The sequence below is a fragment of the Mytilus trossulus genome, chromosome 8, assembly GCF_036588685.1.
Source record: "Mytilus trossulus isolate FHL-02 chromosome 8, PNRI_Mtr1.1.1.hap1, whole genome shotgun sequence".
NCBI classification, from domain to species: Eukaryota; Metazoa; Mollusca; class Bivalvia; order Mytilida; family Mytilidae; genus Mytilus; species Mytilus trossulus.
The window spans coordinates 42,663,189-42,803,783 of NC_086380.1; the positions used below are offsets into that span (position 1 = coordinate 42,663,189).

Sequence of the window (140,595 nt, forward strand, 5' to 3'; positions counted from 1 at the left end):
ATACCGCTAAAATGACAACATTACGTGACTAGAAAACAGTACCAATAAACACAAGAACACTCAGGACAAAGAAATAAAATATATATAAATATATATAGATTCTATCACTGCAACAAGTGTGTTACGATATTTCTCCACTCGAGACAGTTAAATTTTAATATTTTTAAAAAGCGCAAGGCTTGCCGAGCTTTTTGAATAATTAGAATTTAACCGTTGAGAGTTGTGTTCTTTATATGTGACGACATCAGGCATGGTCGCCTTTTTTCAAGACGTCACAATAGGAAATTCAGAAGAAATCAAGAAAATTTAACATCATAATTAAATTTCAACCAATCATTTGCTGAGAACAGATATCCCACTAGTGATGAGAAATATTTTTCTCACACCTCTCAAGCAATGCGAAAATAGCACAAAAATAAGAGAAAATCAATAATACTAAAATGACGAGGTCCAATTTGTTAGACGTCATATCGTCAACACGACGAATCAAAGAATTAAACTTTATATATAACTAATATGGGACAATGTTGTTGATTAAAAATTACACCATTCCAGGTCCTTTTGTTTTCCACTTAATTAATATTGCTAATAATTAACAAGTTCCGGGTCAAATCCGATGCCGATACCAATAGTATATGTCATATGTAGGTATGTTCTGTATCTTCCTCCTCTAACAATGAAGAGCACTACCATGGGTTATGGTGTAAAGTAGGACATTTAACTCACTGTGTCAGTACACAGGCGGAAACCCAGTTGAAATAGAACAAAAGAATCGAAGCTCTTTGTTAGAGAAGGCGATAAATGCTTACTTTAATGTTTACTATAGTAACAACAAAATTAAAGTTAATAGAAACAAATAAATCGACAATTTTATTCTCAATTACGAAGTGTTTTATTTTAAAAACACCATTTGCATAAGTTTTCAATTTGTCTATTACATAGTAATGCAGGACAATTATATATCAAGTCGACGACATGGGTATCTATCAAGTTGGATGTAGAAAATGCATAACCTCCGATTTAAATTTGTTTTTATTACGGACGGAGAACATATCAATCTATTAGTTCAGTAATTTTCGTGTCTGCCCTTCCATTATGTGACTTAAGAAAAAAATCCAAAAAATGGGTAACAATCGTATCGAAAAGAGAAAATCGAGTGCACCTTTTTATGTTAGGGCGTGTTTGAGGTGTATATTTTGTCTTTAAAACGTACAAAGCAAGATTATTTGATATATCATCTCGCTTCAGATTCTATCATTTTTATATATCAAAGCTACAGGTTGACTTTATAACCAAAAAAAAATCACAGTTAACTAAAAGATGAAATATATTGGTCTATTGAAATACCTGTCTAATGAATCACAAAACAGAGTAGGTGTTTTCGAATAGCTATTTTTTTTTACTGAAAGTACTTGACGACAGTCTTTCAAGTTGGATGATGAAAATGCATATCTTCGAAAAATTATAATTGTTTGTGTGTGATAACTAGGGTTTATAGTCTTCAACTACTAAAATATTCTAGTCTGCCCTTCCCCGAAATATCTAATTAGAAGTTTTTTTAAATGTTTATGAATTTTCGAAAATTCCACCTGAAAACCGATCAGACAATAGTTTTAAGTTGAATTAATGCAGACAATATCATTAACTGATGCTCATTACCTAGTTGATACATTTGTCTTGTAAAATACAACTGACATATAAGGATCGTAATGCCGGTTTTGAGAGCAAAATTGGCAGCGCGTCATCACTACAATGGCTTCCATTTCTACGATTGGAAAATGAACTGGCGTAATTGGGAAATAATTTTGACAAAGTAGAATCCTGTCTGTAATAAAGTTACAGTTTTACAGTTATCATTCAGAATAACGATAGTACACATTATTCATAAATAGCCGAAACATCAGCGATTTTGTTTAAAATTGGATAAAATCCATACGTATAGTTATTAAGTTAGTTAGTTACACTAAATTAAGAAATTACAAAAACAAAATAAAAGCAACATGCAAGCCAGAGATTGGTAACGGGTCATCAAAATAGTTATTGTTTTGTTTATGCTTTCGACATGTTAAATAAATCTCTTGTATCCCTTTTTTAGTTTGACATATTTAACTAAAATTTCTTTAATATTTCTAATATGTCTTTTTTTTTTTTTTTAAATTCCAATTCCCCAAACATCTTTTCTTTAATATCCTTTTTTTTTTAGCTTGAAATAATTGTATTTAACCAAAGATTTGTATAGTACTATACAAGTCCTTGATTTAACTTAGATTTCTCTGATATTTCTAATATCACTTATGTCAGAGACATAATACTAATTATGGGCGTATGCCATTTGCGCCGATTTTGAAATTTTTCATTCTTTCATTGCGCCGATTTTATATTTTTTCCTAATTGGATTTACAGGTAAGTTACAGGTAAGTTCATACTTTTACATTGGCTGAGCACAGAGTATAGAGACAAATCAAGGGACATTGCAATTGGCAAATGGCTATCCCAATGTTTCGGGTTACCATTCCTTTCCTTAAATGAAATTGATGACTGCTTCACGTTTGACATTGTCTGACGCTCCGCTCCTTTTGATGACAAATTTCATACATTCTTAGACAACGTACAAGTACATATTCCATAACGGTCAACCAATTCGTGATGGCGTCCATAAAATTAACGAAGGGACGAATTCAACTTCACTATTTGGAACTCTTGGTTTAATAGCTTCCTTGTGAGAAAATGCGAACTCTATAAATGCCCCCAAAGTACGTATGCCAGAATAAGAAAAGATGGCCTTCGTTATCGACAATTACGCCAAATATAGAAGAGACGAAGTCATAAGAAAGGAATATATTCGATGTGTTGCCTATACACACTCGGCAAGAACAGATTTATGATTTGAATGTATTCCGTTTTAATGGATTTGAATGCTGTACATATATTTTTAATTCGTCGTTTTAGTATAAACAAAGTGTTTTTATCTTAGGTTTTACTTCTTGATTTAAGCAGGAGACAACAGTTATATACATGTTATGATTGCAGACAATTCATAACATATGTACAACTGGCTAAAGAGATCTTTAATGATAAATGAAAATAATATTACTGGGATGGAGAGTTGTCTCAAAGGCACTCATACCACATCTTCTTATATCATTTCACCTGTAATTTAACTGTAAAAAAATCGGCGCAAATGTTAGAAAATATCGGCGCAAATGAAATGCAAATCGGCGCAAATGCAAAACGCCGCTAATTATATTATATGTCTCTGCTTATATTAATAAAAATTTCCGTTCCCAAAAAATGTTCCTTTTTCTTTTTTAATAATATATAAAAATGTTTAAATTTCTTTACTTCTGTATTAAAATTCATAATAATTTTATAAACCACAAAATCTACTATTTTTTCTTATCAAAAACGGATAAAATGTTGCAAATTTATCAAGTTCACTCATTATTTTAACCCGTTTTTATATACTTATAAAAGCATTTGATTAGTTATAAAAACACCTATTGTTATTATATGAACATCTATTGAAATATTTTTGTTGGCGTTCAAGGAAAAGGTAATGTATAAAATGATGGCATTCGAGGAAGACACCGTTTATAGCTGTATTAGTAAAACACTTTCAAAGTTTAAATTAAACGAAAAGAAACGCCGAATAAATCACGGATAGAACGTACGTTGTTACTTGGATATTTGTTTTCAAATCGCGGTGTAAGAAATTTCCATCGTGTTTTCAACATTCTGGCTTCCCTGCTATGAACCCGTGAACCAATCAATGACCCTGATAATGAAGAACACGTGGATGACTACAAACAATGGGTATCGTACACTGTACGACAATGTTTCGATCGTGATGAAATTTCATTTGATAAAATTCTGACTTTTAAATCGACTATACCAACGTCGGAAATGAACGAATCGATGGAAGTAAAACGAAACTCGTTTCACAATTCAAACAACGCAAGAATTATGATGATATAAACAAAATAACGAACACAAAGTGAAAGTGAAACTGACAAATCGGAGACTGATGCTACCGAGATCTATTAGACATACGAATATGGTAAAAAGATAACTAAAACATTTTTTTTTATTTGAGGAACAACCAGTTTCTCAAATTTCTGTAGACAACGAATAAGAAAATTCAAAACAACAATCATGCGAAGTTATTACGTTATTACGTTTTGTATTTATCAGTTTATTATTTAAAATCAGACAGAACTTTTACATGCAATATATGGGATGTCACAAGTCATTAACTTCCGGTCAAAATGGAAACCTGAATAAACCGACCACCTGTCCAAACCTGCCCTTTATCATAGTCCTGAAGCCAGCCGGTTTATACAGGTTTTGCTGTACTTATAATATGGTTAAAAGTCAGGTTCAACGAACATTGTTATCTTCACGTCAATTTTCGAAATATAATTATTCAAATAATATCTAATTTAACAAATTAAATCAAAATGACGACACACATCAATTTTTGTTTGTAAAGTTCACGTGAAATTCACATGAACAAATGACGTGAGATTCATGTGAACAAAATTTACTTGTGCATTCAGTCACTGCTCTTCGACGTTGTTTTGAAATTGAATAGCGGTAAGGAGGAGTAACTAAGGTGAATAATTTTAATTTTGTCCCACGACTATCCTGTAGGTGACAGTTACGCACTGCGTCGGTACTGCCTCAAATTTATTGTAACATATGGATACACAAACAAAAGTAAAGCAGTTCATTTAAATTAAAATTAAATCATAAAAATTGAAACAGTTATTATATATTCATCGAAATGATCTGCATTTTAGGTTGTACATTTATTGATTAAAAGGCCGGTTTGTCTAAGTAGCTTAAATATTTTGTACTAGCATACCACCACTAAGGCTGTAAGTTCGAACTCCGCATGTAGTTTGACTTTAATCTTGATGATTAGAATAGCCAGTCCTCAATCCGGGCACTCCGACTTCCTCCACTTGCCTCAACGAAATAGCCAAGAGTACTGAACGTGGCGTTAGTATTTAACAAATCTTAATAAAAAATGTTTAATAAGATTTGTATTCCACAAAAATGTTATCATATATATTTTACCATTAGCGTCTCATAAAACAATTAACAATTTATCTTGACATGTTGTGTTTCCACTTTAAGTAAGAAGTGACTTTTGAATATTCTTTATTGTACTTTGTAGAATACGTTGTAGCATGGATAACACTTTATACTTTCATTATGTTGTATAATGACAACTTTCAAATAGAGGATTTTCTAGTGTGTCACAGATATAACTCGAAAAAAGAAAATCTTTTATATTATGGCTTGAAATGATTTTGTGATTTGACCAAACATTACGACGATGTTTTTCTCTCAGTTAAACAGTTTTTGTTTTGTAGTTTTATTAACCAGATAAGAGAGTAAGCAGTATAAGGTAGCTTGGCAAAGTGGTCGTTGGAAACTAACTTACAAGTTATACTAATTAAATAAACAGGTCATACTGATTGTATGTTCAGATCATTCTTCTTATTGTTCATTTCGAAATACTGAAATTTGAAAAAAAAACAAACTTTGAAGTCAATGGAAACAGGATAACACCGAAAACTTCAAAGATTAATCGGACGAAGAAATATTATAAAAGGTGCAAAAGTGTATAATGTAAATAAGTTTCTGAACTAAGGTATCATGTGTATATTATTAACTGCATTTACCTCGGAGTTCGGTATTTTTGTTATTTTACTTTAAACTTCTATTAATCACGGGTCCTCATTACGGCAACATGATTAACCAGTTCATGTAAATCACAGAGGAGATCTTACATTGTAAATCTTTCCTTTACTTTGTTGTGCAAAGTGTTTGTTATGCTACTTGTGCGATTATCGTATACATGTATCGCTACTTCTAAGTCGAAAATATACTGACAATGGCATGGCAAAACAAAAATGAAGGAGACCAAAAGACAGCAGTATACAAAGCACAATATAGAAAACTAAATACGCAACACGAACCCCAACAAACATCGAGCGTGATCTCAGATGCTCCGGAATGGTAAGGAGAACGTAACCTCATTTACCAGTCATCACGTTTTTCTGAATGCATTTTTACAGAAAAAGAAAGACTAGAAATGAAATATTTTAAAAACCCACCCATGCACCACAAAAAAACAACAAATTTTCGTGTCTGATATATTAGAATCTTTTTTATAATAGAATATACCTTAGTTATGCCCAAAGTTTATATAATTTTTTTTTATAATTTGGTGTTTTCCAAAGCGATTTTATAATTAACCTTCATCAGGAGCACACAAACCAACAAATCTAAAAGCCAATTACTAGGATGTATGGATACTTGAATACATGATGAGTGTTACATTAACAGAAAAGCATTTTGAAAGAATGACCAAGTCCATCTAAGTTAACGTAAAACTTTGCCTGAGGGAGTTTGAAACTTTGTTTATCAACTGTTTTTTAATTTGTCAACGTAGAATGCTGAAAATCCGAATTTACATTTGACAGCAATAGACATAGAATTTAGTCCTTTTCCTAATTGGCTCTAATAACAAGATTTACTCAGATAACCGTATGTTGTAAGGGAGAGAACCAGTCTAGAAGAAACACTGATTATTCGGATATAAAGGTGAAAAAACCAGACGACAGCTTTAAAGTTTGATTTTGATAAACCAAAATAATGAATGTCTTCAATTTAAAGTTTAAAAAATATTAAGTTCCTTTCAGGATGTTTTTATTCATACATATTCAATGTTAATACATTCGTCTTATTGTACTACTTTCATTGACCATGTCTGTTGAAACGACCTCTCCTACCACATGGTTTCCTAGGTCGAGTGGTATTAAGATAGTCAGCAGTGGTCGTTGTTGTTTTGTCTGTAGTCGTCGTATCCTTGCCGGTACATTCTTTTGGAATACCTCCTCCTTGGGGACAGGCTATGCCACTATCTGATGGACAGTTAAATGGAACGTCACAAACAGCAGGAGGTATGACATTTGGCGCTGGAGCTAAAATTGTTTTTTAGACATCAAACATATAATAAAGAACTATACTAGTTATTAATTCGAAACAAGTATATTTTGGGCTGTAACAAAAGTTTGTTGGAGCTTTAGTAAAAAGTAAAATCACAAAAATACTGAACTCAGAGGAAAATCAATTTGGAAAGTCGATAATCAGTTTGATATCTTACTTTTATATTCTATACTTATAATTTGGTTAAACATCAGGATTAACGAACATTGTTATCAAGTTTTCTTTGTACGCATGGAAATGTGACGTGTCAGGTGCATTGGACTGTAATCTTAATTGATTAGCCAGTCTTCAATCTTAAGGTCGGTTGTCTCTCCGGGCACTCCGACATCCTCCACTAATAAAAACTGGTCTCAACACAATAGCCAAGTGGGCTGAACGTGGTGTTAGAACAAAATATTTCTCAATCGATATTTATTAATTAGATTTGTATTCCACAAGTTCTATCATTGATATTTTTTCAAGAGCGTGTTATAACAAAACAAGTTACCCTGACATGTTGTGTTTCACTTTAGGCATTGCAAAGTAAAAAGTGGATTTCATATAATCTTTGTTGTACTTTCTAGAATACGTAGCAGCATGGATAACACTTTTTAATTTCATTATGTTGCATAATGACATCTTTAAAATAGAGCATATTCTCGTGTGTCAATGATATAACTCGTGCAGTTCTATAAATCAAAGCCTAAAGTAAGCAGTTTTAGCTAGCTTAGTAAGAATGGTCATTGAAAACTCTCTCAATTAAATACATATTATATGTATGCATGTACAAAGTATGTTCAGATGATTCGTCTTATAGTTCATTTCGAAGGACTGAAGTTTCAAGCTAATTACTTTTTCCTTTTAAATCAAAGAAAACAGGATAACGCAAACAGCCACTAGCAGTTGAAAAGATAGTCTGAACCCTAAAATGATTCAAAATCCTTCAAATTATATATATATCACTCAAAGATAATTGCAATAAAATAACTTAAGCAAAAGAAACCCAAAACAAAAACACTAACAAATAAAATGCAACAAACACCTATTATAAACGCAAAATATTGTTCTACCCTTTCAAAACATCAAATAAACTAAAATTACAGCTACTCAAAAAATAAAAATCAGGATTAACAAAGTAGGAAGTTCTCAATGGAATTATATTGCAATATTCTGAAAAAAAAAATCAATAAATTCAATAGGGTTTCAAGATGATTCGGAGATTAAAAAGATAAATGAGTAACCCCATAAAAGCAATAGAACATTCATGATTGGTCAAGGGTAAATAATGGCAGTTTATATTGTTAAGATTCTGAGTTTCAGTGAATCCTCACAAGTGGCATAGGAGGAGTTGCGGATACAAAATATGTACCTTCATATAGAGCAATTGTAAAGAGCGTGATTTGCTAAGAGAAACAAAGACAAATAATTCGAAACAAAAAATAAAACGAGAGGTGCACAATAACATTATACGGTAAAGATTATGAGTAAGTTTAACTAAATTCTGAGTACGAGTTTAGATGGAATTACGAATATACATAGTAATTTGCATTGTGATGATATGGTAAAGTCCATTTCAGGCAAATGAAAACTTCAAAGATCATTCGGATGCAGAAATGATATAAAAGGTGTAAAAGTATATATTGTGAATATGTGTCTGAAAATGAAATAATATATCTTCTTTACTGTACTTACTCGGTTGTTCTGTAAAAAAAGAAAACTATTTAAAAAAACAACAAGATAACCGAATGGCAATAAACAGCATTAGTCGACTTTTAAATGAAAAAGGTTAAATTGATAACAAAGTTATTGTAAGAAGCATTATAAACCATACTCGTAATACGACTAAGTATATCCATGCCTGGTATACAGAACAATACTAGTGTTACAAACACATAAAAACAGTTGATTTGAAAACCAAAAAAAACACATAAAAATAGTAAATTTGCATTGAAATACATAAACATATTATCATATCATATCATTATCACTGAACTAGAATATATTTGTTTAGGGGTCAGCTGAAGGACGCCTCCGGGTGGGGGGAATTTCTCGCTACATTGAAGACCTGTTGGTGACCTTCTGCTATTGTTTTTTTTCTATGGTTGGGTTGTTGTCTCTTTGACACATTCCCCATTTCCATTCTCAATTTTATAGTGAATTTGCACAACATAAACGCATCAATGATACTTAAACTCTGATGCTCTAGAAGTATATGCAGTTCTTATAGATGATACATATTCCATAATTAATCGTGCCTATACGACGAAACAAAATAATTTGGTCGATGTCTTTCTTTTTAAGCATGTGACCCAATTTTGTTGACCTGGAAATTTTCAATACAACGAGTAAGCCTTACTGGAAGAAAAATCAAGAAAATTCACATAATACAAAACTCATCCGAACGAAACATGAACTTAGCTTCAATAATTAATGACCGCCGTTGTTCCGGACTGAAAAGTAGTCCTTTTCAAAAAGTTGCACCATCCTTGAGAAGAGTAAATTCGAAAGATGTACAACTGCCTATCAGGCATAAACGAAGGAAAAACATTAGCTCCAAAAATTGAAACCTATGTGTGTTCATCTGTCATTGAGGTAATTGGTCAAAATCAGCAAAGTCATGATTGCATCTGTAAAATATTAAAAACAAGGACTTTTCCTTTGACAAAACATGATTTAGTGTTTAAGTTTCAATGAAGAAATGAAAATGAAACATGTAATTTATATACTTAAGATGAAACAAAGGTATGTGATCAGATAACGCTTGCCTCTTTCCTATTTTGAATATTATATTACATATACAAACAGGATATGTATAAAGGTAATCAATGCATTGGCTATAAGAATTTTTGATAGTGCAGCCTATATATATTAACAACAAGGGGAACATTTTGCATTTGTAAACGTCCCATAAAAAATGCTTATTAATTGTAAAACCTTTAATAATGAAAATTAAATGAATTGATCTATAGGCAAATATAGCAGTTTACTAGACGAAGATAATCTTAAATGAATATTGTTACCTAATGCTAAGAGTGTGTAAGGATCATCGTACATTCTTGGTCCACAGATATCGCATAATTAGGATTCATTTAAGGCTCCCATTTGTTTCAAAATAACTCTTTCCACGCTTTCGTCGGATACAAATCTTTGATCTAAAAATAAATGAAATTCATAAAGATTTTAACACAGTTGTATCAAACAAAATATATCAATAAATATTATATAATGTAGCTGCTACTAAGAATAGGTACTTAACCCTGCCGATGGTTACACATATAACATTCTATAAAGTTCCTTTCAAGTTGACTATATTTTTCTCTAGCTGTTGTGTGGTTTATCTTTTAATGACGGCTTTCTGTTCTATGACAGCCGCTTTTGTGTCCGTTCAGCAAAATTATATTTCCTAGGTTAATCTCCATTACAGTTTTTTATGCTCTTTTAAGTGTAAAACATGTAATACATGAGATGTTAATTCGCCAATACATTTGAGAGGTCTGTATGCTACGGTTTATGTTTTTTTAATTGGTCTACGGCATCACTTTAGAGGTCGACTGATCAACTAAAGACGCCCTTTTGATAATCTGATTGACAGACAAATCCTGTGTCCACGGGTTGCTTACAAGGTTCTAAAACAAGCCATTTTACTTCCTGTTATAGATCATTTAGGATCCATTGGCTTTGTCCTAATGATTTGACCTTCACAAATTTTGGACCAGAAATGTTATTGGTTGATATAATGATTAACAGAAACAGAACCAAGTGTTGTCAGATCCTTGTAAGACAAAAGCGGGGACACTGGATCTGTATTATAATACAAAGTGCCTTGAAAAAGAACTTTAACAACATTTACAAATGATTAAAAAAGAATGTGAATACTTGAAATTAGCACTAATCCCAAACAAGAGACTACATCAGTTTATAAATGTTCACATCTTGTCCATTTAGAATATTTGACACTGAGATAAAAAAAAAAAAGGATGAGGGAACTGCATGAACTCAAAATGAAGAGAGATCTCATGTAAAATGTTTGAGATATTCCCCTTATGAGGCCGTTTTACAGAGGGCGGAGGAAAATTTGAAGCAAAATTAACTACTCGTATTTAGTTTTATTTTCATTTTATTCCCATAGAAAGCTTTACGTTTACTTTTCAACAAAACCTTGTATAGATATGGCGAAAATCTGAATTTTCTTTCACCGAATATTCTTAACCTTACAACAAAAACCTAAACATGCTACAGTCAAATGTCCGGAAAACAAGTTTCAATAATTAATCAATACTTTACCATTTTTATGTTCAGACTCCTAAAACAGTTATACATAGATCGGAATCCTTGTTCAACTACTTGCTTGTGGTTTATAGAGGTCTTATTGTAATATTAAGATGATCTTCAATAATTAAAAGTGATAGTCAGGACCTTTTGGATAATAACTTTGGTGTAAGATTATATGTGAACCCATCTTGAAGTAGTTAACGCGAACAACTGTGAAAGTTGAACATTGATTAATATTCGAAAAAAGAATGGTCATAATGTAAAGATATGCACGTATAATACATTATTAAAAGGACATTTATTCAGTCAAAGTCAATACAACTGAGGTTGAGAACATGGATATAGTTGCATAGATCACAGGTAACTGCGAAGGCGTTATTTGGTCTGTTCTTTTTTAAGAATGCCATTAATGTTTTGTTTGCGATTGGAAATTTAAGGCATCTGCTTAATCGAAATGTTAATCTGTATCATGAATTTTCAAGCTTCATTTATTAACAAGAGTTTCGTAAATCAAAGTTCAAAACAATGTGTTTTCATAAGTTGAGGTAAAAAAAATGGAGTTAGATAAATATACGATATTCATTTAATTATTTTCAAGAAGTAAGAGAAAGGACAGGATTCTTTTTTCTTTGTGTTTGAAAACATTCTCTTTTTAAGCAAGTCATTATATTTTTAAAGATTTACCAATTTCATAGAAGATTTAAAAAATTAATATCAACATTATTAATGAAAATTTAATTAGGAATTAAGTGAGATGGTGCGTTAATTTTTTTATTAGCTCTACATGCTAACTCACCTTTATAATGCAATGTAAAATTTGATTGTCCGAGAGTGTAAAAGACTGGAAAACACCACAACTTAAATACGTCTGTTCTTGCATCTTCGACCCTGAAGAAATATCAAGTAATACGATACTGCTTTAATATCACGATGATCGGTATGATTCATTTATGCATATTTGTCTTGCGCATATTTGTATATGTTGGTAGCAAACTATCATCCCCTGTATTAAAAACATATATTATTTGGCAAAATCATTTTGAATTTTGGGTCCTCAATACTGTCCAACTTCTTATTTTATCTGGCCTTATTGAACTTAACTGGTGCAAGCGTAAATGATGAGTCTTTTGTAGACGAAACGCACGTATGGCGTACGAAACTGTTATCCTCCTATCTCGAGGTTTTAGTTTGTAACCCCGATTTTGTTTTTTGTCTAGGATTTATGAGTTTTTAACAGCGGTATACTACTGTTGCCTTTATTTAGAAACATATGATACACATAAACCTTAAAGTGTGTATGCTTATAATATCATGAGAGTAGTGTCCATTGTATGATACGAGTGTGATATAAATATGTTTGTGTGTTTATTGTTACAGGTATTGGGAAAGATAGGAATCAAAATGAGCTAAAATTATTGGCATCTAAACCAACGTCAACACATGTATTTGAGGAAGAGAACTATGACTCTTTGTCATTCATTGAAGCCGCACTAGCAAAGAAAACTTGCACAGGTACGATTGACACATACGACGAGTTTGTAAATGTCACTGAACTATGAATGACTGTTATACAAGTAAGAGGTTAAGCTAGATATAAAACAAGGCTGTACCAATCATTTGGTTTCTCGGGAAATACACATAACAAGCCAGGCATATGACAGTTATTTGTCGCTTGTTCCGTGGATTGATACTGTTTGATTTTGTCATTTTTTATGACTTTCCCTTTCGGAATTTGCCTTGGCATTCGGAACTTTTGTTCTACGTTTTGTTGATATGTAAACTGCAAGAAAATCATGTTAAATAGCTAAACAGTGTCATAGCATATCAAAATATTTAGACAATAAATTCTGTTCAGAATAATAGCTGCAGTATGCTGTCAAGTGTAGATACCTTTTTTGTACGCACCACACATATGACATTTAATCATGATAAAAATGGTAACACATACATTTATTTACCCTGAATTCGGTTAACACCAATGAGTATAAGATATGTATTCAAAATTACAACTAATGTTAAACATGTTTCATTGGAATCCGTAATTGTGATTGGCTGACAACAATCTCGAGGCACTCCCACATCACATTTTATTATTATACAAAATCCGACAGCTATGATTGCACGTGTTCCTCGTGACTATTTTGAAACAATGCGTAAGAATTGAATGCTTCTTTTCATAGTAGAATGTATGCACGGTCAACGCTTTAACAAACTTAAAATTACCAAAAGAGGCATTAAATACCTATAATTACATATATTGCCATGGTCACGAAAACACGATTAGTACAAACTTTTACTTTAATTTACATGTGCCTATTTTTGTGGACAAATATTGTCATCACGTATGTTAGAATTCATTCATTTCATTTTGAAATGAAAAAGGACATGATAGTCTGTTAAGTTATATTTTTTTATATATATAAATCAGAGGTAGTGTTCTCGGAAGTATCTTAAGATTCGTCGTAAGTCATAGATAAGACCGATTGTAGGATTGACTTAGAATCGACTTAGGACACTCTTAAGTTGCGTTTAGAAGCTATCTCAGACACCTCTTATTTTAAGACGTCCTAAACATGTCCTATGTGCGAAATCCTTAATAGCTAAAGTAATTGTTTGTTTAACATTAAACGAAACCAATTCATAAATTGTTTACAAAATTTTGTAATAACAAGTATTTAACATGTTCAATGAAATGCGTGATTTCAAATGTAATCATAAAATAATATCAAAATAGGATTTTGATATAAACTCTAAATCAATTTATTTTGAAATTGGAATATTGAATTCGTAGTGTCATCGTATCGTTTCTTCATACGAGTTAATAACCGATAGTGTGTCTTCACGTAAAAATTGAGAAAAAAACATGCACAAAATTAGGATGAAGATATGATGATCTTACGACACCTCATTAGGTGTCCTAAAGTTAGGACGAAAAATGTGATATATCCTAAGTTAAGAGAGCTTTGAGGACACGACTTAGGACAAAGATGTGGCATAAGATGTTCTTAGGACACTTCCCTATCCTAAGATAGCTTCGAGAACACCACCCCAGGCCGTTATTTTTCTCGTTTGAATTGTTTTACACTATCATTTTTCGGTCTTTTATAGCTGACTATGCTGTATGGGCTCTGCTCATGGTTGAAGGCCTTACGATGACCTATAGTTGTCAATTTCTGTGTCATTTTGGTCTCTTGTTTATAAATGTCTCATTGGCAATCATACCACATCTTTTGTATATTGTAACTGAAGTAGGTCCGATAAAGACCGGTTTTGGCCTCAAATTTTATGTTCCTCTCACGAAATTTTCTGGAATCTCTTAAAGCATTTAAGTGTCTATTTCATTTGATTAAATTAGTTAATGTAAAAGATTTTAACTGACTTTCACATTAAAAATGCTCCGATTCAAGCTTAAATATGAAAAACTATCAAATATGCCAAATATGTCACTTTTCAGATGTGTTTTGTCAAAAATAAAAGTGGCCGCAACCGTGTTCATCCTCAACCTTTATATATGTTATGTATAATCATCAATTACAACTTGCCTTTCAAAATTAAGAATGAGCACAATTACGGCCCATATTTATGTAGCAGAAGCATTCAACTATCAAATAAACAACTAAACGTTTACATTTTAATAATTTTGTAAAACTGCTTTTGTTTTGGCCAAATAGGGTCTTACTGGACCTACTACTTTCATGGCTATAGCATACAAGTATTAAAGGGTTGTATTATATGATATTGATCGTGCATAATTATTTTTAAATGATATGTTGTGTTTGTTTCAGCTGCAACTCATGCCACCTAAAGGTTTTTACTAGAAATTGCAAGCCTTAACTATAGGTATGTATTTTAGAAATTAATATGTAACATGTTTCATGCATGCATTCATTTGGTATAACTCGTGAGTTCTCTTGAAAACCAGAAAACAGAAACGCGTTAACCCCAAATATTGGAAACTTATGATGTATAAACACTTAAAACACGAGGAGCTTTATGAACAAACGATATCTAGAATGAATTGCCATATTCATCAACGGTCAAGATCGCCTAAGAGATTTTAACGTATTAAATGATTTCTAAATTTCATGAACGGATCACTTTATAAAAAGTAAGTTATAAATCAGGTCGGTACCGATGGACGAAAACATACACACGGCTACCTACAGTTCACTGCAGTTGTACATTGGAGTTGTGCTTTATGTATGCTTGTAATACTATGAATTCTACAAAGGAGGAAATCATTTGTTTTTCTTCATTTTGAAAGTAAAAAAAAACAAAAAACTTTAATGTTCCATTCGATATTGTTCTGCTAGATACATTTGTATATGTATTGGTATTTTGTTTAAGAATACGGTTTCTACAAAAAAAAATGTGTAATACACTTATTTTAAACTTGTATTCAAAATTTTATCAATTAAACAGCTTTGTCTCTATAATTATATATTATAGAATGTTCACTGAGCTAATCTTATTTTAACTTTAATGTTACAACTACTGTCTTTTGATAAAGAATATTTATATATATATATACAACTCGTCTAATATATATATGCTGAAATAAACTCTTGAATATATTTTTTCAAAAATAAATAAAACCAAATATTTACTTCATCAAAGACAGTAATATATCTTATTTTCTTGTAACATCCTTGCATATCATTGATATATACAATACTGATATTCAGTTACTCTTTTTTTGGCTTTTTCAGATTTGATGAAAACTGAACTGACTGGAACTGAAGCCTTTTATATATACATTCTCATTTATGTACTAATAATTATTAAAGCTGATGAAAGTATTTTCCTTGTTTTTTACTTGTCTTGCATACTTTTTTTTTAAAGTAAATAAAGAGAAAAGCGGTAAATCGCTGTTCAAATAGATTAAGCGAAACAAAACCAAAACCGAGGTTAACCCACCAACTACATAACGGCAGAAACACTAAACTGCAACACAACCAAACATCAACATACACAGAAACGGACCATAGGATAACAATTGCCATATTCCTGACTAAGTACAGCATATTTAAAGAAAAAGTAGTGTATTACAAATACAGTTCGGCTTCTTTGTGCTCTTTGTTCGTGTTGTTGTCTCTTTGACGCACTCATTTCCATTCTCAATTTTACGAGAACACTCACGACAGAAAAACCTATACACAAATAATATAATATGATTTGCGACAGTTCACAAGGACAACACGATGGATTATTGTGCCTTATGTGGTGCAGATTCTGCTCACACTTCCAGAACACCTTCAATCTCAGTTTTTTGTAAGGTACGTCTTGCTTAGTTTTTAGTGTTCTATGTTGTGTCTTGTGTACTATTATTTGTATGTTTGTCCTTTTTTTAAGCCACGACGTTGTCAGTTTATTTTCGGTCTATGAGTTTGAATGTCCCTGTGGTATCGTTATATATATATATCGTATATCGTATATATATATAAATTCTAGGTTAAGTATTTAGGCAGCATTGGGATAAGATTTGAAGACATCATTTGGGTAAGAATTACAGACATCATGAGAGTTTGGGTTACAGACAGCATTAGGGTTAGGGTTACAGATAGCATTAGGGTTAGGTTTAGAGACAGCACTAGGGTTAGGGTTACATACATCATAAGAGTTTGGGTTACAGACAGCATTAGGGTTAGGGTTACAGATAGCATTAGGGTTAGGTTTAGAGACAGCACTAGGGTTAGGGTTACAGACATTATAAGAGTTTGGGTTACAGATAGCATTATGATTAGGTTTAGAGACAGTACTAGGGTTAGGGTTACATATATCATTAGGGTTAGGTTTACAGCCATCATAAGAGTTTGGGTTACTGACAGCATTAGGGTTAGGGTTACAGATAGCATTAGGGCGAGGTTTAGAGACATCATTAGGGTTAGGGTTACAGACATCATTGGTGTTAGGGTAATAACATTAACGGTACCAATTTTTCAGCACCAGATGCGCATTGTGACAATACATGTTCTTTCAGTGATGCTTGTGGCCAAAATATGTAAAATCCAACGCTTATATAAAATATGAAGAGCTATATTCCAAAAGTTCCAAAAATTATAGCCAAATCCGTGTAAGGAATCAGAGCTTTTCATGAGGGATATACATTCCTTAATTTCTAATAATTTCTAACATTTTGTAACAGCAAATTTAATAACACAAATAAATTGTATTTTCATCCCAGTACCGGAGTAATGGCTACTATGGGCTGGTGATACCATCGGGGAATAATAGTCCACCAGCAGAGACATCGACCCAGTGGTAGTTATAACATTAACGGTACCAATTTGTCTGCACCAGATGCGCATTTTGACAATACATGTCTCTTCAGTAATGATCGTGGCCAAAATATTTGAAATCCAAAGCGTATATAAAAGATGAAGAGCTATAATCCAAACGTTCCGAAAAAGTATAGTCAAATTTGTGGAAGGAATCAGAGCTTTGCATAAGTTGTAGGGTTACATACATGATTAGGGTAAGGGTTACTAGTTAAATTAGGGTTTGGGTTACAGACATGATTAGGGTTAGGGTTACTAGTGTTCTTACGGTTTGGGTTACAGACATGATTAGGGTAAGGGTTAGGGTTACATACATGATTAGGGTGAGGTTACTAGTGTTATTAGGGTTTGGGTTACATACATGATTAGGGTAAGGGTTACTAGTGTTCTTACGGTTTGGGTTACAGACATGATTAGGGTAAGGGTAAGGGTTACATACATGATTAGGGTAAGGGTTACTAGTGTTATTAGGGTTTGGTTTACAGACATGATTAGGGTTAGGGTTACTAGTGTAATCAGGGTTTGGGTTACAGACATAATAAGGGTTAGGGTTACGAGTGTAATTAGGGTCTGGGTTACAGACATGATTAGGGTTAGGGTTACTAGTGTTATTAGTGTTTTGGTTACAGACTTGATTAGGGTAAGGGTTAATAGTGTAATTAGGGTTTTGGTTGCAGACATGATTAGGGTAATGGTTACTAGTGTATTAAGGGTAAGGATTGAAAACAGCATTATAGTTAGTGTTACAAACATGATTAGGGTTAGGATTATAGACAGAATTATTGTTAGGATTACCGACATGATTAGGGTTAGGATTACAAAATACTAAAAAATAAAATAATTAAAGATTTTATTATAGTGTTATACAGTAAATAATAAACCACAGTATTCAATAAAACAATCAATACCCATTCATAAATTTGACTTATGAGACACTGAAGACATGTTATATGCATATTAATATAGTTTCACGGTAAAATTCATAAAATTATCATAAAAAAAGTTAAAACATGGAATTGATAAAACTACTGGTAATCCTTCATATTCTTTAACATCATTTACCAAGGATGAAATTTTACAAAATCATAAATCTGTTCTTCTTTCTTTTGGTATCAACATCAAAGAAAACGAAGAAAATTGCCCTCATCATACTGGATACCTAAATTACACAAAACTCCATATAAAGAACGATACATAGCTGGGTCTTCAAAATGTTCGACTAAACATCTTTCTAAAGTATTGACTACTATTCTTTCTACAGTTAAGGATGGGCTTCAAAAATATTGTGAGGAGATATATTCTACCAGTGGTGTTAACCAGATGTGGATTCTCAAAAATTCGAAAGATCTACTGCTTAACCTTCGATCACAATCTTTGCAATTTTGCAGCAACATAAAAACTTTTGATTTTTCTACGCTATATACTACTATTCCCCATGCTAAGTTGAAAGATCGACTTCACCATCTCATAAAACAGAGCTTTTTCTATAAAAATGGTAATCGTAGATACAAATTTCTTGTTTTGGGATACAATAATTCATATTTTGTGAAGAATCACACTGAATCTTCCAGAAAATATACTGATGATGACATTATTAAAATGCTGGACTTTTTGATCGACAATATATTTGTTGAGTTTGGAGGATTTATATTTCAACAGACAGTCGGTATTCCAATGGGTACTAATTGTGCACCCCTGCTGGCTGATTTGTTTTTGTATTCGTATGAAGCAGAATTTATTCAGAACCTTCTAAAAAACAAAAAGAAAAAGCACCTTGCGAAATTCTTTAATTTTACTTTCCGATATATTAATGATGTTTTATCATTGAACAACCCATACTTCAGCCAATACTTACATCTCATATATCCCAGTGAACTTGAAATTAAGGATACCACTGATACTAGAAGGACTGCTTCATACCTTGATCTTTTCCTCAATATTGACGTAGATGGACGACTTCACACGAAAATCTATGATCAACGGGACGATTTCAACTTCCCAATTATCAATTTCCCATTTCTCAGCAGTTACGTACCCTCTGCCCCTTCGTATGGTGTTTACATATCACAATTGAAACGTTATTCACGTGCTTGTTTACACTATACGGACTTCATATACAGGAGTTTGCTCCTTACGCAGAAACTGCTCCAACAAAGTTATGAGGAGGACAGATTAAAATTGACACTCCGTAAATTTTATGGACACCATCACGAATTGGTGGATCCATATGATGTCTCTTTAACCAAACTAGGTAAGGACATTTTTACCACATGGTAGATTGTGGTTTGTCTTTATGTCGTCTTATCTTTTAATTACCAAACGTGACTTATTCCCGATTGTGACTGTTTAGCTGAATGTGAATTCGCATTACTATAAGACGTGTTTCTGTACTTGTTTATCCCAAATTCATGTATTTAGTTTACATGTTTAATGTTATATTTGTAATTCTCATCGGATTTTGTCAAATGTGTTGTCATCTTTTTATTATATTTAGGTGTTACGGATAGAAAAATTAATCTCCGCCTTTATTAATTATATTAAATTTTGAACGATTATTTACGTTTGAAGTTGGATTCATAACAAATTGGACATATATATATTACAGTTAATTGCTATTAATAAGTATTGCAATATGCATTTTGTTTAAATGAATTATCAGTATTTAGTTCTAATATAATCTTAAATCAATCCTAATTCTATCTCACTTTGATAGTTTTTCATATGTGACGTCATGCTGTTTCTAAATTTCATAAATTATAAATTCAAATATGGCATAACGTTTGTGCCGTTTCGCCATCGTATGTGACGTCACAATTTTTTAATTACGTTGACGCCTGGACTGATTCGGGTGTGTCTATTCTGTGTTCCTCTTTAATAGCATTATGTATTCGGGTTCAGTTTTCTGTAATTAGTTAATACTTCAGTTTCTTTATGTATATCTCTTTCATATTCATTTGTTAAAATTTACTGTTTGCAAAAGCATGAATTGTTCTATATAATAAGGATGTTCTTATCCCGGGCATACAAACAATGCCGTATTTGGCAAAACCTTTTCAACTTTTGATCTTCAGTGCTGTACAACTTTGTACCTTTTCACTTTCGATCTTTTATATCTTGGCGTTATGTATTCGGGTTTAGTTTTCTGTAATTAGTTAATACTTCAGTTTCATTATGTATATCTCTTTCATATTCATTTGTTAAAATTTACTGTTTGCAATAGCATGAATTGCTCTATATAATAAGGATGTTCTTATCACGGGCATAAAAACAATGCCGTATTTGGCGAAACCATTTCAACTTTTGATCTTCAGTGCTGTACAACTTTGTACTTTTTTCACTTTCGATCTTTTATATCTGGGCGTCACTGTTGATTTTTGTGTGGACAAGGCGCGTTTTTGGCGTATTCAATTTTAAACCTGATGCTTTTTGTTATCTATTAATCATGTTGTTCTTTGTCTAATATGTTCTCATATTTATTTGTATTGTAGTCCTGTAATATTATGTTGTCATCTCAATGTTATATTTAACTTTGCCATTAAAGTGCGAGGTTTGGCATGCCACAAAACCAGGTTCAACCCACCACTTGTATTCCCCTTTAAAAGTGTCCTGTACCAAGTCAGGAAGATGGCCATTGTTATATTATTGTTCGTTTATGTGTGTTTTGCATTTTAACGTTGAGTCGTTTGTGTTTTCTATTATTTTTGAGATATTGAGATAAGACGTGGTACGGTACTTGTCTATCCCAAATTCATGTATTTGGTTTTCATGTTATATTTGTTATTCTCGTGGTGTTTTGTCTGATGCGTTGTCCGTTTCTGTGTGTGTTACGTTTCGGTGTTATGTCGTTGTTCTCCTCTTATATTTAATGCGTTTCCCTCGGTTTTAGTTTGTTATCCCGATTTTGTTTTTTGTTCATGGATTTATGAGTTTTGAACAGCGGTATACTACTGTTGCCTTTATTTATGCATTGCAAAGCATATATACTTGCGCAAAATAATAAAAATCGGAAATGAATGCTGTTTAAAAAGTATGGATATAAGTAAAAAAGGATAAAATATATATTTTAAGTTTTAAAATAATTTTATCTAAAAATTAACAATTTGCATATTTAATTATATTATCATAAATTAATCGCAGTGACTTTAAATTCATAAAATTGACTTTTACAACTAGTATCTTATTAGGTATAATTAGGAAAATAATTTCTTCTCATAAAACTCTTGTGTAAACATTTGCTTAAACATTTTTTAATACTTGTATCAGAACATTTCATCATTTCAACAAGTTTGACCTCACCATTTAACGTTGAGAAATTGTCAATATATTTTGATCATTCGAACAACTATTCAAACCTAATGTCATCATGTCAGGAACATTTTAGAAGAAAATGTTTTTCAGATTCAACACTATTTAAGGAACAAAATTTACAAAGTCTATTTTCTAATGTTGTAGGCGACCTGGTGTACCTGTCAGTCCTGATGGCTAACGGGAGCAAGCCGGCGCAGAACAAGGCTAGAGTACGTCTGTACATCATCATTGTTTTTTTCTAGTGTAATTAGGGTTAGAATTGAAAACAGCATTAGTGTTACAGATATAATAAGTGTTGGGGTAACAGACGACATTAGGGTTAGGGTTACAGACATGATAAGGGTTAGGTTTACAGACAGCATTTCAGTTAGGATTACAGACATGATTAGGGTTAAGGTTACAGACTTGAATTAGGGTTAGGGTTAAAGACAGCATTATGGTTAGGGTTATAGAAATGATTAGGGTTAAGGAAATAGACAGCATTATGGTTAGGATTACAGACATGATTAGGGTTAGGGTTACAGACATGATAAAGGTTAGGGTTACAGACAGCATTATAAATAGGTTTACAGACATGATTATGGTTAGGGTTACAGACATGATAATGGTTAGGGTTACAGACATGATAAGGGTTAGGATTACAGACATTATAAGGGTTAGGATTACAGACATGATAAGGGTTAGGATTACAGACATGATAAGGGTAAGGATTACAGACATGATAAGGTTTAGGATTACAGACATAATAAAGGTTAGGATTACAGACATGAAAAGTGTTAGGGTTACAGACATCATAAGGGTTAGGGTTACAGGTATAATAAGGGTTAGTATTACAAACTTGATAAGGGTTAGGATACAGACATGATAAGGGTTAGGATAACATACATGAAAACAGTTAGAGTTACAGACATGATAAGAGTTAGGGTTACAGAAATGATAAGAGTTAGGATTACAGACATGATAAGGGTTAGGGTTACAGACATGATAAAAGTTAGTGTTACAGACATGATAAGGGTTAGGATTACAGACATGATAAGAGTTAGGGTTACAGACATGATAAGAGTTAGGGTTACATACATGATAAGAGTTAGGGTTACAGACATCATAAGAGTTAGAGTTACAGACATGATAAGGGTTAGGATTCAAGACATGATAAGAGTTAGGGTTACATACATGATAAGAGTTAGGGTTACAGACATGATAAAGGTAAGGGTTACAGACATGATAAGAGTTAGGGTTACATACTTGTTAGTAGTTAGGGTTACAGACATGATAAGAGTTAGGGTTACATACTTGTTAGTAGTTAGGGTTACAGACATGATAAGAGTTAGGGTTACAGACATGACAAGGGTAAGGGTTACAGACATGATAAGGGTTAGGATTACAGACATGATAAGGGTTAGGATTACAGACATTATAAGGGTTAGGATTACAGACATGATAAGTGTTAGGGTTACAGACATCATAAGGGATAGGTTTACAGTCTTGATAAGGGTTAGGGTTACAGACATGATAAGGGTTAGGATGACAGATTCCATCAGGGTTAGGGTTACATATACTTATAGGAATATGCTTACAGATATCATTAGGGTTAGGGTTACAGAGAAAATCAGGACTAGGGTTCCATGCATCATTATGGTATGGATTACATACATCATTAGGGTAAGGGTTACAGACATCATTAGGGTTAGGATTATAGAAATCTTTAAGGTTAGGGTTACGAGTACTATTAGGTTTAAGGTTACAGACATCATTATGTCTAGGGTAACAGACATCATTAGGGTTAGAGTTACATACATCATTAAGGTTAGGATTACAGAAAGCATGATGCTTAGGGATACAGACAGGATTAGGGTAAGGGTTATACACATTATAAAGTTTAAGGCTTACATACATTATTAAGGTTAGGCTTACAAATAACATTAGGGTTAGGCTTGCATACATCATTAGGGTTAGGATTACAGACATCATTCTGGTTAGAATTACAGAAATGATTAGGGTAAGGGTGACATACATGATAAGGGTTAGAGTTTTAACCAAGACATACGTGTTCGGACGATCGTTGATCACAGACATGATAAGGGTTAGGATTACAGACATGATAAGTGTTAGGGTTACAGACATCATAAGGGATAGGGTTACAGACCTGATAAGGGTTAGGATTTTATACATGATAAGGGTTAGGGTTACAGATTCCATCAGGGTTAGGGTTACAGACATGATAAGGGTTATGGTTACAGACATGATAAGGGTTAGGATTACAGACATGATAAGGGTTATGATTACAGACATGATAAGGGTTAGGATTACAGATATAATAAGGATTAGGATTACGGACTTGATAAGGGTTAGGATTACAGACATGATAAAGGTTAGGATTACAGATATGATAAGGGTTAGGATTACAGACATGAAAAGTGTTAGGGTTACAGACATCATAAGGGTTAGGGTTACAGATATAATAAGGGTTAGGATTACAGACTTGTTAAGGGTTAGGATAACAGACATGATAAGGGTTAGGATTACATACATGATAAGAGTTAGGGTTACAGACATGATAAGAGTTAGTGTTACAGAAATGATAAGAGTTAGGGTTACAGACATGATAAGGATTAGGGTTACAAACATGATAAAAGTTAGGGTTAAAGACATGATAAGGGTTAGGATTACAGACATGATAAGAGTTAGGGTTACAGACATGATACGAGTTAGGGTTACAGACATGATAAGAGTAAGGGTTACAGACATGATAAGAGTTAGGCTTACATACATCATTAGGGTTAGGATTACAGACATCATTCTGGTTAGAATTACAGAAATGATTAGGGTAAGGGTGACATACATGATAAGGTATACAGTTTTAACCATGACATACGGAATCGGACGATCGTTGATTACAGACGTGATAAGGGTTAGGATTACAGACATGATAAGGGTTAGGATTACAGACATGATAAGGGTTAGGATTACAGACATGAAAAGTGTTAGGGTTACAGACATCATAAGGCTCAGGGTTACAGATATAATAAGGGTTAGGATTACAGACTTGATAAGGGTTAGGATTACATACATGATAAGGGTTAGGATTACATACATGATTACAGTTAGGGTTACAGACATGATAAGAGTTAGGGTTACAGAAATGATAAGAGTTAGGAAACACGATAAAGGGTTAGGGTTACAGACATGATAAAAGTTAGGGTTACAGACATGATAAGGGTTAGGATTACAGACATGATACGAGTTAGGGTTACAGACATGATAAGTGTTAGGGTTACAGACATGATAAGAGTTAGGGTTACCGACATCATAAGGGTTAGAGTTACAGACATGATAAGGGTTAGGATTTTAGACATGATAAGAGCTAGGGTTACATACACGATAAGAGTAAGGGTTACAGAAATGATAAAGGTAAGGGTTACAGACATGATAAGAGTTAGGGTTACATGCTTGATAGTAGTTAGGATTACAGACATGATAAGAGTTAGGGTTACAGACATGACAAGGGTAAGGGTTACAGACATGATAAGGGTTAGGATTACAGACATGATAAGGGTTAGGATTACACACATTATAAGGGTTAGGATTACAGACATGATAAGTGTTAGGGTTACAGACATCATAAGGGATAGGTTTACAGTCTTGATAAGGGTTAGGGTTACAGACATGATAAGGGTTAGGATGCCAGATACCATCAGGGTTAGGGTTACATATACCTATAGGGATATGCTTACAGATATCATTAGGGTTAGGGTTACAGAGAAAATCAGGACTAGGGTTCCATGCATCATTATGGTATGGATTACATACCTCATTAAGGTAAGGGTTACAGACATCATTAGGGTTAGGATTATAGAAATCTTTAAGGTTAGGGTTACGAGTACTATTAGTTTTAAGGTTACAGACATCATTATGTCTAGGGTAACAGACATCATTAGGGTTAGAGTTATATACATCATTAAGGTTAGGATTACAGAAAGCATGATACTTAGGGATACAGACAGGATTAGGGTAAGGGTTATACACATTATAAAGTTTAAGGCTTACATACATTATTAAGGTTAGGGTTACAAATAACATTAGGGTTAGGCTTGCATACATCATTAGGGTTAGGATTACAGACATCATTCTGGTTAGAATTACAGAAATGATTAGGGTAAGGGTGACATACATGATAAGGGTTAGAGTTTTAACCAAGACATACGTGTTCGGACGATCGTTGATCACAGACATGATAAGGGTTAGGATTACAGACATGATAAGTGTTAGGGTTACAGACATCATAAGGGATAGGGTTACAGACCTGATAAGGGTTAGGATTTTATACATGATAAGGGTTAGGGTTACAGATTCCATCAGGGTTAGGGTTACATACATGATAAGGGTTATGGTTACAGACATGATAAGGGTTAGGATTACAGACATGATAAGGGTTATGATTACAGACATGATAAGGGTTAGGATTACAGATATAATAAGGATTAGGATTACGGACTTGATAAGGGTTAGGATTACAGACATGATAAGGGTTAGGATTACAGATATGATAAGGGTTAGGATTACAGACATGAAAAGTGTTAGGGTTACAGACATCATAAGGGTTAGGGTTACAGATATAATAAGGGTTAGGATTACAGACTTGTTAAGGGTTAGGATTACAGACATGATAAGGGTTAGGATTACATACATGATAACAGTTAGGGTTACAGACATGATAAGAGTTAGTGTTACAGAAATGATAAGAGTTAGGGTTACAGACATGATAAGGATTAGGGTTACAAACATGATAAAAGTTAGGGTTAAAGACATGATAAGGGTTAGGATTACAGACATGATAAGAGTTAGGGTTACAGACATGATAAAAGTTAGGCTTACATACATCATTAGGGTTAGGATTACAGACATCATTCTGGTTAGAATTACAGAAATGATTAGGGTAAGGGTGACATACATGATAAGGGTTAGAGTTTTAACCATGACATACGTAATCGGACTATCGTTGATTACAGACGTGATAAGGGTTAGGATAACAGACATGATAAGGGTTAGGATTACAGACATGATAAGGGTTAGGATTACAGACATGATAAGGTTTAGGATTACAGACATGAAAAGTGTTAGGGTTACAGACATCATAAGGCTCAGGGTTACAGATATAATAAGGGTTAGGATTACAGACTTGATAAGGGTTAGGATTACATACATGATAAGGGTTAGGATTACATACATGATTACAGTTAGGGTTACAGACATGATAAGAGTTAGGGTTACAGAAATGATAAGAGTTAGGAAACACGATAAGGGTTAGGGTTACAGACATGATAAAAGTTAGGGTTACAGACATGATAAGGGTTAGGATTACAGACATGATACGAGTTAGGGTTACAGACATGATAAGAGTTGGGGTTACAGACATGATAAGAGTTAGGGTTACCGACATCATAAGGGTTAGAGTTACAGACATGATAAGGGTTAGGATTTTAGACATGATAAGAGCTAGGGTTACATACATGATAAGAGTTAGGGTTACAGAAATGATAAAGGTAAGGGTTACAGACATGATAAGAGTTAGGGTTACATGCTTGATAGAAGTTAGGATTACAGACATGATAAGAGTTAGGGTTACAGACATGACAAGGGTAAGGGTTACAGACATGATAAGGGTTAGGATTACAGACATCATTAGGGTTAGAGTTACATACATCATTAAGGTAAGGATTACAGACATCATTAGGGTTAGAGTTACATACATCATTGGTGTTAGGGTAATAACATTAACGGTACCAATTTTTCAGCACCAGATGCGCATTGTGACAATACATGTTCTTTCAGTGATGCTTGTGGCCAAAATATGTAAAATCCAACGCTTATATAAAATATGAAGAGCTATATTCCAAAAGTTCCAAAAATTATAGCCAAATCCGTGTAAGGAATCAGAGCTTTTCATGAGGGATATACATTCCTTAATTTCTAATAATTTCTAACATTTTGTAACAGCAAATTTAATAACACAAATAAATTGTATTTTCATCCCAGTACCGGAGTAATGGCTACTATGGGCTGGTGATACCATCGGGGAATAATAGTCCACCAGCAGAGACATCGACCCAGTGGTAGTTATAACATTAACGGTACCAATTTGTCTGCACCAGATGCGCATTTTGACAATACATGTCTCTTCAGTAATGATCGTGGCCAAAATATTTGAAATCCAAAGCGTATATAAAAGATGAAGAGCTATAATCCAAACGTTCCGAAAAAGTATAGTCAAATTTGTGGAAGGAATCAGAGCTTTGCATAAGTTGTAGGGTTACATACATGATTAGGGTAAGGGTTACTAGTTAAATTAGGGTTTGGGTTACAGACATGATTAGGGTTAGGGTTACTAGTGTTCTTACGGTTTGGGTTACAGACATGATTAGGGTAAGGGTTAGGGTTACATACATGATTAGGGTGAGGTTACTAGTGTTATTAGGGTTTGGGTTACATACATGATTAGGGTAAGGGTTACTAGTGTTCTTACGGTTTGGGTTACAGACATGATTAGGGTAAGGGTAAGGGTTACATACATGATTAGGGTAAGGGTTACTAGTGTTATTAGGGTTTGGTTTACAGACATGATTAGGGTTAGGGTTACTAGTGTAATCAGGGTTTGGGTTACAGACATAATAAGGGTTAGGGTTACGAGTGTAATTAGGGTCTGGGTTACAGACATGATTAGGGTTAGGGTTACTAGTGTTATTAGTGTTTTGGTTACAGACTTGATTAGGGTAAGGGTTAATAGTGTAATTAGGGTTTTGGTTGCAGACATGATTAGGGTAATGGTTACTAGTGTATTAAGGGTAAGGATTGAAAACAGCATTATAGTTAGTGTTACAAACATGATTAGGGTTAGGATTATAGACAGAATTATTGTTAGGATTACCGACATGATTAGGGTTAGGATTACAAAATACTAAAAAATAAAATAATTAAAGATTTTATTATAGTGTTATACAGTAAATAATAAACCACAGTATTCAATAAAACAATCAATACCCATTCATAAATTTGACTTATGAGACACTGAAGACATGTTATATGCATATTAATATAGTTTCACGGTAAAATTCATAAAATTATCATAAAAAAAGTTAAAACATGGAATTGATAAAACTACTGGTAATCCTTCATATTCTTTAACATCATTTACCAAGGATGAAATTTTACAAAATCATAAATCTGTTCTTCTTTCTTTTGGTATCAACATCAAAGAAAACGAAGAAAATTGCCCTCATCATACTGGATACCTAAATTACACAAAACTCCATATAAAGAACGATACATAGCTGGGTCTTCAAAATGTTCGACTAAACATCTTTCTAAAGTATTGACTACTATTCTTTCTACAGTTAAGGATGGGCTTCAAAAATATTGTGAGGAGATATATTCTACCAGTGGTGTTAACCAGATGTGGATTCTCAAAAATTCGAAAGATCTACTGCTTAACCTTCGATCACAATCTTTGCAATTTTGCAGCAACATAAAAACTTTTGATTTTTCTACGCTATATACTACTATTCCCCATGCTAAGTTGAAAGATCGACTTCACCATCTCATAAAACAGAGCTTTTTCTATAAAAATGGTAATCGTAGATACAAATTTCTTGTTTTGGGATACAATAATTCATATTTTGTGAAGAATCACACTGAATCTTCCAGAAAATATACTGATGATGACATTATTAAAATGCTGGACTTTTTGATCGACAATATATTTGTTGAGTTTGGAGGATTTATATTTCAACAGACAGTCGGTATTCCAATGGGTACTAATTGTGCACCCCTGCTGGCTGATTTGTTTTTGTATTCGTATGAAGCAGAATTTATTCAGAACCTTCTAAAAAACAAAAAGAAAAAGCACCTTGCGAAATTCTTTAATTTTACTTTCCGATATATTAATGATGTTTTATCATTGAACAACCCATACTTCAGCCAATACTTACATCTCATATATCCCAGTGAACTTGAAATTAAGGATACCACTGATACTAGAAGGACTGCTTCATACCTTGATCTTTTCCTCAATATTGACGTAGATGGACGACTTCACACGAAAATCTATGATCAACGGGACGATTTCAACTTCCCAATTATCAATTTCCCATTTCTCAGCAGTTACGTACCCTCTGCCCCTTCGTATGGTGTTTACATATCACAATTGAAACGTTATTCACGTGCTTGTTTACACTATACGGACTTCATATACAGGAGTTTGCTCCTTACGCAGAAACTGCTCCAACAAAGTTATGAGGAGGACAGATTAAAATTGACACTCCGTAAATTTTATGGACACCATCACGAATTGGTGGATCCATATGATGTCTCTTTAACCAAACTAGGTAAGGACATTTTTACCACATGGTAGATTGTGGTTTGTCTTTATGTCGTCTTATCTTTTAATTACCAAACGTGACTTATTCCCGATTGTGACTGTTTAGCTGAATGTGAATTCGCATTACTATAAGACGTGTTTCTGTACTTGTTTATCCCAAATTCATGTATTTAGTTTACATGTTTAATGTTATATTTGTAATTCTCATCGGATTTTGTCAAATGTGTTGTCATCTTTTTATTATATTTAGGTGTTACGGATAGAAAAATTAATCTCCGCCTTTATTAATTATATTAAATTTTGAACGATTATTTACGTTTGAAGTTGGATTCATAACAAATTGGACATATATATATTACAGTTAATTGCTATTAATAAGTATTGCAATATGCATTTTGTTTAAATGAATTATCAGTATTTAGTTCTAATATAATCTTAAATCAATCCTAATTCTATCTCACTTTGATAGTTTTTCATATGTGACGTCATGCTGTTTCTAAATTTCATAAATTATAAATTCAAATATGGCATAACGTTTGTGCCGTTTCGCCATCGTATGTGACGTCACAATTTTTTAATTACGTTGACGCCTGGACTGATTCGGGTGTGTCTATTCTGTGTTCCTCTTTAATAGCATTATGTATTCGGGTTCAGTTTTCTGTAATTAGTTAATACTTCAGTTTCTTTATGTATATCTCTTTCATATTCATTTGTTAAAATTTACTGTTTGCAAAAGCATGAATTGTTCTATATAATAAGGATGTTCTTATCCCGGGCATACAAACAATGCCGTATTTGGCAAAACCTTTTCAACTTTTGATCTTCAGTGCTGTACAACTTTGTACCTTTTCACTTTCGATCTTTTATATCTTGGCGTTATGTATTCGGGTTTAGTTTTCTGTAATTAGTTAATACTTCAGTTTCATTATGTATATCTCTTTCATATTCATTTGTTAAAATTTACTGTTTGCAATAGCATGAATTGCTCTATATAATAAGGATGTTCTTATCACGGGCATAAAAACAATGCCGTATTTGGCGAAACCATTTCAACTTTTGATCTTCAGTGCTGTACAACTTTGTACTTTTTTCACTTTCGATCTTTTATATCTGGGCGTCACTGTTGATTTTTGTGTGGACAAGGCGCGTTTTTGGCGTATTCAATTTTAAACCTGATGCTTTTTGTTATCTATTAATCATGTTGTTCTTTGTCTAATATGTTCTCATATTTATTTGTATTGTAGTCCTGTAATATTATGTTGTCATCTCAATGTTATATTTAACTTTGCCATTAAAGTGCGAGGTTTGGCATGCCACAAAACCAGGTTCAACCCACCACTTGTATTCCCCTTTAAAAGTGTCCTGTACCAAGTCAGGAAGATGGCCATTGTTATATTATTGTTCGTTTATGTGTGTTTTGCATTTTAACGTTGAGTCGTTTGTGTTTTCTATTATTTTTGAGATATTGAGATAAGACGTGGTACGGTACTTGTCTATCCCAAATTCATGTATTTGGTTTTCATGTTATATTTGTTATTCTCGTGGTGTTTTGTCTGATGCGTTGTCCGTTTCTGTGTGTGTTACGTTTCGGTGTTATGTCGTTGTTCTCCTCTTATATTTAATGCGTTTCCCTCGGTTTTAGTTTGTTATCCCGATTTTGTTTTTTGTTCATGGATTTATGAGTTTTGAACAGCGGTATACTACTGTTGCCTTTATTTATGCATTGCAAAGCATATATACTTGCGCAAAATAATAAAAATCGGAAATGAATGCTGTTTAAAAAGTATGGATATAAGTAAAAAAGGATAAAATATATATTTTAAGTTTTAAAATAATTTTATCTAAAAATTAACAATTTGCATATTTAATTATATTATCATAAATTAATCGCAGTGACTTTAAATTCATAAAATTGACTTTTACAACTAGTATCTTATTAGGTATAATTAGGAAAATAATTTCTTCTCATAAAACTCTTGTGTAAACATTTGCTTAAACATTTTTTAATACTTGTATCAGAACATTTCATCATTTCAACAAGTTTGACCTCACCATTTAACGTTGAGAAATTGTCAATATATTTTGATCATTCGAACAACTATTCAAACCTAATGTCATCATGTCAGGAACATTTTAGAAGAAAATGTTTTTCAGATTCAACACTATTTAAGGAACAAAATTTACAAAGTCTATTTTCTAATGTTGTAGGCGACCTGGTGTACCTGTCAGTCCTGATGGCTAACGGGAGCAAGCCGGCGCAGAACAAGGCTAGAGTACGTCTGTACATCATCATTGTTTTTTTCTAGTGTAATTAGGGTTAGAATTGAAAACAGCATTAGTGTTACAGATATAATAAGTGTTGGGGTAACAGACGACATTAGGGTTAGGGTTACAGACATGATAAGGGTTAGGTTTACAGACAGCATTTCAGTTAGGATTACAGACATGATTAGGGTTAAGGTTACAGACTTGAATTAGGGTTAGGGTTAAAGACAGCATTATGGTTAGGGTTATAGAAATGATTAGGGTTAAGGAAATAGACAGCATTATGGTTAGGATTACAGACATGATTAGGGTTAGGGTTACAGACATGATAAAGGTTAGGGTTACAGACAGCATTATAAATAGGTTTACAGACATGATTATGGTTAGGGTTACAGACATGATAATGGTTAGGGTTACAGACATGATAAGGGTTAGGATTACAGACATTATAAGGGTTAGGATTACAGACATGATAAGGGTTAGGATTACAGACATGATAAGGGTAAGGATTACAGACATGATAAGGTTTAGGATTACAGACATAATAAAGGTTAGGATTACAGACATGAAAAGTGTTAGGGTTACAGACATCATAAGGGTTAGGGTTACAGGTATAATAAGGGTTAGTATTACAAACTTGATAAGGGTTAGGATACAGACATGATAAGGGTTAGGATAACATACATGAAAACAGTTAGAGTTACAGACATGATAAGAGTTAGGGTTACAGAAATGATAAGAGTTAGGATTACAGACATGATAAGGGTTAGGGTTACAGACATGATAAAAGTTAGTGTTACAGACATGATAAGGGTTAGGATTACAGACATGATAAGAGTTAGGGTTACAGACATGATAAGAGTTAGGGTTACATACATGATAAGAGTTAGGGTTACAGACATCATAAGAGTTAGAGTTACAGACATGATAAGGGTTAGGATTCAAGACATGATAAGAGTTAGGGTTACATACATGATAAGAGTTAGGGTTACAGACATGATAAAGGTAAGGGTTACAGACATGATAAGAGTTAGGGTTACATACTTGTTAGTAGTTAGGGTTACAGACATGATAAGAGTTAGGGTTACATACTTGTTAGTAGTTAGGGTTACAGACATGATAAGAGTTAGGGTTACAGACATGACAAGGGTAAGGGTTACAGACATGATAAGGGTTAGGATTACAGACATGATAAGGGTTAGGATTACAGACATTATAAGGGTTAGGATTACAGACATGATAAGTGTTAGGGTTACAGACATCATAAGGGATAGGTTTACAGTCTTGATAAGGGTTAGGGTTACAGACATGATAAGGGTTAGGATGACAGATTCCATCAGGGTTAGGGTTACATATACTTATAGGAATATGCTTACAGATATCATTAGGGTTAGGGTTACAGAGAAAATCAGGACTAGGGTTCCATGCATCATTATGGTATGGATTACATACATCATTAGGGTAAGGGTTACAGACATCATTAGGGTTAGGATTATAGAAATCTTTAAGGTTAGGGTTACGAGTACTATTAGGTTTAAGGTTACAGACATCATTATGTCTAGGGTAACAGACATCATTAGGGTTAGAGTTACATACATCATTAAGGTTAGGATTACAGAAAGCATGATGCTTAGGGATACAGACAGGATTAGGGTAAGGGTTATACACATTATAAAGTTTAAGGCTTACATACATTATTAAGGTTAGGCTTACAAATAACATTAGGGTTAGGCTTGCATACATCATTAGGGTTAGGATTACAGACATCATTCTGGTTAGAATTACAGAAATGATTAGGGTAAGGGTGACATACATGATAAGGGTTAGAGTTTTAACCAAGACATACGTGTTCGGACGATCGTTGATCACAGACATGATAAGGGTTAGGATTACAGACATGATAAGTGTTAGGGTTACAGACATCATAAGGGATAGGGTTACAGACCTGATAAGGGTTAGGATTTTATACATGATAAGGGTTAGGGTTACAGATTCCATCAGGGTTAGGGTTACAGACATGATAAGGGTTATGGTTACAGACATGATAAGGGTTAGGATTACAGACATGATAAGGGTTATGATTACAGACATGATAAGGGTTAGGATTACAGATATAATAAGGATTAGGATTACGGACTTGATAAGGGTTAGGATTACAGACATGATAAAGGTTAGGATTACAGATATGATAAGGGTTAGGATTACAGACATGAAAAGTGTTAGGGTTACAGACATCATAAGGGTTAGGGTTACAGATATAATAAGGGTTAGGATTACAGACTTGTTAAGGGTTAGGATAACAGACATGATAAGGGTTAGGATTACATACATGATAAGAGTTAGGGTTACAGACATGATAAGAGTTAGTGTTACAGAAATGATAAGAGTTAGGGTTACAGACATGATAAGGATTAGGGTTACAAACATGATAAAAGTTAGGGTTAAAGACATGATAAGGGTTAGGATTACAGACATGATAAGAGTTAGGGTTACAGACATGATACGAGTTAGGGTTACAGACATGATAAGAGTAAGGGTTACAGACATGATAAGAGTTAGGCTTACATACATCATTAGGGTTAGGATTACAGACATCATTCTGGTTAGAATTACAGAAATGATTAGGGTAAGGGTGACATACATGATAAGGTATACAGTTTTAACCATGACATACGGAATCGGACGATCGTTGATTACAGACGTGATAAGGGTTAGGATTACAGACATGATAAGGGTTAGGATTACAGACATGATAAGGGTTAGGATTACAGACATGAAAAGTGTTAGGGTTACAGACATCATAAGGCTCAGGGTTACAGATATAATAAGGGTTAGGATTACAGACTTGATAAGGGTTAGGATTACATACATGATAAGGGTTAGGATTACATACATGATTACAGTTAGGGTTACAGACATGATAAGAGTTAGGGTTACAGAAATGATAAGAGTTAGGAAACACGATAAAGGGTTAGGGTTACAGACATGATAAAAGTTAGGGTTACAGACATGATAAGGGTTAGGATTACAGACATGATACGAGTTAGGGTTACAGACATGATAAGTGTTAGGGTTACAGACATGATAAGAGTTAGGGTTACCGACATCATAAGGGTTAGAGTTACAGACATGATAAGGGTTAGGATTTTAGACATGATAAGAGCTAGGGTTACATACACGATAAGAGTAAGGGTTACAGAAATGATAAAGGTAAGGGTTACAGACATGATAAGAGTTAGGGTTACATGCTTGATAGTAGTTAGGATTACAGACATGATAAGAGTTAGGGTTACAGACATGACAAGGGTAAGGGTTACAGACATGATAAGGGTTAGGATTACAGACATGATAAGGGTTAGGATTACACACATTATAAGGGTTAGGATTACAGACATGATAAGTGTTAGGGTTACAGACATCATAAGGGATAGGTTTACAGTCTTGATAAGGGTTAGGGTTACAGACATGATAAGGGTTAGGATGCCAGATACCATCAGGGTTAGGGTTACATATACCTATAGGGATATGCTTACAGATATCATTAGGGTTAGGGTTACAGAGAAAATCAGGACTAGGGTTCCATGCATCATTATGGTATGGATTACATACCTCATTAAGGTAAGGGTTACAGACATCATTAGGGTTAGGATTATAGAAATCTTTAAGGTTAGGGTTACGAGTACTATTAGTTTTAAGGTTACAGACATCATTATGTCTAGGGTAACAGACATCATTAGGGTTAGAGTTATATACATCATTAAGGTTAGGATTACAGAAAGCATGATACTTAGGGATACAGACAGGATTAGGGTAAGGGTTATACACATTATAAAGTTTAAGGCTTACATACATTATTAAGGTTAGGGTTACAAATAACATTAGGGTTAGGCTTGCATACATCATTAGGGTTAGGATTACAGACATCATTCTGGTTAGAATTACAGAAATGATTAGGGTAAGGGTGACATACATGATAAGGGTTAGAGTTTTAACCAAGACATACGTGTTCGGACGATCGTTGATCACAGACATGATAAGGGTTAGGATTACAGACATGATAAGTGTTAGGGTTACAGACATCATAAGGGATAGGGTTACAGACCTGATAAGGGTTAGGATTTTATACATGATAAGGGTTAGGGTTACAGATTCCATCAGGGTTAGGGTTACATACATGATAAGGGTTATGGTTACAGACATGATAAGGGTTAGGATTACAGACATGATAAGGGTTATGATTACAGACATGATAAGGGTTAGGATTACAGATATAATAAGGATTAGGATTACGGACTTGATAAGGGTTAGGATTACAGACATGATAAGGGTTAGGATTACAGATATGATAAGGGTTAGGATTACAGACATGAAAAGTGTTAGGGTTACAGACATCATAAGGGTTAGGGTTACAGATATAATAAGGGTTAGGATTACAGACTTGTTAAGGGTTAGGATTACAGACATGATAAGGGTTAGGATTACATACATGATAACAGTTAGGGTTACAGACATGATAAGAGTTAGTGTTACAGAAATGATAAGAGTTAGGGTTACAGACATGATAAGGATTAGGGTTACAAACATGATAAAAGTTAGGGTTAAAGACATGATAAGGGTTAGGATTACAGACATGATAAGAGTTAGGGTTACAGACATGATAAAAGTTAGGCTTACATACATCATTAGGGTTAGGATTACAGACATCATTCTGGTTAGAATTACAGAAATGATTAGGGTAAGGGTGACATACATGATAAGGGTTAGAGTTTTAACCATGACATACGTAATCGGACTATCGTTGATTACAGACGTGATAAGGGTTAGGATAACAGACATGATAAGGGTTAGGATTACAGACATGATAAGGGTTAGGATTACAGACATGATAAGGTTTAGGATTACAGACATGAAAAGTGTTAGGGTTACAGACATCATAAGGCTCAGGGTTACAGATATAATAAGGGTTAGGATTACAGACTTGATAAGGGTTAGGATTACATACATGATAAGGGTTAGGATTACATACATGATTACAGTTAGGGTTACAGACATGATAAGAGTTAGGGTTACAGAAATGATAAGAGTTAGGAAACACGATAAGGGTTAGGGTTACAGACATGATAAAAGTTAGGGTTACAGACATGATAAGGGTTAGGATTACAGACATGATACGAGTTAGGGTTACAGACATGATAAGAGTTGGGGTTACAGACATGATAAGAGTTAGGGTTACCGACATCATAAGGGTTAGAGTTACAGACATGATAAGGGTTAGGATTTTAGACATGATAAGAGCTAGGGTTACATACATGATAAGAGTTAGGGTTACAGAAATGATAAAGGTAAGGGTTACAGACATGATAAGAGTTAGGGTTACATGCTTGATAGAAGTTAGGATTACAGACATGATAAGAGTTAGGGTTACAGACATGACAAGGGTAAGGGTTACAGACATGATAAGGGTTAGGATTACAGACATCATTAGGGTTAGAGTTACATACATCATTAAGGTAAGGATTACAGACATCATTAGGGTTAGAGTTACATACATCATTAAGGTTAGGATTATAGAAAGCATGATGCTTAGGGATACAGACAGGATTAGGATAAGGGTTATACCCATTATAAAGTTTAAGGATTACATACATTATTAAGGTTAGGGTAACAAATATCATTAGGGTTAGGCTTACATACATCATTAGGGTTAGGATTACAGTTATCATTCTGGTTAGAATTACAGAAATGATTAGGGTAAGGGTGACATACATGATAAGGGGTAGAGTTTTAACCATGACATACGTAATCGGACGATCGTTGATTACACCTACGATTTCTTTTAAAATTGTCCGTAATGCGTTACAATGTAATTGTGATGTTACTTTTTAAATGTCGTTTTAGTGATTCCAACTAGTTTTTTCTCACAAACCACCGTTTCACGCCGCTGCTTTCGGAATACATTTTCTATTGATTTCAATGTTCATTTCATTCGGAATATCAAGTGAATCAGAAACGTAGCTTGGCGCGTTTTCTCAATATATGGTACTAAAAATTCCTCTTCTACCCACGAATAGCCGAAACGCTAATTTCAATTACTCGAGACACGTTGTAGATGCACGGCACGAGTACAAGCACAAGTGAATAGGCAAATGTACTATTTTGTAACAAGTCCATTTTCCATAACGAAGATTAGTTCAGCGTAATAGTGTTATCTTACCTCCTATGCATTTCGAGTAATGTGATTGGTTAAAAGCGCCCTCATGGATACCGTGTATATTTGATATTAGGTTAGAAGGGAGGCAAGGCTTATCTCATACACGGTAAGTAGCGGTGTTACGTCCATTTATATACCATATAAGGTAGTAGAGAGGCGGGGCGTATTTCATACACGGTTAGTAGTGGTGTTATGTCCCTTTATAAAAACAAAACGGCACTGAGAAAAAATCGTAAAGGTTTCAAATGACGAAGAAATTAATGATTAGGATTGAAATAAATTCATAAAACATATTTAAATCTAACAAGTTTTTATTGTTGGTATCTGTTTTGTAGGATCAATGGATTTAGTTTCTAAATGCTAACAGTATTGACGACTTGCTCAATTTTAAAGGTCACTAGTCTGAACTTCACACGTTAAGAAAGTCGGTAAGATAAATTCGTTACATAGTGTGCTAGTGACCTAATACGGTATATATGGGGTCTGACTCAGTAAATTCCATATGGGGATCAGTAAATTCCGTTTGGGGATTCGAGATTCGCTCTCACCCCATATTGAATTTACTGACCCCATATTTACCGATTTAGGTCACTAGCACACTATGTAACTAATACTATTAAATCATAATAACACCATCGGGAAGTTTATACAGTTTATAGGCAAGGGTATCGACTCAGTCCTAGTAAATTTAACATTTTATTATTTTTTGCATCCAAAGAGCTTTTCAGCAATTTACGTTGAATGAGTCATTGAGTACAAACCAAAACATATTGAAAGCCGGAAGTGTATAAAACATTAAACATATTGAAGGCATGGAGTGTATAAAACATTAAACATATTGAGGGCCAGGAGTGTATAATACATTAAACATATTGAGGGCCAGGAGTGTATAATACATTTAACATATTGAGGGCCAGGAGTATATAAAACATTAAAAATATTGAAGACCGGGAGTGTATTAAGCATTAAACATATTGAAAGCCAGGATTGTATAAAGCATTAAACATATTGAAAGCCAGGAGTGAATTAAACATTAAACATATTGAAAGCCAGGAGTGTATAAAATATTAAACATATTGAAGGCATGGAGTGTATTAAATATTAAACATATTGAAAGCCAGGAGTGTATAAGACATTAAACATATTGAAGGCCAGGAGTGTATTAAACATTAAACATATTGAAAGCCGGAAGTGTATAATACATTAAACATATTGAAGGCAAGGAATGTATAAAACATTAAACATATTGAAGGCCAGGCGTGTATAAAACATTAAACATATTGAAGGCCAGGAGTGTATAAAACAATAAACATATTGAAGGCCAGGAGTGTATAAAACATTAAACATATTGAAGGCCAGGAGAGTATAAAACCTTAAACATATTGAAAACCAGGAGTGTATTAAACATTAAACATATTGAAGGCAAAGAGTGTATAAAACATTAAACATATTGAAAGTCAGGAGTGTATTAAACATTGAACATATTAAAGGCCAGGATTGTATAAAGCATTAAACATATTGAAAGCCAGGAGTGAATTAAACATTAAACATATTGAAAGCCAGGAGTGTATAAAATATTAAACATATTGAAGGCATGGAGTGTATTTGATATTAAACATATTGAAGGCCAGGAGTGTATTAAACATTAAACATATTGAAAGCCGGAAGTGTATAATACATTAAACATATTGAAGGCCAGGAGTGTATTAAACATTAAACATATTGAAAGCCGGAAGTGTATAATACATTAAACATATTGAAGGCAAGGAATGTATAAAACATTAAACATATTGAAGGCCAGGAGTGTATAAAACATTAAACATATTGAAGGCCAGGAGTGTATAAAATATTAAACATATTGAAGGCCAGGAGTGTATAAAACATTAAACATATTGAAGGCCAGGAGAGTATAAAACCTTAAACATATTGAAAACCAGGAGTGTATTAAACATTAAACAAATTGAAGGCAAGGAGTGTATAAAACATTAAACATATTGAAAGCCAGGAGTGTATTAAACATTGAACATATTGAAGGCCAGGATTGTATAAAACATTTAACATATTGAAAGCCAGGAGTGTATAAAACATTAAACATATTGAAGGCCAGGAGTGTATAAAACATTTAACATATTTAAGGCCAGGAGTGTAAAAAACATTAAACATATTGAAGGCCAGGAGTGTATTAAACATTACACATATTGAAAGCCAGAAGTGTATAAAACATTAAACATATTAAAGGCCAGGAGTGTATAAAACCTTAAACATATTGAAGGCCAGAAGTGTATAAAACATTAAACATATTGAAGGCAAGGAGTGTATTAAGCATTAAACATATTGAAAGCCAGGAGTGTATAAAGCAATAAACATATTGAAAGCCAGGAGTGAATTAAACATTAAACATATTGAAAGCCAGGAGTGTATACAATATTAATCATATTGAAGGCATGGAGTGTATTAAACATTAAATATATTGAAAGCCAGGAGTGTATTAAACATTAAACATATAGAAGGCCAGGTGTGTATTAAACATTCAACATATTGAAGGCCAGGAGTGTATATAAAAATTAAACATATTGAAGGCCAGGAGTGTATTAAACATTTAACATATTGAAAGCCAGGAGTGTATAAAACATTAAACATATTGAAGGTCAAGAGAGTATAAAACGATTAACATATTGAAAGCCAGGAGTGTATAAAACATTTAACGTATATTTAAGGCCAGGAGTGTTTAAAAAATTACACATATTGAAGTCCACGAGTGTATAAAACATTAAACATATTGAAGCTCAGGAAAGTATAAAAAATTAAACATATTGCAGGCCAGAAGTGTATTAAACTTTAAGCACATTGAAGGCCAGGAGTGAATAACACATTTAACATATTGAAAGCCAGGAGTATATTAAACATTACACATATTGAAAGCCAGGAGTGTATAAAACATTAAACATATTGAAGGCCAGGAGTGTATAAAACATTAAACATATTGAAAGCCAGGAGTGTATAAAACATTAAACATATTGAAGGCCAGGAGTGTATAAAACATTAAACATATTGAAGGCCAGGAGAGTATAAAACATTAAACATATTAAAAGCCAGGAGTGTATTAAACATTAAACATATTGAAGGCCAGGAGTGTATAAAACATTAAACATATTGAAGCCAGGAGTGTATTAAACATTAAACATATTGAAGGCCAGGAGTGTATAAAACATTAAACATATTGAAAGCAAGGAGTGTATTAAGCATTAAACATATTGAAAGACAGGAGTGTATAAAACATTAAACATATTGCAGGCCAGAAGTGTATTAAACTTTAAGCACATTGAAGGCCAGGAGTGTATAACACATTTAACATATTGAAAGCCAGGAGTTTATTAAACATTACACATATTGAAAGCCAGGAGTGTATAAAACATTAAACATATTGAAGGCCAGGAGTGTATAAAACATTAAACATATTGAAGGGCAGGAGTGTATAAAACATTAAACATATTGAAGGCCAGGAGTGTATAAAACATTAAACATATTGAAAGCCAGGAGTGTATTAAGCATTAAACATATTGAAAGCCAGGAGTGTATAAAACATTAAACATATTGCAGGCCAGAAGTGTATTAAACTTTAAGCACATTGAAGGCCAGGAGTGTATAACACATTTAACATATTGAAAGCCAGGAGTATATTAAACATTACACATATTGAAAGCCAGGAGTGTATAAAACATTAAACATATTGAAGGCCAGGAGTGTATAAAACATTAAACATATTGAAAGCCAGGAGTGTATAAAACATTAAACATATTGAAGGCCAGGAGTGTATAAAACATTAAACATATTGAAGGCCAGGAGTGTATAAAACATTAAACATATTGAAGGCCAGGAGTGTATAAAACATTAAACATATTGAAGGGCAGGAGTGTATAAAACATTAAACATATTGAAGGCCAGGAGTGTATAAAACATTAAACATATTGAAGACCAGGAGAGTATAAAACATTAAACATATTGAAAGCCAGGAGTGTATTAAACATTAAACATATTGAAGGCCAGGAGTGTATAAAACATTAAACATATTGAAAGCCAGGAGTGTATTAAACATTAAACATATTGAAGGCCAGGAGTGTATAAAACATTCAATATATTGAAGGCCAGGAGTGTATAAAACATTTAACATATTTAAAGCCAGGAGTGTATAAAACATTAAACATATTGAAGGCCAGGAGTGTATTAAACATTACACATATTGAAAGCCAGAAGTGTATAAAACATTAAACATATTGAAGGCCAGGAAAGTATAAAACATTTAACATATTGAAAGCCAGGAGAGTATAAAACATTAAACATATTGAAGGCCAGGAGTGTATAAAACATTCAACATATTGAAGGCCAGGAGTGTATACAACATTTAACATATTTAAGGCCAGGAGTGTATAAAACATTAAACATATTGAAGGCCAGGAGTGTATTAAACATTACACATATTGCAAGCCAGAAGTGTATTAAACATTAAACATACTGAAGGCCGGGAGTGTATAAAACATTAAACATATTGAAGGCCAGAAGTGTATAAAACATTAAACATATTGAAGGCAAGGAGTGTATTAAGCATTAAACATATTGAAAGCCAGGAGTGTATAAAGCATTAAACATATTGAAAGCCAAGAGTGAATTAAACATTAAACATATTGAAAGCCAGGAGTGTATAAAATATTAATCATATTGAAGGCATGGAGTGTATTAAACATTAAATATATTGAAAGCCAGGAGTTTATTAAACATTAAACATATAGAAGGCAAGGAGTGTATTAAACATTAAACATATTGAAGGCCAGGAGTGTATAAAACATTAAACATATAGAAGGCCAGGAGTGTATAAAACATTAAACATATTGAAGGCCAGGAGTGTATAAAACATTAAACATATTGAAGGCCAGGAGTGTATTAAACATTTAACATATTGAAAGCCAGGAGTGTATAAAACATTAAACATATTGAAGGTCAAGAGTGTATAAAACATTAAACATATTGAAAGCCAGTAGTGTATAAAACATTTAACGTATATTTAAGGCCAGGAGTGTTTAAAATATTACACATATTGAAGTCCACGAGTGTATAAAACATTAAATATATTGAAGGTCAGGAATGTATAAAACATTAAACATATTGAAGGCCAGGAGTTAATTATACTTTAAGCACATTGAAGGCCAGGAGTGTATAAGACATTAAACATATGGAAGGCCAGGACTGTATTAAACATTTAACATATTGAAAGCCAGGAGTGTATAACACATCTAACATATTGAAGGCCAGGAGTGTATAAAACATTTAACATATTGAAGGCCAGGAGTGTATAAAACATTTAACATATTGAAGGCCAGGAGTGTATTAAACTTTAAGCACTTTGAAGGCCATGAGTGTATAAGACATTAAACAAATTGAAGGCCAGGAATGTATTAAAAATTTAACATATTGTAAGCCAGGAGTTTATAAAACATTAAACATATCGAAAGCCATGAAAAGTATAATCTATATAAACATCACACGAGAAAAACACCTACCAACAACACGAACAAACAACAACCAATGAACAGCAGGCTCAAGAATTAGAACAGGTGCGTAAAATGCAACGAATTAATATTTCATCAGGCGCTTACATTATCCTTACCCAAGAAAGTAGTGAAACATTACAACACAAACACATACATGTATTATAATGAATGAGCTTATATAACAAAGACGTCATATGTAGAAATAAAAAAGATGTAGGAAGAGTGTCAAAAAGAAAACTCCTCCCTTGAACAAAATGGTGGTGAATAAAAGAACAGTTGTCTCGTTGGCAATAATACTACATCTTCTTTTATATACACAGGTAATTCAAATATAAACGATACCTGCGATATCATTACTCAGTAATCAGTGTTTCGGTACTGATATAATTTTTTTATAGAAAAGTTTCTTAAAATCTCCATTTGAAAAATTAAGAAATTATGGAGAAACTAAGATTTTAACTCAGTTCGCTTTACGCATATCCTCAGTGATTGATATAATCTTGCATCCAGTTCATGTTGAGTTATGGGCATAGAAAACTCTAGAGGAAAGAGCCGAGTACAAGATAATATCTACATATTTCAGAAACCAAAATGTTGACTACTATGCACATTACAATGCACAAGAGCTCACTGGATAAAGTGCGCAGTCGTTTCTTATATAACTACTCTGGAGCTCATAAAATGAAGCATTATAATCAACACTAATGTCATCCGAGATATATAATCTCATTTTTACCATTGTAATGAAAAAGTAAGCACAAACATACCAATACACTTGCCCTATTTGACCTTTCCCTTGAAATCGATAAAGCGAAGGTGTGTTCCATCAACATAATCCCTTGGTAATGCTTATGTTTTTCTTATGTTGTCTCGTGCTCATCATCCCAAAATGCATACATGTATTACCAATATTAAAATATGAATATAAAAATAAATCCACATTTTGGTACTTATGGGTGGGAGATGGGGGACTTATCAAGAACCTCGCGCTCATCAACCCAAACAGGCAATATTTTATTGCCTGACCAAACATAGCCCTTAAACCAACCATCACTTGGATATTGAAAGAATGCGGATGTATCACATGTACTTCCGCCAAAGATATCAACCAATGAGGTTATACACATGTCTTCAGTGATTGATATAATCTTGCATCCAGTTCATGTTAAGTTATGGGCATAGAAAACTCTATAGTCCATACAGCATATTTGCAGGCCAATCTCAAATTACACCACAAGCAAGGCTTTCCCTTAAGGAATAGCATTCCCAATACTAAAAAAAAAAATCATCTTTGACACTTTTATTAAATATTATTCCTAAATTACTTGAAAACACTTCTAAAAATAGATACATGTACACAGTTCTTTATAAATAGTTCATAATTCAATAAATTCTCATATCAATTCTCATATCAAAATGAACATTGTCATTCTTCAATAACATCTTTGGCATATGGAAAGCTTGTAAGCAAAGGGACTTTACCTCCAGGTGTAAACTATGCTGACTTGTCTCTTTCTTTACTGTTTTTTTTTACTTTTTACTTTTTAATCAGGAACATTGACAATTGTATTCCACTTGATTTTTCACAACTCTGCTGAAATATACTTACCAATAACAAGATGTTTATTTGTACTTAGGACAGCATTAGTCACACTTTGAAAAGGAAAAATCCCTTTGCCTACAATCCACATGGAAAACCACAAGGGAATCAGTGTCGTCCCTCGAACAGTAGACAAAGAAATTGAAATTAAAAAATTCAACCATGAATAAAATTTTAGTATACATTTTGTACAAGTATACAAAATCATTCAACATCATATTTATTAAATAAAACAAAACAAAAAATAGTACAATCATTTTTTAATCTGCCAAGACAAGAGATTTATGTGACATAGTTTAACACATCAATGAAATTATATACACATCCACTAGTAAACATGAAATTACGGACAAACTATTAGAATTACTTCATAGGTTCATTTGAGCATAAAGCCTCTTTCCTCACATTATTTTTTGAGTTCCGTGCCATATTGACATCCTTTGCCTTTCTCAACATATACATACATAATTTAGTGTTATATCCGTATTTTTCACATTCGTTTTTTTATTTTTTAAAAAATTTTTTTTTTACTATTATCTTCAGAAATCAAAACATCACTTGAATATTAACTGCAATTTGTTCTCACCATATTCTGATCAGAAAAAAATCTTTTCCTTTTAGGATATTCGAACTCATTAACAAAAACATTCTATCCAATGTAATCATGTTAATTACAATCAAACAGACCGCTGAACGCGGACCTTGACAAAGACACCTCATAATTCAATACACATCACTCCGGTAACAACAATAATATCAAGTGACATGTCCCACTAAATTATACCACTTTCTTAATATTTCTATTCTTTTCTAACGAAGTCTTTAAAGAGCATTTTCTATCAGTATGTACGATGTAATAATCAATGAAAAGTCGGCAACACGCAAAAGAAACTATTAACGCTATAAACAATTTATTTTTTTCCTTTCAATTACAGGTCTCCAAAATGAGCCCCCACTTCCAAATTATTCTAAATAGCGATAGCACTTTGCCCTGCGTTTACGGCATAACAAATATCTGTTCCACTTGGGTGGATAATAACTACCGGCCAAGGTCCAAATCCCAAAACATTTTGCCACCAAGGTCAAACATTACCATCTAGTTCTATCAAGAAGCCGTCAAGGCAAATATAAATGACCACCAAGGTCTTGACGCCCCCTAAGCTAGTATTTTTAATTCAATGTTGTCATCAAGGCAAATGTAAAAAATTATAAAAATGACCACCTAGATCTATTGCCACCAAGGCATATATAAATGACTACCTAGATCTATTGCCACCAAGGCATATATAAATGACCACCTAGGTCTTGAAGCCACCAAGGCATATATAAATGACCACCAAGGTCTTGAAGCCACCAAGGGAAATGTAAGTAAAAGTTAAAGAATATAGTTACTTTGCCGACAACACGTGGAGCACGACCTTCCCACAGCTTGGATATTGACAGAATGAGGATGTATCACATGCACATCCGCCAAAGATATCAACCAATGAGGTTATCGAATGAACGATGTGACCTTGTATGATTCGATCTCAAACTGTTCCAATGTCTACAAAGACGATACCGACATCCCTTGGCTATAGGTAAACATACTTTAGTCCGTTGGGTGGTTACTTATGTTAACTCTGAAAGAAGGCTAGAAAATTGACAGAGATAGAGGGTTCATTTGTTATATCACTACCAGTCAATATATACTGCTTCCTTTGGAGCTGTTTACATTTGAAATTACCATCCGCTTTGTTTACAGTTCATGTCATCAAAATAAAGCAAAATTTACAGCTCCTTGGGCAAAGTTTTGAATTGAATTCAACACAAAAATTACATGTTTAAGATGAAGTAGATCTAGAAATCAAAATAGGCATATGATATCTCAAAATTAGTTTAACAGTGACATATGAACTTATTTTTTCGCTTTTTGCTACTCTGTTATAGTTTTGAAGTTTCAACAATTAACACAATATCACAGTTTAAAAGCAATTATCCTTCAAGGTCACATCGTTTATTCGATAACCTCATTGGTTGATATCTTTGGCGGAAGTGCATGTGCTACATCCTCATTCTTATATATAAAATGTTGAAGTGGTTCTTCAACAACTTCCCGATTAGAAAATTTATGATTTGTCACGATATTGCATCAACGAGGAACTAAAGGTTATCTCCTTTCCGAATAACACACTTCCTACTAAGCTGTACTATAACATACAGGCCTTGCTTCCCTATGATTACTCTTATAATTACATTAATTTCAAGTTCTTTCCAATGTTTATTCGACCTTCAGTTTCTGTGCTCTTTTTTACCCCCCTCTTTTTCCAAAAAAAAATGCTTGTTCTCTGCCTTCAGATTGAAAAAAAATAAAATTCTTTGGAGTTTATTTCTTTTTTATTTCTATTCTAAACTGACATACAGGCACATTTTAAATTTTAGAACTGAGGATATTCAAAAAACAATGCCATACATTCTTGACATTCTTAATATTTTCAGAGAAAAGAAAGCCAGATACATTATTTTTATTTGGTTCTTGTTCAATTGGCATTTGTTTATATTTGTTTGAAACAATTTTAAACTTGAATTTACAACAGATTCTGACAATTATTTTGTAGATACACGTGAAAAACATGTCTGAGACAAGGACGGTTGGGATGCAAGAAATAGGCGTATATTTTGTCTGACCTAGTATCAAAAAATAAATTGAGCATTTCCAGGAAGTTCTTATATTAATTTTGTTCGTTTACTATTTTTATATGACTTAGCATACATCACTACAGGTGGTATCTCTTTCAACAAATAACCATTCATAAAAAATAACAATGTAAACACACATGGCCTTACTACGTGTACTTTTGGGCGTATTGTGTTTCCGCTAATTTTCCAAAATTCCAATGCAAGTACTAGGTTTGTGAAATTAAAGTCTAAGTTTCCAGAATTTGTATTTATTACTTTTCCCTTTTACCTTTGAATGTGCAATGCATACTGTTCTTTTAACACCATTTCAAGCTGCTACAATCAGTTGTTGTAGGTTCATTTAAGACATGGTTGATGACGTAAACTTAAGTGGAAAGTTTATGATGCCCATTACAAGGGCAAATATTTGGATTTTGTAAAATGTTTTACATATTTCGTTGGTTTGGCTTACTTGACAAACAATAAGTTTGAACAATGATTTGCAGAATTAATAGCCGATGCTCCATCTGACTATGAATCATTGAATGCATGAATTTTGCAGATTACATTTTGGAATTTTGTACATTTAATTAAAAAAGAAAGATATAAACACTCACTTTTTAAGGAAATTTCCTTTTTTTTTTATAAAAGCGCTCTATGACCGGAATTTTGCATATTGTCTAAAATAATTCATAAATAAGTTGAGTATATATATGGTTGTGTTTCAAAATAAATGACATAATATATTTGGTAACCTGAGATATAATACAATCAAAACAAGGTCAAAATGGAAATTATTTGTCTAACATTATGAAGTTTACTGATATGTTTTTTAACAGACTTTACACATTTGGACTCGGATGTAGAGTTGTCTCATTGGGACTAATACAACATATTCTTATATCTATTCTGTCTAAATGCGCCGTAAGAAATGTAGAAATATGCACGAGTCTAAGGATCAAACGATTTCAAGCAAAGTTGACCTGCGATAATTTTGTCATTATTTAAGTCCGAATTCAGTTCTTCACATGTAAAAAAACTTATACGTTATTGGTCTTTAAATATTTGGCTTTAACTTCATTGATGAAAGTAAAATTGTTTGTGTAAATCGCTTCATTCCACTGCTAGGAGAATGCTAGAATATGATTGATTGATTGATTGTTGGTTGCGTAACGGCTAGTCGCAAATGTGTCATGCATATTCAGGACGAAGACAAATTTCAATGAATACAATAGGTAGAGTTCTGTTATAGATCCATCCGGAATTATGGTAGGAATAATTTAGACTCTCACGGGTAATTGGGGTATATTGGATATAGAAAGAAATTTAGGCGTGCAACAGATCACCTTCGTACCCCTCAAAGAGTTTTTGGAAGATTTTTTTTTACTTGAAAAGAGAGTTGTTCTCTGTTTACACGTGGTATTTTACAGGAAATAAACATCTATATGAAAAAGACAGTTTTGGTAAAATTAAAAAAAAAAAATTGTCCACTGCCTGTCAAATGCCTGATTTGAAAAGCAGTGGACAATTTTTTTTTTTAAATTTTACCAAAACTGTCTTTTCCACTGCTGGTGGACGTTTCGTCCCCGAGGGTATCACCAGCCCAGTAGTCAGCACTTCGGTGTTGACATGAATATCAATGATATGGTCATTTTTATAAATTTTCTGTGTACAAAACTTTGAATTTTTCGAAAAACTAAGGATTTTCTTACCCCAGGAGTAGATAACCTTAGCCGTATTTGGCACAACTTTTTGGAATTTTGGGTCCTCAATGCTCTCCAACTTTGTATTTGTTTGGCTTTCAAACTATTTTGATCTGAGCGTCACTGATGAGTCCTATGAAGACGAAACGCGCGTCTGGCGTATAAAATTATAATCCTGGTATTTTTGATAACTATTTACACCACTGGGTCGATGCCACTGCTGGTGGACGTTTCGTCCCCGAGGGTATCACCAGCCCAGTAGTCAGCACTTCGGTGTTGACATGAATATCAATTATATGGTCATTTTTATAAATTTTCTGTGTACAAAACTTTGAATTTTTCGAAAAACTAAGGATTTTCTTACCCCAGGAGTAGATAACCTTAGCCGTATTTGGCACAACATTTTGGAATTTTTGGTCCTCAATGCTCTTCAACTTTGGATTTGTTTGGCTTTCAAACTATTTTGATCTGAGCGTCACTGATGAGTCTTATGTAGACGAAACGCGCGTCTGGCGTATAAAATTATAATCCTGGTATTTTTGATAACTATTTACACCACTGGGTCGATGCCACTGCTGGTGGACGTTTCGTCCCCGAGGGTATCACCAGCCCAGTAGTCAGCACTTCGGTGTTGACATGAATATCAATTATATGGTCATTTTTATAAATTTTCTGTGTACAAAACTTTGAATTTTTCGAAAAACTAAGGATTTTCTTACCCCATGAGTAGATAACCTTAGCCATATTTGGCACAACTTTTTGGAATTTTGGGTCCTCAATGCTCTTCAACTTTGTATTTGTTTGGCTTTCAAACTATTTTGATCTGAGCGTCACTGATGAGTCTTATGTAGACGAAACAAACGCGCGTCTGGCGTATAAAATTATAATCCTGGTATTTTTGATAACTATTTACACCACTGGGTCGATGCCACTGCTGGTGGACGTTTCGTCCCCGAGGGTATCACCAGCCCAATAGTCAGCACTTCGGTGTTGACATGAATATCAATTATATGGTTATTTTTATAAATTTTCTGTGTACAAAACTTTGAATTTTTCGAAAAACTAAGGATTTTCTTACCCCAGGAGTAGATAACCTTAGCCGTATTTGGCACAACATTTTGGAATTTTGGGTCCTCAATGCTCTTCAACTTTGTATTTGTTTGGCTCTCAAACTATTTTGATCTGAGCGTCACTGATGAGTCTTATGTAGACGAAACGCGCGTCTGGCGTATACAATTATAATCCTGGTATTTTTGATAACTATTGAAAAAGGAGATCTGCAAATTACAGCAGTGGAGAAAACCTAGAAAACCCGTGTTCAACCTTTCACTGGTTTATATCTCCTATTCATATCTGTACAAACTATGAATCCGATTCAATATAAAACTATGAAGAATTAGTATAGCCTGAGTTGCATATCAGACAACTCTCTACAAGAGAACAATTGATACAAACGTTAACAACGAAAGGGCAACTTACGGCCTTCGACATGAGCGAAACCCATACCGCAAAGTGCGCTATAACTGGCCACGAAATGATTATGCTGTTTTAAGATGTTTATGAAAATTATGAAATTTATAAAAACTATGAGATGAAATGTAGATATACAGATGCTGTTGCAAGGAAGACTGGGTAGCATACATTTTCTTGAATACGCATTTCTTTGTCGTGTATTTTTCTGCAACATTACTTTAACAGTTAAAATACAAGTTCAAGAGCAGTCCTGCTAGAATCAGTTGACTCTTTACCGAGAAGGACACAGATGCATAATAAATAAAGATTAACACTGGTTTGTTATCTATACTGCTTTTAACAAGTTACTCAAGTGTCTTTTCTGGTCTTAGGTTAAAAGACGGAAACAGCAAAAGTCAGATATTTTGTTTTGGCTAGAATGCAATTATCGCAAGTGTTCAATTCAATTAATCCGCTTATCTGAGAACATACAAAGTATGTATATTAAAAAAAGATTTCCCCTGGAAGTTGTAAATATAAGTATAAATTACACCGTAGACCAAATAAAAACGTACTTTTTGTATCCAACCCAGTAAGGTAAGTATAACTTTTTATTTTTTTTGGAATTGTACTTAAATGATTAATAACTAGCAGAATGTATTTTTACCAAGTTAAAGATCATATAAATTATTGATTGCTTAACGTTCATTGCCACATATTTCATGTATTTTCAAAGATCAAAGTAGAAATAAGGTGATGTCCTGCAATAATGGTCTCGCAGGATGAACAGCGCGAAATTTATAATGCCACTTGAACGTTTAGGTATAAGATCGGAGATTTGTTTTATATTTTCTATTTAAAAAAATATTGGAGTTAAATATAGTCTCTAATTATCTCTTCAGATATACCTCCTACTGCATAATTCAATCTTCACAAAACCTGAAAAGATGTTCATGTATTTGCTGATTATTCTGATGTTAATGACAGATGCTGTAAGTTTTTAAGTGTATATTGTCTATGACTATACAAGATATATACATGTACGATCATGTATCATATGTATGTCCCAACCTCTATTTGTTCACACTTGATATTTAATTCCTCAAAGGGGCACTAGCTACGAAATATAGAAAAAAAAGATTTGTTTTTAGTCAATCATTTATGAAAGTGAAATTGTGTAATAAAAATATCCATTTAAGTGGGATCTATCCGTTTTGAATTTTCCTCGGAGTTCGGTATTAATTTTATTTTCTTATGGACTACATAATGTATATCTTAATATTCATTAGTCTTTACATGACGACACAGGTGAGTAAATGTATACTTCTTCTTTTTTTATTTATCACTGACATAATTTCTTGTGAGCAATGCATAGCAACAGTTATTTCTATAAAAGAAAATTTCTTGGAGTTATCTTTACAAAAGGGGTTTTCTATGTATGCTACAAAGCTTTATTTAAAAATCGATCTAAAAATACTTTGTGAAGTATACTTTAAGCTTGAAAATGTTCTCTTGAAGTTTTAAATGAAAATAAAATCAATAATTTGTAAACCAACTTTATAAATCGTCGAGAAAAGGTATATAGTTATCAAAGGTACCAGGATTATAATTTAGTACGCCAGACGCGCCTTTCGTCTATATCAGACTCATCAGTGACGCTCATATCAAACTATTTATAAAGGCAAAAAAAGTACAAAGTTGAAGAACACTTGGAATCTTTGAATCGCTGAGATATGCGCTATAGAGAACGTATATTAACGAAAAATAAAATATCCATGAAAATCAGTTGGTTTACAATATTTCAAACGATTGAAGATTTTAGATTATTTAATCAATGTTTGGGATATCCTTCACTATATACTTTCATTGAAATTATTTTTCCTTATTTTTCAGGTTGCGGTTCGATCAGGTAAGAACATTATAAATAGTTTAGCAATAATCAAAAATACAAGACACATTCCCCGTGTCTATCCTCTATTTTACTAAAACGGATACGGATTCTGTTCATTGTTCACGCCGTATGTGTGACATATCACAAGGTCAAAACTTGACAATAACAGAAAGTATGGACTATGTAGGAAAATGGTTTCTAAATAAATCTTTTATAAGCAAAACTTGAACTTTGTCATTTCGATTACTAATTTTCATTCTAAGCATTACACGAATTTGTCATTTCGATAAATTGCTCTAATTCTAAGCATTACACGAATTTGTCATTTTGATAACTTATTGTCATTCTTAGCATTACTTGCAATTTGTCATCTCGATAACTTTCTCTCATTCTAAGCACTACATGATTTTGTTATTTTGATAACTTATTTTCATTCTTAGCATTACTTGAAATTCAACTCAGTCTCATTCTAAGCTCTAAATGAATTTTTGTCATGTCTATAACTCAGTTGTGTGATTCGCCAGTAGATATCGTGTTTGTACTGGACACGTCAGCCAGCATAGGAACAAGAAATTTTGCCAAACAAATCAATTTTATACATGATGTTGTTGATATGTTAAACATCGGACCCGGATCAAGACAGAGTCGAGTAGCTGCTGTTTCTTTCAGTAGCAATGTGGTGTCCGAGTTTGGCTTCAATGATTATCAGAATAAAAAGGATGTCCTGAATGCTATACACAATGTTAATTATGTATCTGGATCGTCAACTAGAACATACTTGGGCTTAGAATACGTCCACAAAACAGTTTTTGCTCTCGGTAATGGCGAAAGGCCTGGTATAGTAAATGTGGTAGTAGTGCTCACTGACGGGAACACAAATCCTGGCCATTCTCCGATAACTGGTTGGGAAGGGAAACAACTCACCAAAACTGAAGCGTCTTATATAAAAACCCTTCCAGCGTATGTGTTTGCCATAGGTGTTGGAAGTGGTGTGGATAAAACTGAGATAAAAGGGATAGCATCTAAACCTTCGGAAACTTTCAGTCTTTTCGTTGATTCCTATGACACCCTTGACACATCAGTTATCAAAAACACAGTTTTAACAAGGGTTTGTGAAGGTTAGAACTTTGATTATTCTTTGTTTAACGAATATGTCCTTTTACAATGTTCTAGTCTGATATTATACTGTCATTTATAATGTATGTACTGTACGCCTTATGCGTGTTTTGTTATGTCTATGTTTCAGCTGTTTTAATGATTGATTACCAGTCAGGCACATGTAGCTTGATAACATGTTTAGAATAGTTTTTGCATTTTGCATCAAACTACCAAATTTAATCCACATTTCAATTTTATTCTTTTAAAAATATATTTTCTCATCAATTACTCTTTGATACTTTTTAAAATGACGATCAGTAACATTAAACGTTTAATTCATTTCAGTTGAACCTATACAAGCCCCTACACAGCCCCCACCAGCTCCTATACAGCCCTGGCAAAGGGAAAGAGAAGGTAACTATATGATCTATACTATTAAAGGAAGAAACTAATTTCATTAAATACGAAGTCAGAAATGTTTGTGATAAGACGTATAGATGAGGTGTTTTCCACTTTTTAAAGTTGTCTTTGAACAATCTTTTTTTTCCATTTATGAACAATTATCAAATTCGAAGACAGTTCTAGACGGGGTCTTATAGGCTTTCGTTCATGCTAAATTAATGAACTGCCTGCAAATCTAGCCCAATTTTGCCGCGATTTCGTGGATATCTTTAAGTTATAGCAATAAAAATAAATCAACCTGTCTTTTTTATGTGCGCCTATTATCTTAAGCGACCTTTGCCACGCATGCTCCTCTTTGAATTTGATGAAATAAAATGACTAAAATGTCAGGGAGCGCAAAGATCAATCGAGAAATCAAACCCGGTATTTTTTAAGTATGAGTTTTAGCACGATTATAAAATGCTTAGCATTTTGAAATAGGACATTTTTACCTCAGTCACTACAAAGCGCTATATTTTATATTATAACTGTACATATCACTGACTATCGGGCAGATAGGAGGTGCTATTGTTCAATATCGACAGTATCCACACAGATGCGGATAAAGGATGATATGTTTATAATGTATCTAACTGCTAAAAATTCTTAACTATCAATAAACAGAAAAGCTTTCTTGTTTGAAGCATACCAATCAATTAACAAAAGAAAACAACATGACCAAAAACATTGTCTTGAAAAGTGGGACGAAAGATACCAAAGGGACAGCCAAACTCAAAAATCCAAAACAAACCGACAACAGCATGGCTAAAAATAAAAAAGACAATCAGACAAACAATAGTACACATGACACAACATAGATACTCAAGAATAAACCACACGAACCCCACCAAAAACTAGGGGTGATCTCAGGTGATCTGGAAGGGTAAGCAGATCCTGCTTCACTTGAATATATGTATACATGATATATTTAATTAAGATTTGATTTTTACGTTTGAGCTTACTCGAAATTTAACAAGAACTGCCATAAAAATGAAAATTAATTTGGAATATCTAAATAACTTTTGAACCTTTTTAATTTGTCTAAAGTTTGATATATATCTTTTCAGTATGTTACAAGACAAAAGCTGATGTGTTTTTCGTTGTTGATACATCATCTAGTCTGAGCGTATTTGATAATGTTAAAAAGGAACTTAATTTTGTGGAAGATGTAATTAGTGATTTCGAAATGGGTTTTGACCAGGTAAGGGTAGGAATGATGACCTTTAGTAATGACCCGGAATTGTTATTCCAATTAGACGATTTCAAAACAAAAGAGGAAATCTCTAAGTATCTATTGGAGATGAATGCCGACGAATGGAAGGGAGGTAACACGTACATGGATAAAGCTCTGAGACTTTTAATGAAAGAAGGACTATCAACGTCACATGGCAGTCGTAATGGTGTTCCCCAGATAGCCGTAATCATCACTGATGGGGAAGCGACAGATCGAAGGAAATTTGAAAAAGCAGTCAACGAGTTACGGCTAACTAATTATATTGTGTTTGCCATAGGTATATTAAGCTTTAAAAGTTCAATATTTTTGTCTCCTGCTCTGTAATTTAGTACCATTTCGGTTATATTCCGCTAGGAATAATTCAACAAGCGATTCCCGGATTCACACATTTACCTTTTCTCTTAATTGGAAAGATAGATTAAAACTTCCAATAATTTCTACCTACCCGTACTAACGGAAAATCTGAAATGAAATGGGGGATGTCTTCGAAAAGATATAACACAATTACTTGCTGTACATTTCAGAATGGATTAAAATATCAAATCATTGTTTCTTTTACGACCACTCAAAAACGATACGTATTTAACAAAAGATGATTTTGTTTTGTCGGCTGAATTATATCTTTACGAATTATATGGTTATAAAATAATGAGCACACGCAGTCAAAATGAGATAGAGAAAATATGTGTCAAATAAAAATTAATGTTTTTGTTTTATTATTTCTGCTTGAAAATATTATTTATCTCGAAGGTGTTGGACCTGACCGTAAACTTGATGAACTGAAGAAAATAGCGTCTGACTCATCACATGTATTTGAAGTAGAAAATGTACAGAGTCTGCATGCAATTACACAGGAATTGTTAGTCAAGTTGTGCAAACAAGGTATTTATTAGATAAATCGCTAGTGACTTATTAACACAAATTTAGAAATTTATTTCTGAATGGAGGTAAAATTGATGAAATTTACATTCATACCAGAATTATTTATGAACTCGAATTCAATCAACACTTCTTCTACTCACTGAACGTTGTATATTGTTGAATATTGGAAAACAATTATTTAACTTCACTTTTTACAAAACCACTGAAAATGGAAGCAACACGTTTAATAATTTAAAATTTGTTCGAATCGCTTTTTCTGTATTTATTTTACTCATTTACGCCCAAAGCCGAATATTTGAAAGCCGAGGATGAATTAAAAAGGAAACAGTAGAAGAGTTGGTATATTCATATACAATAGTTACTTTTCTCCGGATCAGTGTATAAAGTAGTTTGACATTTGTGTTCAATGTGAGAGAGTTTTCTTTGCTTTCATCTTTCTTCGTGATTCTAAAAGTGGCCAATTTTAAAGGTAAAAAATACCAGACGAATAACTGTCAAAAACGTCACGATATTAGGAATGAAAACATTGTACACTTTTTTTTTTTTTTTTATCTAAAAACGATAATTTTTGTTTGAAGAGTAAACAACTACTTAACATAAATTATCAGTTCCTTGATTTGTATTTCATTCATTGGTACTTTCAGCAATAATGAATAGTTCGTATCGGTATTTTACCTTCGATGACACAGTTTTTATTTGAATTTCCCGTTAATACATTTGCCACAATTTATTGCTTATTTGTTTTTGTTACCACTGCATATTTTTAAACTTCAGGTGAACAGCCAGCACCACCCGTAGTGAGTAAGTATCAATCGTATTAATGTTATTTATCTTGCAACTATCATACTTCTTTTGTTGTGTTTTTGTCCAAATAAAGCAACTCAGGATTTTTCGTGCAAAGCTGATATTGTGTCATGTCACCTTCCCGCACGATATGGATTTCGATTAGGAATGAAAAATAAGCTATGTTTATGTTAACATCTAAAAAGAACTTTAATTTTATAGCCATTATCAGCTGTATTAATAAACAATGTTATACTACATGTACTATGTCAACTGCCATCTTCATGCAGTCGAACTTAAAAAAAAACTAAGGCATACCTATGAACGAAGACATATATTTGCCTTATATATTTATGATTAGCTATGTTTTTTTAGCATGACAACAGGCAGGCTTCTTTATGAACTATTGCATGTAGAGTAAGTTTTTGTTAGCTTGCTTGTGTTGGTTATATATTGTATAATTTTAATTATAAGCAAGCGAGCCAAACCCAAAACTCTCCAAGCAGTAGGAAATCGGCTCTAAAGTGGGTATTTGATATAACCCTTGTGATTCAGAAAATCTGCGATACTATCAAAAACAATTTGTTATTTTTCAGCTTGTGAAGGCGCACAGGCAGATGTCATCTTTGTTGCAGATAGTTCTAGAAGTATTGGATATGTAGCATTTAACGAACTGAAAAGGTTTGCTGTTGATGTGGTGAAGAGGTTCACTGTCAGTCCAAGTGATATACAAGTGGGTCTCATTATATTTGGCAACGACACCAACTTTGAATTTACATTAGGTTCGTACAGAGACCAGAACGAAGTACTCAAGGCTATATCTCACGTTAAGTACTTACAGGGAATGCAGTTGACGTACACAAATAAAGCTTTGAACCTACTGACTCGACAAGGTTTCACTAACATGAACGGCGGACGTGGTGGAAAGATTCCTAAAATTGCCATTTTGATAACAGATGGTGAACCAACAGACATTGAAGCTACACGCATAGCAGCAGAGAAAGGAAGGCAAGAAGGGATCATTATTTTTGCAATAGGTAGTTAAACATTTATTCTTTTACATGTTTTTGGACGAACAAGTATTGTTCATGTTATTTAGTGTATTGAAGTATCAGAAGGATTTGGCAGTTTTAGTCTCAACATTCCTCAAATGTATTCGTTTGAGGAGTTTCACATTAAAAGGTTATTACGAAACGAGATGTGACTATTTTTTTTAAATCTTGCAATATATTTGTCCATTAATTTATTGATGCCGTATTTCAAAATATTGTACGAAATTGTTTTGTATCATTAAATGGCATTATATTTTTATTAATTTCATTGCAGGCGTTGGGCAATACATTGATCAGACTGGATTAGACATCATGGCTTCTTCTCCGGCTGAAACACATTCTTTTGCAGTTGACAACTATGCAGCTTTGTCCTCTATTGAAGAAGCCCTAACAGAAAAGACGTGCACAGGTACTATTTTCCGTATCTCCTTTTATCAGAAAAAACTCTCCTATATTTGATAGGTATAAAGCTTATTGTTATTGCATGGTGATTTGACTCCCTATATAAGTGTACTCTTAATTAATGTTAATCCTTTAAATCCCATTTTCATTTAAGTTTCCGTATCCTACTGCATATCATTGTATATTATGTCACCTCAGTTCTCTCGTAAAATCAAATCATGACTTAACATTAACTTTAAAAACGTTGATCCAAATAATGTTGACCTGCATCACAAAAGTCATATATTTTTTACCAGTAAAATGAATCGCAAAGAATTATCGAACGAAATAATCAGTAGAGACAGAAGTGACAAGGAGAATATCAGAAAAGTTTGGGTAAACATTACACTAAACACTTATCAAAACAAAGCACAAATTAGATTGCAAAACTCCCCAAAAACAAAGAAATCATTTAAGATATATTTACGTGTTATTGTCTCATTTGTAGTGTATATATAACAAGTAAACTCTACGTTGAATATCAGAATTCATTATCTATCATCTTTTGATAACCAGAAGTTAAAAATTATTGGAATTGGAAAAGTTGAATAAATCATTTACTGCCTTTATTTTAGCTGCAAATAAAAGACAGCAGGGAAGAATATGGAACTGATGAAATGATAAAGGTAATATACTATGACACATGTTAAACAATTAGCATATTTAGTCATCATAAGAAAGGCTTTCAGAAAAAAATGAGAATAGTAGCTAGCCAAGCATGGAATAAACAATTATTTGACTGTGACGTCTTAAATTATTTATATTCAGATACAAAAATCCTTGTTACAATGAGCAAATCAAAAAATGTTATAACTTTAGGTTCATGAACCTCTGTTATATCGACAGTAATTAAATCTAGTCAGTATATCTATAAATATTTTTTGGGTGTTTTTCGAAAAATTAATGTAACATTCATATTTTTAAAGACATGCTTTATTATTTTATAAATGCAAAGAAGTTTAAATTTGAAGATTTTGAATGGTTGAGCAGCGTCATTTGAGATAATATATCCTTGTGGTCTAGCAATGATAGGAACCAATATGTTTGAATTATCTCTCTTTGGACATTGATGGCCTGAAATAAGTAACACAAGTTGTCTGTAAATTGCATTCTAGCAGTTTGGAAAAGGTAAAATAACAAAAATACTGATCTCTGAGGAAAATTCAAACCGAAAGTCCATAATCGAATGGCAAAATCAAAAGCTCAAACCCATCAAACGAATAGATAACTGTCATATTCCTGACTTGGTACCGGCATTTTGTAATTAAATTTTTATGGAAATAGCTAATGAAAAATTTATGATATATTAAACAAAAAAGGTTACTGGAATTTCTTGTAAAATATACACTTACACTCTCAAATTGTTTTATATATTCTTAGGTGATATATAAAGAGATATTGATTTGTTTTAGTTTTCCCTCAGTTGTTTTCATTATATGTCACTTCCTTAACATCGATTGTAGAGATTTTAACATTGATTAACTACTGTCGCATTAGTTCAACTCTGTTTAATGTCTATAGTATTCAGTCCTGAATACATTTCTGTTTGCTAGGAACATAACTCGCTTTGATTAGTTTCTCCGTTTTTATTTTAATAGCTCATGTTATTAATTTTATTTATTTTATCATTTTAGAAAGTATTACAACCAAGTAAGCAGTGTACCTCAAATGAATGTGAATGAGAACATTAAATGCCTTTCCTCTGTATTGTTACATAAAATTGTTCATTAAAGTATGCTTCATTAATAAGTAGTTCGTGCTTTTACTTATTATCTTTAAGAAATAAGATTTCCAACCATGTCCACATGAGATTATTATAAAATATTGAAAACAACAGGTCAAATAATTGCATGCGTCCGAAGCGCTCTTCTGGATTTACCTTCATCAAGAACGCTCAAAGCCAAAACATGAAATCCGAGAGATGAATAAGTACGCAAATAGACGAAGAGCTATATGAGTGTGCAGCTCCCACTGACAATCTCATATCACACCAACTAGTTGGAATATGACTTATATTGGAAGGATAGCTAGTGGCATTGAAAGGCACTGAAGGTGCCGGTTCCTTGATTTACAAATTGATTGTGAAAAAAGGAAGGGTGTAAATAGATATTGAATTATGTGAAAGAACACAAGAACTTTTGATTTCCTCGAAAATCCTTGGACATATTTATGTGACGTATATAATTTTTCTGACGTCAGACACTCAAATCAATCCATGTGTTCGTAGATAGTAGATGTTTTTGTGTCCTGTTAAATTGTTATACGATGATGACTGATGTACCAATATTTTGACTATTTTATTAATTGTGACTGTTTATTTAACGCATCATGTAAATGTAGCGGAATTTGATGAGACTGTTATTAAAGTGAGAGGATTAGCGCTATAGAACCAGGTTTAATCCACCATTTTCTACATTTGAAAATGCCTGTACCAAGTCAGTAATATGACAGTTCTTGTCCATTCGTTTTTGATGCGTTTTGTTTTTTGATTTTGCCATGTGATTATGGGCTTTCCAAATTTAGTTTCCTCTGAGTTCAGTATTTTTGTGATTTTACTTTTTTTTAGATACGTTTTGTGAGAAAAAAATCTGCTATGAATATTTTCCCTTTAGTGTTATCAGCCTCGGCTTTGTTTCTTCTAATTTAATATATTGTTATCCCTGACCTTCTATATCATAATTTACGATATAACATACGCTCCCTTTTCGGGCCTTTTTATATCCTAGTCTGTTGGTATTTGTTGGATAAGTGTTTTTACTAATCGTATCACATGCCCTGTGGTATTGGTTTGCATATTATGTGTTACAACATGAATAACAATAAATAACATCTATGACAAAGTATACAACAGTTCATGACAATTCTATTTAAAATAACTGACCTGCTCAGTACTACAGTATCATTTCTCTTCAACGATGCAGATTGTGATTGCCTCTATGGCAAGTATGGAAATTTATCTACAGACGACTTCTTAATTTCTGTTTAAAAATCACAAACTAGTTGATATAGTAGTGACCAGCGGCCGGTTGTTCAACTTTTCGTTAAGTTTAACGCTGTCGTTAAAATATGCTAACGCTTTGTTAAAATTTAACGCATGGTTAATCCTGTTGTTCATCTCTACGTTATATTTAACGCAACGTTAAACTGTCGATAACTTCTATAAAATCTAACTCTGCTATAGACCATCGTTAAATACTTAACGAAGCGTTTTAATTGATAAAATGGCTGCTCTGTTAATGGTACCTAGGCAAAGAAAAGAGAGAATCTTCAGAGGAATGGTTTCACATCTAAACAATTTGACTGACAATGAAATGAGGATAAGATATAGGTTTGGAAGAGACACTATAGCCTACATATGCAATATTGTGGGTGATAAATTGAGAAGATCTACAGCAAAGGAAACTGCTCTAACAGTGGAGCAACAAGTATGCATAGCCTTGAGGTTTTATGCCTCTGGGTCATTGGAGATACGATGGGAGATACAAGTTATTGGAGATACAATGGGCTACGACATCTAGAAAATATAATAAGGAGATTATTATTTTTATGATTAGCATGATGATGAATGGACGTGCGTCTATTGTTAAATTTTCTTACTTACAGAGAGTTTTTTTTGTCAGACATTCTTTCTTTGCTTTCATTGACCTAGCCTGACAAACCATATGCATCACTGACAACCAAAACGAGACGGCTAGTAGCAAAACTATATCAGAAGACAACCTTCTGGTCAATTGTAAGGCAGTATTGCACCATTTTAAATAATTTTCTAGCAAATCTATTGGATATCAAATCCTTAGTCAATTATCATCAAGGATTAGAGGGCACCTGCCAATGCTGGATTTAAATTCGCAATCTCACACGCTGTCAAAAAAAATTGTTTACATATAGCAATGTAAACAATATTTTTTTGACAGCGAGTGAGATTGCGAATTTAATGCCAATGCTGGATTCGCTATCTCACTTGCTGTCCAAAAAAAAAATAGTCTTTACATATCAATTTTTGTGAGATTGCGAATTTAAATCCAGCATTGGCAGGTTCAATGATAATTGACAAAATGTAAATTGCCGGCCCATCTACATTTTACAGTGTTGAAATTGCGTCCCCTTCAGTTTATTTGACAAAATAAAAAGGACCTATTCCATACTTCTGTGTATACAATTCTCACTGTATAACCATCCCCTTTTTATCCACATTTTTTTCACTCATATCCGACCAAGTTTTACACTAACTATATATATTTATTTTTCCAAATCTTGAACGAACAACAAAAGATGATTATTAAAATTGTTAAAATCTAGGCCTTTGAGAGCGTATGACACGATCGAATTTAAGTTACGGGTTAGCCAGGGTCCGATAAACATCGTCTTGTCGGCTACAAATCAAAGGGAAATAACAGCAAGGATTCATGGATAAACGAAAATTTGAACTGAACATGTTTTGTTCCTAATTATCATTACGATATTGTCAAATGACAATAATTGAAATCATCCATCGCTAGAAAAATGTGTGTCATGAGGTAATAAGGATCAAAAACAAATATGTTCATTAGCATGCTGATCGTCTATCAAGGTTAATATTTAGGATGTAAATACTAGAAGCCAAGGATGTATACTGTATATCAATAAAAAGTTTCGTATTTTTGTTTGGTTACATGTACTAGTAATATAGAAAGCAAGAATTTATATGTTCAATGTAGATTGTGTACAAAGTTTTAGAAATCCAAGAAAACTATGAAATCGTGTATCCGGAAAATTTATTTTGTCCTCAATCCATGAAAATTCGTAGCGACAACAATTAATAAATCCACAGTAAAGACTTGAACGTGAAGAGATAGCGGACCTAATGGACCTTCGAAAAGCGCCTTTACTTTCCAAATAAAATTAAGAATGGAAATTGTTAACATGTTAACTACATTGTACCTTTTATTGAAGCATAATACGTATGTCTGATAATTGATTCAACACAGAAGTTATGTGTGAGGTGTGTAATGTGTCCTTATGACACTATACGTACCTGTACAAGTCCTATCAGCTTATTGCTTAAATTAATCATAAATCACTATTCAAACTGGTAATTTCCAAACCAGGAAGAGATATAAATACAAAAATAGAAAACCGATAGCGGCAAGTGTGAATTATTTCCGGAAACTTTTTCTTTCCAAACAAACAAGATATATACATATTGATAAATTAAAATTTCATATATACTTATTTATTTACGGTTGAAAATGAAATATTTATAATATAGTCTAGATAAATTGTTCTGTATTATTGTTACACAGAGAGAAATAATGGATTTCTTGTTAAAATGCAGATACCCTTCGCTAGAATGCTGGACATGTGAAATCAATTGTTAACAGCAAGCAATATATTGTTGAATAAAAAAAGTCCCATTAGCCAAAGAACCTTCTATTGACGAAAAAGCAGCAACTATCAACAGAAAACGAATTCATTGAAGTATGACTGGAGTCATGATGTCCAGCTAGTTCTGGTCAATATCAGGTATAACTTCTACAAGAGATAGAATCACATTTTTTTCATCGATTTATATAGATTTTAAAGTTCTCTTTTATTCCTCAACTGGTTCTGAAAAAATACAGTGACAATTTGTTGTTAAAATATCTTTCAAACCATATAATATAGAGTACCATAACAGACTTAGCAAACTACGTGAGGACCAGACTAGGCTCTACAGAATATTCGTTAGTTAGCTTAGACCTAGGTCTGATTTCCCATGGAAATTTAAAAAAAGTCCAAATGTTTGTACTTAAAGGTTCTAGCAATAACATTATTTCTTTATAACAATTATACCCATAGCCAATTAATGCGCATTTGGAGACGGCAATTTTTATAAACTTTGTAAGAATTTATCCCAAAAATGTAAAGAATTGACTTCGTTTACCAAAACAAATATTTTGTTAAACATGATGCTATGTTCATGATGTTTTTGGATGTTTGAAGGTGTTTCTGTGTGAAAATTAGAAAAAAACATATAAGATGAAATGTATGTATACAGATGCTGTTGTAAGAAAGACTGGTTAGCATACATTTTCATGTATATGCATTTCCTTGGTCATGTATTTTTCTACAACATTACTTAAACAGTGAATGTTGAAATACAAGTTCAAAAGCAACACTTCTAGAATTAACTGACTCCTTATCGGGAAGGGCACACAAGCACGATTATTCAAGATAAACACTGGTTTGCTTTCTATACTGATTTACATGTAGCTAAAAGTGTCTTTCATGGTTTTAGGTTAAAAGACGGATATTGCAAAATTCGGATATTTTTTGGGGCTAAAATGCAATTGTCACAAGTGCTAATTTCAGTTACTAGTGATCCGCTTATCTGTGAACATACAACATAAGTAAATAAAAAAGATTTCCCCTGGAAGTTAGCACTTCTTCTGTCAGTATAAATAACTCCGTAAACCAAATAAAAAAGTACTTTTATCCAATCCAGTAAGGTAAGTTATAACTTTGATTCCTTTAACGAGTGGAATTATACTTAAGGAAGTAGACTTAAGTTAAGGGAAATTACTCTTTAAAATTAAGAGTACGTTTTTGTCATCCATTTTCCTAATTATTTTCTAAACTTCTAGGTTACATAGATTATTTCCAATCTATTTCAGGTAAATACTAAAAAACATATTGATAAAACTTGACTTTTACTAACGCATCACTGATTTAAAAAGTTATCTGCCTGAAATAGTAAGGTCTACACCCTTAAATGATGAATAACTAGCGGAGAGTATTTTTACCAAGTTAAAGATTATTATATGAATTGTTGATTGCTTAACGTACAGTGGCACATATTTCATGAATTTTTAATGTTCAAGGCGGTTTCCGGGGATGAACAGCGGGAAATTTATAATGCCACTAGAACGTCTAGGTATAATGTTGGGGATTTATTTAGCAATATAACAGATCTAAACCTCCTGCAGACCCTCCAAAATATGTTTAAAAAGTCTCTGAACAAGGGAAATGTCTAATTACACTTGAACGTTCAGGTATAAGATTGGGGATTTTTTTTTCATTTTAACAGATCTCCTGCAGACCCGTCAAAATACATGTACATGTGTGTTTCAAAAGTCTTTGAACGAGGCATGGGAATTAACGTCGCTAACGGGGTAGTTGTAAATTTAAACATCTTGATTAACCAAACGGTCAAAATTTGTTTACATGTCATGAAACAAGACCGTTTTGTGACAATTTTAATAAGAAAGCATACTATGAATTGTATTTTTCTTTTTTAAAAAAGGACTGTAAATTTAGTCTAATTATATCTTCAGATAGTCCTTCTACTACAGATATTTATCTTCTCAAATCAAGAAAAGATCTTTGTGTATTTGCTTTTTATTCTGATGTTAATGACAAATAATGTTAGTTTTTGAGTGTAGATTTTCTATGACTTACAAGATAGATACATGTACCAAATGTATGTCACCAACCTCTATTTACTTACACACAGTATTTGATTCAAAAGGGCACTAGCTTCGAAATAAAGAAAACAAAGAGAATATGAATTTTTAAAAATTCAATCATTAATGAAATTGGTGAAGTTGTTAAATAATAGTTGCCGTTTGATTAGGGTCTATCCATTTTGAATTTTCCTCGGAGTTCGGTAATATTTTTATTTTTATTTTCTGCTTGGCTCTGAACTGCATGGTTCCGCATACCCGTATGATGTCAGAGAACCAGCCTGTAATTTGACCATGTTATCCTTTGTGAAACTTGTACATACTCATTTTTAGACAAAAAATTAAAATAAAAAGTCTCTTTTGGCATTAAAGTTGGAAAGATCATATCGTAAGGAACATGTGTACTAAGTTTCAAGTTGTTTGGACTTCAACTTCATCAAAAAAAATATCTTGACCAAAAACTTGAAGTGGAAAAACGAACGTACGAACGAACAAACGAACGAATGAACGATCGAACGAACGAACGGATAGATGGACGAACGACGGTCGGACAAACGGACGCACGGACCAGAAAATATAATGCTATCGTAGGTGGGGCACAAAAAATCTCAAGTCCACGTTTAGTATTATTCGAAAAAAGAATTGCGAAAAATAGATAAAACTATTAAGACGAAAGGAAAGGTAACTTTGATTTTTTTGAAAAACTATGGATTTTTTTTACCCCAGGAGTAGATTACCTTAGCCGTATTTGGCAAAACTTTTTGGAATTTTGGGTTTTCAATGCTATTCAACTTTGTAATTTTTTGGCTTTTTAACTATTTTGATATGCGCGTCACTGATGAGTCTTATGAAGACGAAACGCGCGTCTGGCGTATAAAATTATAATTCTGATGCTTTTGATAACTATTAGGCAACAATTGTTAAAAAATGAGTAAAACAATTAAGGAGTCATGCATATAGACTCTGGGGTTCACTCTGCAGACCCTCGGCTATCTAGCAATGTTGAAGCGGTTTTCTGAAAATACATAGTTCATAATAGGATCAAAATTACAAAAAGAGAAAACCCCGAAATATGATATTGATGAATTATGTAATAACGGAAAATACACATAATTACTTGTAATATCAAATGAAAATTGTCGTGTTGTTGTCAATTAAGTGGACCTCAATACCACTCCATGATTATCTGCTGGTTATAAAATTATATGAAAAAGTCAGCATCTACTTTTTTCTGTCTCTTTAAATATTTAATGTAACATGCGATAGTCCTTATGTGTAATTTGTGGTAACTAATTACAAAATCAAAGAGGCAATAACTACATCAGACCGGTATAAAACATCTCGTTTGACAGATTGCAATATCAATGTACACACTAACCAGAAACTGCATAATGTATATCTTAATATGCATTGTTCTTTGCATGACGACTCATGTGAGTAAACGTATACTTCTTCTTTTTTAAATATCACTGGCATAATTTCTTGTCAGCAATGCATAGCAACAGTTATTTCTATAAAAAAAAATCCGAATTTAAGTCTTGGAATTATTTTTATAAAATTTTTGTGTTTCTGCACATGCTAAAAAGCTTTTCTTTTTAAAATCATCTCTAACATACTTTGTGAATTATACTTTAAAGCTTGAATATGTTCTCTTGAAGTTTTAAAGGAAAATTAAATCAATATTGTTAACCAACTTGTATTCGCGAGCGATTTATAAGTCGTCGTGAATAGGTAACCCTCGGATCCTTTGAATCGTTGAGCTGTGGGCTATAAAGAACTTTTATTAACAAAAAATAAAGTATCCACGAAAATCAGTTGATTTTTCAGATGATCAAAGATTTAAGATGATTAACCCAACGTTTGGGGACTCCGTCACTATGTACTTTCATTGAAATTATTTTTATTATTTTTCAGGTTGCGGCTCGATCGGGTAAGAACATATTTTAAATTAATAGTTTTGCAATAATCAAACCGACAAGACACATTCCCCGTTTCCTTTCTCTATTTTACTAAAACGGATATGGATTCTGTTCATTGTTTCACGCCGTACAGTGCCATGTTACAAGGTAAAAACTCGACAATAATAGAAAGTATGAACATGTAGGAAAAATAGTCTCTTAATAAATCCTATATAAGCAAAACTTGAACTTTTGACATTTTTTTTTCGTTCTTAGCATTACTCGAAATTTGTCGCTTCGAGAACTTATTTTCATCCTTAGCATTACTTGAAATTTGTCATTTCGATAACTCATTCTCATTCTAAGATTTAAATGAATTTTTGTCATATCTCTAACTCATTTTCAGCCCTACTTCAGTTGTGTGATTCGCCGGTAGATATCGTGTTTGTACTGGATACGTCAGCCAGCATAGGAACAAGAAATTTTGCCAAACAAATCAATTTTATACATGATGTTGTTGATATGTTAAACATCGGACCCGGATCAAGACAGAGTCGAGTAGCTGCTGTTTCGTTTAGTAGCAATGTGGTGTCCGAGTTCGGCTTCAATGGTTATCAGAATAAAGCGGATGTCCTAAATGCTATACACAATGTTAAGTATGAATCTGGATCCTCGACTAGAACCTACCTGGGCTTAGAATATGTCCACAAAACAGTTTTTGCTGTAGGTAATGGTGAAAGGCCTGGTATAGTAAATGTTGTTGTAGTACTCACTGACGGGAACACAAATCCTGGCCATTCTCCAATAACTGGTATGGAAGGGAAACAGCTAACCCAAACTGAAGCGTCTTATATAAAAAGTCTTCCAGCGAACGTTTTTGCCATAGGAGTTGGAAGTGGTGTGGATAAAACTGAGATAGATGGGATAGCATCTAAACCTTCGGAAACTTTCAGTCTTTTCGTTGATTCATATGACAGCCTTGACACATCAGTTATCAAAAACACAGTTTTAACAAGGGTTTGTGAAGGTTAGAACTTTAATTATTCTTTGTTTGAGAAATATTAACTCTAACAATGTACTAGTCTGTTATTGTATTGGCATTTATAATGTATGTTATGCACGCCTTATGTGTGTTTTATCGTATTTATGTTTAAGGGTAGCTCAACGAATTCAAATATAAAATTTTAAATTCCAGTCCTGCACATTTAGCCATGATGTGAAGAGCTTGACAACTATTTCATGATAGTTTTCTGTGTTGAAGATTATCATGCACGCAATCTTTATTGTCAATTTTCCAAAAAAAAAATTATATTTTCTCATCAATTACTTTTTGATACTTTTTTCATAACGACCAGTAACATTAAACGTTTAATTTATTTTAGTTGTACCTGTACCAGCTCCTTCACAGCCTCAACCAGCTCCAACACAACCTACACCACCTCCTACACAGCCCCCACAGAGGGAAGACCCAGGTAACTGAATAATCTATACTGCTAAAGAACCGATTTCATTGAGCTGCAAACCATACGAAGTCAGAAATATTTGTAATATGACGCATAAATGTAGCGTTTTGTACTTTCAAAATTTGTCTTTGAAACATTTGTTTTTCCATTTATGTGCAAATATTCAAATTTTGAGACCGTTCTAGACCGTGACTTATACGCTTTCGCATATGCTCAGTTAACGTTCTGCCTGCGAAATTAAAAAAAAAACCAAACTCTTGCCCAATTATGCCGCGATTTTGTAGGTATCTTCTAGTTATAGCATTTAAATCAAAACAATTGACCGTTTGTATGTGCTCACATTACAAGTATCTTAAGTGACCTTCGCGTTGAATGCTCCTCTTTGAATATGATGAAATAAAATGACTAATATGTCAGACAGCGTGAAGATCAATCGAGAAAGAAAACAAATCAAAAGAAAACATAAACAACATGACGAATAAAACTGTCTTCAATATATATATGATATATTTAACTAAGATTTTTTGGACGTTTGAGCTAACTCGAAATTTAACAAGAACTGCCATAAAAGTGAAAATGTATTTTGGAACATCTAAAGACTTTTTAACCATTTTAATTTGTCTCAAGTTTGATATATATTTTTTTCAGCATGCTACAAGAAAAAAGCTGATGTATTTTTCGTTGTTGATACATCATCCAGTCTGAACGTATTCGAAAATGTTAAAAAGGAACTTAATTTTGTGGGAGATGTAATTGATGCTTTCGAAGTGGGGTCTGACAAGGTAAGGGTAGGAATGATGACTTTTAGCAATAACCCGCAAATGTTATTCCAATTAGACGATTTCAAAACAAAAGAGGAAATCGCTAAGGTTCTAATGGAGATGAATGCTGACGAATGGAAGGGAGGTAATACGTACATTGATGAAGCTCTTAGACTTTTAATGAAGGAAGGACTATCAACGTCACATGGCAGTCGTAATGGTGTTCCCCAGATAGCCGTTATCATCACTGACGGAGGAGCGACAGATCGAAGGAAATTTGAAAAAGCGGTCAATGAGTTACGACAAACTAATTACATAGTATTTGCCATAGGTAAGTTAAGCTTTCAGATTTCTTTGTCTCTTAGTGTGTAGCTACGCAATACAAAGGGAGATAAGTACTCAATTACTCCTACTACTCCCACTAGCAGTACATTTCTTTCTAAATCAAATAAAAGGTCATTGTTTCTTTTACGACTAGTAAAATGGTGAGAATCATCACCCAATTTATAATGTATACTATTTAAGATACTTACTGAGCAAAATATAATTTTGTGTCGGCTGAAATCATATCTTTATGAATTCTATGATTATAAAATAATCAGCTAATGGAATCCAAATGAGATATAGAAAATATGTGTCCAATAAAATCAATGTTTTTTTATTATTATTTCTGCTTGAATTTTTTTTTATCTCGAAGGTGTTGGACCTGACCGTAAACCTGTTGAGTTGAAGAAAATTGCGTCCGACTCGTCACATGTATTTGAAGTAGAAAATGTACAAAGTCTGCAAGCAATTAGACAGGAATTGGTAGTCAAATTGTGCGAACAAGGTATTTATCAGATAAATCGCTAGTGACTTATTATAACAAATTTAAAAATTCCATAACTAAAATGCACCTCCTACTATTACTTCTGAAGGGAGGTTAAATTGTTGAAAGTTGTATTACTACTCGGCCAACCAGCATTTATTCATGAAATCAAACCTTCTTCTACTGATTGGAGAGTTGTATATTTTACACTTGGAAAAACATATTTAACCTGTTTTTACAAAAGCAATAAAAAAATGAAAATAACGCGTTCAATAATTTCATGCGTTTGAAACGTTTTTCTGTATTTACCTGACTCATGAACGCTTTAAGACGAATATTTTAAAGCCGAGGATGAATTATAAACGAAACAGTAGAAGATACTCATATACAATTGTAGCTTTTCTCCGGATGCATGTAGAAAGTATTTTGACATTTTCCGACAATGTGAGAGAGTTTTCTTTGCTTTCATCTTTCTTCGTGTTTTTCAAAAGGGGCCAATTTTAAAGGTAAAAATACCAGAAGAATAACTGTCAAAAACGTCAAGATAATAGGAATAAAAACATAGTACACTGTTTTTCTAAATGTATTCATGTAATACCTTTTGAGGATCAAACATTTTCATCTAAAAACGATCATTTTTGTTTGAAGAGTTTGCAACTACTTAACATTAAAGATTAGTTCCTTCATTTGTATTTCATTCATTTTTCAACAAAAATGAATAGATCGTATTGGTATTTTTGTCTTACCTTCGATGACACTGTTTTTACTTGAATTTCCCGTTAATACATTTGCCACAATTTATTGCTAATTTGTTTGTGTTATCACTGCGTATCTTAAAATTTCAGGTGACCAGCCAGCTCCACCCGTAGTGCGTAAGTATCAATCGTATTATTGTTATTTATCTTTCAACTATCACACTTTCTGTTGTGTTTTATTAACCAAATTAAGCAACTAAGGATGTTACGTGCAATGCTGATATCGTGTCGTGTCACTTCCCTGCACGATATGGGTTTCGATGAGGAATGGAAAATAAGATCTCGAAAAACTATTAGTTTATAGCTATTATCAGCTGTATTTATTTAGTAAACAATTTAATATTATGTCAACAGCTATCATCGTACAGTCGAACTTACAAAAGAACTAAGCAATGATTTTGAAGAATGACAACATGCCAGGCATCTTTAAGAGCTAATATCCTAATGCATTTAGAGTAATTTTTTTGTAAGCTTGCGGTTGTATAAAGTATTGTATAATTGTAATTATGCAAACAAAACAAGCGAGCCAATACAAACCCTCTCCAAGCAGAAGAAATCGACTTTGAAACAGGCCTTTGATATAACCCTTGTGGTTCAGAGTACCTGCGATACACTCAAGAAATAATTGTTATGTTTCAGCATGTGAAGGCGCACAGGCAGACGTCATCTTTGTTGCAGATAGTTCTAGAAGTATTGGATATGTAGCATTTAACGAACTGAAAAGGTTTGCTGTTGATGTGGTGAAGAGGTTCACTGTCAGTCCAAGTGATATACAAGTGGGTCTCATTAAATTTGGCAACGACACCAACTTTGAATTTACATTAGGTTCGTACAGAGACCAGAACGAAGTACTCAAGGCTATATCTCACGTTAAGTACTTACAGGGAATGCAGTTAACGTACACAAATAAAGCTTTGAACCTACTGACTCGACAAGGTTTCTCTAACGAGAATGGCGGACGTGGTGGACAGATTCCTAAAATTGCCATTTTGATAACAGATGGCGAACCAACAGACATTGAAGCTACACGCATAGCAGCAGAGAAAGGAAGGCAAGAAGGGATCATTATATTTGCAATAGGTAGTTTTTACTCTTATTCTTTACCTGTATTAGGACTACCAAAGTATAGTTATTCTTGTTATTAAGGTAAAATTGTTGTTTTTATATCTGAAGGATTTGGTTATTTAAGTCTCTGCATTCCCGGCTCAAATGTCTTCGTCTGCTGAGTTTTACATTATAAGTTTCATACAAAACGAGATGTGACCGTTTTTTTTTCAATCTTACAATAGTTTTATCGGGGCTTATTTAATATACGGTTAGTAGTGGTGTTACGTCCCTTTATAAAAACAACACGGTGTTGAGGAAAAAAATGAAGGGTTTCAACATACGAAGAAATAGATGAACGATTGAAATAAATTCATAAATATGTATCTTTTTATTAGTCCGAAAAAGGAGTAACATTGTTATTCCGTTTTTTTGGAACATCCATAGATCGTTTTTTTATCGATTATTTTTTTTTAAAGAAAATAATATCAACATGTGTCGTCCTATAACGTTTTGATTGATATTCTTTTAAAATTGTGAACAAACAATTTTCTGTATATCGAAATATATAATTTGGTCTGACGAAAGTGAAATCTCATTAACAAATAAAAACAAAACACCCAAAAAATATCATTACATAATTTTATTTTATTTAATGAGATTACATTTTTTTTAATCTTATTGTAGGCGTTGGGCAGTACATTGATCAGACTGGATTAGACATCATGGCTTCCTCTCCGACTGAAACTCATTCTTTCGCAGTTGACAACTATGCAGCTTTATCATCTATCGAAGAATCCTTAGCAGAAAAGACGTGCACAGGTACTATTTCCCGTATTTCCTTTAAGCAGAAAAGACTATTTTATATTTGATAAATATAAAGAAGATTTTTATTGCATGGTGACCGTACTTTTAATAATTTTGATCCCCAAAACGTTTTTATCAACTAAATTTCTTTATCCTACTGTATATCGGTTTTACTTATGTCTATTATATCACCTCAGATCTTTCGTAAAATCAAATCACGACTGTGTTACGTCAAATACGTTGATCCAGTTTAATGTTTTAACCGAGATTGATAAGTTTTACTCGTAAACCACAATACAAATGTAGCGCAAAGAGTTATCGAACAAAAAATGTCTATTCGAATCCTTCCACAATTGCGTAGCCAGTTAAATACGATACACATAATCAAAATACACTGATGATTTTTATTATCAGTGGAGTCACATGATACAGTAATGAAAAGTAGAATATCGGATTGTTTGGGTAAAAATAACCCTTAACATAAAACACAAACTATACATGAGACCGCAAAACTAAAAAAACAAACAAGAATGTGTCCCCATTACACGGATGCCCCATCCGCACTATCATTTTCTTTGTTTAATGGACCGTGAAAATGGGGGAAAATCTCTAATTTGGCATTAAAATTAGAAAGATCATATCATAGGGAACATGTGTATTTAGTTTCAAGTTGATTGGACTTCAACTTCACCAAAAACTACCTCGACCAAAAACTTTAACCTGAAGCGGGACGAACGGACGAACAGACGAACGGACAAAAGGACGAACGAACGCACGCACAGACCAGAAAACATAATGCCCATAAATGGAGCATAAAAAAAACCCATTCAAGATATATTTATGTGATATGGCTCAGTTGGAGTGTTTCTATCACAAGAAAAACCTTAAAATATCAGAATTCATTATCTCTCATCTTTAAATTACCAGAGGTATTATTGTAATTGAGAAAAGTTGTATAAATCGTTTATTGCCTTTATTTTAGCTGCAAAGAAAACAAAACAGGGATGAATATGGAATTGATGAAATGACATAGGTAATATATGTTATAAAATTAGAAAGAAGAAGGTTCTTTTTCGAATTTATGTTGTTCTTTAAATTCACGGAAAATATAACATTCTACTATGCCATTATTAATTGCATTTTTAGTCATCAGAAGAAAGGCTTTCAGAAAATGGAAATATTAGCCAAGCATTGATGAAACAATTTGACTGTGTCGTTATAAGATTTTTTTTTCCAGATAAAAAAAACCAATCTTTTTTTAAAGAGAGTCAGATGGCAATTTAAAATGATAACTTGGGTTTTATGTTATATCATCATTATTTTAATCTATAGTCAGGACGCAGGAATATCCGTAAATTTTAATAAATTTAAAATATGAAAGATTTTACCTCAAAGAGGATCTTTTTTTATATAACAAAAACCTTTAATTTAGTTTTAAAATCACTTTAATCATTTTGAAAGACTCGTTTTATAACTATTTATGAATGTAGGTGCCATAAAGACATATTAATTTTTACAATTACAGATTTCAAATGATATAGACGTCAACATAAATGCATATCGTATATCCTTGTGTTTTAACAATCATAATAATATATTTGACTGAATTATTTCTCTTTGGACGTTGAAGTTAATATTACCTAAATGTTGTACTATATATGTATTTGTAACTATGGCAATAATCGTTATAACTCTTCAATCAATTGCAAATCAAGAAAAAGGTTACAAACGGGTAACTGTTTATCCCGTTCAAATTGTTTAAATTTATTTTGGGAATAGCTAGTGAGGATTTCATGATTCACAAAACCAAAAAAAAAAAGGCTTATCTGAATTTCATGTGCAATATACACTCTCAAATGGTTTTATGTATTGAAAGGTGATATGATTCTTCTCTCTCAATCGCATTTCTTCATATCCATGTTTATCGCCCTGTATTTTAAAGTAATTACAGAATAATCCGTAAAGAGATATTGACCAGCATAAACCACTTTAGTTAAGATATCCATGTTATAACGTTACTTATTTTCTTTTCTTTCAGACATTATCATAACCAAGTAAGCAGTGTACCTCAAATGAATGTGAATTAAAAACAGTAAATGTATTTTTCCCTTTATTGTTACACAAAATTGTTCATTAAAGCATGCAGCATTGATTACGTTGTTGATGCTTTGGCTTTTTAAAAGAAAAGTAATATGATTTTTTATCATATCCGAACAAGATCATTTTGATAGTGATCATCCTTGCAATATCATTGCACACCAAGCAGTTGATATATGACCATAACGCTGTGGTGATAAATCGGGCTCATCTAAAGTCACTATAGGAATCCATTCCTTTATATAGAAGTTGACCGTTGACAGAACCAGGGTGTAAATAGATGATAAAATGAAATTGAATATGAGGCTCAACATTTTTCATATTCTTAAGTAGTAATACCAACTTATATATGGTACATACATCGTAAAATACTGTGCTCATTATCAAAGCCTGTGATGACTTTTATTCGTTTTTATCCTCATCCTTTAGTGTCCGATATGGATAGTTCTGTTCTTGTTGAGAAAACTATAGCGCATCTCCTCATATTTATGTGAATTTGCTTTGATTGTTTTTCTTTTAGTTTTATTAGCCCCAACCAAGCCTTCGGTTTTCTCTAATTTGACATATTGGTATCGCTGACCTTCTATATAAAAATAAGAGGATGTAGTATGATTAAATTGAGACAACTCTCCATAAGAGACCAAATGACATAGAAGTTAACAACTATAGTTCCCCGTACGGCCTTCATCTATGAACAAAACCCATACCGCGTAGTCATTCATATAAGGCCCCGAGTTACAAGCTAAAACTGAGGGAAACACATCAACTATAAGAGGAAAACAAAGGAACAACAGGAACACAAAAACAAACGCCAACATACATAGAAACGAACTATTTGATAACAACTGCCATATTCCTGACTTGGTACAGGACATTTTAAGTACAGTTAGTTCAAAGCCAATAATTACTAACAAAAAATCATGCATTTAAGACTAAAATATCAATCAGTACAACATCTTATGGATTTTGTTTAAAGATATCATGAACTCCCAGAGAAAAAAACATGACCTTAGGCAATGTCAAGTATCGACAGATTGTAGAGCCATGAATATGCATATACATATAAGAATAATGTTTAGTTTGATTTTAATCGACTGATAACAAATTCAATATTAATACCAATAAAACAATACTCAACGATCTCACTACAGTGTTGAACTGATAACTTTTAAGAATACATTTATTTAAAGGATCGATAACTTTTCTTCAACCAAACTTCCAAACGCAATCTTTGTATTTATGGAAGAATTTAGTAAAGGTTTTAAATAATTTGTGGTAACGAAATCCCTGATTTAACAGTTTACCAGTACTACATTGATTACGTGCATTGAAAAATCGAAAACATCACAACAGACACGGGCATAGCGAATGAGTTGTGATATATAAATACCGTAAGATGGTGCCAAAGGAACATCACCGTCCAAAAAAGGAAAATTAACAATAGGAAACAAAACATCGCCCCTTTTGTCGTACATATGTGTGTAGAGTTTCCAGTGTAAAACTGAAATATCCAAATCTAGAAAAAGAATATTATTACCCTTTATATTTTATCTACATATTGTAAATTCCTCATGGGTTAATTTCGGTAGTGTATGTATAACATTCTTGATTATTAAACGAAAATATCATCAAGATAACGGTAAATGCTGTTTAATTTAAAAATTAAATGCAATTTATACGAGTTTTTACTGAGTTTGGTCATGCACTGGGATTCATTACAGTACAATAACAAGTCTGCTATTTAAAGGGCGCTATTGATGCCCATAGGAATACATATAACCTGTGGTTAAATTTTATTGCCGAAACGTACATAATTATTACCAATGAGAAAATTAACACCTTCAATCATCTCATCACACCTCCAGTAAGTATATCTAGCATATTTGCCTTTCTCATTAGAAAAGAAGGCTTTAAATGAGTTGCAGGCAGTATGTTTGCAACCAGACTAACAAAACGACAATTTGATTAAATAGGAAAACTCCTGTTTTATAAGAGTTTGTGGCTTACTTTACGGATCCCGCTGAGGAAAGAACAAAACTGTCCTTACATTGTTGGGCTATATTTGAGACGAATTATATATATAGTATGGTGTTAAACCTGTATAATTACAGGTTATCCGATGGAGACTGTCGATCCTTTATTTGTCACATATTTAGACGTAATGATATCCACATATTGTATGCAAGACTTACAGAATTTCAATTTATCGGATCGACATCACGCATGATGTTAACATCTTGCACAAATAAAACCTAATGGAATGCTCAATGTCGTACCTTCAATCATTCTATCATTTTGAAAACACCACGCAAGTAAAATATATAAAGTAAATGAACTATAATTCAAGTATTTGTTCATGGTAGAGGGTACAGATACAAGTATTGTTTCAAGGTTAAGGAAACGGCGTTTAGTACTCACCATACAATAGTTGATCATAGTGACACTGATGGGTCTGATGTAGACTAAATGCTCTTCTAGCGTACCGAATTATATTGTTGGATACAATGGTTTCGATTTGAAAAATTGATACAGTGAAACGATAATTAATTTTATTGGTACAAGCTAAATATTTAGATATAAGATGTAGTGACAGCCGAATTCTTGTATAGTCGTTTTGAAAAGGCTGCTATCCCATCGAAGTCCTGAAATATACATTTATGTTATATTAATACCCAATACACAAATGAATAAATCAATTGGTCATTGGTTGAAATTTTCACTGTGAAAGACAATTTCCCGGTCAAAATGTTTTGCTTTACTCTTCTAAAATATTTATAATATTCAATAAAAGGGGTCGATATATCTAACAATGGATTTCAACTATGTATCAAGCATGTCAAGTGATGCTTGTGCCTTTTACGTATAATGTGTATGTATGAAATAACGTTGCCTTGACGAATAAATATACAAATGCATAATATTTTAAGGCACACACGAAAGTAAGGTGGAATGAAAATACGTTTCAATACGTTAAGAGTAATCAAGTGTACTAAAATTTGACTTTCAGTACTATGATATCATATCATTGTTTGGAGGGAATTATTCTTAAATTTGTCTTATTCGTTTTGACACAACGCAAAGAAGAATGCAATTACAATATACAAACCATTTTATTTATAGCTCACATGTATCCTTCTTATGGATTTCTTTGTCCTGCAGCTGCAATGAAAATGTCAAATGTTATCATTTGAATAGGTTACATCTTTCTGTTCTTCATATGCTCTATTACATTAATTTTGTCAGAGAGAAAACAACTGAAGAACACACTTGGTATATTGAATTTAAGAAAATATCTTGCAATTTTTTTTTATATGTAGTCACATTCTGTTTAAGTGTAACAAAAGTACATTGTATGTCAAAGCACCTAGTAAACGTACTGAAAGTACCACATGTAACGGACAGTCAATGTTAAAGAGACGTAATTAATGCCATGCAAGATTTCAATATAGCAAAATTTTCTTTTCATTTCTTAATAATGGTGGATGCAATTTGTACAAAATCAGTCAATCAAGCAGTCATTCTAGTAATTATTTTATGTAAACATATATAATTGCAATAAGTCTTTATCAATTTTGTGCATGGGAAGTTATTATCTGAAATTATAATCATCAGGAATGTTTAAACCTAATCATCTGAAAGCCAAGGATGTATATTGTGGATTAATTCAAATTTTCGTTGATTTCTTGGCTAAAAAGAAACCACGAATTTAAGTGTTCAATGTAGTACAAATTGTAAGATTGTGTACATTTTTTTTAAATCCACGATAGTTGTGAAATCATGTATCCGCAAAATAAAATGTTACCCTCATTCCATGAAAATTGGTAGCCACGAAAATAAACGAATCCACAGTAAGACTTGAACGTGAAGAGATATCTGACCGAAATGGACCATAGAGAAGCAACATAACTTTCCAAAACTTGTCAACTGCCTTTTATTGAAGCATGATACGTATGTCTGATAAGTGATTTAAAGCAGACGTTATGTGTAAGGTGTGTCGATTTTCCATGTGTCCTTATTACGCATAACGCACTTTTCCATGTGTCGTTATAACGCATGACGCACTTTTCCATGTGTCCTTATAACGCATGACGTACCTGTACAAGTCCTATTAGCCAAAGAACCTTCTATTGAAGACAAAGCAGCAAAACTATCAACAGAAAACGAATACATTGAAGTAGGACTGGACGCCATGATGTCTAGCTCGTTCTGGTCTATGTAAGGTCCAACTCCTACAAAATATAAATTAAATTTTGTTCATCGATTTGTATAGATTCTGAAATTCTCTTTTATAGTTCAGCATATTCTGATAACCAATACACTATCAACTTTTTGCTAAAATATTTTCAATAATAGAACGTAGAGTGCCATAAAAGACTTAGGAAACTACGTGAGGATCAGACTAGGCTGTACAGAATATCTGTAAGTTTGCTTAGACTTATGTCCAATTTCCCATGAATATTGAAAAAAAAAGTCTTTAAATCGTTATTTGAATTTACAGTATCACAGCCACATGTTTCAAGGTTCTTAAAATTAATATCAATATTTGTTTTAACCAGAACACCAAATAATACACGTCTGGAGATAGCCCAAAACAGTACATTTCACAAGTTTTGTCAAAAAATTATCCCACAAATTTAAAAATATGATTTCATTAACCAAAACCAATATTCTGTAAAAAGTAAAGCTATGCATTTTCTTTCAAATTCATACTTTTTCCTTTTTTGATACCGATGCCCTGCGATGCAAAAAAACAGGGGAAATAAACCCAAGCTCAAATTTAATCAATTACGTCAATTAACGTATTTTTAAAATTGTAGATTATTATCTTACTGCATTCTATTTGTATAAATATTTTGTTTCTTGATTCTAAATACATTGTATTTTCAATGACCTTCAAAATATTTGAACTTACCTATTGAGAACATCATAATTCCTTGCTGTTTAGCCTTAATAGCCAAAGTTCTGGTCAGTGTGGGCTGTCTCGATGATCCATCCGTAATAACGATAGCTATTTTAGGTACTCTATTTCCTCTTCCTCCAAAATTAGGTGTAAACGCAAATTTATTAAGTAATTCCAAAGCCTTATGTGTATTTGTATTTCCGGTACTGTATGGCATGATTGAAATGGCTTTTATCACTTCATCCTTATCATTAAACGTATTGAGTCTAAACTGAAATTCAGCATCATTAGAAAAAGTGATAAGACCTATCTTAATGTTGTTTGGACCGATGGTGAATCTGTTTACCACAGATTTTGCGAACTCCTTAAGGTCATTGAAGGCAGTGATACCAATGCTTGTCGAACTATCAGCTATGAATATGATGTCAGCAATCGCTCCTTGGCAAGCTGTAGGATAAAATAGCATTTCATTCAAGTATTATGTATTGAAAATATATTGTAATTGGTTTCAGAAAATCTAGATTGATAACTTAGCCAAAAAAGCATGCTTTGTCATGTCAGCCACGCTCAACTAATAAATCAAAATATAGGCAAATACATATTATGGGTCGGACTAGTCCGAAAAATGCTCATATGTTACAAATTGTCATTGTTAAGCTATTTCTAAAATATAAGATAATTCTGTTCAGTGATACTAGCAAAATAAAGTAACAAATATTTGGTTCATGTCATGGGGTAAACCATTGTACGGACTCCATGTATTGTTCTAATTTTTTTGATATATATTATTTTTCATAGTATTATCAAAAGGAGATACATATCGTTATAAGGCTATACTATAAGTTGGACTTCGGACCTTATATTAAAAATGGGAAAACATATCTGTATATGAGTTATAAAACTGCTCAGGAAATTTTTTACAACAAAACAACATGAAGTTGAAAAAATAATAGTAACAGTGCAAAAAACTTAAGAGCTAAAAAGTCACGAAAAACGCATATTCAAAAATGAGCGTAAAACAAGAGTTACATTTATATATATATTTGTAGTTTACTTTACCATGAGCACATCTCATTTAATATCTACATTAATGACAATCATTACGATGACTTACTGATTGGCTTAGGTGGTTCTGGTCGATCTCCTGAAATATGCAAATGAAAAACTTAGAAATATTGCCTTTTACCATGTTGGCTGTTCTTCAAATATTTCTCTTGCCCAAAACTGAACTCTAGTCTTTAATTTTAGATTAAAAGACAATAGCGCTGAACATATCTCTAAATAAAGGCAACAGTAGTTTACCGCTGTTCGAAATTCATAAATCGATTGAGAAAAAAAACCAAAAAACGGGTTACAAACTAAAACTGAGGAAATACATCAACTATAAGAGGAGAACTACGACACAACAGATAACACACACATAGAAACTAACTATAATATAACAATGACCATTTTCCTGACTTGATACAGGACATTTTAAGAAAAAATGGTGGGTTGAACCTTATAAATATTCGGACGCCCAACAAAATCAAAACAACAAATTGAACCCTGCAACTGAACAAAACAGGGTTCCCTCAAGAGAAAGAAGCAGCAATACGAGTGCATATCAGTTGTCTAACCGGCCCCTTATTTTTCTACGTTAAGTATATGATTTAGTAATTGTTGTACAGGTTAACTTGAAATAACCATGGCATGGGAATTAAGGTTAAATAGTTCTCTATCGTGGCAAACTATTTGGTTGAATTTCACAATGAGCATAATGACAAATAAAAGAAAAAAATGGTTAATTTTAACTTATGTGACAACATAATTGTTTTGATATTTACAATTACTATCAAATACAATACTGAATTATGATATAATTTATACATACCTGGACACAGTTGAGTGATTAACTTCTTCCTTATCTCAACCAAGTCATCAATATTTTCCACTTCAAGTACATATGACGGATCGGATGCAATGCGTTGTAGTTCTGTGGGATCTCGGTTTGGCCCAACACCTAGAAGAAAATAATTGGAATATATTAATTCGCCGTTTCAGAATCTAATGCATCCTGGGTAATATTTTCAAAAAGCGTACACCAAAGCGTTTTGATTGGTTTAAACGTTATAAACAATGGAAATTCAACCAATGACGTAACGTTATTTTCACTTTGGGGTACGAACAATGAAATTACCCATGATGCTTTAGATTCTGAAACGGCCAATTGATTAAGAGTATTTGATAGCATGATGTCCTATAAAATGTGTGGTAACAAATGTGTCAAAACAGTAGAACTTTAGAATAACTCTCAATGAACATTACTTTATAAATAAATTTTGTGTATTTACTGTCTTCTGATTGGTTGAAATTATTAGTTTTATTTTCAATGTTATCAATTTTGATGGCGACACGCCCTCTCTGACGTTGTGTATTCATACGCCAACATGTGTGTACGTTGTTATTGTCAAGATAAATAATATAAAACATTCTTTGAGCCTTAGTTTTGATAGAAATTTATTTATAATGAATGGCAATAATTTATTTTGATTTTATTGAACCATAAAACTAATTTTTGACTCTTCACATTTTACATAATCCGCTTCGCGGATTATTCAATGTGAAGAGTCAAAAATTAGTTTTATGGTTCAATAAATTCAAAATAAATAATAGCCATTCATTAATTTTTTTAGCAAAATGGAAACAACACGATTAACTAATAGTCGGTCTTGGTCTTGTTCCCATTTTGTATTATACATAAAATATAAAAATCAATTTACTTAGAAAAATATGTCTCACTGTGGCATTGTTTTGGTTTTGAAATACTAACGATATCACACACACCTATTGCAAAAACAATGAAGTTCATCCTGCGTAACTCAACCAACATCTTCTCTGTTTCTCTTGGATTAGTTGATTGCCCATCAGTGATAACAATCGTTATTTGTGGCACATTGTTTCGGCTCCCTTGGGATGCCACAAGACCATCTGTCATAAGAAGTTTCAGTGCTTTGTCTAAATATGTGTCTCCACCACGCCATGGAATAGATTTGAGTAAGGTAGCAATCTGTGCCTTTGTTTTGAAGTCATTCAACTGGAACAACATTCTTGGGTCGCTGCTGAATGTCATCATTCCAACTCTGACGTCATCGCGTCCAACCTCAAGTTGGTCAATCACAGAGGCGACAAAGTTAAGTTCCTTTTGGAAATTTTGATGTTGATGCAAACTAGAAGACTCGTCAACCATGAAAAAGACATCTGCTTTCGTCTGCTTACATTCTGTTAAATTGAGCACACATAGTAATTATAATAGTATGCCTCAAAAGATTTTGCATAAGGGTTAAATTTTTCCCCTCCCAATGTTTGAATTGTCAATATAGAATCGCTATTTTAATATTTCGTATTAGGCGAGAGAACAAGAATAACATTACTTATACTCTATTGGTAATTATTTAAACTTCTGAGTTGTTTTACCAATCTTAGTTTTTGAAGTTAGCCGGAAATGAAAACTCGAAAATGACTCTCAAATCAAAAGTGTTTTTGGTTCAAACACAACCACGATTTATTAGTACTGACATGTCAATGAACACTTACCTTCTATTTTCTGTGGTAATGCTACAATAAACAAAAAATCATGTGTTTAAATTATAACTTTATACACATGTTTTCGGGACTGACTATATATTTTCCCAGAGAAGTATTTCGATTATTTTTTTTAATATTCCATCGTAAGACGCACACATTTTTAAATTTCATATAATTAATTTTATACCGAAGCTACGCCTAAACGGCATATGGTTTATTAATAGAAGAAATGTAAATCTCTCAAAAAAATCTCTTGTTTATTTTGCTATTGTTAACAGTCACGTTTTAAAATTTCCACAGATACATCGGACGATAACATGTTGATCAACTACAAATACTTTTTTTAATTATAATTTCTGCTTGCTTATCGTTGGACAGCAAAATACAACGAAATTTTTTAACAAAAACGGCTATTTCAAGCTGTAAGTTCTAATCAATTTTCAGACTTATTCATTGCTTTAAATTCAGTACTGTTAAGAAAAATATATTGAATTGAAATATGATTTTTTCAGTCCATGATGAAGTTGTTATTGTACAAAATATAACATACTAAATTGCAATTGTTTTTAAAACTTTTGAGCTGTACTAGACAGACTGCAACCCATTTGTCTGAATATTCTGCATTAAAAACAAGAACATATCCTTAAAATAACCTTAACACTTAACAACGTTTACATTTTCAACATTTCGGGTATTGTTTCACATCAAATTTCCGTTTAACAATAAAAATACGTTCACTACTATTAGATATATGGCTAACGTAGACACTGCGTTGCAAGTAACACATTTGTATTTGCACCAATCTAATAATTGATCATAAATACGTTATAATACTTACATCCGCAAACCTTTTGAAGTACTGATTTCTTAACAAAATTTGAATTAAGGTCATCAAAATTGTTAACAAATAGACTATACGATTCTGCAGGTTTGCTGGCCATCCCTCTCACTTCATTTTCATCGACGTCATTACCGATCCCTATAGCAAAGAGGTTGGCTGGAAGATCTCTAACTCGTGCAGCTTGTGTTTGTGTCAGTTTCTTACCAACATCCCTCGTGAAATTGTCATAATGGCCTGGATTAGTCACACCATCAGTAAGAATAACAACAACATTTGGGACATTTGGGCGTTCACCGTTACCAGGAGCGTAAATGGTGTCATGGGCGTATTCCAATCCAAGATACATCCGGGTTGCGTCCCCTGCAACGTATGTTATGTTGTTTACCGCAGCTAACACACTTTTCTTACTTTGGAAGTCAGAAAAGCCAAATTCAGGAAACAATCTACTACTAAACGAAACAGCCGCTGCTCTGCTTTGTTGATTCCCAGGTCCAATGTCCCATAGACTAACGATGTCGTGTATAAACTTTATTTGTAGCTTAAAATGTTTGTACCATAAACTTGATGATGTATCTACTATAAATGCTATATCTACAGGATCACACACTTTAAGTACGTCGACAGCTGGAGTGGTCATTGCCAATACAGATTGTAAAAGAACAATAAAAAATGAAAGTTTATTCTAAACATACCTTTAAATTCAATACAAACAGAAACTATTGGTTGAAGATGGTTTACTTTCGACTCTCTCACATTGTGTTTTTTTTTAGTCATGACTCCTGCACAATAGCGTTATCATGAGAAACAAACACCTTGTAAAGAAACATTAGCAATATGTCAATACAAATAAGGGGTCCTTTTTTGTGCATACCCTTTACCGTTATTAATTACGTACGTAATTTTTTTTAAATTATTACAAGCAGAATAGGTAAACAATAGAAATTTTCTTAACAGATTACATGTATATATATTAACATAGACAAATATTGTACTTTTCATTCTTGTTTAACATGTTGAGGCAAAAATAATTCAAACATGATGTGTATACCAAAAGAACAATTAAAAACCATCAACTGGCGAAAAGTAACACAAACAATGGCATTATCGAAAATACAGTATTAATAATAAAAATTACATAATTTTACAATTAACCACACATAATAAAACAACAAAGTCCCTCAATAGAAACCAGGATGAGCTTGATTGATTTAAAAGTGTACTCAGTCCCTGTTCAAATAGTCGCACCCGCTGTTGTGTACAAGGCTTGAAGAAAAATCGTAGATTGGTTGCTTTCTGTGATGTCACAATAAAGGAATAGAGAACTTTTATAAATTGTTATTTGGATGGAGAGTTGTCTCATTGGCACTCACACCACATCTTCCAATATCTATTTAAAAACTACATGTATTAAAATTTCACCAACTATAACTTATTAGTAGTCATCAGTTACAAGTATATTCCAATATAATTGATAGATGCGTATTCTCCTCCTATTAAAACGTATAGATCATTACATTTATTTATCGTCAATGACCTTCTTTGAATAAAAAAGCGACAATAAATACTCATTGCAAACAGTTACTCAGTCGTATGTTTACACAATTTTACTAATTATATGTGTTATTACTTACCTAACATACAGGGAACCTGTAAAAAGATTACGTATGTTTGGTATATATTTAAACGTAACTTTTTTCATTCATATAATTTAGAAAAGTGTGATCCTTATTTAACATTTTACTTGTTCAACAACTAATAAGCTAAAATAAATACTGTTAGATAAATGATAAAAAAAGAAATTACAATACACATAACAGTTCTTTCTTGCTGTAATTTGACTGTAAACATGTTTAAAACCAAATTAGTTCCAAGTTTAAAATGAAAATAAAAAACGGCATCTTTTACGCGTTTCTACATTACTTTGTTTCAAAAGTAAATTTGAATGTGTTGTGTATTCAAATATGACGCCCTTCTTTAGCTTTTGACACAAAGCCATGTTCGAATTCCAATAGAACATGGACTGCACGTGATTGACGTCACAATTGAAATTACAACGTCAGATAAATGTTGAAAAACGCCGGAGATTAAACTAGACATTTTATTTGGTGTTGCTCGCTAGGAAAATTATAAAAAAAAATACTTCTAAAAGTAAGTTTAATTGCTAAATTGTTGATTTTCTATAAAGTTTCCGATTCTTCAAATCGGAATAGCGACATTTCAAGCACGTATAATAGGTCCGCTTCGAAGTACAAAAGTTCAAAATAATTCTATCATGCCAAGCTCTATACTCATTTGAACATGGGTAGGTATTCGATTTGTCAACATTTAATACCTCGCTTCCGCTCGGTATTATGAATAAATGAGTATAGAGAATGACTTGAAAGAATTATGTCTTAAATAAATGTTCTTTTCATGAATATTTGATAATTTGAATACTCGCACAACATTTTCACAAGGTTCGATTGAATAAAATTTTCTTGTAAATAATTGATTAATATATAATCGATTTAAAATCAGACTCTTTAGAATATCGGTCAAATATTTATGGACAATATTAATATGTATAAGAATGCTGAAGAAAAATACACCAAATCGCTCTTTACAGATGAGTAAAGTTCAATAGTATTTCTTAATATGTTGTACATAAAGTAAAAAAAAATAGTTACCAAACAGAGGACGATAATTATACGCTCCATGTTCTAACACAGAAAAGTGGCCGTCTAAATCATCAAGGTGAAAAAATACAATAGATAAGTTGTCAATCGCCTTCTTTTAAAATAATTGAAAAATAACCGGATACGAAATGATGATGGCTGACGTTAGATATGAGATATCAGTAAGTGGACATGATTTCCGATTTCGGACTATGATTTCCGATTTTATCATTGAATTATGACTATCGATTTTAAATGTTTTGACAAATTAAAGCTCAGCAGTCAGCAATTCAGTGTTGACATGAATTATCAGTGATATGTTCGCAACCATAGATTCAACTTTTCGAATTTTTCAAAATAATAAAGATATACTACCGCAGGTATAAAATACCTTAGCTGTATTTGTCAAAACCCTTGTGGTCCGCAATTCTCTTCAACTTCGTACCTAGTTTGACTCAAGCGAAACAAAGTATTTTGAAGACGAAACGTGCATTGGGTGAAAATAATTATAAAACTAGTGTCTGATAAATTTTGTTATGAACATGTTAAAGAAAAACAACAGCTTTACAACTATTGCATATTGATTCATGCGATAACTTATTATAGTGTGTACTTATTTGCTCTCTCCAAACCTTTGCATGTTTTAAAGTGTAGTTTATTTTCTATATTATTGTTAGTGTAGCTCATCCGTCTGCAGGGAAAGCATGACATAATATTAATGCTTCACCTGCATTGGAATCCTCAATCAATCAATATTTGACCATTGGGAATAGGAAATTTAAAGTTGCAGATAAAACGACTATTTGGAATTCTTTAAAGAATACAGATCGCGAAAACATGATGCAAGTGAAACACAAGCTGTACACTGTTTCAGTCAAACAATTCGTAATTCGCCCTATGTATACATCATTGACATGACTGTGATTATATGCAGAAACCAACTTGACAAAGATGATGTTCCTTTTATTGTGTTTTATCAAGAGTATATATTTTTTGTGAAGAAATTTATGCATCATGTTACCTTTTCGTAGGTATCTTTAAGTTCAAGAGAAAAATATAAATATGATAAGATTGATAAATTGGCCACTGAAACTGATAAAAAAAATTTACAAATTGTTTCGATGTTTTTAAAATTCTGTTCATTTGATTCATAAACGATAAAATAACAAGTAAAAGTGATGATATAATGTTGTGCAGAAAAGTTATCTGTGATGGCATCAATACGTCAAATCTATATTTTAAATCGTGTAAACTAGAATAAAACGATGTTGTTAAAGGTCTGAAAAGTGATTCGTATGTAACAAATTATTTTGCATTTTGTATGATTGGGTTTAATTCCGTAAAAACATATTCTTCAATATTTAGGATCCGGTGTTTAAACTCAAATTACTCTACAACATTTTGTTTTAACATTTACGTACATTTGTGGCTCTAATATATAGTAGTATTCTTGATAGAAAAAGAGTCAAATTATAGGGACACTTTTCAGTTTAATTTTTCCTATAAGGCAGCACCCTTTTACTGCTTCAGATGCATAATTTTGAAACTGAGTTTTGTATGCCATACTTTAAATTTTAAGCAAGAGTTACTTGTACAAATTAATGCGCGTATCTTCAATCAGAAATATCCTCTCCCGCTATTGTCGCTTTGACTTCTGTTAATGTTTTTGTAGTTGAATACTGTTATACCTCAACTGGTTTTGGTTCTTCCTGTCAGCTGTTTCTGTACTTAGTCATCCCTCGAATTTCAAATGTTTGGCTTTGAGCGTTCCTGATGAAGGTAAATCCAGAAAAAGGATTTAGACGCATGAAATTCTTAACCGTGTTGTTTTCAATTTTGTCAACCTGGCTGTTTAGATATGTCTAGGGTTTTAGTGTTGGGATGCAGTATAATTGATGTTGTTTTACTCTTTACTACATCACAATTCGTTTAAAGGATAAGCGGGGAATAGATATATCGTCACTCTTGATCTTCTCCTTTGTCAAAGTATGGCATCCGTTTGGCTGTAAGAAATATACAAGTTCGCAGTCTTATCTCTTCATAATAGGATATTAATATCGCTGGCACGTAATACGAGAGTGCAATACTGTCGTCTCAACAAGAGTCTTATATATATTAGATGCATGTGGGTGTATCTTATTTTAACCAAGATAATATATATTGTCAATGCAGAATGATTATTTTGAATAAGCGATTTGAACATAAAGATTTTAAAACATGATAAATGTAGGACATCATTCAATGACATCAGTGTAAATAAATATGAATTAACTGTTAGAAATGGCTGAACTAAATAGATCAGTAACAGACACACAAAACAACTTTCAAAAATGAAACCAACATTTTTTTTAATCTTATTTAGAACGATAGCTGTTTTATATAACGATCAGCTAAATGGAGGCTGTCTTACATAACAAACAGCAAAATGGAGCCTGTCTGACATAACGAACAGCTAAATGGGGGTTGTCTTACATAACAAACAGCTAAATAGAGGCTGTCTTACATAACAAACAGCTGAATGGAGGCTGTCTCACATAACAAACAGCTTAATGGAGGCTGTCTTACATAACAAACAGCTAAATGGAGGCTGTCTTACATAACAAACACCTAAATGAAGACTGTCTTACATAACAAACAGCTAAATAGAGGTTGTCTTACATAACAAACAGCTAAATGGAGGCTGTCTTACATAACAAACAGCTAAATGGAGCCTGTCTTACATAACAAACAGCTAAATGGAGGCTGTCTTACATAACAAACAACTAAATGGAGGCTGTCTTACATAACAAACAGCTAAAGCGAGACTGTCTCACATAACAAACAGCTAAATGGAGGCTGTCTTACATAACACACAGCTAAATGGAGGCTGTCTTACATAACAAACAGCTAAATGGAGGCTGTCTTACATAACAAACAGCTAAATAGAGACTGGCTTACATAAACGGCGCGCACAAAGTTGACGGCCACTGTAAAATGCGCTTTTAAAAGTAGCTTTATACAACCGTGTTAAACATATAGTTTAGATAGGAAGTTTTTTTTTATGATAAAATGATTAGAGCAAGCTATAAAAATCCACATTATTAAAAATGTTATCAAATTAAAATCTATAAAGAATGAAACGAACATGAAAAAAACGGCAAAAATATGTGTAACTTGTAACATTAAGTAAGCATAAAATAGAGTTTTTGACCTGAAATTTGTACAAATTCAACTTTCTTGCATTTTCATACAATATTTTTTTTCCGGATTCGGACTATGACGTCAAACGAACTTCACCTAAAAAAATCAAAATTGGCCATTGTGGATGAGTTTGGAATGTAGTTAGTAATGTGCAAGAAGTAGTTATTTGGAAAGATTAATACCAGAAACCGGAAAAATCGGTGAAAAAAATATGTACTTGCTATTTTCTTATTTAGGAATGACTCGATATTCCAAATGTGCATAAATATAGGTTTAAAAGAATACGCAAAATATGAATGATTCGTTAGTCCAGGCCAAACATCTGAATTTTTTAAATGTCCAGCGATTATGTTAAAGTTTGAAGAAATGACGTTTTAACGCTATTTTCTGAACAGGGTCTACGCCATAGTCGCTTTTTATTTCCTTTACACCGCTCTTATATGTATTTGTTTTAGATTTTCAGAATGTGCATTTGCTGTACTTTGTTGTTCGAAAAGATTAAACATGTTGAACGTTTATTTCTAAAATTATGTGATAAACTACGTGTCCAGTGTGTTTGTTACGCTTACGTTTTCTGTGCGAAAATGACGACGTCACAAATGACTTTAGCTATTTGAAGACGTTACGTTTGTGGACTCAGCTTTGTGCACGCTGTCACAACAAACAGCTAAATGGAGGCTGTCTTACATAACAAACAGCTAAATTAAGCCTGTCTCACATAACAAACAACTAAATGGAGGCTGTCTTACATAACAAACAGCTAAAGCGAGACTGTCTCACATAACAAGCAGCTAAATGGAGGTTGTCTCACATAACAAACAGCTAAATGGAGGCTGTCTTACATAACAAACAGCTAAATGGAGCCTGTCTGACATAACGAACAGCTAAATGGAGGTTGTCTTACATAACAAACAGCTAAATTGAGCCTGTCTTACATAACACACATCTTAATGGAGGCTGCCTTACATAACAAACAGCTAAATTGAGGCTGTCTCACCTTACAAACAGCTAATAGGAGACTGTCTTACATCACGAACCGATAAATTAATGCTGTCTTAAATAGAGAACAAATAAGGATAAATATTAACGAACGAAATACGTTTTTCCAGTAATTACAAAAGAAACAAGGTTGCGTCGATCGCGGAATCGTTGTATGCATTGGAAACGGGAATAGGTTGAAGAGTGCGAAATTGAGGCTGTCTAACATAAACAACTAAATGGCAGCTGAGTCATCCAAAACGAACATCACAATTGATGCTAGCTTAGCTTGGTCTTTCTGTCGAACGTTATGATATAAAATAATCGGATACAACAATGATTTTGTTTAAATTGAAGTACACGAGCTATCAAGACCAAAAATACAATTTATGAATTAAGTGTGCACTACTTGTGTTAACTAATCTGATATGTTTGATCAATGAAATTCAAACCCAAAAATAATTTTCTGACTATTTTTTTTAGAATAATAGTAATCAAAAGGATTATAATTAAAGTTTGGCAAAGTGTGCAAAAGCGTTTAATGGAGCAACCGATTAATTTTAAAAAGGCATATATTTGTTTCTTTGCTTAGTCAGATTAAAAAAAAACAGTTAGCTCTTTGACGCTATAATTCAAATATTTGTTTTTCATAATTTAACACTATAAGGTATCAGAACAATTCGCGTTTAAAATAAATAGACAATAATAGTACATTGACTTGACATATTAACGATATAAGGATGCGGCTAAGAAACGGGGAAAGTTGAGGCTGTGCCGAGCAATTTTCCCGTTTCGGGCCGAATCCTTACATCATTGATATGCCAAGTCAATGTACTATTATGGTCTTTATACTTCAATATAAAACAACATTTTCAATTGCTGTTTAATGCGTTGAGGTTATCTATTTGGTTTAAATATTAGGCAAAATCCCCTTTAAAAAGGCCTCACGTTATGCTCGCGGGGAACTATACAACAGAATGAAATGTACATATCTATCTGTTGAAACTCACACTCGATGGTGAACGCAATCGTTTCAGTATGGGCTTAAATATCAACCATAAGCATGAAACATAATGATTTATAGGTTGCAAGCAAAAATATTAGCAAACAAAATAAGTTTTTCCAACAATTACAAAAGAAACAAGGTTGAGTCGATCCCGGAATCGTTGTGTGCATTTTAAACGAGAACAGACTGAAGAGGTCGTATGAATAATTTTATATTATTTCGGCATTTTCTATTTAAATATTCATGAGGAAAAGTGATATCGGGTCAGTGACTGTATATGAAATAGAAATATACAGTCAACGCATTTTGACTGCTGAAATAGAACGAGTGCAGTAAAAAAAAAAATATCATCTGCTCGCGACCAGAATATTTTTTTCATCAAATTGAGGATCAGAGAATTTTAAAAAAAATACTACCTCCTCCACCACCACCCCCATCCCCTGGACGTCAAATGATTTTATGATCATTTCCTAAGGTAGTTCTGGTGTCTGACGCCATCTTGTATGGTAAAATAGTATGTTTGATTTCAGAAGGTTCGCTTCTGAGCTTCAGAATAACAAGCTTTTTATAACACTAGTATATATTGATAAGGGATTAATAAAGGAAACAAAAGAGCGAAATTAAAATAAAGGTCAATGTTCTTGTTTTCGAGATATAATAAGTCATTGAAATTTTGGAGGGAAAATGTTCTCTCTTGATTTTCAATATTTTTATCATTGAAATTAAAAGTTTAAGTTCTCAAAAACATTAAAAAATAAAACACAATTTTATAAGACTTTTACATATGGCTTATAATGATACACGTAAAAGATTTATAAGAGGAAAAATGGGGGTCAATGGGCAAATTTATTAAGACATTCAAATAGATAAAACCAGAGGATTCCGAAAATCTGACAAAAAAAAAAAAAAAAAGCGAACTTCCTTAAGAGAAGAATGCAATTCATTTGTAAGACTTTCATCTTAACCAAGACAATAATGTATTTTCTCATAGTTTTCGACAGTATTTAATAATATTTTCTAAATTGTTCATTTCTACCAACAAGACTTTTAACTTTATTACAATAAAATAAAATTCAAACAGGTATTGAAATAAATCTAATTTATTAATATAAGATTTGAATACAAATGGAAACAAAATTCTTAATTTTATATCACTCATCATTTGGATACTTGACTGTCAGATGTAAAATTTGAAAAAAAAAACAAATAATTTATGAAGTATTTCGTGCAAGGTACTTACATGTGCAAACAGCAACAGAGAAAACAGCGATAGGAAAAGCATTGCGATCGTCTTTTCTGTAGGCTGCCACATGTGTACTTTTATAAGGAATTGAATATAATTACAATTTCATTTATTGCAATTATGTAGAATTATCAATATTATAAAGTTGCATCATAAATACAAAAAATATCGTTTGCCACATTGACAAAAATACTAAAAAAGTTTTGCAAAGTGTGCAAAGGCGTTTAATGGAGCAACCGTTTAATTTTGAAAGGGCATATGTTTGTTTTTTCTCAGTCAGATTGTTTTAAAAACCATTTAGTTCGTCGACGCTATAAATCAATTTTTTTCTTTCTTTCATAATTTAACACTTTAAGGTACATGTATCAGGCTAATTTGCATTCAGAATAAAAATTTAGTAATCTGCTCTCGACCAGAATATTTTTTTTCATTAAATTGAAGATCAGAGAATTTAAAAATTATACCCCTCCGCCACAACCACCATTCCCTGGACGTTAAATGATTTTCTGATCGTTTCCTAAGGTAGTTCTGGTGTCTGACGCTATCTTGTATGATAAAATATCATGTGCGCCTTAAGAAGGTTTGCTACTGAGTTTCAAAATAACAAGCTTTTCATAACACTAGTATATATTGATTGTATCATTGAAGTTAAAAGTTTAAGTTCTAAATAAATATTAAAAAATAACAACAATTTTATAAGACTTTTACATATGGCTGATAATGATACATGTAAAAGATTTATAAAAAGAAAAATGGGGGCTAATGGGCAAAAAAGACATTCAAATGGATAAAACCAGAGGATTCCGAAAATCTAACTAAAAATCACAAACATAACAATCGAACCTCCTTGAGAGAAGATTGTACTTCATTTTTATCTTAACCAAGACAACAATGTATTTTTTTTATATATTTTCGACAGTATATAACAAAACTACACTCGATGGTGAACGCAATCGTTTCAGTATGGGCTTAAATATCAACCATAAGCATGAAACATAATGATTTATAGGTTGCAAGCAAAAATATTAGCAAACAAAATAAGTTTTTCCAACAATTACAAAAGAAACAAGATTGAGTCGATCCCGGAATCGTTGTGTGCATTGGAAACGAGAACAGATTGAAGAGGTCGTATGAATAATTTTATATTATTTCGGCATTTTCTATTTAAATATTCATGAGGAAAAGTGATATCGGGTCAGTGACTGTATATGAAATAGAAATATACAGTCAACGCATTTTGACTGCTGAAATAGAACGAGTGCAGTAAAAAAATAAATATCATCTGCTCGCGACCAGAATATTTTTTTCATCAAATTGAGGATCAGAGAATTTTAAAAAAAATACTACCTCCTCCACCACCACCACCATCCCCTGGACGTCAAATGATTTTATGATCGTTTCCTAAGGTAGTTCTGGTGTCTGACGCCATCTTGTATGGTAAAATAGTATGTTTGATTTCAGAAGGTTCGCTTCTGAGCTTCAGAATAACAAGCTTTTTATAACACTAGTATATATTGACAAGGGATTAATAAAGGAAACAAAAGAGCGAAATTAAAATAAAGGTCAATGTTCTTGTTTTCGAGATATAATAAGTCATTGAAATTTTGGAGGGAAAATGTTCTCTCTTGATTTTCAATATTTTTATCATTGAAATTAAAAGTTTAAGTTCTCAAAAACATTAAAAAATAAAACACAATTTTATAAGACTTTTACATATGGCTTATAATGATACACGTACAAGATTTATAAGAGGAAAAATGGGGGTCAATGGGCAAATTTATTAAGACATTCAAATAGATAAAACCAGAGGATTCCGAAAATCTGACAAAAAATAAAAAAAAAAGCGAACTTCCTTAAGAGAAGAATGCAATTCATTTGTAAGACTTTCATCTTAACCAAGACAATAATGTATTTTATCATAGTTTTCGACAGTATTTAATAATATTTTCTAAATTGTTCATTTCTACCAACAAGACTTTTAACTTTATTACAATAAAATAAAATTCAAACAGGTATTGAAATAAATCTAACTTATTAATATAAGATTTGAATACAAATGGAAACAAAATTCTTAATTTTATATCACTCATCATTTGGATACTTGACTGTCAGATGTAAAATTTGAAAAAAAACAAATAATTTATGAAGTATTTCGTGCAAGGTACTTACATGTGCAAACAGCAACAGAGAAAACAGCGATAGGAAAAGCATTGCGATCGTCTTTTCTGTAGGCTGCCACATGTGTACTTTTATAAGGAATTGAATATAATTACAATTTCATTTATTGCAATTATGTAGAATTATCAATATTATAAAGTTGCATCATAAATACAAAAAATATCGTTTGCCGCATTGACAAAAATACTAAAAAAGTTTTGCAAAGTGTGCAAAGGCGTTTAATGGAGCAACCGTTTAATTTTGAAAGGGCATATGTTTGTTTTTTCTCAGTCAGATTGTTTTAAAAACCATTTAGTTCGTCGACGCTATAAATCATTTTTTTTCTTTCTTTCATAATTTAACACTTTAAGGTACATGTATCAGGCTAATTTGCATTCAGAATAAAAATTTAGTAATCTGCTCTCGACCAGAATATTTTTTTTCATTAAATTGAAGATCAGAGAATTTAAAAATTATACCCCTCCGCCACAACCACCATTCCCTGGACGTTAAATGATTTTCTGATCGTTTCCTACGGTAGTTCTGGTGTCTGACGCTATCTTGTATGATAAAATATCATGTGCGCCTTAAGAAGGTTCGCTACTGAGGTTCAAAATAACAAGCTTTTCATAACACTAGTATATATTGATTGTATCATTGAAGTTAAAAGTTTAAGTTCTAAATAAATATTAAAAAATAACAACAATTTTATAAGACTTTTACATATGGCTGATAATGATACATGTAAAAGATTTATAAAAAGAAAAATGGGGTCTAATGGGCAAAAAAGACATTCAAATGGATAAAACCAGAGGATTCCGAAAATCTAACTAAAAATCACAAACATAACAATCGAACCTCCTTGAGAGAAGATTGTACTTCATTTTTATCTTAACCAAGACAACAATGTATTTTTTTATATATTTTCGACAGTATATAACAAAACTATGAAAAGAAAATCAAATGTTGCCATAAGCGGGAAGATAGTTCATATAATGTTACGTTTTAAACGGTTTGTGTTATGAATTTACATAATTTGATTTGTTACGAGAAAACGAGTCCTGTGACCAAATTTTTTTATAATTTCTGAAAAGCATATAACAAGTCAGAGCTCTCCTGCCATATTTTATCTTTATCTTTAACGAATATTAATATTACATTTTGTCACAATATCTTTAACATTAGAAATCGCGCAGCTCCGTTAATAAATTACAGATTCGGGTAAATATGCTTATTCTTTAAATATCATGTAACCTTTTTGTAGGTATTTATTAGTTCACGGGAAAAATATAAATATGATAAGATTGATAAACTGGCCACTGAAACTGATAAAACAAATTTACATATAGTTTCGATGTTTTAAAAATTCTGTTCATTTGATTCATAAATGATAAAACAACATGTAAAAGTGATGATATAACCATGTATAATGTTGTGTTTTAAGTGCATAAAAGTTATCTGCGATGTCATCAAAACGTCAAATCTATATTATAAATCGTGTAAACTAGAATAAAACGCAGTTGTTAAATGTCTTAAAAGTGATTCGCATGTAACAAATTATTTGCATTTTGTATTTCCGTAAAAAAATATCTTCAATTTCAAGGATCCTGTGTTTAAACTTAAATTACTTAAAGTGCTTTATGATAATTTGTTTTAACATTTACGTACATTTGTAGCTCTATTATTTAGTAGTATTCTTGATAGAAAAATATCAAATTATAGGGACACTTTTCAGTTAATTTTACCTATAGGTAGCACTCTCTAACTGCTTCAGATGAATAATTTGAAACTGAATTTTGTATGCCATACTTTAAATTTTAAGCAAGAGTTACTTATACAAATTAATGCGCGTATCTTCAATCAGAAATATCCTCTCCCGCTATTGTCGCTTTTGCTTCTGTTAATGTTTTTTGTAGTTGAATACTTTTATACCTCAAATGGTTATGGATCTTCCTGTCAGCTGTTTCTGTACTTATTCGTCCCTCGAATTTTAAATGTTTGGCTTTGAGCGTTCCTGATAAAAGTAAATCCAGAAAAAGGCTTCAGACGCATGAAATTCTTACGCGTGTTGTTTTCAATTTCATGAACCTTTCTGTCTAAATATGTCTAGGGTTTTGGAGTTGGTATGCAGTTGAAATGTCATGCGATAAAATTACAGAAACGCATGCGATAATAACTGGAAGCAGTTGATATACATCGGGACAGTTGAAATACACCGAAAATAGTTCATAACAAAACTCATATCACACTGCAATGGCAATTTTCAAATTAAATGAATAAAATTATGTACAAATAAGTTTTATCATAGAGTACAATTAAACCATCATTTTATATAAGTATATGATAACAAAAGATATCGTAAACACTTCACATTATAACACCTTTTATAAAGTACTTTAGAAGAGGTCTTTCCTGAAGTAGGCTGATACTTAGTAACCGATGACTTCCGATCAAATATCAAATGCGCACATTCGTGTAAGATAACTTATAAATTACATGTTTAAAAAAAATTAAATTTGTGAAATACTAAGGCTTTTCTTCCTCAGGCATAGATTACCTTAGATGTACTTGATGAGTCTTTTGTAGACGAAACGCGTGTCTGGGGTATATGCAAATTCAGTCCTAGTATCTATGATGAGTATATCAAGTATAAGTACATTTTTCAATTTATTTATATAAGGTGATTATTTTGGCACCATCAGATGTTTCCATAAACATATTTATTTCTTCACAGTGCAGTAAAACAGATTCATAATGTAAAGTTCACGGGTTTTTTTTCAGGTTAATGAGGAAAAAAGAATATTGGGGTAAGTATACAGAAGTAACGGTCTGGATGGATTTTACAAAATAGAAAAAGATCGGCAATTAGTGCAAAATAAAGATATAAACAAAACAAATAAACAAAAATAAACAAAAAAAGGTAAGAAAAGTGTGCTAAAATATATATTACAGAGATAATTATCCATAATCCCTGAAGTTCACTGTAATATATATATCAATGAACATCTACTCCTCCCCAACAAACAAAAAACAAACCCCAACCAAGAACACTTTAAAACAACTAAAATGTGGCAATGCCACATGATTTATAAATTTAAAAAAAAAACTTCAATTCAGTCGTGTATCAATAAATGATCACATGCTATGTAATGAATACCACTTTGACCAATGTTATTTGAAGGCTGTACTATATGAAGAAGATTATGTTAACTCCAATGCTAAATTCCAAAAAAAATTAGATGAGGCGAGGTGTTGATGAAAGGTATGCAGTGGGTTTGTGAGATTTTATACTTATTCAAAGACATATATATTTTTTGATGCAAAGTTAATGTAAATTCCGCGTGCACGACCATATAAAATATGACATTCATTGAACATTTTATTTCGTGGTATACTTGTAGCCACGAAATCCAGTTAAATTGGTCTCCAACAAATTATAATGAAATTACAGTATAGGTCCCCGGCGTACGCTTTCATCATGTTCATCCACGTGCAAAACACAAAAAAAAACGACATATGTAAAACTCTATGCAAAACAATAAAAACAGAATTTTTATCAATAGACAACTTGCGAGTTTGATCCTTTTCCGTCAAAAAATTTGATTTTAGTGAACATAATTCGTGCTTTAAGGGGAATTATCACAACCATTCCTATGTTGACCGAGTGGTTGGAAAACTATGATGCAACACAATAAAAAAGACAGCTTCTATAGGGTATACAATAACAAACGAAAACCACTTAATTTAAGGCTCCTGACTGTGAAAAGACACATACATAATGCGAGATTTATCATGTTACCAGGCACTCTGCCCTCCCTTGACATAGTACAGTGATGATACAGCACTAAACAAGAACAAAATATAAATTCAGTTGAAAAAGGCGTAACTCATCAGGTCAATAACTAGTTTTAAGTCGATGTACATAGTATAAGTAAATTATTTATGCTTTCTAAATAAGACTGATATAGTAAAATTGTCCTTTTCCCACTACATATTACCACTTCCTCTTTATCTGATGATATATATGTGTGAAGTGGATGAACAGGAAATCAGAAATTATCAAACGTTACGTGTAAAGTACAGAAGACATTTAAAGATCAATAGGTAAATAAACGGCCTGAATTATGAACAGATATACCAACTAAATGTCAAACATTAAATCTCATCAGTTTTGAACAAGATCATATGAATAAAATAAACTGACACCTATGCCGAAGTACACAACTATTTCACTTAAGGGGTTCGCAGGCATAAATATTATACAATATAAACATTTATATAGGATTTTGCTAAAAAAAAAATATGAATGAACTTTATCATATAATTAATAGAAAAATGAATTTGAAAAAATGGGGTCACCGTTCATTTAAGCTCACAATTTGCCTCCGAAAGAAGCATACATTTTTGTTAATGTCTTTTTTTCTGTTAAACTAATAGGAGAAATAGAGGTCCACAAACATGAAATATCGAGGAAAAAAAAGAACTAAATTACAGAAATCGCTTAGATTATATAATTATTTAGTTTATGTACAGCTTATTTGAAAACAATAATAAAAAATGTAGGTCACTGATGAGTTAAAAAAATATTTCAATTTTTATGCCAAAAAAGGGCATGTTTGCCTCAAAGGGAGATAATTTGGATATTAACATTTTGAAAGTCATCTGGAGCCAAACCGAATTGATAATAAATAAAATTTGAATGTTTCATTTTTCGCTGAAATTTTTGTACTTGCGACCCTTCTTAAGAGATTAAATTTATCATTGAAATTCTGACAACGTATTTATACAATACCACCATGAAATGCAGGACAAAACGTATAGTAAAAAATACAAATTAAAGTACATTTAAAAAAAGAATTTATTATTACTTCTCACTGAAGTCTGTAGCGATTAGATTTTCTTGCAGTATTCTTTCAAGTACAGTGAAACGTGTTTTAAGAGACCAATCAAGGGAGAGAAAAACATGGTCTCATGAGGCATGTTGTCTTTTGATATTTGATTAATCTTAATGAGATGCACTACAGAGGGAACTCAAATAAATGGTCTTATAACACAAATTTTTGCTTAACACAGGTGGTCCCTTACGCAGGATTGACTGTACTGGAATATTCTAATTTTAACTCGTGGATATATCATTCTTGTGTCATACAAGTTCAATCATATACGTACAATCCAATCATTAACCGTAAAACAATGAGCGAGAACCTGCGATAAATGAACTGGTTGACTAGATTGACAAAATTGGATTACAGCTTATGATACTTACTGTTCTTTGTTGCAAACTGCTTGCATGAACAAAATTTTATATTGATCCTGGGAAATAGATTAGATTTGTTTTGTTTATTTTCCCCTTTATGATCTGAATTGCAATTAAATAGGTCACTAACAGTATTTTTAAGGGAACCATATATTGTTGTTTGCTTTTTTTGTAGCACTTTAGTGTTTCTGTTGTATCGTTGGTTCATCTTATAGGTGATGTGTTTCCCTCAGTTTTGGTTTATTATTCGGATTTTTTTCTCTCGAACGATTCATAACTTTTCAAACAGTGGTATATTACTGTTGCCTTTATTCAGGTAACGTCCATTATTTCTGAACAAGTATATATATTTTTTTCGGTGTCAGCTGAAGCACGCCCCGGGTGCGGCAATTTCTCATTGTATTGAAGACCAATTAGTTGACTTCGGCTGTTAATAGCTCTTTGGTCGAGATGTTGTCTCTTGACCAAACTTTTAGGAAGTTTGGTCCTCGATGCTCTTCAACTCGTACTTAATGGTCTTTTTAAGTTTTTTTGGATTAGACAAAATTTAATCCTGTTACCTATGATAAGTTAATTTGACACATTCCCCATTTCCACTTTCAATTTTATTGATTTCGTACCTAGTACACAAGTAGCAAATGTCATCTGCTTTGACTACTCATACAACTACTATTCACAGCTTGCAGGTAAAAGCGGGGTTGAAGATATCAGAGAGACAGTTAAACTCATAGATCGAACTAACTGACTACGCCATGGTTTAAAGATAAACGGACAAACAGACAAAAACTAGTACACAAGAAACAACATAGAAAACTGAAGACTAAGTTTATTCCCGAAATACTATCCCAGTTACGATGAGAAAGGCATGAACGAAAATTCGATATTGACATTTTATTAGAGAGATGAAATACTCCAGTATTTCAGTATAAATTAATCTTTTGAAAAAGTGTTTACTTTACTAATAAAGTTATTGTGTATTTCTGATAAATAACTGTATTACTCAAATTTTTAACTGAAGATGAATCTTTTAAAAAGCAGAACTTTTTCCATTATATAAAACATTACAAAAGATACAGTCCACTTATCATATATTAAATGGTTTCAATGCAATTCAAATAAAATTCCTATAAAAGCTGTGCACCAAATGGCGCAAATATTAGTAGCAAGGAATATTAATGTATCCTTCCTCATTACAGCTTTTTTCTCTTTAACTCTTTGCATTTTGTTCAATTGAAGTATTTTACAGAAATGTTGTTACCTTCGAATAAATTAGATAAAATTTCCATGAAAATTGTTCCAATCGGCAAAGTACAAAATTAAACACAATTATATACAAAATAAAAATAAGAAACAAAAAGAACAATTTATGTAAATGTGTAAGACGATGGTACATATGAATAAGTAAAAGAAAAGTCTAAATTTTGTTCTATACAAACAGCTTATTTTTTAATTATGGCCAAAAATTATAAAGCAGCATCAAAAGGTAGAAAAACGTTACTTAAAGATTATCAATTTACATCATCAGACAAAGTTTAGCCGTTAACTAGATGTGATAGTTGAGATGTGATAAACAGAAATTTCATAATCAATTCTTAAAAATTCAAAAGGTATGGGAGAGAATCATATTCATAACTTTGGATAGATATTTTCAGGATGAATGGCTATGGCACAAAACATTCAAAACGATTTAGAGGCGTAATTTGTTTTTAATTGTGATAAAACGGACATATACAATTCTACATAAAGGTCAAGTCTAGAAAATATTTAGCAGTTTAACTTAAAAATTACTCGCTGATGAGGATTATTACGGAAAAAAAGGAAAAAAAAACAATTATCCAAAATTGATATAAAATATTCAAATGAGGTTATTATAAAGAGACAGACCAGAATAATAATTAATGCAGCAATTATCTTAAATAGTGATACAATGAGTAATTACACCATTATATGCTACTTGTACGTTATCAAACTTTGAATTTATCGAAAAAGTAATGATTGTCTAGCATAGGAGTAATTATTTTAGCTGCATTTGACAAAACATATCAAGATTATAGGTTCCTAAATGATTTTCAACTTATCTTTTTATTTGGGCTATAATCGTATTCGATATTAGCATCACTGATGCGATTTTTGTAGACGAAACACACGTCAGAATTAATTTTTTTGAAACCTGGTATATACGAAGAGTATATTATTGTTTCTATTCCCCGTCACTTTGTTCACACGTATGTTTAACTTAATTTTACGTACTAAAAAAACCTGTAAGACAAAAGTCTAATTCAGACCATTACAGACTATCTGCATTCTCAATGGTGTAGTATTAGTTTACAAAGGTTTAGATGGTACATTCAGTACCAATCTGAATACGTTGGGTCCTCTCAACATAAAAAATTATAAATGATTTACAGCAACGAATAACAACCTTTGAATTTCTGGCTCGTGACTTGGAGCACACATACACAGAATATTACCAGGCACACAACCTTCCCCTATACTCGGACAGTGATGTAGTACTACAACTGACATCGAAAAAGACGCTTAGTTAACGAGTTTAATGGTCCGGAATAACACACGGCTGCAAATTGTTTTAAATGACAGAATAATATCTATATTTTAATTTCCGTCGGGTCGTAAAAAGTTTCTATGGTCACATTTTTGTATTTCATCCCTTTAATGGGGGTACCCCTCAATTTACGGTTTTGGGTAGTTACCTTAAAATCCAAAAATATAATTTTTTGTTAAATTTCCCGCTATTTTCTTAAAAAGTTTCTATGCACATATCATCAAGGATCATCGGAATGATGAAGACATAAATATAATACCATCTCCAAGTAAAACTTTCAAACTTAAAGTTGGCTGTTTTTTAAATAGAAATTTAACGCATTTTTCTTTGAAAACGAGAAAACATATGATTCAAAAACAGTATTGAACATTCGAGAGGACAAAACATATTTTTTGCGATACTGCATGCAAATTTTGTTGGGCAAATTCCAAACAATTTTGTCAAAAACTCAAAAATAAAAACATCATTTGTACCTTTTTTAATTACGGAAATTTCCTATCCGTCAATCAGTTCCACCATTTACTTTTTCCTTCACAACCAATTTGATAATTTCGATGTGATTATGTAGATTTTGTAGGAGAGGTTAATTTATTTTTGAGTAATTTTAATATGTATAGTAGTTCTTTCGTGTATTTTCTGTATATAAGTTATATATTTGTTGATGAAATTTTGACTTTTTATAAAAGTTAACCAAATCCTTCGGATAAGAGGGGTTTCCGGATAATGACTATAGTTGATATTGTGTGAAAATACATTGCATGACCAAGTTTTACCTAAGAGCAATTAATATGCATGCAAGTGGTCGGGGGAAAAGTACTATTGAAGTTTCGCAGACATTTAGTGTGTGACAAGGTGATGCTAAAACCAACTTCTCTTGATATTCTGCTTTCCTTGGGCGAATCATCAGTGATGTTATGAGACTTGTATCAGAAGGCAAAATTGGTGCATCTTTAAATTATACTGATTGATTGATTGTTTGTTGCTTAACGTCCAGTGGCAAATATGTCATGCATGTTCAGAACGAGAACAAGTTAACAATAAAAACCATAGGTAGGTTTTGTCATAAAAGAGGTCATTCGGGATGATGGTCGGGGAAATTTAGACTGCCACAGGAAAATGATGGTATATTGGATTGGGACAGAATTTGCCATTGCAACAGGCCACCTACGGAATCCTCAAAGTGTTGATACATCCCGCACAGCCAAACGGACATCCCACTTCGTTTTACTGCCGGTCGGGAAAAGACTAAGTGACCATATGTCGTTTCCCCAGTCACACAGGGAACTTTAAATTAGAAACAGAAAACAGAAATCCATATATGTGATCAAACTGATCGACATGCATCATCACAACCTGACTACGATCTTTCGCTCAGTTTCTTCTTTGTAATTTGGATTCGAAAGCAGGGTTTTTGTGTAAAAGAAAATCCTTTAGAAAACAGAAAACTACACAAAACTGAGTCCTCTAAACGTGTTTTTATATCAGTGTGCTTATAAATGTGAGTAATCATTTATCCATGCATAACAAACTACTTATTAAAGTCAACACTTATGCAATTAAGTAAAACAGTTACTGAAAATTAGAATTTGAACTTGCTGTCAGTTCATTAATAACGTTAGTGAATTGATTTATTCTTCCATAAGAAAAAGCCTTTCTCATGTAGCACGACCGAATACATATACCGATCACTTTTACCCAAGATTGTCTCTGATGCTTACCAAACTGCCAAACTCCAGAACTAACTAGATATTATGACACCTTACAATTTAGAAACAGTGTGGCCAAGGGACGTAAAATATAGAGTTTAGCTCTGAACTCAATATAGGGGATGTCATATAGAGGATGCCATATCTGTTGCAGGAAAATCAAAGTCTATGTTAAGTCTTTCAGAATTACACCAAGGTTTGTCTGAAAATAGCAAGGATACATTAAAAGAAGAACATCTATTTCACCCTGCCACCAGTGCTCTTTTAAGCTATGTCCTCGTTTTGGTATTTCTATGGAAAGGATGCCCGCATAGCTTCTCAATATATATATGAAGATGTGGTATGAGTGCCAATGATACAACACATCATGCAAGTCACAATTTTTAAAATAAAACCAAATAGGTCACGGTCTGGTTTTCAACACGGAGCCTATGCTCAAATGTTCATTTGTTAGTTAATTAGTGAAAAATAACACAAAGGCGCTTCTGAACCGTATATTGTCCCTAAAGATAAAAAAAATTCGTAAATGTATAGCTATTACAAAATCAATCGTTTCTGTAGCAACATTCGCTACATTACAATTGGGATTGGCAGTGTAGTTATATCATGCATATGCATATGGGAATATGGGTCACGAAGATTGATCGTAACTTTGTACTCACATTGCTTCTGTGTTTCCTATGCAAAGGTAAGACTACATCTGACGAGTTTGACAGAATCATGACGGTATTTACGCTGCAGGTAGCATTTGTACTCAAAAACTGTGTTTGCCTTGAACAAACTTTGTCCTGCGTCGAACTTGTTCTTATAAAAAAGGGAAGTGTCTTGTGATGCTTATAGACGTAATGAATCCGGATATGATGACTAAGAGATTGATTCATGTCCCTATTTAATGAATACTTGAGCTAATGTGTGTCGCTTCTAAAAGTTATATAAGGATCATGACTGATTTTGAATTACAACATTAGAAAGTTGGCATTGCATTGTATAATTTTTCATCCTTTCCTTAAAAAAAATAATAAGTTTTCTTTTTTACCAGGATTATCTTACTATTTAATGTTCATGCACCAAACTGACTTTGTTTTCCCATTCGCCTCGGGTGACTTTAGTATATTTTGTGTTAGCACATACTTACAACTTCTCGTCCAATCAAATTGCTTGAATTTGCCTTCTAATTTTCATAGTACATACTTTTTCCGTGTACTAAGTAACTTCGCATGAATGACCACAAGGGTAAGATTTCATTGTATTGTAATCAAGATATTAGAACAAAAATTGCTGCTGGCTATTTTGAAATAAATTCTGTGTTCCAAATTTAACTAAATAGTTTGTAATTAGTTTTCAAACAGAATTTTAACATCCTACTAATCAATATTTTGATCTTAATTTTGTTTTGACAATTAAAAAAGTTTCTTTCATTAAAATAAAGAGTAATAATTATGGTGCTTTATACCTTGATTAAAGTACAACTCAATCTAAAATTTGTAATCCTTTATCTTCCATGCAATTACTTTGTACACCAAAAGAGTCAACCATGAATCTTTAGAAGGGAAATGATTAATAAAGCAATTTGATATATTTAGTCATAAATTGGTCGATAATTGGTTGCCTAATGTCCAGTGACAAATATTTCATGCATATAAACTATCCACTAGACTACCTATGGGTACATACAAGGGGCAGATCCAGCCATTTTTAACAGGTGTTTCAACCAAAGATGTGGGAGGGGGGTCCAACTGTTTGTACTCATTCAAAAGCATTTTCAAGATAGATTTAGATTTTATGTGAAATTAAAAAAATATTTTCAAGAATGTAAAGCTTTCACTGCAATTTAAGAATTGTCTGCTCTTGGTCAATTCATTTTGTCATCTTACCATGTAAATAAGTACATGTATAGTAAAACAACGCTTTATATCAATAAACATACTTACACCAGCAGCTACCTTCTTTAGATTCTAAAGTCAAGGGCCTTTTGAAATCCCATTTTTACAATGATATTATAATGAGTAGATTTACAGAACTACGTAAATGAGCTACATCGAGTCAGCCAAAACATATCAATAGACTAAATACAGGATTACTCAAGTTGTAAATATGTGCTAAATTGGATATTGTATAGAAAGGTATATACTATGAAAATAAGAGCTTGGGGCAAAGCCCCGAGCTCTAATTTTCATAGTATATACCTTTCTATACAATAACTGAGACTTATATACTTATCTATTTTCAGACCTGTAAATACACAATATGATTTATCTATAACTAGATACTAACTTTTACAAAATACACAACCTTTAAGATGCAAAATTAAAAACACTGTTTCATCGCGTGAATTTTGTTTTTTTCAAAGATAGAAAAAATATTGAAATAATTTGATAAACTGGTTTTTGATAGTTTAGAAATTAATTCTGTAATATACTATAGTGAAACACTATACACAATATGAAAGTTTATGGATGTGAAAAGGACAAGGCCACTTCTTCTTTTGCTATGTCTGAAATGGAAAAAAATCAGAAGGTTCAAAATTAACGCCATTTTGTAATGACAGCTCTTCATGTAAGTAGTCAAATTTGTCGTTTTAACATCATTTATAGCATATGCTTATGATTGAATTGTTTTTGTATTATTCTATTGAATAAATATCACAATATTTCTCCTTTTTGTCCTTGTGGTTGAAATATTGATATTTTTAGGTCTGACCTTTAACCGCAATTTCACAAAATTGTGACCACTCTGGATTTTTACGACCCAACTTTTCTTATTGTGCATGTTTTCCTCTTTCCATCAATATATAATTTAGGTGTGTGTTCTTCCGGACCATTAAAGTTTTAAAAAATGACCTCTGGTTGCAGTACTAATGTAATAGCACAATAAATGCACAAACTATAAAATCAATTGAGAAGGGTGATACTCATTAGACAAAAAAAAGTTATAAATCTGAGTATCAGGAAATTGAATATACAACCTGAATAAGTCTGATATAGTTTATTGATCATTTCCGTCAAAATAAGAGGAGCATAGTATACAGTTGACGCTATCTATGTTTAAAGTGGTGTAAGGGAAATGAGGCATCATCACAAATTAAATTCAAAGTACAAAACATTCAAAGATCAAGAGGTCAGTATTTGTCCTTAATTATTAACAGATATACATGTATATACTAAATGTCAGGCATCACATCTCATTATTATAAAAAAGATAATGTGAATGAATTCAACTGACACGCATGTTCCGTATCAAATTATAAAACTAGAGGGATGAAGTAAACCACTAAAGCTAGGACTAGGGAAAGGATAAAAAGTCAAGCGATAAACAACCACTGAATGAAATAGTATTCTCGATAATGTGCTATACATGTTAAAGATGTGTAATATATATTATAAACAAAACGTGAATATATAGTAATATATAGTTCAGTACATATGCACGTATCAGTTCAATAATTTCGATAACATTGAAATTTCAAGAAAATCGTTTTATATGACTTCAAATCAATCGTGACTGTTTTTAAAAAAATCCGAAACAAAGTGTTATCGAAAACCCCAATTTATTCTCATCCTTGTGAATGTTGGCTACACTTATCAAAACGGAAATTCTGGATAATCATAGGTCTGTTCTATATTCCTTTTTTTAAAGTTCAACCAAAGATGAAGAACTGGATCTTCCATCACTGTATTGGATACAAAAACTATTAAGGTGTCTTTCCAAACAACGGTTTATTGATGGGTCTTCCAAGTGCTCTACGAAAACTCTTTCTAAATTATTAACATCTGTTTTATCAGCAACAAATACCGGCTACAGAATTATATCAAAACTGTCTACTAAAGAGGTTTGCGCGAATCAGATGTGGACACTAAAACATATAAAAGATCTTTTAGAGTACAAACAATCTAAGACTTGCTCAGCTTGCAATAGTATTAAAACATTTATCATTCCAAACTAAGACTAATTGAAGACGGACGACGGACGCCAAAATGACGAGAAATGTTCACTTGGCCCTTTGTGCCAGGTGAACAAGAAACTAATTATATGTTTCAAATCTCCAGAACAAATCATTTTATTTCCTATTAATGCATGTGGCGATTCGATTTTCTTGCATATCCAAGCACATGTATTCTAACAAAGTAAATTTAAATTGCTAAAACATCACTCTTGTATCATATATACAAATCTAATCGTTTACGATCAATTCAATCAATAAGTGAGAACCTGAGATGAGTGATCTGATTGAATTCATCGACAAAATTATTTTGAAACTGATAAAGGATAATGTTTTTTTGATTTTTTACACTACGTAATAGATGTATTTCATCTATGATGACGTTTATAATCTGAATATTTTTAAGCGGTTATTAGAATTAACTATAATGATAACAAACATTATGCAGGTATTGCTTTTAGGCTTTGTACACAAGTATCAAAGGTCAGCTTTGTCAATTCGTCAACCTATTCGTCAACGCCATGGCTAAAAATGACAAAGACAAACAGACAAACAATAATATACATGACGCAACATAGAAAGCTAAAGAATGAACAACACGATCTACATCAAAAGCTAGGGGTGTTCGCGGGTGCTCCGGAAGGGTAAACAGATCCTGCTCCACATGTTGCACTCGTCGAGTTGCTTATATTTTACCAAATTTTAATAAATTTAATACAACAGCTCACTTAAAATCGAATCCTTCAACATTTTAAGTATGGATGTGTCTTTTCGCAGCGACAAAAAAAGATCAGTATATAACTAAAGAAAACTTGAATAGTAAACTCATCATATTTAATCTTTAAATTCAGTGGAAAATAATTATATCTAGACGACCCACATCAAAACTATACCAGATAACGCACATGAGAAAAACAACACTGCCCAATATTAATGGAAACACGATTCATACCGATAACAGAGTTGATTCAGGAAAATATTAGTACTATGAAAAAGAGAAAACGAAACAACATATAATGTATGCGTAATCACAATAATTTATCAAATATATTTTGTGAAATGACTTATGTTATGAATACTAATAATATTAAGAAATAGTATCTTGCCAAATAGTGTTTCCCTTCACTATAAGGTAAGCTAACATGGGGGATACTAAGTTAAAGCTGTAAACTTAGTAAATTGTTACAGCAAATATGCATTAAAGATATTGATACGTTGGGAACAAATTAAATAAAGAAGAAAGTATTATGCATGTCTTCAAATTTAAATGAGAAGAAAGTATAGACCATTATTTATTCTTATAATCGAAGTTTGATACAACAGAAATGTTCAAAAACGAGAGTGCATGAAAGTTATAATCATGATTCGGTATGGGAACAATGCTATGGTAAAAACATCTCATACGATGTGGAGGCGTAATTTGTTTTTCAATCAACTGTCATTTTACGGCCATACAATTCAGCAACAATGTCAAGCTTGATTAAAAATATTTTGCAATTAAGCTTTATTACAACCCAATGATGTGAGATTATAACGTAAAAAAACTTCGTAAAACAAAACGAAGTAAACAATATTAGTCATAATTAATAAAAACAATAATATTCATATTAGGTAATTATAAAGCAATTTTCAACAAACAGACCCGAAACATAATTAATGCATCAATCATCTAAAATGGTGGCAAAGCGAACTAATACACAATTATATACCGACAATGGGTGTATTCTAATGTGAACTCAATATTTTCGTCATCTATATAAACTATTAGAAAAAGTGTCACGTCCTGATTCATACCCATATTTGACATTACTGTTAGTTAGTTATAGATATCTATTGTTTTGTCTATGTACTTGATGTATGTACCTAGAAAAGTATATAGAGGAATAAACATATGTGAATATTTCGCTTGTACATGTGTTTTTATCATAAAATTTATTTTTGGTTTGGTAAAGCAGAGACTGTGAATTGTTTTTTGTCTGTTGTTATTTTTGTTATGCTTTGTTGGTGACAAATACTCGGTGTTGGCTGTTTAACATATTTACAGGTCATATATAAAATGTATTTATTGTAGTCCTCGAACAAGTTTCACATGAAAAAGTCGTATTTTAGACTGTCAATATCCTTCGTGTTTGATTAAGCGTTCGGGTCATTGTATCATACGAAATACATAATGAAATTTAAGGGTGGTTAATTTCTGTGTCATGTTGGTCAAAGTTGTATAATTGGCAAGCATGCGTCACCTCGTTTTTATATATTAGGTTCAGCGAATTTATTTAGATGCATATATGTTCTTATATAGATTTGTTTTATGCACACTAATGTGAACAATCTAATCAAATTTAGGCAATGTTCAACGACTCATTACTTTGTAAGCAGCACGGTGACCCATACCTTTTATTATTTTTTTTAATAAAGCATAGTAAATTTTTCTTTTTGACAAATTATAAGAAAATTATGTGTCAAAAAGTCTTTTGATCTACCTTAAATAACTTCCAAAATGTATCTTACTCCTTTTCAATCCACCATTTTCTACATTTGAAAATGCCTGTACCAAGTCAGGAATATGACAGTTCTTGTCCATTCGTTTTTGATGCGTTTTGTTTTTTGATTTTGCCATGTGATTAAGGACTTTCCAAATTGATTTTCCTCTGAGTTCAGTATTTTTGTGATTTTACTTTTTTCAGTTCTTGTCCATTCGTTTTTGATGCGTTTTGTTATTTGATTTTGCCATGTGATTATGGACTTTCCAAATTGATTTTCCTTTGAGTTCAGTATTTTTGTGATTTTACTTTTTTTTTCAAACGATTATTCAACAGAAACATGTAGAACTAAAGAGATTGACAATTAGGTGACATGTGTGATATGAAGCTGCTTTCATAATCTCATTAATATTACGAAGTTAGAATAAGAAACATGCTTCTAAGATTTTCATGTCTTTGAGACAGTTTCTTTTTCAACAACTAGAATAGCAATAATATGTGATATTATTATATTAAAAAATAGTTTTAGAAAAAATGTTCTTTAAGTTTAGATAAAAGATGTCACATGACCTGGGGATAATTGATACTTATACAAAACAAACACTATTTTAGAGACCAATCATATTAAATTCTACGTCATTTCGAATTCTGTTTATGAGTTTACCAGGCTTCAAATGACTCTTTACATTCTGTTTGGCAAGTTTTGAATGTTTGCATGTATTTACTGTATCAATAGGACCCAAAAAAATATGCCATTTAACTTACACTGAGCAAAAAGTAAAATCACAAAAGTACTGAACTCTGAAAATTTAAAATGGAAAGTCCCTAATCAAGTGGCGAAATCAAAAGTTCTAACACATCAAACGAATGGATTACAACTGTCATATTTCCGGCTAGACAAAGGCACTTTCTGATGTAAACAATTGTGTATAAAACCTAGTTTCATATCTAGCTTAGCATCTTACCTGTAGGACAGTCTCATTTCCCATATGCAAGTGAGGTCGGTATATTGCTACTAGGGTGGAGGAAATGGATAATTTTCAAAATTAAAATCGTCTCGTTTGTCATAGATTCTGGTACTGAGAGAGGAGTGAGATGACCGTGTATGTCAAATTCGAGGTCAAGGTTTACAAGTAGGCAAAATAAGCCGTGTCTGTTTTTTCTTTAATTTCTAGTCCTGTAGTATATATAATATTGAAAACAACACGTTATTAATTTATTGCGTCCGAAGCGCTTTTCTGGATTTACCTTCATCAGGAACGCTCAAAGCCAAACATTTGAAATCCGAAGATGCATTAGTACCGAAACCGTTGAAGAGCTGTATGTCAAAAATACCTTAAATAAATAGCCAAATTCATCCAAAGGCAACTTTGCCTGAGGGATTTGAAACCTTAGTTTCTTAATAATTTATAAATTTATAAACGGACAAATTTTAGTAAAGTTTGTTAAATCATGTCAGTACCGAAATACTGACTACTGAGCTGATGATACCATCGGGGACTGATAGTCCACCAGCAGAGGTATCGACCCAGTGATGTAAAATATTGAAAACAACACGTTATTAATTTCTTGCGTCCGAAGCGCTTTTCTGGATTTACCTTCATTAGGAACGCTCAAAGCCAAACATTTGAAATCCGAAGATTCATAAGTACCGAAACCGTTGAAGAGCTGTATGTCAAAAATACCTTAAATAAATAGCCAAATTCATCTAAAGCCAACTTTGCCTGAGGGAGTTGAAACCTTAGTTTCTTAATAATTTATAAATTTATAAACGGACAAATTTTAGTAAAGTTTGTTAAATCATGTCAGTACCGAAATACTGACTACTGAGCTGATGATACCCTCGGGGACTGATAGTCCACCAGCAGAGGTATCGACCCAGTGATGTAAAATATTGAAAACAACACGTTATTAATTTCTTGCGTCCGAAGCGCTTTTCTGGATTTACTTTCATCAGGAACGCTCAAAGCCAAACATTTGAAATCCGAAGATGCATAAGTACCGAAACCGTTGAAGAGCTGTATGTCAAAAATACCTTAAATAAATAGCCAAATTCATCAAAAGCCAACTTTGCCTGAGGGAGTTGAAACCTTAGTTTCTTAATAATCTATAAATTTATAAACGGACAAATTTTAGTAAAGTTTGTTAAATCATGTCAGTACCGAAATACTGACTACTGAGCTGATGATACCCTCGGGGACTGATAGTCCACCAGCAGAGGTATCGACCCAGTGATGTAAAATATTGAAAACAACACGTTATTAATTTCTTGCGTCCGAAGCGCTTTTCTGGATTTACCTTCATCAGGAACGCTCAAAGCCAAAGTATATATATATATCATATCTTTAGTACAAATTACATTTTGTATATCTTATAAAGGTTCTTTTTTCTAGTCTGTATCTTCTTCCCAGTATCGAATTCCCATATTGCATAACCCATATCGCATAGCTAAACCCGTATCGCATACATGGCGTGACGTTAAAATCGAATTACGTTAAGTATTGACATATGACGTCCAGTTACTGTATTTTCTTGGCATAGGAAAAGAAATAGTTCCTACTGAAAAAATGTCCGATCATTTCAACGGTATTGTTAATGAATGCATTTAAATACATCGTCTTAAAAGTATTTTGAGAATGTAATAAGGTATAAGGGAACATAACGATGTGGATATCAAGCAAATAAAAAATAGCAAGGGACGATCAGCGGGAAAAAATACAGGACACCGTAAGGTTCTTTTCCTGTTTCTATTTTGGACGATTTAAAAAAAAACAGATATCCCATGAATGTGATTCTATTAAAATATATGTTAACAGATCAAAACATGGCAAAATCTGTATTGTATGCTTTATTATCACGACAAATATCAACCCACGGGACCTTCGGGCCTCGGGACTGATATTGGTTTCTCGTGGGGATATAGCATGCGATACGGATTTTGCCATGTATTATTCTATATGGAACCCAGTAATATAAGTATGGTTTGTTAATCAAAAGAACATAATCAATACACATGTATGTGTTACCGAATGTGAAATTAAACGACCGGGCTATTTTGATTTGTTTGTTTTTGACAAGTGTCTGAATGAACTCTGATTCTTATAAAAATAAGAAAAGGTCGACAAGGAAATGCGCATAGTTCGATCCCATAAGAAAGCCTGCACATTGTTGAAAAGATCTACTTCCAAATCAATAAATATGTTGTCAATAAGAAGCCCCAACATACTAATCACTTGTTCCTCTGAATATCATGTTTTTTTCTTTTCTTCACGTTTGACAAAGTATGACTTATAGTATCCAAAAGTATAAATGTATAGCATATGCTATCAATTTTATGTTGAAAAGCATTGCGGATTATTTCTTTTACACGACTTTTCTACTTTCACATGGAAATGGTTGTAAACAGGGTTGAAAATTTAAACGTTTTGATAGAACTAATCTGTAGAAAAAAGATCGAGATTTAAAATTATCCAGAAGTTCTTTAAAGTAATTTGGAATCAAATTAAGGCAACAGCAGTATACCGCTGTTCGAAACTCATAAATCGATTGAAAAAAAATCCAGGTTACAAACTAATACTAAGTGAAACGCATAAAAAAAGTGGAGAACAACGCCGCTACGGCAACACAACATTTAAATGCAACACACACAGAAACAAACTATGATATAACAATGATCATTTTCCTAACTTGGTACAAGACATTTCAACATATGGTTGATATCACTGCGCGAGTAAACAGTTTCACATTATTTCTGAAGACCCTCTATCACTGCGGACAGATATTTTTTTTCAAATCTAATGGGCAATTCGTTATTTAAACATGCAGATTAGCCGTTGTTTGTACGGAATTATATGAAGCTTAGGTATCCAATACAAACATGGAACGTCCTCCGATTTGTTGTTCTACGCAAAGTCCATTAAGGCCACGAGGGTATTATGATACGCAAAACTATTATCCTTGTCACATGATATGCTTTCTATGTGGAATTACCTGCGTGCTCACTTATTCCTTATTCTTTTACAAGACACTCGTAGTAGTACGATTTACATACAAAGACAATAATATTTAAAACTTTTTCTACACTATCTGTTATACATATTTGTATCTAATAACTTGATCAATTTTTGACCGTTTGCGTATTTTTGAAAGAGTACGCATATAATGTCCGGACCGTACGCGTACGGTCTAAATACTCATATTGTCTAGAACATAATAAATCTATGGATTAAATCCTCTACAATACTTATCAAAAGTACCAGGATTATAATTTTATACGCCAGACTTGCGTTTCGTCTACATAAGACTCATCAGTGACGCTCAGATCAAAATAGTTAAAAAGCCAAACAAATACAAAGTTGAAGAGCATTGAGGACCCAAAATTCCAAAAAGTTGTGCCAAATACGGCTAAGGTACAAAAGTTTAATTTAGGGTATTTTGAATATTCGACATATGATGTTCGAATTCTTCAAAGTTCATGGTTTTGGCTTTTCAATATTTTATCTCGGATAAGATTAAATAGCCGCTTGCGTTTTTTATGTAGTCTACATGAACTCTTAACTGTACTATTTAAAGCCGACAATGGAAATTATAAAACAAATGTAATTTCATGAGTTGAAATGAATGTTGATTCAGTGCAAAGTAAATAATTTGTTCAAGTTACACTAGATAACAAATAGAAAATTAAAACTTCCTTTGTGTACTCCGTTAAATTACACACATTATACATAGTTATCTATTATCAAACCCATATATTTGCGAACACTCACCCTAAGTGCAAATGTCAATTTGTAATGAACAAGAAATAAAAAGTGATTCAAAAATATTTTTTTTTACATGTCTTACACAATATAAAAAGACTTTAAAAAAGCATTTATGCACAATACCTTAACCATTTTACTTTAAAAGAACTTTGTAAACGATTGCATTTGCATGCTTCAATTGTAAAATAATTATTAAAACAACTTAAAAAAAATTTTGAAAATCTTTACTTCAATCTTTAACCTTAAATTCAAAATAAACATTCAGCAACTTCACATTCAAAACCTATAGTACAGCAAGTTGGCAAAGACATATATTTTACCTTTCTCAGTCATTTTGTCAGTCGAAACAGCCTACTTTGTAAATAAATGGTTATTCTAACGTCAAATACACTGAAATAGACATTTTAAAAAATCCAGACACTTTTACATATAGCATAATTCGATTCATATATGTACATGTTCAAAATAGTTACAAATTTAACTCCGTATTCTGTATAACTTACTGCATTCCCTAGAATAACGTTCGATTAATAAATATAGTTAGTCCATCACTCTGATATAGGAATGATAAACACTGTCATGTTAATGTTGATATAAGTTTGTCATATTTCAACAGGGCAAATGAAGAAAGAAAAATATATCCACAGTTTTTGGGTTGGGTTCATATTGCTCCGTCAATGTAGTTCAATTTAGTTTTTATCGTCTAGAATGCTACTATTTTAACTTACTCCTAACAGAAAAACATTTAGGTAGTATTGATTATGCTGTATGAAATATAGAAAGTATGAGATGATTGTGTTATAAATGCGAATTTGAAAATACAAAAATCAACTCTTCGTCTATTTCTTTTTATGAAAAGCATGCTACATGTAAATTGTTGCCCAAAACATCTGAACATCCATGCTTAATTTGAAATGGATAATCATTATATTTTTCGATATTCATATGTAAACACTGGTCAAATATAATTCGCATTCGTTCCCATTTCACCCCATGAATCATGTTTTACTAAATGTGAACATGAAAAATATAGAACCTACAGATTATGTAAATCTTTGCACTTCAGCGTTACCAACATCACAATTCGTCGTAGCAAACAAAAAGATAGCGTCACTATACACACAAAGCACGCCAGTTTGATAAAAAAAACGGACTGCAGCGTTAAACAATCATATTTGACCGTGAACATCGCAGTTCGGACTAAGGTAGCAATACACAGTTAGGAGTTTAGTTTCGCATTATGGCCCCTGTGGATTTTTCAAATAGGAAAGTTATTGTGAAATAAAATTCATTTTTAGACAGATGAGTGTTAATTTAGCCTTCAAAGGTAGTTTATAAGAGCATCAAGATTATTTTTTACATGTTTTATGGGCTGTTTTCTGTTTGACAGTCCGTATTTTCATAGCTAGACCGGCCATCGGTCCAGAAATTAATGTACTGTTTACAAACACTCATTTTCTACACGAAGTTTTTGACGCAATTTTACAAAAAAATGAGATGAAAGACATATGATTTTCATTGGATTTGCTGAATGATATATGTACACAGTTTCAGAAAAGGTATTACTTCAAGCAATTGAAATTCTACTTTTAGTCAAATTTTGGGGAAATATGTGACATCTTTCCCCCCTTTTTGCAATATTTTATAACAAATAAATGCAGATTGTTGCCATGGATACACCAAAAAGAAATTATATTTTACCATTTTATATACTGGAAATAAAATCTATGAAAGATTCTGATTACATACATATGCCCATATATGACACAAACAGTAAGCTTGATATTGCAAGAAAGCAATGAAAAGGGAATGGTAAAATTCATAAGGGCTAATTTTATTATTTTTTCCTAACTGTTTATTGCTACCTAACGTTGTGGTTCATATTCAAATATATATTGACAAAGCATTTCTGGGTTTTAGTTCCTCGGTGGCCTTTAACTACTTACTTTATTTGGCCTTTACAGTTTTTTTATTTGAGCGTGACTGGTGTGTTTTTGTAAGATGAAACGCGTGTTTGGAGTACATAATTATAAGCCTGCTAAGTTTTGTTAAATAACTAATACATGTAGTAATCGCTCACGATTCCCTTTGTTCGATCTAAAGAGGATTACTTCAGCAACTATGAAGTTTGCATATTTCAAAGTAATTATCATGCTTCATCCTCTTACGTAATATAATTAGGCTGATTATATTAACCTGAAACACTTCACGTAAATTGTTGTAAAGGTCATATAATTCTCACTTACTATTTGAATGGAAAATAAGCAACCGAAATAGGTGAACTTGTAAAAGCAAAACTGTTGTTAGGGGACGACCATTTTATATTCGGGGGGGGGGGGGGGGGGGGGGGGGGGGGCAGGAGGATTTGTTTTGGATCTGTTATTTATTTTTGTAAACTAAGAAGACAGATTATCTATTTTCTGCACTATTGAAGCAAGATTTTTTATTTTCGTTAAAAAAGGGACTGATTACTTATTTTCACAACTATATTTATATTCGAAAACCTACAATTTTTTTTAAATTATTTGATTATTATGATTATTACAAATAAAACATGTATATAGTAAAGTCATTCTGTACTATCTAATCAGAATTAGTCATCATCCTCTGCAGAAATTACTCTTCTATAGTCTGCCTGCATATACACAGTATTTAAGTGTTGTTGTATCTAGCCTTTTTAAAAGTATTGCCAAACATATTCCTGTCGAGCGGAGCGAGGTAAACAATTTTTTGACGGGTGTTGGAGCCACTGAAGGCCCAAGAAGCTATAGAACAAATGATGCAAAATCGTCCTTTCTTTGACCATTTCTTAATCCGAAAAGTTGAAGTTCTGTTAAATAATATTTTGCAATATTGTGGTCTGAAAGCAAAATGTAAAGATTCAGTATAAGACTTAAGTTTCTAGGTACAACATCAAAAGACCAATGTGCATGATGAAGCAAAAATGTAATTTGCATAGTAACAATTAGTTCAGTTTTTTTTTTTAACTCATGGTGAAGTTAACAACTAAATTAAAAAAGAAATGCATCACTTACAGAATACAGAAGGGCAAGCAATGAACAAAAGACATGTACATTTATAAATAAGAAACATTGATCCCCAAAAATCAGGGGCTACTTCTGAGGGAGAACAGAACTTGCTTCATGTAAGGCACTCGCCGTGTACACAATTTGATATGGAGACAAGCGTTTGGTTTTGAAATTTCCTACATGTGGCATTTGCCTCCATGTAGTTACGGCCCTATAATAAAAAAAAGAGGTACGTGTTCCTGAGAAAATATACCCCAAGTTAAATGAAACCAATTTTCAGACATTTCAAGTATATTTAAATAATACTTATACTTTTATTATTAAAAGATTTAGGAAATGTTTCCCTTTATTTTTGAAAAAAAGATGAATTTATGAAGAATCTAAGCCATCACATACTTTCGATTAGACCTGCTGAGTTTTATTAGTTTCAGTACATTGCAAGTCAGGTAATTTATTTTCAAACTACCACAGAACAAATCATTTATTTTTGTGATTATCAAGGCTGAGTTATTTATTTTCAAAATCCTCAAATGTTCATAGTTCCCTTCACACATCTAGGCAGTTCCGTAAGTTTAATCGATTTAATTGTTTCGATGTAGCGTAAACACTAAGATTATAGCATCGTTAAACATGGTAACCAAGGAAAGCAGCACATAAAGTCAATCGACTCCGAGTTGTGTTCTGTTGCATTTAAGCTAAAGTGCATTCATATATAAATTAAATATATCAATGCCAGTGATTTAAGCGTTTTCAAAATTTGAAGGGTAAAGCCAGGCAGTCAATATGTACTTGTGTAGAAAAAAGAAATTGGAGTATTTATGAAATGAGTGGGAAACCTACATCTTATGTTCCAGATCAGAAAATTGTCTGGTTTACTCTATATATGGTGCAAGACTTCCCGTCTATGTTTTGCGTTTCTTTGCATCTGTGAACATTGACATAAAATATTATTGATGTGGTAATATTTATAAATTAAACTAAACCTTTTGTCTTTTCGAAATTTTAAGGATGTCCTGATGATTGATTAAGCTATATTTAGCAAAATTTTTCCGATCTTCGAGTTGTCAATGCTTTAAAACATCGCTCCTTGTTTATGAAACTATTTTTGATTCGAGTGTCACTAATGAGTCTTTTATAATCGAAACGCGCGACATGCGTAGAAAATTTTAATCTTGCTATTTATGATGAAGTAATGTTTCATTACAGAATGTTACATACATAGCTGTCTAATAGAGAGAGAAAAAACAATGTTATTGTTCGTATTTTGAACAATTTTCCCAAAAGGCCAACTCGGACAAATAAACGATTAGTCATTCAATTATCATTGTTTAGTAATTATACAAATATGAAAGATTAAGCTATCTAAAATGATGATGGACCGAATCATAAATAATTATAAAGGCTAATGCTTTCATTTGTCAAAATTGAGAGCTGAATATCATATTCGGTTAATTATTATATCTTAAAAAAAAACATTGTGCGTTAAAAGTACAAATTTTGATACAGACCATATTTTTTTTAGTTTTCTTAGTATTAATTATGTTGCACAGAAACTACTTTCTTATGATTTTTATATGTTATTCATTACATTAAAGGAAAACCTTAACATAGAGTTATATTCTATATGAATTTGTTTACGTATGACTATAACATGCATAATATCACATGTGTGAATAGTTGCCGGGTATAGCTATACATTTGTCTTAATCTGAGATCAACTTTTCAAGGCTCACAGACCATTGCATATGTCAATGAAAATACTTCTCATATGTTCTACATTCATATGCATAATGAGAACGCCATAGCTAAACAAAAAAAGAAAAGTCAAACAAACAATAGAACACAAAACACAACATAGAAAACCAAAGACTAAGCATCACAAACCTTACAAAACACGAAGGTGATCTCGGATGTTAACTGTTCTTTCTATAGTAATCTGAAATGTTAAGGTGGCTCGGGCCTATTCGAAGTTTCTATCAGAAGTGCCGTATTTTTTATTATTTTATTCTTTACAGAAAGTGAATCAAATTGGTCGAACAAAATAGGGGTCACGGACCATTAAAGCTAAAAAAATTACTTTTAAACAGGTATGTAAAAGGGACCATTTTTCAATGAAAAGATAGGAAAAATAGAGGTGTTGACATATTTTAATCGGAATATCAAAAAAAGTTGTATGAGACTTGGTCCAAAACTGTAATATAACAAGCTGAAATATAGCTTCAAAGAATGAGCAAATAAAAAACATAGGTCACCGATAAAGAAAAATAAATATTTTGCCTTAGAACTCAAATGTTGGCGGTAAAATGGTGAAATGGGTGAAATGTCATTTTTAGCCATTCACAGATACACATAATAACGATAATATTCTTTTAGTGACATAACTACAATGATTTAACATTTTTAATCAATCAAGATATTTTAAAAAATAAAATCGAATTTATGACACATACTTTTCGTGTGCATTGTAATTCATGCGTGAAATTATGCGCAGTCGAATAGTCCCGATCCACATTAAGGTAAAGAACGTCCTTTTTTAATCAGGAAAAGTCAATTTAAGTTACAAAAGTTCTTGTTGAGCGAAACAAGTCGTTAGGTTTGGCTCCCTTCTTGCATTTAAAACGATTTGAACTTTACTATCCGAATAGTATTAAATTTATAGCTATACCTAACATTAATACAAGACAACTACCAGCTTGAACGAATACTACTATATCATTATTATATTTTAGCATCATTATTGTTACTAACTTTTCCGCTTTTTTAAACAAAAGCAATTATGTGATTATGTCGTTGTTTCATATATGTTTCTAAAATAATTGGTGTATTGGGTGTTATATATCGCCTAAACGGCTGACTACTAACTTAACTATGTTATCACTAAATATCAAATAGTTTTTACTGGTTTTATGCAAATGAGCGGGAAATTACTTTTAATTGCGGTAAAAGATATGATATAAAAGAGGTGTGTCAGAGCGTACAAAGCAACATTTACAACGATTCTTTTAAACATGGCTGTTCTACATTTTGTGCTGCTTTCGTTTGTAAGTATATGTATATGAGTTGTCTAGTGTCAGGTCGATGCAATTTTACGTATATATATATATTCAAGAGTTAATCTAAAAATGAGGGTACTTTCTCTAAAAAATGAGGGTACTTTTTATTTGGCCTTCCAAATTCCGTTTCGATCCCTAACATCACTGAAGAGACATTTATTGTCGAAATCCGGATATGGTGTACTAAAGAAATATTGACACCGAATGTTTGTGGCGCAACATCCTGTCCACAAGTTAACAACTTTTTTTTTTCTGTGACGTATTAAATTTATATTAAGATCCAGTTTGTTACATCTTGTGATCAATTTTATTTGGCAATCGTCAATGGCAGTCAGCAGGGTTAAAGAACATCAGTTGTTCGACCTGTTAGTCAAATGCGTTTTGTTTGAATATACTTTTTCACTCTTTTGGTCTTTTGGAAAATGTTGTTTGTGCTGTTTTTAGACCCTTCTACAACGAAATTTGTTTAACATGCACACGTATAAAAATTGCGGTTTTTATCCAACGCAGTCATAGGTTTGAACGTAGTTTTCAATTTAGACTCGTTTATATATATATATATATATATATATATATGTTTTTAACCGAAGTATCCAAATTTATTTTATGAGATGACATACAAATATAAACAAATTTAAACATTAAGTATTAAATATTTAATATTTAATATTGTCTTTATTTTCAATGTGCAGTGAAGTTTTTTCTTTGTCAACATTTTCGAAATACTGTTAAATATTCATTTTTTATTTTTTTTAAATCTAATGGTGCTAATTTTGGTTAATCAGATGTTGAAAACGAATATTAATAAAAAAAATAAACGTTTAAATATTGATTTAAAAGAATAGTAGAAAAGTTTTAAGATTTACTCAAACGTCTGCCTTTCTACGTATAGACCTCGCTTTAGGAGAAACACTTTTTTTTTTATTAGTTATGGGTTTGTCAACGGCAATTTCTAAAAGGATTTTTTTAAGCAGGCATGTGAAACAATTCTTTTACTTAGATGTTTAACATAACCTTATGAAAACTACACTGAATCAAACGTATTGATCTGTAAGTTTAAGAGAAATGTACCTACATGAAATCATAGATCAACTTAAATATACACCCTTTCTTTCCATTATGAAAATCTATTAGAAACCTGAAAACAAACTTATTTTCGCGGACATTTCATTTCGCATTTAGGCCCTTTTCTAGTCCATTTCGCAGAGATTTAATTTCTTTATTCTCAAATTTACTTGATGTAGTTTATTAAGGAAAAATCTAAATTTAACATTTTTGTATTCGCGACATTATTCTACTTGCTAGAAAATTAGGTGGTTTACAGGATACAAAGTAATTTTTTTATAATTATATTTGAAAGTGCTTGTTTTCAATGCTCTTGAAATTCGAACTAGATTTTGGCATTCCAGATATTCCTATTTGGGCGTCAATTATCTTATGTAGACGAAAGGCGCGTTTGACGTATAAGGTGATAAATGTGTATATTTGTCTCAATCGATTTATCACTTTGTAACAGTGGTATGCTACTGTTGTCTTTATTTGATGGTTTTCTATTATCTTAATGGTTAGTATTAGGTAGTCATATGAAAATAAGAAAATGTGGTATGAGTACCGATGAGACAACTCTCAATCAAAGTCACAATGTGTAAAAAGTAAACCATAATACGGAGACTTACGCCAAACAATAAGTTATAACGGGCTCCAAAATATCTAGTGTAAACCAATTCAAACAAGAAAACAAGTACGATTTGGTGAAGGAACCTACAAGTTAAAATTGAGTACCAGATGACACGGAAACAACCACCATGACACACTGCGTCAGAAGGGTCTACTGTGCATTTACCAAAGAAAAAAAACAAGGAATCGGTAGATTTTGGATTCATTAGTATATGCATATAGATTTGTATATTGATTTTTTTCTATTGTGTGTAAGTAATGATAACTAATTGTATATCCTACGTCGTCATATATTGGATCCATTCTAAGAAATATCAAGAAAGACATTCAAGGAATGCCAAATTCTATAAAATAAGTTGTTTGGTTTCCGTTTATCAAAGTTCAGTATTTTTGTGATTTTACTTTTTGTAATCTGCTTGTTAATCTAAATAGAATTTCCTATAAAGATACAAATGCTTTATTTAATAGGGAACTTTAATTTGATTTGTTTAATGTATTCTAGGTTCTCTTTATCAGCGGTGAGTACAAACATATAATTATCTCTTTTTTTAAGACACGAAGCAATTACTCAAAAAAATACCATTAATGAGTATACTAGTTTGAGTAATTGCTTCGAACGCAACAGATTTAAAAGCTGGTTGGAGTTTCTTCAAATTAATTTTAAAATGTTCTTTATAACGATTAGATTTGATTAAAATACATCAAAACTGATACTAAGTATGGTATTTACATTTTCGGTACCTGGTAACTGATTCCATAGACATATATAGGTGTATATATGTCTCTGCTTATACTTTATTTCATCGGTTTGAAATATAACATCAATTTATGTATGGAAGTTTAAATAGTTTATCTTGTTTTCTATTGCCAATTTCAAGTGACATACATTGTGTAACTGTTAGTTTGTGTGTACGCGTAGGATGCATTGCTTTCGTATTACCATAATTTAAATGATATAATTTTTTTCTTATTATAGTGAAAATAACACTTACAAATGTTTGTGTTATAAGTAATGTCAGCATCAAAGCCCTGGCTGTTAGCTGATGAAACCCAGTGTAATTACAAGATACAGATTACACTTTATAATTTATAATTTATAAGCCTTGGTGGATTTGCTTCACCAGGATGACTCACACCCAAACATTTTAAAACTAATGAAGTATGAATACTTTAACATCTAAGGAGAGGGAAACTGAAAATGACAGCAAGAGGCTACTACCTAAAACATTCTTACGAACAACTTTGATGATGGGAGCTTGAACCTTTGTCTCAATCATTTCTTTATTTCAAATTCAAAAGATCATAACTCAAGCAATTCCAAGCTAAACGTTAGGCTGTTCTCTTATGTTTACATCTATTTAATCTATATTTTTGTCATGATTTTTAATTCACAGTTTCAAATGGAATGGCATCCGGCAGGTACAAGCGGGCGCCATTTTGTAAGACCCGGATTGATCTTGCTTTTGTTATTGACTCCTCCAGAAGTATTTCAAGAAACGATTTCGAAAAACAAATACAATTTGTAAATGACATCGTCGACTTTCTTGATGTTGGTTCAGACGAGACTAGAGTTGCTGCGGTATCTTTCAGTAATCACCTGTTTCCTCAATTTGGATTTAACGATTATACAACCAAGACTGATGTGCTTGGTGCCATCAACGGCATTAAGCATTCCATGGGTGACGCAACTAGGACATATCTTGCTTTAGAACACACACATCAAACACTGTTCGCACCTGGTAATGGGGAACGACCTGATGTAGTAGATGTTGTTGTTGTCTTGACAGACGGAGCTACAAATCCTGGCAGTTATGATAGGTTATCTGGAAGCCAGGGAAAACAAAAGACCCAAAATGAAGCAGCTAAAATTAAAGAAAGAGGAGCTTATATATTTGCCATTGGTGTTGGAAGGGGGGTTGATGTCAACGAACTCAATGGAATATCCAGTGATCCAGATCAAAGATTTACCATCCAAGTGTCAGGTTTCAATGAGTTAAATTCAGATGAAGTAAAGCAGATGTTGCTAAAACGTGCATGTGTTGGTAAGTTCATAATATATATAATGTAAAACGACTTATGTATGCGGTCGATATTTTTCGCGACTGTCGCGAGTAGTAAAATAACGTGAATAAGTAAGAATCAGATTATTAATTGTTAAACTACATCAAATGAATTAGAAAATCGCGAAATCAAATATCCACCAGGCGAAATAGAGTATCGGCGAAAATATTTTTTTGTACATTTTTGTTATCTTTTACAAAAATCTTCAACTCTGAAACAACTGAGGCAAATGTAATCAAACTTTATGCTTACGTATTACATGATAATTTCGATTGCATATCTACATTAGGCCAAAAAATATATATGTCGGTTTACGGTTATGCAACCGACCCTATGTTGAGCGCCGACCCTTAGCCATTTTATTTCCGTCGTAAAGTGAAAAATAAACTGAACTTGTGTCAAAAGTGAAGATAGTGTTGCCTGTTACATCCCAATGTTCATAATCGTGAATATGATAGCTGTTTTAAGGAAATAAAAATTACATGTAACTTTAAACAGACATATATTTTTGTTTTGGCCTTAAACAAAACTTATAAATGTCTCTATCAATTATCATTGTACGCATCAAAAGGACTTTCCGTTTAGAATGTTTCTCAGGGTTCAGTATTTTTGTGATTTTACTTTTTTCTCTTGAGCTACGTAACTAAATAAAAGAAAAAGTAATATCAAAGTTCTGTAAGTACCAAAAGAAATGCACCTGCTTTCAAAATATAATTCACAATATTTTTTTTACTTCTTGGTGGAGTGATACTTGAGAAAAAATTTTTGTAACTTCAAAAAATCAGATTTTCTTTTTTCTAAGGAATGCTTTGCTTTTTATATTCCAGAAATAGAGACAACACCAGCACCAACACCCGCACCTACAACAACACGTAAGTTTAACTTGTGAAAAACTTGACTCCGATATTAAAGGCAAAAAAACAAATTTGATTTAAATCCGATCCTTGAATGTATTTGTCCCTGATGCTTGAGCGATAACCGCATATAATGGAGCAGAACGGATGAACTTATTTTAACCAAACTTTTTTTTTCTCTTAAAATGGGCAAGGACGAAAACTGTTTACGTATGAAATGTCAAATTGTTCATTGAGGGTAGAATGTTTTGCATGAAGTGTTCAAGTAGAATTAGAACAGTATGTTTTTATCTAACAAATACACGAAAGTTCAATGTAGCCTTACCAAGTTACAGACGATGTCCATTGGCTATCTGAAATGTTAATCTAATAACCAGAATCGTAGGATGTTTTACATATTCTTTACCGATTAGAATTTCAATATTCAATATTTAAATTTGAAAAAAAGGTCAACTTTCTACCAAACAGAGACCTCATGACAGGACAACCATAACAACATGACACCGATCAGTGTTCAACATTGAACAGAACATTCCACTAAGTCATTGTGAATTTTATAGGAAAAGTGAGTTTTACAATGAAAAAAAAGTTTTGAAATAATAGTTCTATCATATTTAAATGTGTTTGTCAACACTAAAAATATAGTAATGTGCTCTCATTATCGTTGTAGCCGAACCTAAAAACCCAGGTAAGTACCTTATGTTTATTTTGTAGTGACGTCATACTTGAGATGTAAATGATTGTTAATAATAATTGATACAAGAGTCGTTGTCATGTTTTATACACCGGATTCTTTACAAGGCATACAACATGAGGACAATCATATAAATATGTTGTATTGAAAGCACTGGCGGGTGTAATAACTTGAAAAAATCTTTAATAGAAAAAAAAACCAAGTCAACATGCAAAATCTTATGTAAAATTCTCATTGTTATATTTTTAATGGGTAGCAGCAACTGCCACAGATGTAAGTTTATACGTCTAAGCTACTGTTAATATAGACAAGAAAAGCTAAAGCATTAAACACAAAGGAAACAGGTACATAAATTGACAGAGAATAAAACCTAAACATATATTGCAAGAATTAAGATGAAAGCCAACATTGAAAGAACTGATATGGTCTACATATTACCAGAATGTTCATTCGAGATACATACAACAGTATAGTCATGATTAATATATGCTTTCGTTCGTAATTTTGTTTCTGTATTTATTTTTAGACTGCGAGGAACTGTTGGCAGACATTTTCTTTGTACTGGACCAATCTTCAAGCATAAAAACAGAAGCAAACTTCAACAAGACGTTACACTTCGTAACTGGTGTAATCGATTATCTTCACGTATCGCCATCAGAAACACAAGTTGGAGCTCTTAAATTTAGCGACAAACCCGAGATTCAATTTCATTTAACAGACTATACAGACAAGCAAGAAGCAGCATCAGCCGTTTCAAGGATAAAGTGGAAAGGAGGCAATACCTACTTAGATAAGGCATTAAAAATGTTGAGGACAGAAGGACTAAATAAAGCATATGGTTCTAGAGATGATGTTCCACAAATCGCTGTAATCATTACAGATGGTGTCTCTACAAATCCTTATGAAACAAAGAACGAGCTGACAAAGCTTCACTCTCTGAACTACTTGTTATTTGCCATAGGTAATTAGATATATGTTTTAAAAATGTTCCTACCATTAGATATAAGACGATGTGGTGTGAGAGCCAATGAGACAACTCTCCATTCAAGTCACATTTTATAAAAGTAAACCATTATACTTTGCTCACACCGAACAGCACGCTATAAACATGATAAAGGGCAACAAAAATTACTAGTGTAAAACCATTCAAACGTAAAAACCAAACATTGTTTATTCTACCATAACTTGAAATAAGACATAAGTTTGTCAAGAGATGATAGTTATCAAAGGTACCAGGATTAAAATGCAGTACGCCAGACGCGCATTTCGTCTACATAGCCCTCATCAGTAACGCTCATATCAAAATATTTAAAATGCAAAACTAGTACAAAGTTGAAGAGCATTGAGGATCCAAAATTCCAAAAAGTTGTGCCAAATACGGCTAAGGTAATCTATGCCTGGGATAAGAAATTCCTTAGTTTTTCGAAAAATTCAAAGTTTTGTAAACAGGAAATTTAAAAAAAAATGACCACATTATTGATATTCATGTCAACACCGAAGTGTTGACTACTGGGCTGGTGAAACTCTCGGGGACAAAACGTCAACCAGCAGTGGCATCGACCCAGTGGTGTTAATAGTTATCAAAGGTACCAGGGTTATAATTTAGGACGCCAGACGCGCGTTTCCTATACATAAGACTTATCAGTGACGCTCATATCAGAATACGTATGACGCCAAATAAGTACAAAGTTGAAGAGCATTGAGGTTACAAAATCATTTTAAAACCAATCTCAAACTAGGTTTGCGAAAACCTATATGTGGAAAATGTTTACTTAAAGTTACTCAAAATTTATGTTAAAATGAAAAAGGGACACCATCGAATAAGGGATAATAAGACTACTACTACTACTAATAGTAATAATAATAAATCTTTTATGTAGGAGTCGGACCTTATAGAGACCCTGCTGAATTAGCTGTTATTGCTAACGACCCAGCCAATGTTTTTGAAGTAGAAAGTCCAAATGGACTGCAAGCCATTCGAGAGTCTTTGGTGACGAGGATTTGTGCCCAGGGTATAAGTAAGTATCATTGTATGCTTACGTATATCACATAAATTCGTACTATGCATACTTTTTCAATAAAAAGTGTGACATCACAATGCATTCTTAACAGTACGAAAACACATGAGACGAGAATGGCTTAAAAAAGTTATGAAATATCCCTTTGATTCATAGAATAAAATAAAGTATAAGAAAACAACAAAACCGGTGTACAATGCGTGTGAATCGGCAAATAAATAATTACATTAGTATGAGATAATGTCTACCAGTGGGGTATACAAGGGGCGTAGATGCTGTACGTTTCCCCTCAATTGTAATCATAACGTTTTATGACATATGTTGCCTCGATCAGCTCTGCTTCAATTTAACTAGAACGGATGATTACACCTCTCTCTCTCTCTCTCTCTCTCTCTCTCTCTCTCTCTCTCTCTCTCTCTCTCTCTCTCTCTCTCTCTCTCTCTCTCTCTCTCTCTCTCTCTCTCTCTCTGTTTCTTCAAACGTTTCCCCTCAATTGTAATCATAACGTTTTATGACATATGTTGCCTCGATCAGCTCTGCTTCAATTTAACTAGAACGGATGATTACACCTCTCTCTCTCTCTCTCTCTCTCTCTCTCTCTCTCTCTCTCTCTCTCTCTCTCTCTCTCTCTCTCTCTCTCTCTCTCTCTCTCTCTCTCTCTCTCTCTCTCTCTCTCTCTCTCTCTCTCTCTCTGTTTCTTCAAACTGTGACTGTGAATCTACAACCGACTATTAAAGAATTATACTTGAGAGTGAATCGCCATGATCTAGGTACGGTATACATGTACGTACGCACTCGTTTATCGCGTAAGATCTACTTGAGAGTGAATCGCTAGATACAGTTATATGTATGCACTCATTAAAGTGTGTATCCTCCGTAGATCCTACACTCCAATGTTACCAATTATTATATAAACTGTGCTGTCATGTTCATTTTATACGTTTTATGTAAAGTTTTTTAAGTAAAATATTAAAAGTGTATGTTTCATTATTTTTTTCTATTCTTTATTTCTATATTTCTATTTTAATCTTTATTATAAGACCGGTAAAATAGCATTTAAGAGCTATGAAATAGCCACTGCTTTTATTTAATTTGATCTGTAATATTTATTTTACGATATTGGAGATCTAGAGTTTCTTAAAAACACCGTAGACACATCTGAACTGTCCCAATCGATATCACTGCACGCAGCCAAAACAAGCAATCGCAGAAAAGCTACATGTATGGTACCGTGTGAAGGTCATTCGAAATATACAAAAGTATACACGAATACAATTAGCGATGAAAACTAAGATCAACTGACTGTGGCATCAATATTTAATGTTTATGTAGCTTTTGAAATGTAAACCTCATTCATTTTTTTTTGTAAACACATTTATGCGTATGGTCGGACCATATGAGTATACGCATATGGTTACACGTATGGTCCAAATACTCATATGGTCCGGAACATATATATAATAGATATAAGAAGATATGGTATTAGTGCCAATTAGACAACTCTCAATCCAATTCACAATTAGTAAAAGTAAACCATTATAGGTCAAATTACGGTCTTCAACACGGAGCCTTGGCTCACAAAAAAATACAGCTCTGTTTTACATTTCTCCTAACATACTTTTCCTTATTTGACTCATTACAGCACTGATCAAAATAGATAAACAACTTGAAGTAATGCTGCTTTCTTGACATATTGTACCAAGAATTTAGGACTGCATGTCGTTTAACATACGTTTATTCTTTATTTCTGAAAATAATAATAAACTAAAAGATTAAGCTTTTAGGCTTGAAACGAATAATGATTAAACATTCATATTCATATGAGCTTTATTGTGTTTATATAAGATTTATTTTCGCATATCACAGGTGCCTCAGTAGAAAAGAAAAAACCTTAAAAGACATGGCTATGAACACCTGTAAGTTTTTATTGTTCATTTGGCAAGCATAATTTATTGACATGTGTTAATCCTTAAATGACATTTTCAATTGAAATATTTCACAATATTGCTAGTTGTTTTTCATTTAATGATTGTTTGTAATGCCCCACCTACGATAGTAGAGGGGCATTATGTTTTCCGGTCTGTGCGTCCGTTCGTCTGTCCCTCCGTCCGTCCGTCTGTGCGTCCGTTCGTCCGGATTCAGGTTAAAGTTTTTGGTCAAGGTAGTTTTTGATGAAGTTGAAGTCCAATCAATTTTAAACTTAGTACACATGTTCCCCTTGATATGATCTTTCTAATTTTAGTGCCAAATTAAAGTTTTGATCCCAATTTCACGGTCAACTGAACATAGGAAATGATAGTGTTAAGTTCAGCTTAAAGTTTTTGGTCAAGGAAGTTTTTGATGATGTTAAAGTGTATTAAACATGAAACTAGGTACACTATGATCTTTTTAATCTAAATGCCAAATTAAAATTTTGACCCCAATTTCACGGTCCACTGAACATGGAAAATGATAGTGCGAGTGGGGCATCCGTGTACTATGGACACATTCTTGTTTAATAAAGTTGTGTGATTTAAAAAAAAAAAAAGAAAAAAAAGAAGAAGAAATACATTTTTTTTTTAAATAATAAATTATTATATTCAAATTATCTTATAAATAGAATGTTGCTGTTTAGAAAATTCTACCGTATGTTTACTATTTAGCTTTAAATTAAGACTTTTGGTACATTTTGACGTGGATTTCAAATTAAGATAACTCCAGCATAGGTCAAACAATAAAAAAAAAAAATATTAATTATTGATATTTTGATATTTTATATTTGCAGTACACATTAATACTCAGAGAAATAGAAACGACAGAACGGATGAACCAGTAGCAGGATTTCATGAACATTGTATAGTTTTACGTCGATTTTTTGTTTGTATATATGTATTAAATATCAGCATCGAAACTTGTTCTTTGAATCATTTAAATATTTGACAATTTTTTGCACAAAAAAAAAAAAAAAAAAAAAATGGTGTTCACATGAGAACGTATAGTTTCGGTACCAACTGCATGTTATTCAGTAGTCGTCAATAGTTATTAAGATTAAGAATGGAATGGGGAATGTGTCAAAGAGAGAACAACCCGACCAAAAAGGAGACAACAACCGAAGGCCATGGACGATCAATGGTTCTTCAATGCAGCGAGAAACTTCTGCACCCAAAAGTGTGTTTCAGCTGGCCCCTAAACAAACATGTATGTATATATATACTAGTTCAGTGCTAATGGAAGTCATACTAAACTCCGAATTATACAGAAGAAACTAAAATTAAAAATCATACAAGACTAACAAAGGCCAGATGCTCCACTGACTTGGGACAGCCTCAGGCGCAAAAATTGAGTGTTTGAAAACAAGGAGGTGTGCTATAATAGCCAATGAGACATCTATCAAAAGTTCAAATAAAGTTGATGAAAGCAAGAATATGAAACCGTATGACCTTAAACAATAAGTAAAAAGCACCATTACCACATAGTCGGCTGAAAAAAGACACCCACATCAAAAATATGTGTGTCTGCAATTCAATTAAGAAAACAAACGACATGATCTATTGAAAAAATAACAATTTACGAATAACACATATGACAAATGTGAACCAACGACAACTACTGAACTACTGGCTCCTCTGATGTGATTGGTTTTGATTAATTGTAAATCTGTCTGTTTTGTCTTTTCAATTACTTCACATTTTAGCATCATGGGGTCCTTTAAAGTACAGTATGGGTTTTATTCATTTTTGAAGGTCAGCCTCTGGCCTTTGTTAGTCTTGTATTATTTTAACTTTTAGTTTCTTGTCACAATTTGAAGTTTTGTATGCCGTTCATTATTACCGAACTAGTATATAACTTTGTTTAGGGGCCAGCTGAAGGACACCTCCGGGTGCTGGAATTTCTCGCTGCATTGAAGACCTGTTTGTGACCTTCTGCTGTTGTCTGATCTATGGTCGGGTTGTCTCTTTGACACATTCCCCATTTCATTTTCAATTTTATTTACCTGTAATTGATCACATATGTATCAGTAGATAATGACACCACGTATCTTAATATTCATATGGACCGAGAACACAGTTCTTTCGTAGTGCATTTATTTTAGACAATAAATGGAAATTAAAAAAAACCACAGGGCTAGCGCTGCGCTTTCTTAATGATATATGATGTTTACAGTGTGATGTACTACTTATGGGACAAATTATATCAAAATTATAAAAAAAAACACCTCAAAATATCGACAATTTTATGTTAAAAGGTGTCTTGAAATGGTTTTTAAAATAAATGGCAAGTAATACACTGTCCATCCTAGAGACTATATTCGTAGACAACTAAAAAGACAACGAAAATAAAGGGACGGTTTCTGTGTTTCCGGACCATAAAGAAACACTAATACTGTTCGTTTATTTTAACGTAAAAACTGAATTAATCTTTGTACATAATGTTACAATTTACCATTCCATTTTCTTATCTACTAGTATGTTACCATTGAAAATATGTTTTCCAGTATATACACTTTTAACGTGATTTAGTAGACGTTGTATTTAGAACGCTCAAATAAGTTTTCGTCTGAACCGTAGCTAAATATTGACTTTGTTTGATACTAAACATTGGAAGAGAACATCGTACCAATGCTTCTATCTATGCAATTGGGTTATCTAACTTGTAACGTAAGGATGTGAAAACTTATAAAAATAATTTGTTTTGATTTTTTAGAGCCTCTTCGTAGTTTTTTTTATTATGGTACCGTTTTTTTAGTGATCATTTTTATTTGATTACTAGACAAAATATTTCATGATTATAATTTAATAAGTTAGGACTGTATTTTTGATTAATTGATTATCAAGTAAAGAAATAATTGTGGTGAACAGCAAACATAAATTTTGCGGGCTTGAAAAACGTAAAAAAAAAATTACGAAGTTTCTACAAAACAAGTTGACCATTGTACGGTTGGGGCATAGAAAAAATAAAATTGGCAGTTAACTGTTTTCCGAAGTCGAAATTTTGACATTTCAAATCTTAAAATTTCGACTTTAACTCGAAATTTTTACTTTTCTTATCTTGAAATTTTAACTGTCTAAAATCTTGAAATTTCGATTTTTCAAAATTTTGATTTTTTTAAGAATTTGAAATTTTGTACTTTATAAAATTCGAAATTTCGACTTCTTTTAAACTCAAAATATTGACCTTTTTAAACTCAAAATTTTGACTTTAATTTCCTCAGTATTTATACGTTTGCGAATATCACATTCACAGTCATTTACATCCGTAAGAGGAGAGCCATATAAATACACCATACACTTAATAATAGACACAGAGATGTGGTATGAGTGCCAATGAGACAACTCTCCATCCAAATAACAATTTATAAAATAAAACCATTATAGGTCAATATACGGCCTTCAAAACGGAGCCTTCATATTTTAATAAACTAAACAATTTTCAAGAGGTTATTTTAGATAGAAAATCATTGTTTTGCCGAAGAATAAATAAAATGTGTTTTACGTTCAAATACATAATTCAAGTCCGGACTTCACATTTGTATCAAGACAATTCCGTTATTCCGACACACCTATATTACGACATACTTTTATTCAACAGTCTAATATATTTAAAGACAAGGGTTTAAAACAGTTGTGACATAAGAATGCCAACTCGTAGAGAATGTTCCAGAAAAAAGAACCAACATTTCAAAATTCCAAAACTAGAAAACTGAGCAGCTCATTGGCCGTCCTGAATATCAATGGCATTTTTGGCTGCTTGATCAATCATTGTTTAAACAAAACAAAGTCAGTGACTTGCTATTGGGAAACCAAACTGGCCTTTGAAACTGTGATGCTAAATGTCCTCAGATCTGACAGTTCTATTACAGTCGAATATAGTCCCTAGTGTAAACAGTGCATAACTTGCAAGCATGTTATATTTGATACACTTTCCCAATTTATTTCTTGATATTAAATGCATGAAATATTAAGTAGGGGGATGTAATTACATGTCAAAAACATTTGGGTGCTGAATCTTTATGTCAAGAAGTAAATTGGTCCAGTTCTAAAAGGTCACATTCTATCACGTCTGAAGCTGTCATACTGAATTATACACCCCCTTAACACAGAATTGTCAATATTTTGAGTTAGACCTGGTAGAAGTTTCTATAATTTTGATATTATTTGTCTCACTGGTAGTACACTACACTGTAAAAATCTTTTTGAGAAAGAGCAGGTGCGATTTTTTTAATTTGAATTTATTGTCTTAAAGAAATTCACTATGTATACTCCTTCTAAATTGTAATAGCTGTGTTTGAATACTAACATCAAAGTTTGAGATTTCAAAAGTCATATTTCAACTTTAAAATAAAAACTTCCAGATTAAAGAGATGAAATTTTGAGTCGAAAGTCAAAATTTCGAATTAAAAAAATTTCAAGATTTTCGAAAGTTAAAATTTCAAGATTTTTGAAAGTTAAAAATTTCAAGATTTTAGAAAGTTAAAATTTCAAGCTTAGTCAAAATTTCGAGATTTGAAATATCAAAATATCGTCTTTGAAAAAAAAAAGGTCACTGCCAAATTTATTTTTACTATGTTCCTAAAACGCTTCCGTAGTAATATACAAGATAAGGGACAACCATTAGATATTCGGGGGGGGGGGGGGGGGGGGGGGGGAATAAATAACTTAGCAGGGTCTTATCTAAAGTATGAGATGGCACCAGATTCTTCATAACTTCATCTTTTTTCCCGAAAAAAATCGGGAAACACTTAACATTTTGAATCATGTATGAATATTATTTAAATATACTTGAGGTATATTGTCTCAGGAAACCTTACCTCACTTTATAGCTAAGTATAAAGCTATTGGTGGCATTTCATATGACGTCTACAAAAGCTATTTGATTCACTTGTAAGTCCTATTGTTGAATATGGTGCCGCGATTTGGGGCTGCAAGAATTTCTCATGTATTAATGCGATTCAAATGAGAGCGTGTAGGTTCTTCCTTAATTGGTGTTGGTAAATGGAGCCAGACCGTATTAACAGGGAAATATTAAAATGGGCAGATGAGGTCAGTCTAAAACATAGAATGATTGTAAAAAATTGGAATTTCATTGTTAAAAAACAATTCACGGAACTTGAATTGGTTGACTTTTGTGATACAAACACTTATATTAATAAAAATATGTTTTTTGATACAGTCATGTCAAGAATGTTTGATAATTATATTGAAGAATGGAAAAGTATTGTTAAATCATCATCAGAAGGGGAAATGGGCGTAATAAATTGAGAACCTATAATATTTTTAAGCAGGATTATGTTGTTGAAAACTATACTGCACACTGTTAATGCCTTTTTGTGAAAGAAGCGCCTTTGCAAAATTTAGATATGGGGTGGCTTCTATTAAACTGGAAACTGGGAGGTATGAAAATTTGCCGCTGGAAGAGAGATGTTGTTTTAATTGTTTTAATACTGTCGAAGAGTTATATCATGTTATTTTACACTGTCCTGTCTATTATAATGATCTTCTGACAAGTTCTTTTTACTGAGTCTCTAAAAATTGATAAACCGCCATTTTAATAGTTTTACAGATTGTCAGACTGAAATGGTATTTTTATTTTCGAATCAAGATATTCCTCAGACTATGTTCCAAAACCGCTGTAATTTTACTCTTAAAAGACGCCGAGAAGTTTTATATTGTAAATGATAATAAATACTTTCGTTGTATAATTTTACCATTCAAGTTTAATATTTATTATATACATATACATATTGTTTTTGTTGATTATCGTCTCTCATTAATCATCTATAATTATAGCTTCTTGGGCATTCAGTGGCTCCAAAACCCTCCAAAAAAATGTCCTCGCTCCGCTCAACGAAATATGTGTGCCAACACTTTAGAAGCTATAGTAACAACTAAACTTTATTACTATATATGTTTCAATACATGAATGTATATATGTAGTTAGGAATATAAAAGATTCATTTCTGCAGAGGATGATGATTAATTCTGATTAAATGGTACATAATGACTTGTCTATACATATATATATATTATTTATAATAAACAAATCATTTAAAAAATTGTATGTTTTCGAATAACATTAATATAGTTGTGAAAATGAATAATTAGTCCCTTGCTTTAAAGACGTCTTTAACATGTTTAATGAAAATGAAAAATCTTGCTTCAATATTGCAGAAAATGAATAATCTGTCCTCTAAGTTTAAAATAAAAAATAAATAACAGATCAAAAACAAATCCTCCTCCCCCCCCCCCCCCCCCCCACCTTTTTGAAAATAAAATGGTCGTCCCCTTATGCATGTTAATGTTATATGAAGATATAATCTTTAAAATTAAGAAAAATATATTACCGGACAGATTTTTTCGACGAAAACTTACCGCCGCTCCTTTAAATATAATAATATCATTGTGATCATCTATAGAAAAAAGTGTTGGTATTTCTAATATATAGTATCTAATTATATATAAATTTGTAGAGTAAACATAAACATAAACACATTAGTGATAGTTAGAAGCCGGGCGACATTTTCCATATATGAGACAATATTTTATTTATTTTATTGGTTTTTATTAGTTTTTGGCAATAAGAAAAAAAATAATCTTTAAACCCGGTATTTTAATAGCACAAATTGAAGAACACACATTTGGGATCTAGGAACTGTTGTCTGTAATTCAAACAATTGTTTAATAAGGAAACAATGGCAATTTTAAAAATGGTACAAAAAAATCCAGTTCTTTCCTGTTACCAAAGGGAATCAATTTTAAAAAGTTTCTAATGGGAATAAGGAAAAAGTTTAAGACATTATTTGTGGTTTACTAGTATATCCTGCAATTATAGTTTATCAAATGCCAATTATTGATTTTAACATTTGTAATACAAAAGGTTTAGAAATATACTTAAATATAGTTCGGTATGTCGGAAACATGAAAGAATCTTGAGTAACAGGACAACGGTAACAGGACAGAGTTGGTAACAGAAAGGATTTTTCTGCTTTATTTTAAAGTTTAAGAAAAATACATCATTTAAGATTGGTCACAATTGGAAGATAACAGCTAACAATGTCATTTATTCTTTGAAACTGTATTTGCAAGATGAAAAATCTGCCTAGGTAATGAAAAATTCTAAAATAAATTCCTTTCTGTTACTATCTTCTATACTTAAATTGCACAATTTTCTCTTTACGTTTTCACAGGTAAAAAACCTCAGTTGTAACAGGAGGGAAATCACCTCAGAGTCTGGGGACAATTTTTTTTTGTCTTAAAATTTGCAAAATTTTATTACATACTATAGTTATAATGCAAAAAGACAAATAAAGGGCAAGTTAATTATAAAATTTATCATATATGTGAAAATCGGACGCCTGTTTAATTAATTTGGATATTATTTGAATGATTTAGTTTTCAAAAAAACACAGGGGACAACATGATCTTAGGGGGGGGGGGGGGGGTGAACATTTAAATTACA

At 32.4% G+C, this 140,595-nt stretch overlaps 8 protein-coding genes and 1 long non-coding RNA gene across 10 annotated transcripts; 4 read left to right on the plus strand and 5 right to left on the minus strand.

The window, feature by feature from the left end:
• The first annotated feature begins 12,674 nt into the window (after nucleotides 1-12,674).
• LOC134681924 (uncharacterized) lies at nucleotides 12,675-16,071 on the plus strand. Its single transcript, XR_010100721.1, has 3 exons — nucleotides 12,675-12,783; nucleotides 15,057-15,111; nucleotides 15,981-16,071. It is a non-coding gene; the product is annotated as an uncharacterized LOC134681924 (long non-coding RNA).
• A 7,082-nt stretch (nucleotides 16,072-23,153) lies between these two features.
• LOC134727681 (circumsporozoite protein-like) lies at nucleotides 23,154-23,753 on the minus strand. The gene has a single exon (XM_063592062.1). The coding sequence runs from the start codon at nucleotides 23,751-23,753 to the stop codon at nucleotides 23,154-23,156; it is 600 nt and encodes a 199-aa protein (XP_063448132.1).
• A 1,452-nt stretch (nucleotides 23,754-25,205) lies between these two features.
• LOC134727682 (circumsporozoite protein-like) lies at nucleotides 25,206-25,910 on the minus strand. The gene has a single exon (XM_063592063.1). The coding sequence runs from the start codon at nucleotides 25,908-25,910 to the stop codon at nucleotides 25,206-25,208; it is 705 nt and encodes a 234-aa protein (XP_063448133.1).
• Nucleotides 25,911-33,591: 7,681 nt separating this feature from the next.
• Nucleotides 33,592-34,191, minus strand: LOC134727683 (circumsporozoite protein-like). The gene has a single exon (XM_063592064.1). The coding sequence runs from the start codon at nucleotides 34,189-34,191 to the stop codon at nucleotides 33,592-33,594; it is 600 nt and encodes a 199-aa protein (XP_063448134.1).
• A 1,452-nt stretch (nucleotides 34,192-35,643) lies between these two features.
• Nucleotides 35,644-36,348, minus strand: LOC134727684 (circumsporozoite protein-like). The gene has a single exon (XM_063592066.1). It carries the CDS (start codon nucleotides 36,346-36,348, stop codon nucleotides 35,644-35,646), a length of 705 nt encoding a protein of 234 aa, XP_063448136.1.
• Nucleotides 36,349-52,568: 16,220 nt separating this feature from the next.
• On the plus strand, nucleotides 52,569-61,231 carry LOC134680971 (collagen alpha-1(XII) chain-like). 2 transcript variants are annotated; one of them, XM_063540294.1, is made up of 10 exons: nucleotides 52,569-52,658; nucleotides 53,560-53,575; nucleotides 55,001-55,069; nucleotides 56,164-56,607; nucleotides 57,081-57,212; nucleotides 57,987-58,013; nucleotides 58,592-59,032; nucleotides 59,322-59,456; nucleotides 60,064-60,114; nucleotides 61,123-61,231. In XM_063540294.1, the coding sequence occupies exons 1-9, from the start codon at nucleotides 52,614-52,616 to the stop codon at nucleotides 60,099-60,101; spliced, it is 1,347 nt and encodes a 448-aa protein (XP_063396364.1). In that variant the 5' UTR covers nucleotides 52,569-52,613; the 3' UTR covers nucleotides 60,102-60,114; nucleotides 61,123-61,231. The 2 variants fall into 2 exon arrangements, with proteins under 2 accessions (XP_063396364.1, XP_063396363.1); XM_063540293.1 differs by lacking the exons at nucleotides 52,569-52,658; nucleotides 53,560-53,575 and adding an exon at nucleotides 54,064-54,675.
• Nucleotides 61,232-68,201: 6,970 nt separating this feature from the next.
• On the plus strand, nucleotides 68,202-76,597 carry LOC134680970 (cartilage matrix protein-like). The gene is made up of 11 exons (XM_063540292.1): nucleotides 68,202-68,342; nucleotides 68,824-68,839; nucleotides 69,214-69,834; nucleotides 70,190-70,279; nucleotides 70,919-71,362; nucleotides 71,729-71,860; nucleotides 72,685-72,711; nucleotides 73,234-73,674; nucleotides 74,326-74,460; nucleotides 75,428-75,478; nucleotides 76,484-76,597. The coding sequence occupies exons 1-10, from the start codon at nucleotides 68,274-68,276 to the stop codon at nucleotides 75,451-75,453; spliced, it is 2,001 nt and encodes a 666-aa protein (XP_063396362.1). The 5' UTR covers nucleotides 68,202-68,273; the 3' UTR covers nucleotides 75,454-75,478; nucleotides 76,484-76,597.
• Nucleotides 76,598-79,077: 2,480 nt separating this feature from the next.
• Nucleotides 79,078-88,648, minus strand: LOC134680972 (collagen alpha-1(XII) chain-like). The gene is made up of 11 exons (XM_063540296.1): nucleotides 88,517-88,648; nucleotides 87,482-87,497; nucleotides 85,848-86,489; nucleotides 85,019-85,039; nucleotides 84,269-84,703; nucleotides 83,316-83,444; nucleotides 82,557-82,586; nucleotides 81,455-81,889; nucleotides 80,637-80,771; nucleotides 79,649-79,701; nucleotides 79,078-79,184 (listed from the first exon to the last, which is right to left on the minus strand). Exons 1-10 carry the CDS (start codon nucleotides 88,544-88,546, stop codon nucleotides 79,679-79,681), a joined length of 1,896 nt encoding a protein of 631 aa, XP_063396366.1. The 5' UTR covers nucleotides 88,547-88,648; the 3' UTR covers nucleotides 79,078-79,184; nucleotides 79,649-79,678.
• A 35,083-nt stretch (nucleotides 88,649-123,731) lies between these two features.
• On the plus strand, nucleotides 123,732-134,050 carry LOC134680973 (collagen alpha-3(VI) chain-like). The gene is made up of 9 exons (XM_063540297.1): nucleotides 123,732-123,844; nucleotides 126,036-126,051; nucleotides 126,928-127,575; nucleotides 128,422-128,466; nucleotides 129,119-129,136; nucleotides 129,669-130,103; nucleotides 131,023-131,160; nucleotides 133,027-133,076; nucleotides 133,925-134,050. Exons 1-8 carry the CDS (start codon nucleotides 123,812-123,814, stop codon nucleotides 133,053-133,055), a joined length of 1,362 nt encoding a protein of 453 aa, XP_063396367.1. The 5' UTR covers nucleotides 123,732-123,811; the 3' UTR covers nucleotides 133,056-133,076; nucleotides 133,925-134,050.
• Nucleotides 134,051-140,595: the final 6,545 nt, after the last annotated feature.

Excerpts from the sequence above, each read along its gene's own strand:
- LOC134727681 (XM_063592062.1), bottom strand. The coding sequence starts at position 23,753 with ATGTATGTAAGCCTTAAACTTTATAATGTGTATAACCCTTACCCTAAT.
- LOC134727682 (XM_063592063.1), bottom strand. The coding sequence starts at position 25,910 with ATGTATGTAAGCCTTAAACTTTATAATGTGTATAACCCTTACCCTAAT.
- LOC134727683 (XM_063592064.1), bottom strand. The coding sequence starts at position 34,191 with ATGTATGTAAGCCTTAAACTTTATAATGTGTATAACCCTTACCCTAAT.
- LOC134727684 (XM_063592066.1), bottom strand. The coding sequence starts at position 36,348 with ATGTATGTAAGCCTTAAACTTTATAATGTGTATAACCCTTACCCTAAT.
- LOC134680971 (XM_063540293.1), top strand. The coding sequence starts at position 54,171 with ATGTTAAACATCGGACCCGGATCAAGACAGAGTCGAGTAGCTGCTGTT. Across the intron at positions 54,676-55,000 it reads TTTAACAAGGGTTTGTGAAG|TTGAACCTATACAAGCCCCT; the intron begins GTTAGAACTTTG and ends AATTCATTTCAG. Across the intron at positions 56,608-57,080 it reads TTATATTGTGTTTGCCATAG|GTGTTGGACCTGACCGTAAA; the intron begins GTATATTAAGCT and ends TTTATCTCGAAG.
- LOC134680970 (XM_063540292.1), top strand. The coding sequence starts at position 68,274 with ATGTACACACTAACCAGAAACTGCATAATGTATATCTTAATATGCATT. Across the intron at positions 69,835-70,189 it reads TTTAACAAGGGTTTGTGAAG|TTGTACCTGTACCAGCTCCT; the intron begins GTTAGAACTTTA and ends AATTTATTTTAG. Across the intron at positions 71,861-72,684 it reads AGTCAAATTGTGCGAACAAG|GTGACCAGCCAGCTCCACCC; the intron begins GTATTTATCAGA and ends TTAAAATTTCAG.
- LOC134680972 (XM_063540296.1), bottom strand. The coding sequence starts at position 88,546 with ATGGAGCGTATAATTATCGTCCTCTGTTTG. Across the intron at positions 83,445-84,268 it reads CTTCATTGTTTTTGCAATAG|GTGTTGGGCCAAACCGAGAT; the intron begins GTGTGTGTGATA and ends ATTTTCTTCTAG. Across the intron at positions 81,890-82,556 it reads AGAACCACCTAAGCCAATCA|CTTGCCAAGGAGCGATTGCT; the intron begins GTAAGTCATCGT and ends TTTATCCTACAG.
- LOC134680973 (XM_063540297.1), top strand. The coding sequence starts at position 123,812 with ATGGCTGTTCTACATTTTGTGCTGCTTTCGTTT. Across the intron at positions 127,576-128,421 it reads GCTAAAACGTGCATGTGTTG|AAATAGAGACAACACCAGCA; the intron begins GTAAGTTCATAA and ends TTTATATTCCAG. Across the intron at positions 130,104-131,022 it reads CTACTTGTTATTTGCCATAG|GAGTCGGACCTTATAGAGAC; the intron begins GTAATTAGATAT and ends TCTTTTATGTAG.